Consider the following 106,926-nt stretch of genomic DNA (forward strand, 5'->3'; position numbering starts at 1 on the left):
GATACAAAAAGTATCCACCAAAGCCAGGCAACTGAAGCCCCGGGAGAATCTTCTGTAGGGTGTGGGGCACCAGCAACAAGTATACGGGTGCTGCCCCTGGCTGGCTGGTGGGATGCTTGTGCAGTCTTCGAGCTGACGCCTGTGAGCAGGTTGCAGGAGGAGTCTCTAGAAGGTGTGCATCCTGATGAGGGTGGGTGTGGAGGGTTCTCCCTTCCTGAGCATGAGACCACTTCCTGCCTAGAGGGTGCTGAAGGCAGGGTGTTTTTGATAGAGGCCCTCACCATTTTCACAGAGGGCATGACTAGGTTTCTCCATCGGAGTCCCAAGACATAGAGATTAGAGGATGTTGGTGGTTCTCGTGGATCCTCAGGAAGGACACAGAGAAGAGGAACGACAGTCACTCTGAGGCCATTCTGCATCTTGGACACGATTCTGTGGAAAGCACCAAAAGGAGACATGGTAGACTCTAGCTCATGGGAAGTTCTGGGGACCTGAGCAGGTAGGAGTAAAACAAAACACCAAACGAAGGAAACATAGAGGTCGCCTTAACAGAAAGAACGAGTCAAAGGTGACACCCCATCATTGACTGTTAAAGCAAACAACCCTTGCCATTTATCCTAGTCCACTTCCTTGCTTCCAGCACCAGAACCCAGCCCCAGCAAATGGAGGGCATGTCCCAGAATGAGACCTGCCTCTCCCCATCACCTCTAGGAGGGGTTGGAAAGGTGCCAGAGCATCCCGCCTGCCTTCCCCACCCCAAGCCCTCTGATGCGTGAGCCTGGCTGACTGGAGACAGGGAAGGAGGCGAGATGTCAATTGGATAGGAGATTGGAGACTTAAACTGGACTAACTTTTAAAAAGAGAAACTGACCAGAAATCTATGTGATCTTTCCCAGATTTAATTAAGGCAAGAGAAAAAGAAAAATGGAATTTGGCAGAGCAAAGTGAAAGCTAGGAGTATTAGTCTGCTAGGGCTGCCGTAACAAAGTACCACAAACTGGGTGACATAAAACAAGAGAAATAAGTTGTCTCACAGTTCCAGAGGCCAGAAATCTGAAATCACTGTGTCAGTAGGGCCATGTTCCCTCTGAAACCCAGAGGAGAGAATTCTTCCTTGCCTCTTCTGGCTGTTGGTGTTTGCCAGAAATCCTTGGTGTTCCTAGGCTTGAAGGCACATCACTCCAGTTCCTGCCTCCATCAGGACAAGGCTGTCTTCATTGTCTTCCTTCCGTGCATTTCCATCTGCCCAAATTTGTATTGTCTTCTGAGGACAGCAATCATGCTGGGTGAAGCCCACTCTAACAAACTCATCTTCATTGGATTACATCTGCAAAGACCATATTTCTCTAAATATGGTCACATTCGCAGCTACCAGAGGCTCGGATTTCTACATATCTTTTTTTTTTTTTTGCAGATACAATTCAATCCATAGCACCGTGACTGGGGTGGAATGTTTCCTGTTTACACCCCACAATATAATCAAAGGTTTGTACCAGCTTGATTAAAATCAGTCATGTTTGCTTCATTGAAGTATGTTACTTTTACTTGTAACAATCTTCCCTTTAATGATGATTAGTTGATCTTTTTACCACTTTAGTTACCTTTGTTGCAAAGGATTTTTTGAGTGCACTAAAGTTTGCATTAGGCTAATTTGCATACCATTTACCAGTTGAATTTTTCACACTCTGATATTAATATTAATATAGCAATTTAGTACAATGTTAAGAGCTGGAGATTAAATTGTCATCATGAAGCAGAGAGCAAAACTGAAGCATATTAAATACCTGGAATTTGGACCTAGAATGTCCAACACTGTCCTAGGAGATTAAATAAATTCCTGATCAAAGGTAAAAGCTTATCCTCTTAGACTATTGGAGATGAATACTAAGCATTCATACTTGTAGCTTCCATAACTGGAAACCTAACTGGGTCCTTTTTTTTATATATTTGGATTTTAATTTTTGTTGATTCTGCAAGAAATTGACAAAATAAATAAAACCCCAGTTTAAAGAACTTTATAAATTGACATGCTATATCTCTCAGATGTCCTGGAAGCAGACTGTGATTTTAAAACTCCAGTCCTCTGGTGGGGCGACATTCAAGCTTAACTAAAGATTTCCCCTTTTGACAGTCTTCAGTAAAGTTCACTAAATTTGAGAATATGTTACTGTTTTTCCTCTTTTTTACAAAAGCCTCCCGCAATGGACATTCCTTTAGTTTTAAAGACTGAGCTCTTCTGTTCTTTCCAGAAGAGCACCCACAAGCTAGACCTAATCCACAGCCCTTTCTAAATTCTAATTCTGAGTCACAAGCATCTGATGGATCATGATGTCTCTGGTTGGTGTTGGGCACCAAACATCCTGAAGCTTGATTAATTGGATACTAAATGGCTGGCTGTCTCTAAGGTCACCTTCATTCTTTTGGAATACATTGCATATGGAATCAATGAGGCATCAAGCTTCTAACCAAACAAATGGCCTGCAAAATTATAGTTGTATCCATGTCATTTTATAAAAGTGAGACAGGCCACTGTTACCCTATTTGTCTTCTTGACAGGTTATAGAGCACAGCTTCAGTTCCCCGTGTCGAATGTCAGTTAGCACAGGTATGTGTCACCAATCAAGGGACTCCAACGGACAGATGGCCGTGCTCACAAAGATTTATATAGAAAGATGTTCATAACAACATTATTTATAATAGCAAAAAATGACAGCGCCTGAATGTCTAGTAATAAATTATGGCCCCTCCATAGGATGGAACAGCCTGAGACCACAGACAAGTATCTTTTGAAAAAGATCTTAAAGGACATACTGGAAAGTGACAAACAGGGCTACAATACTACATATGATTCCAGCTATATAAATTGTGTGTGTATAAATGTCTTTAAAAACAGTGATTGGGAAAACAAACCTCTAGAATATGGAGTTATTTTTATTTTCTTATTTATATTTTTCTGCATTTTCTAGATCTTCTACAACCAGCATGTATTTTCTTTTATAATTGGGCATGAAAGTCATTCTAAAAATTTTCTCTTCTACTTAGGTGAAAAGATAGTTAATTCTGTTTGTATAGACATACTGGTGGCAAACGGGCTTTGGAGTTTGAGCCAGCGCCACGCGTTTGGACTTGCCCATAGGAGGTGGGTGTTGGCTTTCAACTAGACATGTGAGCCTCACACGCATTCATTCATTCATTCGTTCATTCACTCACAAACATTTTCTACTCCTGAGACTTAGGTCAGCAATCATGCAGAGATTTTTGGAGGTACTTACGGTAGACTGGGAAGATTTTAAAGGTGTACTTACACCAGTATTATACAAAATAGAAAGCAATGAGTTAGTACTAAAAAGTTACAGGTACAGATAACATCATGGAATTAAAAAAAACTGGAAAGTTAATAAAATAAAGTCAGGCCTAACTTTTCAAAGTCTGATAACAGTTGGAGACACCGAGTAGCCACTTGAACTTGGACAAACCTCTGAGACTCAGTATCTTCATGTGAAAATAGGGACAATAACAGACAACTCACTGTAGTTTACACACACACACACACACACACATAAAACAACTATTAAAGAGTCCAGAATGAAATGTGTGTTTAACTACTTGGGTGATATTATTATTATTATTATTAAACACCAATGGAAAAGAGTGGCTGAACTTCACCCTTTATTTCTTATCATATGAGTCATTTCTTCTGTTGCCAATCTTGCCATGAAGCCTGATTTACAAAGGAGCCACTGGCTTCCTTAGAGTGCTCAGAAAAGAGAAATGGCTGGAGTATTCAGACTCCATATCTGACTAAGCTCATGATAGGTGCTTGTTCACTGTGCTCATGCAGGCATGACTATGATAATCAACATCAATGATAAAGGTTTTGGTTCTCTTTAGAATGAATCACACTTCATGCCAAATAAATGGAGATGGCCTGGTGTTTGTAGTTGAAAACCCAACAATCTACAATATCAAAGCATTGTGAACAGAAGACCCAGGAATAGAATGTGAAGAGGAAATTAGACTGGGTAGCTAGAAGTAGACTCCATGGATTACTCACTTGATCCACCCTCCTAGTATGCAGTGACATAGTAGAGATTTGGAAAACCTAAAAATGTTATCCTTAACATGAGGGTAAAGCCCCAAGACCAGAATTAGTTGTCTTTCATGAAGCTGTATTGGTAACAAGGCCAGGATATAGAGTACCACCCTAACTGAAGCATTTCCATTTTGTTTATAACTGAAAACTAATTGTTGCCTTGGGGCGTGTCTTCCCTTCTTGTGAAAGGCAGTGATACACACTGGTACATCTTTGCAGTTTTCAGAATTACTGCTCGCCAGTGTTGCAGGCTCTTCATCTCCCTAGGGACATGGTAGGATCATACTACCTGATCCCCATGGGTCGGGGTGCTATATAATTGGTGCCATGTGTAGCTTCTGGACAAAACATGTAATTGCTGTCATTCCCCCCCGAGAGCTCCCCTTTCCCTGTAGCACATTTGAAATGGTGGCTGCTCCATCAGCCTGAGTGCTTGAGTCATTAACATGAGCAGCGTCTTCTATACTTCATCAAACTTCTATGGGTATGTGGCATGAGCAAAATATAAACTTACCTGAGATTGGAGAGTGAGGGGTGTTTGTTACTTCATTACCTAGCTTACCTGTCTGATATTAACTGTAACAAATGACATGAGGACATTAGAAGCTGATCTCTTTCACCCCCTAAATTGCATTCCAGAACATTCAGTTTTCTATGTGCCATAGAAGGCAAATAGAAATCACTATGGTAATTAGTAGTAAATAGCTGGGCAAGTAGGGATTACTATGGCTTTGAACATAGCCTATTATTACTATTTTGCTTGGGGAAAAATACAGAAACAAACTAAAATTAGGAAAGGGGAGTGATGATATTTAGTTCTTAAATACATTCTTAATTGCATCCATCATTTTATAGAGAAATTGATTAGGAGAAAAAGTTACAAAGAAAATCCATTCTTCCATAGAGAGTTTACCTGCTAGGACTAAAAAGAAATAAAAATGCAAAAATGGTGAATACTCTTATAAGAAACTCCTTACTATATTTGGGGAAATTTTTTAGAATCTTCGAAATGGTAATTAGTTTTTTGAAACATTTGCTATTTTAAAGAGCTATTCAAAGTTAATTAAATCTGCTTTATATTTCTTGATTACCAAATCATTCCTATTATATTTCACACCAATTGCTTATCAAAACTGCATGCTAAATAACCTTGAGCATTTACTAATGATGCAGATATACAAAAATGGATCCTTCATTCCAATTTCCAATGCTTGGACATATCTTAAAATCTAACTAGTATAGGGTGCCTGGGTGGCTCAGTCGTTAAGCGTCTGCCTTCGGCTCAGGTCATGATCCCAGGGTCCTGGGATCGAGTCCCACATTGGGCTCCCTGCTCCGCGGGGAGCCTGCTTCTCCCTCTCCTGCTCCCCCTGCTTGTGTTCCTGTTCTCGCTGTCTCTCTCTATCATATAAATAAATAAAATCTTTAAAAAAAAATCTAACTAGTATATAGTAGCAGGTATTATTTATTGTCCCTCTCCCCACAAAAATCTACTCAGCCCCCTGCCAACAGCCAGTATTTCAGAGAAGGCTGGTTCTAGTCCTAACACCAGACCCAAAAAGTATACCACACTTGGTGTAAGTCCGTCACTGGGGCTCGCTTTCCCATCCCGTGAGGTTTAGACACGTGCAGGTGATGCAAGGCTGATGAAGGAGCATCTTCCACAGGGTTTCAGAGAAGGAGTGGCCCACGCTTCAGGAGCTCACAGGAAGAAATGGTCTCTTCTGAAGGTTGCCATGTCTGAACATGATGCTTGGAACTACTGTAGCCATCTGGGCACCATGAGTGGATTTTCATTTGTAGTCTCGGCCAACATACGGAAGAGGCGCCAGTAGAGACATAGAAAGAACCATTTGTGGATCCTTTGTGAAATCATTGAGCCATTGAATTACCTAACTAAGGAGTGTCCATGCTTCTGGTCTTCTTGTTATAAAACAATAAATTTTCTCTACTGTTTAAGCTGTTTTGTGACTTGAGTTGGGTTTTCTGCTACCTTTAGCCAAAGGTATCCTGATTCAGAAATTAATCATGTTCTTGAGGTTCGTACTTTAGTGATATTGATAGATTGGTAGCATAGGTTTTTATTTTAAAATGATTAAAATTTGTTTGTTTTTTTTAAAAGGAATGTATCCTCTCTTAGTTGAATATACTTAGTGTGCATCTAACAAAGGAAAGATGAACCTTCAGAAATGGAACCTAGTAAGGCGACAATTTAAGTTCATAATGAATCTCGTCATTATTTCTTAAAAAGCCAAAATCACCTCTAAAGCTTCCCAAGTTAACAATAATTAATTGTAGACCTATTGAGCACCTGATGTCATGTTTAATTCTCTGAGGGGAAAGGCAGATCTAAAGCTTATTAAGCCACTAGTAGGTGCCAGACTCATCAACCTATTTTTATTTAGTCTTCCCAGAAACTCTAAGAGACATAGGTGTTATTGGCCTCATTTAGAGATGAGGAAATTAAGGATCAGAGACCAGAGATACTTGCCAAATTTCATACACCTTGTAAAAGGCAGACAGATGTCACACCTAGCCAGACTAACTTAAGAACCCAGGAGCAGGCTGAGCTGTATCGATGCTAGATTTGTTGATTTTCTAATTATACTCTGGTTATTGTGGAAATTATAAAGATGGCTGCATCTTATCTGACATTCTTCCATTGGAATGTCGGTTCTAATTTCATACCCCTGAATTCTGGCAGGCTTCTGACTGCTTCCACTAATGAAGTAGAGCAAAAGTGACATTATGTACCTTCTGAGACTGCCCTAAAAGAAAGCTTGAAGCTTTTACTTGATTCACAAAAACAGTTCCTCTTAGTGCCCTGACCTGCCGTGATAGAAGCCGATGACACTAAGGCCACCATCCTGTGAGGAAACCCATGACACGTGAAGAGTCCACGTAGAGGGGCCCTGGGCAACAGTTACAACTGAGCCCAGATTTGATATATCCCAGTCCAGACACCAGACGTGAATAAAGAATGTTGAGTCTTCCCACTCGAGGCTTCAGACAGCATAAAACAGAGGCAAGCCATCTCCATTGTTCTCACTCCAAATTCCTGACCCACAGAAGCCGTAAGCAAGACACAGTGGCGGTTATTTTATACCATGAAGTTGGGGCTGGTTTGTTGTGCAGGAATCGACAACCAAAGTAGTTATGGGAGGGAATGTCTCTGTTCTCAGGAAATACACACGGAAGCATAAAGGAATAAAGTAATGACACCTCCTTCAGATAGTGGAGACATTGTTGAAACAATAAGAGATTCCCTGGTAGTGATTCCCAAACGTGGGAATCATCAAAATCTTTTGGATATTGGGGCGCCTGGGTGGCTCAGTTGGTTGGGCTACTGCCTTCGGCTCAGGTCATGATCCTGGAGTCCCTGGATCGAGTCCCGCATCGGGCTCTCTGCTCGGCGGGGAGTCCAGTTCTCCTTCTGACCCTCCTCCCTCTCATGTGCTCTCTCTCATTCTCTCTCAAATAAATAAATAAAATCTTTAAAAAAAAAAAATCTTTTGGCTATCTTTTTAAAAATATTGATTCCCAGATATTGTAATAGGTATGCTTGTGCTGAGCACAGCATAATGTAGAGAGATGTTAAATCACTGTTACATACCTGAAACTAATATAACTTTGTGTGTCATCTATACTCAAACTTTAAAACATTTAATAAAATAAAATATTAATTCCTAAGTTCCAACCAGACCTGCTAAACTATAATCTCCAGAACTTAGATGGTAGCACACACTCAATAAAAACCCAATCAGGTGAACAGTTTCAGGTTGGAGCTGAGGCAAGCAATTGAAATCAGGAATCATAGTGCTCGCTCTGAGTCCTTGAACACTGGCCCTGGTCCGGACCCTGTCCGTCACCGCTTTGCTTCTATGGGCTTGAGAGCCTCCGTACCATTCCCAGGCCCGTGCCCTACAATCAGACCACATGGCCACCTGCACTTCTCCTGCACATTTGCTCCTTTAGACACGGTGCCCACGTCCTCCAGCTTGGTCGACCGCACTTTAGCTGCAAGCTCAGGAATTGCGGAAATCCACGGCTACTGGTTAAGTGAAGTGTTTCACTCCTACCCATTATATCGAAACTGTTTACTGCTCTTGAACAGTGAGAAATGGAGGAAAAATAAAGAGAGAAAAACAAGAGTCCTGACAGACTGGCGTGAGAGAGAGAAGAACGTGCCACGGGAAAGGGTGGGCAGTGGATCCCAAGATCCCCAAGATGGTGCCACCACCACCTGTACCGAAATTGGCTCACAGAGTGCCACGCTAAGTGTCTGTCAATTATTCATTGTGGTTTCTAGAAGACGAGGAGCGGACACCAGAGTGTAAATCAACAAGTTGCTTCCTTCATCCACAAAGTCCTGCTACAACAACTAAAAAAAGTAGGCTAAATCAAGCAATGAAATTAGTGACAAAGTTCATCACATCTGTCATAGGCTCCTTGTCCCATGAAAACCAGCCAAAACCAGTTCCCAGAAGGCACTTTAGGTATTCCTGACCTGGGGTGCTTGTTTAAATAACAACAGCAGCAGAGGTAATAATAATATATTTGACATTTACTAAGCATTTACTGTATGCTTAAGCATCTTATCTAAAGGATATTATAAGCTTTACTAATTATGTCTACTAAAATTGATCACAATATACATGAGGAAAGGAGCTATGTCAAAAACCTTAATATACCTCAAAATAATTGGCACAGAGCTATTTGCACAGCGAGTGATCAAAATACATTTAATTGTTTAAAATAAAAGCATAAGAGAGATAAAGAAAATATTGGATTAGAGGCATAAATTTGGGAGTCATCTACCAAGGACAAAAAAAAAAACTAAGTAAATAATTTCCCTAAGAGAACAAAGCCCAATTTTCTTTTTTGAATTATTCATTCACTAATTCATTTCAGTACTTATTTATTCATTCAATTGAGAGCTTACTAAAAGCATTATTAGGGACAAACATGATTCTGATTCTCACGGAGCATAGATTATCATGAAAGGGACAAAAGCTAAATTATGAATTACTAATAAATAAGTTATTACAGACCACGACGAGAACTGAGAAGCTGTAAGAAGCCAAGGACACGTGAAGTCTTAGGGAGAAAAGAGCAGACAGTGTGAACGCCCGTGTAAAGAGGTGAGCTGAGAGCCTGGAGGTGAGCTGAGAAGGAGTCTGGAGCTTCTCCAAAAAAGGAGGCTCATTTGACTTCTACTTTCAAGGAGGTTGGAGACCAAGACGCTGCTGAAAACCAAAAGAAAAACCGAACACATTTAAAAATCATATATTGAGGCATAAAAGGACTGTAGAAATAACAAGGACCAAAGAGGATAATGTTTCAGAGAAGGAAATCTTACAGAGGTGAGCTAAGCTTCTGCCTCTGTTCCTGGGAGCATATGCTGATATTGCACATCAGCTAGAGAGAGGCCAAGAGTCAGGGCTAGACACAGGCAGGGACCACTACTGCGGGAAAGAGAAATCTGTGGGATCTTTGGGTTGTGCAGGACGTTGGTGATAAAATTGGAGAAGTGAATGGCCTCAGGCACATGGCCACTTCCTCTCTCAAAGCACAGACTGGGATTGTGGTAGAAAATATGGAGAGAAGTAGCTAGATTCAAGGTAGAATCATTAGGACTTGGAGGTAGAATCATTAGGACTTGCTGATAGTTTGAATGTAATTGATCAGAGAAAGACACCAAAGATGGTCCTCAGGTTCTGACTTGAGCAAAATTGGGTAGAATGCAGAGTGGGTTAGGGAGTTGAGGGAAGTCTCACTGAAGTTAAGAGGCTTTCCTGAGGTTACCAACTCATTAGTAGCAAAACAAGGACTAGAATCCAAGTCTCCTGATGCTCATTCCAGTACTCTACCATACTAAGTTAACTTTCCTTTAGGAATTCTTGTCAATAGTATTACATCTGTCTGAATCACACAGACATTACATAGACATATTTGTGTTTAGGAGTCCAATTTTCAGGAGCAGTCAAATACTAATTTTGAGGCTTTAAACATGGGCAGCAAATGCAAATGCCTGCAAAGCCAGGAAGCGAAAGATGGGTGAAGCTCAAGCTTTATGATCACAGAGAATGGGAAGAAGGGCTCTTCTGATGCACTCACAGGGTTCATCAACCCTAAAGGTATTCAGAGTTGATTTTAAAAATATTTTTAATCGCTTGCCTGCCAATTAGAACACATTTATATGCAGTGTACCAACTCCTGCTAATGAGATGCAAATATGTTTGCTAACATCCATTAAAAAGAAACAACAGGCCCCAAATAGAGTCATTTTTCTTTTGCTAATAACTCTCTCATCCTGTACCACTTCTGCCTATAAAAGCCTTCCATTTTGCACAACCTTTTTATTTGTCAGATGGGATGCTGCCTGATCCATGAATCTTTGAATAAAGCCAATTAGATCTTTAAATATACTTGTTGAAATTTTGTTCTTTAACATACCTTATTTGGCCTTTGAGCATAACCAAAAGAGAAGTAAGCCAGTTCAAGGACTCTACTGTTGTTCAGCCACTTAGTGGAAATGACATTCTAATCCCAAAAATATTTGTATGTGAAATAGAAATGAAAATTTTATTCCATAAACAAGAAAAAAAAGGGGGGGGGGGCTAAAAGAAGTCCATGCTTAGGGACTCCTGGCTGGCTCAGACGATTGAGCTCCCGACTCTTGATTTCAGCACAGGTCATGATCTCAGGGTTGTGATCTCAGGGTCATGAGATGGAGCCCCGGGTCAGGCTCCGAGCTGGGCATGGAGCCTGCTTGAGATTCTCTGTCTCCTTCTCTCCCTCTCCCTCTGCCCCTCCCTCACACTCACCTCCCCCCTACTCACATGTGCACTCTCTTTAAAAATAAAACAAAACAGGAAGGCCATGCCTAAACCAATGATGATAATGTACTGTGATCTGGAAATTATGGTTAATTCAACCTTTTACAACTAAAATCCAAATAAATTAATTGGATTATCTTGGCTGATACATTTATTGTTCCCTTGAGATACATGACAGGAACCCTTAACCTCATCACCTAAGAAACAGACAACAGAAAGAGGAAGAAAAGGATGATCACAAAGTAGAAGCTGCCAGTGATGTATGAATATGTGGGTATTCAACAAAAAACCCATGGGAAAAAACTGTTGCGTAGAAAGAACTATTTTGTATCTGTTTCCTGAAATTGCTTAAAGCTTAAAGAAAATATTTATTTTGTTTATGTTTCAGCTGGGAAGCCATTCAGCTTAAATGTTTCTTGCCAGTTTTGTAATTTATAAATGCATTAATATAGAATCAAATTTGGCAGGATATCAATGTAGTGTGCTTTTGACAAAATGCCCGATGTCTTTTATATGCTTAATTTTTGAAAATGTATTTAATGAAAGGATAAAAATCCATCCATTACGTAACCCACAAAACAAAATAATTAAATAACAATGCAATATCTTGAAAGCATATGACCCACAGGACAATCATTAAGTTAACATCTCAGAATTTTTACTATCATTTTTGTATCTATGGTTTTCATAACATTTTATTTATTTATTCACTTTTGGCTCTCAAGGTGTCTGTTGTGACTTAATTTACTTCCCCACTTCTTAATAAAAGTAGACAATTTGGTTAATCTATTCCCCCCCCCATTTTGTTATAAACAATAGCTTTAATGAGTTCACATGAACATGACTGTTTTCTTCCATCTGCTTACAAAAAAATGGACATCAAAAATATTGTTGTGCATGTAGAAAATCAATTACTGACTTTGCAACAGTTCATATGAAAAAATCTGAGGCTTTTAGGTGATGGCAAGCTTAATGGTGAGCCAACACTGTAATCATTACTCCATTTCTGCAGTTACTAGTGTTACCATTGATAATAATAACACTTCATTCTAATCAAAGTAGTATTATAAGATTACCCATTAAATAAAAAACTTCATTATAAATGCATAACAGTGATAAACAAATTATTTGCATATATTTTTAAAGTTATATTTGTACTTAAAGTGATCTTAACCAGATATTTATGAACCAAAAAGATAATTAAATTTGGGTTAGGACCGAAGACCTACTGAGCTTCAGGATAAAATCAGAACGAACATCTAGATCAATTTCTAGGTGGCTGATTAAAAACTATAATGCTACATATATTTTAGACAACTAGGGTCTAAATGAATACAGAGATGAGCAGAGATGTCTTGCCACGAGGAAAATCTTTTTTTAAAAAGCTCATCCTAGGGGTGCCCGGGTGGTTCAGTCGTTAAGCATCTGCCTTTGGCTCAAGTCATGATCCCAGGGTCCTGGGATCGAGCCCCACATCGGGCTCCCTGCTCAGCAGGAGGCCTGTTTCTCCCTCTCCCACTCCCTCCTGCTTGTGTTCCCTCTCTCGCTCTGTCTCTCTCTGTCAAATAAGTAAATAAAATCTTTAAAAAAATAAAAATAAAAAGCTCATCCTATCTAGAGAGAGCAACTGCATTTGAGATCCCAAACTTGGGTCAAGCTAACCTGCTGGTTTAGAAAATAAATCTTTGATATTCTCCCAGTATAATAGATCCATGTTACCAAGATAAGGTCTGGTTCCACAATGAGGACTCCAGCATACTGGGTAAAGTCAACTGTAAAATACTAACACAGAGACATGTGTATAGCAAAAGAGAAAGAAAACACATACAAATGCATGCACCCATACGCATAAATCCTACACAAGAGAAACTTTCAAATAAAAATTTCCAAAGCACATGAGAGGATATGGAGAAAGGGGAACTATCTTACACTGTTGATTGGGAATGCAAACTGGCACAGCCACTCTGGAAAACAGTACAGAGGATCCTCAAAAAGTTAAAAATATGACCCTATGACCCAGCAATTACATTATGAGGGATTTATCCAAAGGATACAAAAATACTGATTCGAAGGGGCACATGCACCCCAATGTTTATAACAGCATTATCAACAATAGCCAAATTATGGAAAGAGCCCAAATGTCCACCAATTGATGAATGAATAAAGAAGATGTGGTACACACACACACACACACACACACACACTGGAATATTACTTAACCATCAAAAAGAATGAAATCTTGCCATTTGCAATGACATGGATGGAACTAGAGGGTATTATGCTAAGTGAAATAAGTCAGAGAAAGACAAATACCGTATGATTTCACTCATATGTGGAATTTAAGAAACAAAACAGATGAACACAGAGGAAGGGAAGGAAAAATAAAATAAGATAAAAACAGAGAGGGAGGCAAACCATAAGAGACCCTTAACTAGAGAGAACAAACTGAGGATTGATGGAGGGGAGGTAGGCAGAGGATGGGCTAAATAGATGATGGGCATTAAGAAGGGCGCTTGTGATGAGCACTGGGTGCTGTATGTAAGTGATGAATCATTAAATTCTACTCCTGAAACCAATACTATGCTATATGTTAACTAACATGAATTTAAATAAAAATCTGGAAAAACTAGGGGCGCCTGGGTGGCTTAGTCATTAAGCATCTGCCTTCGGCTCAGGTCATGATTCCAGGGTCCTGGGATTAGCCCCACATAGGGCTCCCTGCTCGACAGGAAGCCTGCTTTTCCCTCTCCCACTCCCCCTGCTTGTGTTCCCTCCCTCGCTGTGTCTCTCTCTGTCAAATAAATAAATCTTTAAAAAAAAATCTGGAAAATCTAGTAAAAAAAAAAGAAGATATGCAGATGACAAATAAGCATATGAAAAGATGCTCCACATAATATATCATCAAGGAAATGCAAATTAAAACAAGATACCACTACATACCTATTAGAATGGCCAAAATCCGGAACACTGATGACACCAAATGCTGGCAAGGATATAGAGCAAGAGGAACTCTCATTCACTGCTGGTGGGAATACAAATTAGCAAAGCCACTTGGAAAGATGGTTTGTCAGTTTATTACAAAGCTAAACATATGCTTCCTATCCACAATCCAGCAATCTCACTCCTTGGTATTTACTCAAAGGAGTTAAAAACTTATGTCCATGCAAAATTCTGCACACAGGTGTTTATAGCAGCTTTATGCATAATTGCCAAAACTTGGAAGCAACTGAGATGTCCTTCAGTAGGCAAATTGACAAATAAAAGAAGTGGAAGAGGTGAAAGAAGCCAATCTGAAAAGACTCCACACTGTATATTTTCCAACAACATGACATTCTGGAAAGGACAAAACTATAGAGACAATAAAAGGATCAGTGGCTGCTGGGATGGGGGGAGTGGGAAGGTAGATGAACAGGAAGAGCACATTTTTAGAGAAGTAAAAATACTCTGTATGGTATTATAATGATGGGTACGTGCCATCACACATTTGTCCAAACCCATAGAATGTACAACACCAAGGAGACTCTAGGGTAAATTGGGTAGATTGGGGTGATTAAATGTCAACGTAAATACATCCTTGGTAAAAAATAAAATAAAATAAAAAGCACACGTGAGAAAAATAAATATCATAAGGCTCACAAACAGGAGATATCACTTTGATATTATCCAAAATAATATCAAATATTAAAACATTCTTCTAAGGACTTTAAAATCTCCATAGAAAAAAAAATAAATAAAATCTTTTAAAAAATAGATGAGAAGCTCCAACATATACCTAATAATTGTTCTAAAATTAAAGAATGGAGAACATGGCTAATGATTTTCCTGAGTTAAAGGAAGACGGGAATTTTCAGAAAGAAAACTTGTCATCCACAACAGAACAAACCAAAACAAGCCCATACCTAGAAGATTTTAAGAGTGATATTTCCACAGCTCCGCACACTACTCTGAGGGTCTCTCGTGGGAGCTCTGCTTCTGGCAATGGCAGTGGGGTTTTTTTCAGACGAAACTTCCAACTGATAACAGTTAGGACATCTGGATGATTTGTTCACAAAATTTGTATAAAAGCATCAGGGAGCTCCGAAAGGGAATGAGGATCTATGGTACCCAAATCCAGGCAGAGGAGAGAGGCACAGAGAAGTGAGCTCCTCTTTTTGAGGTACTTGCCAGCTCTGAAAATGACAGCTGACAGGTTGAGAAGCTGAGCAAAACCTTATAGCAGTTAGGGAGGTTACCACAAGTTGAGTTCCGAGACCACACGAAAAGAGGGGCCCTGATAAATATCCCAGGTTTTGGTTGAGCTTTTAAGAGCTACACCCTAAGAATAATGCTGAATTAGACTACATGGAGGTCCATCATGGTCAAGAGACTAAAAATCAGAGACAGAAAAAAATCTTAAATGCTGTTAAGAAGAAGAAAGAAAAACCTTCAGGAGCAACAATTAACCTTCGAGTTGACTCCTGAACAGAAATAAGGGAAGCCAATGTTATAAGAATTATATTCTGAAAGGACAGGAAGAAAACACCTGCTAATCTAGAATTCTACAGCAAAAATATCTTCTGAAAATGAAGGTGATATAAAAATATTTTCCAAGAATTCAGCATTAGCAGATGTGCCTTGAAAGAAATAACAAATGTTTTCTTTAGCTAGAAAGAACATGATTGAGGTGGCAAGGCTAATATGTGGGTAAATGAATATGGACTAGATAATCATTTGCGTGAGGATTAAAATAAAATATGAAGAAAAACAGAGAGAAAATATATGAAAACACCATTACATAATTTGAGAGGTGGATAAATGAGGTTAAAATGTCCTAAGGTCCTTGCAGTGTCCAGAGAGTGGTAAAGGTATTAATTTATATTATACTTTAACGATTTAAGGATACAGATTGTAACCTCTAAATCTATACTGACTAATTAATAGTAAAAAAAAAAGCATATAACTAACAAGGTAATGGAGGTGCAATGATTAAAGATATAATGTAGAGGCAGTCAAAAGGAGCAAAAACGAATCAAGAATAAAGACAAGGACAACTAGAAGGCTAATCACAAGATAAATTTTAAAGCCTTCACACTTGTGAAGACATACCCCAAAGGAAGGAGGATGCACAGGAAGACCCTCCGACTGCAAAGCGGCTCTGAGAAGGTCTGAGCCGGACTGAGGTGGGGCCCAGGGCACACTGCCCATTCTCCTAGTCACACCGTGGACAAAAGAGGCTTGGCTCTTTGTACCCCTGCCTCCAGTACCTGTGGCTGGGAGTGGCCCAGCCAAAGAACGACCTTAGGCTAAATGCAGTGACCCATCCCAAAGCGGTTGGGGGTTGTCTGCTAACTACGCTCCTTGCTGCAGCTTCTCTCGTAAAGAAAGATCTGAGCAACTTACCTCTGAGATGCCACAGTCCACCGTTCGTCGTGTATCAATCCACATCTCCCCACGTGTTCAAAGAGCAGCTCCTGTGGGCCTTTATTCCTGAGGTAAACATGAAGAAGGACCAGGCAGCCTCTGTCCTTACCATTAATCTGGGGCCACAACTTGTGCTCATTGCCTTCCTCCTTCCTCCTTCACCATCCATTCACCTAGCATGGAGCCAAACGTGGGGCTTAAACTCACAACCCCCACATCAAGACCTGAGCTGAGATCAAGAGTCAGAGGCTTAATGGAGCCAGCCAGTTGCCCCCTCACCATCCATTTTCAATTCCCCTCCCCCTCAGCGATCATATGCAGGTTTTAGTGCTCACTTGCTAATATTACCCATTCCTGAGAGACCTGAGACCCTGGTAATCAGACCCTCCTCAACAGGTAAATGTATTAATTTACATTACACTCTATGGACTTAAGGACAGTGTTGCTGCATTTGTCTACTCACAACTATAATGGGTAAGGGAATAAAAACCAGACCCAGGTGGATCCCTTGCATCCTGCCTGTATTTCTCCTGCCCCCACAGAATAAAATCACCCAACCTAATCTATCCTGGATGTCTCACTTTGAGCTCTACAGTCTCAATGCTCCATGTACCATTTCCATCTTCTGACCGACTATTGGCCCTTCTGGCTTTAGATGCAGCAGATCTCACAGAACCCGGATCATAGTAGGAAATGAGGGGTGCACAGTCACTTGGTACCCATGGTCAAGTCTTCCACCAGGACTCAGTCACTCTCCAGGAGCTTTTTCTCAAAAAGTGTATAATTCTCCAACGCGAGTGGCTCAGTCTTGCTCCACCACACCAAAGGCCTGCATTGTAATTCTTCCACTGAGGCTTGCAAACTCCATAATGAATCTTTTTTCACTTCAGACATACATTTCAAGGACATGGTGTTGGCTGGATCATTTGGCCCAAGGGGCAAGGTTGTTTGTGTCCAAGCTGATAGCCTTCCATGTTACCGTATATGGGCTGAAGCACAATTACGAGGTATCAAACACACTGCCTCCCGAAGCTGAGGAGGACCATCAGCCATTGTGCAGCAATGTGTCTTTTACTTTGGGATATTCTGACATATCCCTGACTACAACCTCTACAGACTTTACTGAGGTGTCTGATCCCTGCAAACATATATTTCTCTCTCACCTGCTGGAGAACCTGGGTCTCTCATAGGGCAGTTACCTCTTGCGCATCCTGCCCAAGCAGCATATCATCAGTGTCATGGATTAGTGTGGTGTTCTGGTGATATCCACATGATCCAGGTGGTCAAGATCTCTGATGTAAGTGATGATGGAAGACAGGAGAGTTAACATGGTCCTGGGCCAAAACTTGGAATGAACTGCTGTCCACATGGATGCAAATTATTTCTATTTTACTGAGAATGGACGAGAACACATTTGCCAAATAAAAGGCCACACAGTATATACCTGAGACATTATTACTCTGCTCTCCCAAAGATACCACATCTGGTTGGCAGCTGCAACAGGAACTGCTCCCTGGATGAGAGTGAACAAGTCTACACTGACTAGCATCCATCATGTTTCTACAAGGGCCAGGTTAACTAATTAAAGGGATATGATAGGAACCACTACCCATGGATATTTAGATCTTTAAGTTTGACACTAATATCTATACCCCATTCCCCAGGATTGTCTTATATATAATATCTTGTCTGCAATTTAACACAGTTTCGAGTCTTACATTTGTCCTTCCCCATCATTGTAGCTCTTAACCCACAGGCCAAGAACTCAATGTGAGGATTACTCCATCTGCCAAGTGTGTCAACTCCAATTATATACTCAGTGACAAGGAAAAGACCCACTGTGGGGCAGGCTTGGGCCAGGACTCAGTTATTACCTAGCTCCTATGTCTCCACTCTCACAGAGGGGCTCCAATGAGGCTCTATGTCAACTCGGACTCTGTGTCCCATAATCCTCAAAATATTTTGACATTCTTATTTCCCCAGTGCATAGTAACCCAGGTGAACGGCTCTCAGCCCCACTAGGGAAGGACTGGAGGTATTTTTACAGTATATATTTGCTGTGGCATTGTAAGGTCCTTCCTTTTGACCTGGCCCCCTGTGACTCATTGAATTCCGGATCTGAAAATTGGTTCAGCAAGGAAAAATTGGCTGAGCAAGGGATCATGATGACATTTTATTGGGCAACTGTCCCCAGCCTCTTGCTCCTCTATTCTTACCCTCTTCTGATGGTGGCTGTAAACAACATTCTCAATGGCTGCCCTTCTTGGCCATAATTGGTGGTCTTAATGAATGGGGTGTCCCACATAATACAATATTCCAGTGGGTCTACTGACCTCACATAATATATCTATTCTGAGATGTTCACTTCCCTCAACCTTTTTGCTTTCTCTAGAAACTGCCTCAGCAACTCAAGCATTTCAGTTTCATTCAGTGTGGGCTTCTAACTACCACCACGGCAGTTAAATTGCCCGATTCCCTGGGGTTCTTGCCAGGGTGTTAAATTCCATGTTTGAGAAAGCTCTCCTAAACCACTGAGTTCTTGCTTCTGTTATCTCACATTCCAACCACTAGATCAAATACCCTAAGGAATAACGCTTGAAAACTTTTTAGAAGACTTTGGATACAAACTAAAATATTTACAGCTGAAATGATATGATATCTGTGATTTTCCTTAAATATTCAAACAAAAAAAGTAAAATCAAATGTTATATGTGGAGAGGGCTTGATGAAATTAGAATGCCAGAATGTTGGTAAGAACCAAAGCTAGGGGCATCTGGCTGGCTCAGTAGGTAGAGCGTGCGACTCTTGATCCCGGGGTTTTAAGGTTCGAGCCCCATGTTGGCTGTAGAGATTACTTTAAAAAAAAAACAAAAAACACAAGAACTGAAGCTGATTGATAGACTCACAGGGTATGTGTGTGTTTCTTATTACATATTCTCTTCTTTGTGTGTATATTTGAAAACTTCAATAAAAAAGATAAACACCAAAAGGAAATTAGAGAGCTCCAGATCTTTTATTTTCCTTTGGGGTTTCAAGGTGACAACACTTTTTTATTTTTTTATGGAAGATAGAAAGGAACGTTTAAATGTAATGGGGTTGGACAACGTGAGAGGAGGAGGAAGAGAAAGAGGGGGGAAGAAGGAGAGAGGCAGGAAGGTGAATCTTACATAGAATAGGGGCTGGTGGGGATTCAGACCTTAACTGTCACTTAAACCGCCCCCCCCCCCCCGCCCCATCTAACATTTCCTTTTGGACAGGACTACAGCCTCGGAATCATGGGGCTTGACCAGGTGCTGTGTGAGAGAGCTCTTCTCAATCTCTTAGGTGGCTACATGGCCTCTGATAGATGAGAGACTGGGGTCTTGAAATGCCCAACAGCCTCAAGCATGTTGCCTTCAAGGTACCGTGCCCATGTTGAAGGTGGGAAGTAACTCCCTCTACATAAAGGTTTCTAACACGTAGTCAGGTTGAGAACCCCCAGATTAGGAGATGAAGGTGTAGACCCCGTCCTTCACAGGGAGGCTGCATTGGATCATGCCTAGGAGCATTGTTTTGGAGTCAGACAGGCTTGTGTTCTGGTCATGTACCTGCTCTGGGTCTCCCTCCTCTTAGCTGTGAAATGGAAACAGCCATGCCTACCTCATAAAGTTGTGAGGGGTGACTATAATACAAGTCACCATGTTTGGAAAGCATCTTGGGTGCTGCTTCCTAGATAAGTGTCCCTTGGAGGTAGCTGCTGTTATTTTACAAAAGGTTGTTGTGGCCAGAAAAGCCTTCACAACCCAGAGAAATAAATCTCTAATTGTGGAATAGCATCACAGATGAGTAGGGGAGACCTTTGGGGATTTTCGTAGGAACTCTCAGCTTCTACAGGAGGAGACTCATCTGCATGGTTGTAGGTCTGGCCTCCCCCTCTTTCCACATCTGCCTGTATAAGGTTACAGAAAGGGGCATTCATAAATGTATGAGAAAATGCAAATCAAGAGCACAATGAAAAACAAACGTACCTCATATTGTTAGGAAAAATTAAATCTGACAATACTGACTTTAAGGGAATAGCTGTCAGTGGGATCATTTATATGCAGCTGATGGGGTATAATTAAGAGACTTGGGGAAATACTGTGGAATTATATTGTATAGTTGAGCAGCCAGATACCCTACTATCTAGCAATTCTACATCTAAGAGTATAACTGGGAGAAATTCTTGCACATTTTACATGAGGACATGGGAAAAGTTCGTGTCATTTCTAGCTTGTCATAGCAAAAAAATGAAAATAGCCAGATTGCCAAAAAAAAAAAAAATTCATTGTAGAAAATTTGGATAATATGACAAAACTAAAGAAGAAAATATAATTACATCATATTCAGTGTTTTTCCTATATATAAATACCATTTAATACAATAATACTATACATACACTTTTACATTCTATCCTTTTGAGTTCACATATGGGCTAATATTAAGCCGGAAAGTACAGTCCAGCCACTTCAGTTACTAAAATATTGAAATATTTCCATGGTGGTTAGAAATGGTTGCTGCCCCAAGCCTTCCATATATCCCTCCTGAATTTGCCTTGGCTTCCACCCCTGGGGCCCTTAGACGCCCTCACATTTCAGAAACTAGAGGAATATGCATGACACTAAAAGAGGCTTCCAGAAACTCCAAGCTAGCTTAGTGCATCCAATTGTACATATTAGCACTTGTGCCACACCAGTTAAATACTCCTATTATGCCATGGCATTAGTTTTTTTTAATTATTATAATGCCCATGTTGTGATTATGCCATAATTTATTCAATTATCTCCTTATTGAAAAACCGGTGTTTTTTTTTTAAGCTTTTATTTATCTGAGAGAGAGAGAGAGTGAGCAGGGGCAGGGGCAGAGGAAGAGAGAGAGAATCTCAAGCAGACTCCCTACTGAGCCAGGAGCCCGATGTGGGGCTCTATCTCACCACCCCAGGATCATGACCTGAGTGAAAATCAAGAGTTGGATGCTTAGTCGAGTGAGCCACCCAGGTGCCCCTCCCAAAACTGGGGTTTAAAAAATATATATTTTGAAAATATTTTTATTTTACAAATATCACTGTGATGAGAACTTTGTTTTATTGTTTATTTATGAAATCAGGACTAGGTCACGCAAGGATGAATGATGCTAAAGCCCTCGGTATACACTGTTTAATCTTGGTAACTTTTTAAATTGAGTTGACTTGAAAAAAATAAACAAGGAACCCCAAAGACCCGAAAGTCCTAAAAATATAAGAGCACACCAGAATGAGCGTTTTCATGGCAGCTAAAAGACATGGGTACTTCACTTGAACATTTTAAAAGAACTTTCTCATGTATTGTTTCCTTTAATATTCAAAACAACTCTGTAGAAAGGGTAGGACAGATATTCTCATTAGTAACTTGTCCAAAACCAATTAGTTATTAATTTATATGGCTAAGACTAAAACAGGTCTGTGGATGCACATGCACTCTCCTTATTCCACAGCTTTCAATTTTATATAATATTGTATATGCACATTAATAAATACTAATCCCTTTTAGTGGATGTTGCTGAAATTCTACTCTCATCTTTGTGCTTAACTTTGATATTACCAAAAAAAAAAAAAGCCGTGAAGAGCTCATTCTGACTTTAACCAGATAATAGCTATAATCTGCTTAAAGTCAGGTGACCTCCATTCCATACTCATAAATATACTCCAATGGCTGATGAGATTAAACAAAATGTCATGGATAATTTTCATCTCTAATATAATAAAAGTGCTTGTATCAGTTCTACTCAGCTTGGAGGAAATAAATATTTCAGAGCCTGAAGAAAGGGAAATGTGATAAATGGGCTGATGATCCTGGTAGAGAGGAGATATATTCCCAGAGTTATTTTTTTCAGTTTGAGTAGAACTTCCATTTGGGCTCATCCTTCCATTCTGCCTCAATAACACAAACTGGCATCCTTTCCTAGCCAAAGCCTATATTCTTTAGCACTGAAAGTATTCCTTCTGGTATTTTGTTTGTTTGTTTGTTTGAGGGGAATTTGATACAGCCTTGACAATTCTGCCATGACAACAAATTTGTTTCCATCCAGTTCTGTGATGTCAATTTGGTTTCAAACATATCACCTCATGCACTCTCAGCATGCAGCATCTCTGTTATTCTAAACTTCAATCTGCTGTAGGCTCAGAGAACACTGTGGTGTGTCTGTAATTCATGTTTATTTTTAGAGTTATGCGACTTTCATTAGAAATCACAAATCCATCTTAACCCAGTTTAGACCCTTGTTCTGACAAAAATGTTCGTGCCAGGAGAGTTTCGATGCGCAGGCTTTGAAAAATAATTGAAGGAACTCTTCCTGGGGAGGTATGATGAGGGTGGAATATGTTCATCTCTATCCCTCGGGCAGGATTAAAAGGTATTTGATTTATGCCACCAAACAATATCAAGTGAGGGTTTCTTTAAAGATAGAGATTCCGAAATGCTTCTGATAAATCACAGCCACATAAAGCAAAATGAAAAGATATTTGAAAGAAAGCATGTTTGAAGAGAAAGGGACTAACATTCATTAAGTGCCCACCAGGTTCCAAGTACTTCCTGCAACACAGGAAGTAGGTATTGCTACTATCCCCATTTTATTTATTTTTTAAATATTTTATTTATTCATTTGAGAGAGCAAGAGTTGGGGGGAGGGGCAGAGGCAGAGGGAGAAGCAGACTCCCCGCTGAGCAGGGAGCACATGTGGGGCTCAATCACAGGACCCCAAGATCATGACCTGAGCCAAAGGCAGACGCTTAACAGATTCAGCCGCCCAGGTGCCCCTACTATCCCCATTTTAGAGTTGACAAAACTGAGAAAATAAAGAGCAGAGCCAAGATGTGAATCCAAATCTGTTTAAATTTCAAAACCATTCATTTTTGTAGTGCACATGTTGAATGAGAGTATGATCGAGCTTTTAGTGGTAGATTGCATTAAGGTCCCCGATTTGTCACTGCTTCCTGCATACACACCCTTTGCCATGTACCCTTCTAGAGTTCCCTGGCTGTAGGCAACGTAACCCCCATATCTCAAGTCCAGTCTCAACCCATGTGACCTGCTTTGGCCAATGGGATATTAATAGAATACAAGCAGGGGGTGGAAAGCATTTGCTTGAAAGCATTTACTTGATTGAGCTTGGCCTCTTTCACCTTCCCAGCACCATGAGAAAGACTCGCTGGCCCAGGGGAGGAGGAAGAAACCCACAAAACAAATCCACCCCACCGGGATCAGCTGAACCCAGCAAATTGCGGGCACATGAGTGAATATAGCCAAGAACAGCAGAATGCCCTGCCAAGTCCAGTCACTCCCTGCCGAGTTCAGCTACCCGTAGCCAATTCTCAGATCTATGCAAGTAAACCTGTTGTTTTAAACCACTGAGCTATGGGATGATTTGTTACACAACAGTTTTGTGGCAGTAGCTGACCAATCTACCCCCACCCCACACCCTGTCCCAGCACGGAACAGGAATCGGGTTGTGTTTTTCTTTTCAATCCTACAGTTGTGAAACCTACAAAAGACTGAATATTGCTTCTATGCACAATGAAGGAAAACCTTTTGGTCAAAGAAGTAATCCTAGAAATATTCTGTAAGAGCTCTTGAAATATTAAAATATCAGCCACAGGGCGCCTGGGTGGCTCAGATGGTTAAGCGTCTGCCTTCAGCTCAGGTCATGGTCCCAGGGTCCTGGGATCGAGTCCCGCATCGGGCTCCCTGCTCCTTGGGAGCCTGCTTCTCCCTCTGCCTCTCTCTCTCTCTCTCTGTCTCTCATGAATAAATAAATAAAATCTAAAATAAAATAAAATAAAATAAAATAAAATAAAATATCAGCCACAGTACACACTGAAGTAGCATTTAAGTGCCCGGATCACCAGCTGGTTGACTTCAGAGGAGGTAATCACATTCCAGTGACAAAGGGGACGTGCTTTTAAGAGACAGGGGCAAGCTGTCACCCTGAAAGGAGACGACATATAAAAATTTCGACCTATGAAAATTACACTTTAAAATAACTGATGGATGCAGGGGCGCCTGGGTGGCTCAGTCGTTAAGCAGCTGCCTTCGGCTCAGGTCATGGTCCCAGGGTCCTGGGATCGAGCCCCGCATCAGGCTCCCTGATCCGCGGGAAGCCTGCTTCTCCCTCTCCCACTCCCCCTGCTTGTGTTCCTTCTCTTGCTGTGTCTCTCTCTGTCAAATAAATAAAATCTTTAAAAAAATAAATAAATAACTGATAGATGCAAAAAAAAAACATAACAGATAAAGTTTGACTAGTTTTTATCTTTTATTCCTACAATTTCATAGAGAATCTCTCTTCCCCCAAAGAACTTAATGCTCATTTACAAGAGGAAAAAAGGACGGCATGAAAATAAACTGATCAGTTATAAGTTCATCTTCCCGTGTTGCTTGTTATGACCTTGTTCTAACACTCAGAACATGTTTCTGTCTCACCCATTCTTTAGAGCCTGCAGTCCACTTGTTTGAACAAGACTTGTTTACTATATAACAAACTTTTACCCATGCTGAGAGGCTCAGCTCCAATTCTTGCTCTTCAATAAAAAGCTCCATAAACTTTTCTTTCTATCCTAATGACTTGCCACCAGCCCAAAATGATCTCTGCCCCACAGTTCTCTCCTGGAAATTTATTTGTACTTTAAAAAAAAAGTTACCTCAACACTTTCCAGTTGGGTTTTGAGGTATATTTGTGCATTTTGACCCATCTGCTAAGCAACAAGTCGTAAAGTGAACTGTCTCCAAAGGTCAGAGGGGTAAGGCTGGGGAAAGAGGGCTGACAAATGGTGACCATGGGGAATGGAGAATCTGGCTAACTGAAAGAGCATATCCCATCTGAAGAAAGAAAGCTGTCCTCAGATCCACCTAACAGTTTTCCAATAGGGGAATATAGGCTCAGAGGTGATAAGTCTTCCAGTTTTTAAGATTTGAGAATCCAGATTCTTATGTAAAATTTCCCAACTTTATATGAAATCTCCCTTTTTAAATCCTGCTGTGACAGAGATTTCATTATTGTTCTGAATTACATACCTGCAGCATTGAGGCAGAATACCATCCCCCACCCCACGAAGGAAGGGCTTGGCTACGTGACTTGCTTCAATAAGTGATGGTTGTATTTCATGTCTAACCAGACCTTTCAATGTGTCACTAAAACCTCTGATCCCCAAATGACAGATACACAGAGCAGACCCCAACCCTGACCTGCAGCCTGAAGCAGAGCCACCCCAGCTAACCTGCAGATCCATGAGCAAGAAAAATAGATGTTTGTTGTTGCATGCCCCAGAGATTTCTGGAGTTGTATTTTATATAGCATTATTGTATCTGAAATCTGAATAAGACATTTGGCCATAAATTTAAAGAAAAAATTAAAGCACGGGGACGCCTGGGTGGCTCAGTCGGTTAAGCGTCTGCCTTCAGCACAGGTCATGATCCCAGGGTCCTGGGATCGAGTCCCGCATCAGGTTCCTTGCTCAGCGGAGAGCCTGCTTCTCCCTCTGCCTGACGCTCCTCCTGCTTGCGCTCACACTCTCTGACAAATAAATAAAATCTTAAAAAGAAAAAAAGAAAGCACAAAACCCTCTGATAACTAAGTTTGGCTCACAGGTCTGTAGGTTACAACCTTCATTACTGGGCATTTTTTGAGGGGCATTCATAGTGAGTGTGCTTCCATTTGAATTTCCTGTTCCCCATGATGACAACGTCTAATACCATCTATCACAGGGTAAAAAACCTAATTTTTCACTTGATAATAATCTGCCATTTATATCAAATCTCTTCTTCTTAGGGAAAAAACCTCTTGTCCAGAGTCAGATTATGGAAAGGTCAATCTGTAAAGTCTGCTGAGTCATCATTAGGATAAGCTAACTCACATTTCCACATCTCATTCCATATATAAACCCTAAAAAATAGATAGCATCGGGGCTCCTGGGTGGCTCAGTTGTTAAGGTTCTGCCTTTGGCTTAGGTCATGATCCCAGGGTCCTGGGATCGAGCCCCACATTGGGCTCCCTGCTCCGCAGGAAGCCTGCTTCTCCCTCTCCCGCCCCCCCTGCTTGTGTTCCCTCTCTCGCTGTGTCTCTCTCTGTCAAATAAATAATAAAATCTTTAAAACAAACAAACAAAAATAGATAGCACCCTTGAGGAGAAATTTGAAAACACTACTCCCAGCATTGGCTTAACTTTTGGGTTGTCTGCACCAAACAGGAGCAGTCTCATTTAGCAACAAGTTGATCCAGATTGTTAAATCTGGATAAGTAAAGATGTTATGCCCAGAGTTTATTTCTGTCCGTATAGGTTTTGTTTGGCTGTCCTGGTTGGTACAAAGGCTCACCAACATCTGTGACAGGCTCTTCTGATAAGAACAGATACTACACTTGATCTTAGCCAAAAGGCCGAGAAGCGATGTGTGACAGGCTCTTCTACAATCCCTAGATCCCTTCTTCTCAAGACAAACGTGAGTCACCACCATCCCCACATTCCAGCTTCCAGGGAGGAGAACGAAAACAGAGGTCTGCCTCCTTCCCTTCTAAAGGCATGACCAAGAAGTTGTACAGAGCATTGTCGCTGCAAAACAAACAAACCTTTTAGAATTTCTAAAAGTAAAAAAAAAAGTAGAAGAAGGATGAGCCCAAGCGAGGACAGCTGCCGAGGATATACCGTCTTCACAGATAGTGCTCCAGAGCTCCAGAGAAGGAATGTCCAATACAGAGTTGTATAGGTTTTTTGCTACATCAAGAGTTAGAATCACCACTACTAAGGACATTTTAGAAAATTACAGACTTTATCTTATGCTTTTAGTATGTGCCAGGTCGCAGGCTTCAGAGGTACGAGAACAGAACTTAGGGAGACTTCTATCTTTAATCTGAAATGTTTCTTTTAGTTCATTTGCTAACGAAGCAGATGTGCAATGTGTGCTGAGTGAGGGCAGGAATAGAGCCCCTACTTTGAAGTTCGATAAGTCACTCTGACCTTGGTAAAAGTATAGCTTCCCTGGGAGCCTAGGGGCAGGGCCCACAGACGTTAAAAGTTGAAAATTTCCTTTATCAGCCCCTCTGCTCACATCCTACTGCCCAGAGCATTGTCATGTGATTCCTTAGTGGCAGAGAAAGCTGGGGAATGTATTTTTTTTTTTAGGTTATTTATTTATTTATTTGACAGAGAGAGAGCACAAGCAGGGGGAGAGACAGGCAAAGGGAGAGGGAGAAGCAGACTCCCCGCTGAGCAGGGAGCCCAGTGTGGGACTCAATCCCAGGACCCTGGGATCATGACCTGTGCGGAAGGCAGATGCTTAACTGACTGAGCCACCCACGCGCCCCTGGTGAATGTATTCTTTAAACACCTATTGCTATATACTCCAGAAGAAGAGATGAATTGGAGAGACAACTCAGAGTCTCTGTAATATGGAGCTAGAAGGGAAACACTTTGACAAGTTTTAAAAAATTGATCCACTGTAGTCAGTGCATGTGATTTTATAAGTAAATCTGTCTCTACGTACACTTCTTTAATAAAAACCACTCCCACCCTTACTTCTATTCAGTAAATATTGAAGAAAGATATTTAGGGAAAAAAATTTAAAACAAGACCATAATTTTAGACCGCCTGAAATAGCCAAAGGATTTGATCTAGCCTTTTCCTTGCTTACCACATGATTAGTATTGGGTAAACTTCATTTTGAAATGAAAGGGGGTGAACTTCACACATGATACTCAGGCAGATGACCCGTATTTATTCATTAAGTGGTTAGTGGTTATCTAGTGAGGGGCCATGGCAAGGCACTTGGCTAAGCATGGAGGATGGAAATGGATAGCGAAGCACGCATGGTCCTTGTCTTCATGAAGAGAAGACAGACATCAGTCACGCAAACACACAAATAGAAGCACAATTACAAATGGATGGAAGAGCAATCAAAGTTGACACAGAGTGTGGGGCAGTACCCTGGCCATGGGGACATGAAGATAAACAAGCCCTTGGGGAACACAAGAAACTTCTCCTTTCACATTCTTGTACCAACTCCATTTCTCTTTGTGTATCTTTCGTTTTGAGGAGAGCCCTAAGGGATTCCCCACAAATATGCTACCCAGAAAGGTAGCTTATTAGCTTCCAGGCACCACAGTGACACCTCTCAGAGCGCTCTGTTGATAGAGCAATTAATTTTCTAGTTTTCGACCAAAGAATCCACGTAACCTGTGTGAATAATAGAAAACAGCTCAGGGATGTGTTTGTCTCAAACCATACTCTCAGCTTCTCTCGTGGAAGTCTTGTTGAGTTGCCAAAATGATAATTGACCTCACTAAAAACATCCCAACAGTCAGGGCTCAGCAGAAATTGAGGAGGATACTGGAAAATTGTCATTGTTGTGCCAAGCTGCTAGGTCTAAATGAAAAGAGTCAGGTTTTCCCTGACAGGAGATTAAGGTACAAAATAAAGTAACACCTCTGGATTATCTATTATCCATGATTTTTTAGAGAGCTGTGGTTTCTAGTTTCATTATACACACAGATTTTTTAAATTTTATTGTTACTATCTTGTGACTACTCATTTTACAAAGTCCCACTCAAGATCCCCCACCTCCTAATTGCCCCCTTGGCTCACGGCTGCCTCTTCCACCACATCCAGATACTCCAGGATAGCACTCACTCAATTCTCAGCTCTGCCTTCAAGCCCCCAGAAGTACCCTGTTCTTGTTCTACTCCTCAGTGTTCAGCAAAAATAACGCAATTTTTAAAATACTCAATAATTCAATTTTCTAATGCACGAGCACCTGCTGGTTTTAATAAGAAAAATAGCAAAGGGGATTATTCCTGAAGTCAGGAGATGAAGTTGTTAGGTCTGTGGAAGACATGGTCTCATCAACAGTAAAATAGAGTTAAGAATAGCTGGCCTCCTTTACCGTGTGGGGCTTTGATAAGATGGAGTATATGAAAACATTTCGAAGATGACAACACTCTATAAGCCAAAGGTGAGAGAATAGGAATGTCTCCTGAACACACAGGATGTGAGATGTCTTAAAGACTCTGAAGATCTTGTTGTGTTCTTAACTATATTCCTCCCTCAAATCTCAATATAACCTAGTTTATCATGATCAAGAAGTTTGCACTTGCAATGTTGTTCTTTTAGATTGAGTATTGGGTCTCCAAAAGTCCCTCTGGCAATACACAGATCTACCCAGTATTGGTAACAACTGAACCTCAAGGGTAGGCCCAGGGAGAAGGTTATCAGAATATTCCATTTTGTTCTTGCCAAATGGATGTGATACCTTAGAGAATGAAATACAACATGAGTAAATTTGGACTGAAGAGAGAAAATTCAAGTTCGAACTGAAACGAACTATTTATGCACTTGGGTAGAACACAGGAGGATAGAAATTAGGATTGGTTCCAAATGGGAAATGTGGAGGCAAGTAGTATAGAGAAATTTCATCTACTTAAACCACATGACTTAAACTAGACAAGAAGAACCAAGTTTGTATATAAAAACTAACTTTCTTTCCACATCCCTTTCATCATATCTTCTATGAGGCTCAGTTTCCTTATTTGTGAAATGAGAATAGTAATGCTCACCTTATAGTTCTGTTGAAGGATTAGATACTAAAATAATGAAAAGCAATAAGATACAGTGTCTTAAATTTTATTGAGCACATACTCAATAAATACTTTCCTCCCCTTGTACTACCTGTGAAAATTTACTGTTTGAGGTTTTTATTAGGGGTGCAGAAGGAAGAATTAGCATAAAGGGGAGAAAGCAACATTTAAATTCTCCCTTTGGTGGGATTTTTTCCTCCTTATTTGGGAACTAGAAAGTTCATGTACATGGTTCATGTAATAAAGGAGAAAACAAAGAAAAGAAGAAGCAAGGGACCCTAAACGTTGTGTAGAAATATTCAGAACTTGAAGGTGATAAGGCATGCACGCATGAAAGAACACAGAACTTTTAGGGCTATGCTGGAAGGAAGGAAGCAGATATAGGAAAGTCATCCAACCGCTGGTGGAACGTTCAAGGTTATCAAGCAAAAGGGATAAGGCAGAATGACTCACGTCAGTGCGCTGGAAGAAATTGCAGTTGTGGTTCTGAACTTACCCTCGGTATTTAAGAATTTTGAAAGAATGAGAGAAATGCAAAACAACACAAATACTGCAGAGAGAAAAAGTCTTAATTTTCAGGTGGATCCTGAGAACTATAATTTAATACCCCCCAAAATTTTTAAGGTGGATTAGTAAATATATAATTAATAAGCTCTTGGAAAAGAAAGATATGATTGCCAAGAATTTTTCTGAATCTCTCTGAATGGCCTTGATTGATATGATTCTTAGACTCATTAGGAGTACCATAAAGGGTGTGTTTTTATTTTGACTGAGCACTTAACAAAAACCCTTTCAGTGGTGTAGTCAAGAGAGAGCACTATGTGATGGGTACTTACAGAAAAATCTCTAGACTTATTGAGGATCAATGCTCAAATAGCTGGTTCCTCAATGTCAGTAAGGACAGAATAATCTAGAGTCCGGCTACAGATTTCAACCCCTGCTTGATCTTTCTTGCCCTTGTCTGTCCCATCCCTAGAAACTGACTCTCCACGTCCTCCCAATATGATGAAGCAAAATATACATTGAAAACTTCCCTTACCCAGAATATGGGAACTTGGAATTGAGTGAAAATTCTAGTGCTACTCCCCAGAGATCAGTTCCTTAGTCTCCATTTCTGGGGGGAAAGCATTCTTTTACTCACTGTCTTAGTTTGGGCTGCTCTCGCAAAGTACAATAGACTGGGTGGCTTACAGACAGAAGAAATTTTATTTCTCACAATTCTGGAAGCTGGGAAATCCGACATCAAGGTGCCAGCACGATCAGGTTTTGGTGAAGACCCTCTTCCAGGTTGCAGACAGCCAACTTCTTGTATGCTCACATGGCAGAAGTAGGAAGAGAGAACTCTCTGGAGTCTCTTTTATAAGGGCACTAATTCCATCAATTGCCTAATTACCTAACTTCTAACAATTTGAATTGTGTCAGAATGGAAGAGTCTATGTGAAAGCGGTAGAGTCCCTGCCCCTGGAAGTTTTCCAGCAGAGGTCAAGTTGCCACCTGCTAAGAACTGGAAGGAGGGTGAGGAGCGGGGTGGGGGAGTCTATAGTAGAGCACATATCAGCATCTCCAACTGGAAGATTCTGTCATCCATCCATATTACTCCACCACTTTCCAAAGGAAAGAGGGATGTTTCACAGGCATTAGAAAACTGTTCAGACAAGCCTGATACTCCTCAGTGCAGTCGGCACAAATTGAGACAAAATAGCCCTTGTGAAAATTGTTAATTCAATCACTAAAATAAAACTGTCTAAGTGTGCATATGGTACTCATTTAATAAATCTTAAAAAGTGACACTTCCTGACAGGCAAGGGAAATATTTAAGTGCCAACTTCAGAACCACAAATCTGTCTAAATACTATAACTTGTAAATGAGATTTGCCAATATATAATGCAAATATGATATGCACACACACGCTCTTTAAAATATTTTTCCTTATCGTGTGTAACTTTGCCTTTCTAAGGCAAGTGTTTATAGCTGAAATGGTATGGAATTGCTGTTTTTAACCATACTTTCTTATCTTTTCCTTAGTACCATTTTTTCTACTACATCAATATTTTGTAAATAGGGGTAAATTTAATTACTCTAATAGAGCCCACATGTTGTTAAGCCATGGTAGATAGTAGATTTTGCTTTGTGTTAACCTTAAAACCATATGCAATATAATGATTGCATGACCATTTGGATGACCAAAATATATTTGTCATATACATCTGGTCTTCATCCATCGTTCTTAGTTCACAGCTCCCAAAACCCTTGGAATTTCCTAGGTGTTGAGAGTCATAAAGGTGATTTTGCTATGTTAATGAGGTGACTTGGGGTGGGGGGGCTGGTTGCCAGTACGGTCAACCATGTGATTAGAGTGTTGGAATTCTCTATCCCAGCCCCAAGACTTCCAGAGAAGGGAGAGGGGCTGAAGATTGAGTCCAATCACCAGTGATAAATGACTTAATCAACCATGCCGATGTAATGAAAACTCATAGAAACCTAAAAAGCCAGGGCTGGGAGAGCTTCTGGGTTGGGGCACACATGGAGATGCCGGGGGAATGGTGTGCCTGAAGACGACGTGGAAGTTCTGGGCCCTTTCCCCATGCCCTGCCCTACGCATCTCTTCCATCTGGCTGTTCCTGAGTTATAGCTTTTTATAAGAAACCAGTGATCTATTAAGTAAAATATTTCTCTGAGTTCTGTGAACCACTCTAGGAAATTAATGGAACCTGAGAAGAGCTTGTGGAAACCTCCGATCTAGAGCAGATCTGTAGCCAGTTGGGTCAGAAGTGCAGGTGATATAACTCCAGCTTGTGACTGACCTCTGAAGTTGGGGGTCGGGGAGCAGGGTCTTCTGGGACTGAGCCCTTTACCTGTGAAATCAGATGTTATGTCTGGGTAGATAGTGTTAAAATTGAGTTGAATTCTCGGACTCTGCTAGTGGTCAAGAACCGCTTGCTAGTGTGGGGAAGCGCCCCACCCCACCACACACACACACACACACACACACACACACACCCATGTCAGAACAAAAGACCATATTTAACATTTATTTCATTGCACCAAAAGCAAATCTATTCCAGATAGCATGAGTCAACTATACAGATTTTATTGACTGTTCAGTTAGGATATAGAAAAGATTTAGTTAGGATACATCATTCTTTACACAGAAATCAAATTTATAAAATCCCAATTAAAACCTGGAGATTAAAAGAAACTTAAGAGGATATCAACTAATTACAATGGATAGACCATAACTGGTTCATACTAAAGCAAATGAACTCAAAAAATAAAATGATACTATGAGGAAATTAAACTCTGAGTATTTGATGACATCAGGAAATTATTGTTAATTTTTTAAGTATAATGATGGTATTGTGCTATTTTTCTTTAAAGACTCTTGAATCTTTAGTTTTTAGAAAAGAATTCTAAAATATTTGTGAATGAAATCATGCAATGTCTGGGATTTGCTTCTAAACAATCCATGAATGGTGAAACAGAAAAGGATATAGAGGAAAGAAGATGAAGTCTGACTTGATATTTATTTATTTATTTATTTATTTATTTATTTATTTATTAAGATTTTATTTATTTATTTGACAGAGAGAGACACAGCGAGAGCAGGAACACAAGCAGGGGGAATGGGAGAGGGAGAAGCAGGCCTCCTGCTGAGCAGGGAGCCCGATGTGGGACTTGATCCCAGGACCCTGGGATCATGACCTGAGCTGAAGGCAGACGCTTATCGACGGAGCCACCCAGGCGCCCCTGACTTGATATTTAAATCACTGATGAAAACATACATGAGCATCATTATACAATCGTTTCTACTTTTACAAATGTCTGATATTTTCTATATTTTTAAAATAAAAACAAATCTATTTAGACATTTCTTTTTTCTCTGCGAAGTCCTTCTTCAACTACCAGCTATCAGATTTTCCTCTATCTCTCTAAGCAATTCAACTCTCAAACAGAAAAACAAAAGCCTTGAAGCTAACCACGCCCAGCCCTTTAAAGAACACATTAAAGATTATTAATTACGCTCAGAGTCTACCTCTTGAGATCTTGGGTTCAGGCCAAAACATCTGTTTAATCATATAATCTAATTGTAATTCTCCTTGTATATCATTACACTGGAATTTTTTAAACAACGAAACTGTATTACCATAAATTTCATCTCAACAGTATTAAAATTCATGTGTGTGTGCGTGCATGTGTGCGCACGTTTATCTCTTCATGTGTGCTCAAGAGGCACAAAAGCCTAAGTCAGTGAGAGTGGAAAAATTAATGATTTCGAGTTTCTGAAATAAATTAAATTAAATAATAAACAAGGACAAATGGACTAAACCAAACAAATGAGGACAATAATATGAGGTATAGTCTCCATTTGAATGTATCTGTTATACCCTAAACTAATTTTATCATCTTGCCTTCACTTTTATTCACTATTTATGATTTACATAAAGCCAGCTCACAAACACAGAAGGAAAATGTTATCAAACATAGGAAATAAATGGCTCTGTCTGGCTCCCACAGATCTCTAGTCATATTGGGGTTTATGGCAATATCATCTACCCTTAAATATTGGAAACATATTTTTTGTTGTTGTTGATTTTTGTTCTGGCAGACACTCTGGACTATCTATCCAAAAGATCCTCATAACCCTTTTCTTCCCTGTCTTCCTCTATTGAGAGGCATGGAAGCTAAAATACATAACTTCCCAGACTCCACTGCAGTGAAGAATGGCCAAATTCTTGCCAATAAAAATGTGAATGGGATGTCTTCTTTGGGCTGTGAATTGTGTAAGACTGTTGAATCACAGATCTGTACCTCTGAAACAAAGAATACATTATATGTTAAAAAAAAAAAAAAAAGAAGAAGAAGATAACAGGAGGGGAAGAATGGGGGGGGAGATCAGAGGGGGAGACGAACCATGAGAGACGATGGACTCTGAGAAACAAACTGAGGGTTCTAGAGGGGAGGGGGGGGATGGGTTAGCCTGGTGATGGGTATTAAAGAGGGCATGTACTGAATGGACCACTGGGTGTTAGATGCAAACAATGAATCATGGAACACCACATCAAAAACTAATGATGTAATGTATGGTGATTAATATAACATAATTTTAAAAAATGTGAATGGGAGTCACTGTGAATGCCTTCTCTTCTCAAATTTAAAATGTGAAGTCTTATATGGAGAAAGCTTTGTACTCTCCTACCTTCTTTGTTCCTGGAATGCAAACATGAGGTCTAGAGGTATAGCAAGGCCATCTTGCAACTCAGAGATCAAAAACACATGCTACAGATAGTATAGCAGGAAAAAGAAAGAACCCAGACCCAGAACATTGCTGAACAGCTGCTTTAGTTCTGGCTTCCTGTCTCCAGATGGATTTCCATATACGAACAACAAAATGTTGTATATTTAAGCTAAGGTTAAGAGGGTTTCCTGGGTTTCTGTTTTGTTGGTTTATTTGTTTGTTTTGCAAGGAAACATATTCCTAACTTACACACTTGCGTTCCTGGGAGCAAGTGCCTGGCAGCCATTCACAATACAGAAATAACATAAATATATGTAAGAATGTTGGCAGACTTCTGCTCCTGGCAAAGATGAAGTGACAGGGATTGGATTTACATTTCCACCTCAAATAAGTAAAAGAACAGACATAATATAAGACACAACAGATTTCAGACACTGAACACCAGTTCATGCAGGACATTGGTCTCTAAGAGAGGGGGAAAATATGAAGTTAGTTCCAGTGATTGCCCAGCCTTAGTTCCTGGAGAAAGCTTCTAGATACAGAGTTAGGAGTCCAGGCAGGGCAACGTGGATAGAGTCATTATGGCAGACCACGGAGGGGTTGGCAGTGGTGGGGGGAGGGCTGGGGGTGGGGGCGGCAGCTGCCAATAGAAAAAGCTCTGGGGATCTGCAGAGTATTCCTCTCCAGTCTGCAGCTGAGCGCTGAATAAGGCACACATGTGGGGAGAACAGAGACTGGGGAACAAAACCATGCAAAAGAACAAAAGTAATGATCCCCAAAGCCTACCCAGGCCTAGGAATAATCAATATTTTCAACCAGCCAGAGCGGAAAATGCCAAAACTCATGGGACAGAAGATGGTACTCAGAAGAACTTCACCTCAGTAGTAGGACCCAAGTAGCCCTTCATTAAGGTTGTCTGGTCCTTATACTTCACAAGACATAAGAGAAAGCTTGGAAAGAATCGAGCTGTTCCCCAGTAACTTAGCTGTGTCACAGAACAAAGCTCAAAAATATTCAACACCCAACAAAACATAATTTACAATGTCTGACATCCAATGAAAAAAAAATTCAAAGAAGCAGGAAAACAACCAATGAGAGGAATAGAAAGAATCAATAAATAGAAATAGACTTAGAAATTACATACTTTAGGTTGTGAACAGCAAAGAAACACAATCAGTATATTTGCTTTTACAAAATTAATATACTACCAAGAAGCAGAGAGGATTTAGAGAATATCATTTTATGAAATATAATACAAAAGAGAGAAAATGCTTAAGAAGTAATTAACATGTGGGTAATTAACAATTGAGTAACTAACAATTAGATTATCATCAGTATGATTATTTCATAAAGAGTCTTGGAAGGGGGCGCCTGGGTGACTCAGTAGGTTAAGCATCTGCCTTCCAGGTCATGATCTCAGGGTCCTGGGATGGAGACCCGAGACCAGCTCCCTACACAGTGGGGACTCAGCTTGTCCTTCTGCCTCTCCCCCCGCTTGTGCTCTTTCTTTCTCTCTCTCCCTCTCTCTCAATCACTCTCTCAAATAAATAAATAAATAAATAAATAAATAAATAAATAAATAAATAAATAAATAAAAGAGTCCCGGAAGAACACTTTCTCTTAAAATCAGAAACCATGATCTTTTTTTTTTTTTTAAGATTTTTTCATTTATTTAAGAGAGAGAACACCAGCAGGGGAAGCAGCAGAGGGAGAGGGAGAAGCAGGCTCCCCACTGAGCAGGGAACCCGATGCAGGCTCAATCCCAAGACCCCAGGATCATGATGTGAGCCGAAGTCAGATGCTTAACTGACTGAGCCACCCACGTGCCCCAGAAACCACGCTCTTAAGACCATGATAGACAGGATGCTGCTGGAATAATTTGGTCTAGTTAGTCTATTTTTTGGTTAAGCTGTAAATGCAACAAGAACAAGAGCAATAGGGCGCCTGGGTGGCTCAGTTGGTTAAGCGACTGCCTTCGGCTCAGGTCATGATCCTGGAGTTCCTGGATCGAGTCCCGCATCGGGATCCCTGCTGAGCGGGGAGTCTGCTTCTCCCTCTGACCTTCCCCCCTCTCATGTGCTCTCTCTCATTCTCTCTCTCTCAAATAAATAAATAAAATCTTTAAAAAAAAAAAAAGAACAAGAGCAATACAAACAAAACAACAGATAACAATAATTTAGTGAAAACTTGGTACACCTTCCTTCGCATGTCCCTGTGCAACTAACCATTTTACAGAAGGCAAGAGGGAACTGAGGCTTAGAGGAAGTAACTTTATTGCTAAACATCTCTAGTATTTATATCTACTTTTCTGCTGTAGTAAGCACAAAATGTTGGCATGGGCTCCAGTTTCATCTTCTTGAACTTCTGTGCTCTCCTCTGTACACTATGGAAGCAGATGAAGGATCACATACATTAACACTAGGACCAATAATCAAAGTCATGTTTTGTTTTTCAATCCTTGATCCAAATTATGGTCTTATGATTTGCCTCCTTCCCAAAAAAATTCCAGTTCATATTTGAGTGCTACGGTAACCGGAAATTTTATTATTTGAAACTTCACCTAATATTTTACCAACACTTCTTGACTAAAATGCTTTCGAACAATTTCATTTAGTCAGTTTTTATAAAACTCATTGAACATGGAGGATTCTAAAAATCTCTAAGAGTAACATGAAAATACTCATATTTTTATGGCACATCTAAAGGCCATCGAAACCACCAAAATCATGAGTTAAAAATGCATTTTTAATATCATAAGAGTAATCAAAAGACAACAGAGAAACCTTTCTTTCTTTAAAAAAAAAAGTAAAAAATTTTTCTTTCTAAATGTAAGATAATCACCTAGAGGTAATAAAATTGTCTTTTAATCCTTAAAAATATAATACAGATGGCTATTTCTTCTAAAATTTATTTCTTTAGGCACTTATGGGGCCCAAGTAATTTATTATGAAAAGCTGAGAGAATGAATGTATCCTACTTTGTATTACCTAGCAGCCATTAAAGCTGAATTCCTCAATCAAAAACATGACTTTCATAGTAACATGACCTGAGCATCTAAGAGGTAACTGACAGTTAAAATCTAGACCTTCCAAAAGCTCTGAGAAAGGCTGAATGAGCTCCAGAACACAGAAAGCTAATTCCCGGGATGCCAGACCACTAGGGAAGGTCTTCAGAGGTCAAGGGCTCCCGTTTTTTCTCTCACTACTCAAATTATGAAGCCAGTCTGTGTTCTTCTCCCAACCCCTGTTGGTAACAAAGCTAGAAATGCCTAACATGAGAGGTATTTGGGAAACACTTTGCTGGAAAATTACTTGTCTGCAAGGGCTTCAATTATCTATCACTTGAGAATGAAACCCTTTTATAAATCTATCTGAAAATTCCCTCTCTACCTTAAATTCTTAAACTCCTTCTGAATTCCAGAAGGGATGACTTTATTATTTTTTTATTTTTTAAAAAGATTTTATTTATTTATTTGACACAGAGAGAGAGACAGCAAAAGAGGGAACACAAGCAGGGAGAGTGGGAGAGGGAGAAGCAGGCTCCCCGCTGAGCAGGAGCTCGATCCCAGGACCCAAAGATCATGACCTGAGCCAAATGCAGATGCTTAACTGACTGAGCTACCCAGGTGTCCCTTGAAGGGATGACTTTAAAACCATATTCTCAATTTAAAAATGCAGCATGCTTAGTAAAATTACTACAAGTAGAGAAAGCAAAGAAGGGAAGAGAGACCAGAGAAAAGGAGAGGAGAGAAGAGGACAGGAGAGAGTGGACAGGAAGGAGAGAGGAGGGGAAGTGAGGGAAGGGAGGAAATAAGAGGCCACTAACAGCACAGGAATATTAGCTCTGTGTAAAATTATCATCTACCAGGGCGCCTGGGTGGCTCAGTTGGTTAAGCGACTGCCTTCGGCTCAGGTCATGATCCTGGAGTCCCAGGATCGAGTTCTGCATCAGGCTCCCTGCTCAGCAGGGAGTCTGCTTCTCCCTCTGACCCTCCTTCCTCACATGCTCTCTCTCTATCATTCTCTCTCTCTCTCAATAAGTAAATAAAAATCTTTAAAAAAAATTACCATCTACTATTACTTGCCTTTTATACACCAGAGTGTAAGGGATTAGGCTTATGTCTTAAAAGACTGAAAAAAAAAAGCAGGGCCTAATTTCATTTTAAATATATTTTATGAATCTAATACTTCATTTAAAGAATAAAAGGATTCATGTCAAAATTCAAAGGGATTGTGCTCTAAAACCACAAAAATGTAAATTTCTATAAATTTTGATATTACATTGATAGATAGCTATTGCCCCCTAGCTTTATATTTTGCCTTTACTGCCTTATTAATGTTCCTGTCTGATAACACCTCACTTGGGAGCACAGTAGTTCTGGGATTAGGTAGTATCACTTGTCAAGTTAGACTGAAAGGGAATGGTTACCATACACCCAGGGAGACTCTTCAGTTCTTTAGCAAGCTGAACTTGAACTCCCTTGCGAACAGATATGTAGAAACAATATTCCATTAGTTAGCACATGCCATCCTATTAACTTTGAGAATCAGTGCTCCTAGGGTTTAGGAGACATCAAACCCATATTGTGTTAACCTAGTGTAGAGAGAAAAATAGGAAATAATGGGGAAATGAAACAAGATGTCCCCAGGAAAATGGAATCAAAATGATAGCAAATTTATTGTTTTGAAGTTTGACTTTTTAAAATCTATCTGCAATATTGCTTTATAAAAAGAGAGATCGATGGGTGGATTTGCTTTATCTGAAAGAATATTTGGCAAAAAGATGTGTTTTGATTGCCCCAATAAATTACAAAGTCAATATAAATCAATCATCTCCTAACCTCCCTAATCTCTATGAAATCAAGGAAACCTTGATATACAGACATTTAGAAAAAGCATTTGTTACCATTCACAAAAAGAGTAAGAAATTGATTATAGCAATTATCTAAATAGCTAGCTTTCTTATTATTGATTCTATTGCACATTGTTCTTTAAGATTCTAAGAGCATGTAATTTGCCATGTCATTTTTCCCTACAAGATGTTAAGCATTTCAGGCTGCCTCAGTACCTCTTGGACCCACCAATTCTCACCCTATTTTACAAGGGTGAGCAAGTCATGGCACTGGAGATGAGCAGCTGCTCTTCTTGCCCAACCACAATGAACACCCTTCAAATAACTGCTAAATTTTCAATTATCCCCTAGTGGGTAATGGGGCAATGAGCTCAGACAGTGTTTCTCAGACTTTATTTCTCAAACTTGAGTAAAGCCCAAGAATCACTAGGGGTGCTCATTAAAAATATAGATTTCTGCCCCTCATTCTAATTTACGAGGCCTAAGGTGGACCTGGGGATGAACATTTTAAATAAAGACACCAGGACAGGTGATTCCCTTTACCAAGCGTTTATGGACACAATCTGGGAAATAGTGATGCTGACTTGGGAAGCTCAAAATATTCTTAACCAGAAGCCTGCTGAGGTCCTCTATAAGAAACACAATGCAAAATAATCTGTCTGGAAAAAGAATGATGAATTCAAAGATTTAGTTGGAAGGATTTGACCTATGAATCTGAAATAAACTTCACCAATGAAGGGAAAATGACTGGAGAAGCAGTCAAAGATGAGAATTGTCATGAGGCCCTTCTCATGGCCCCATTCACATCCAGACCTATAGACTCCTAGCACCCTCTTCCCTAACACCTACCTCATTAATATCCAGTCAGTCTGGGCATACATTGAAAATTGTGGTCATATAGATTTAGGGTTGGGGGCATTGGGACCAGATTTAGGTCTGTACTAGTAAAGCTGAAAGCATTATAGCCAAGAGGTGTGATAAAAAAAATGATTTGAAAACAGGAAGAGAGAATGGAATCAAAGAAAAAAGCCTGACCCTGGAGTGAGGCCAAGACCCAGACTGAGTGAATGGTGGAGGGGGAGTGGGGAACAGGAAGGGGAGGCAGAGAAGGCTTTTGCTTGGCTGCTGTCAGTTGGACATTCCATTCAACTGCCCCTGGTGGGCATTCCGGTCCACTGAGCATGCCCAGTTTGTGTGACTGACTTTCACCAAGTAGAACAATCAACAAGATCACCGTAAAGGCTTTACCAACACCAGGCCAGTAAAGTGACCACTGAAAACCATTCCCAAATTTGTGATCAATGGACCCAAGTTTAGGAAGAGGAACTCCTTTGGTCTACAAAAATGCTTTGAGTCCCAGTCTCTAATTTCTTCCTTCTCAGACACTCTGGTCTCCATCCAAGGGACAATATTTGGTGAGATGCAGCCATTTTGTTGGTCAACAGGAGCTCAGAAGCAAGAAAATGTCATAGTGGTAGAATACAGCATCATCCTCCTCAGTAGCAGCCCATCGCTGGAAGCTTCCAGATCATTGTGCCAATCAAGTGGAGGAGGGACTTTCCTTTAGAGAACCTTATGTGAAACTTTTGTGAGAAACTTGCCAACTTGCTTGTTCAATTTTTTAGCCTTACTATTTCTGATACTTAGGTGCTGTCTCTTAGAGAGCCTGAAACAGCTAAGACATGACTCAGGACATGGAGGAAACTGTAGGTGAGCATCATGGGATCCTGAGGAGCTAAGTGTCTTGTGTCTGTGCGATCATAAGTTTATGTGGGATGGGGGATGGTGTGAGTCATTGTGGAGGGTCTGTACAACTTAAAAGTGTTATGAAAAGTATGCTAAAGTAAGATTATTTCTCTCTACTCTCCTTTTATTCCAAAATAATAAACCACATTGATTGTAAAGGGGGGATGATAGACTAGGAGTCTGAGAGATGATGGTGCCTTACCTTCTTTAAAAAATATATAGTCTAGGGCGCCTGGGTGGCTCAGTTGGTTAAGCAACTGCCTTCGGCTCAGGTCAGGATCCCAGAGTCCTGGGATCGAGTCCCACATCGGGCTTCCGGCTCAGCGGGGAGCCTGCTTCTCCCTCTGACCCTCTCCCCTCTCATGCTGTTTCTCTCTCTCTCTCTCTCAAGTAAATAAATAAATAAAATCTTTAAAAATATATATATAGTCTACCTGAGGAGAAAGTGCCTACAACACAAAGAAGGACAGTCTTTTATTTAACCTTAAATACTGGAAGAGTCCTTTGGAAATATTTTCCCCTAATTTTCAAGCATGGTTGCCTAACTGCTTTGCCAAAAAAGAGTGTGCTAAAGGGGTCTGTGGCTTGATTTGGAGACTCACCTCCAAAGGTTTCTCTCTGACCAATTTGCCATGTGGTCTGAATTGCTCTATTCTTTTGAATCACATATTTTTTTTCAGTTTTCCAATGAGCTTTATTCAAATATAGATATGTCTGGAAAGTGCAAGTCAAACTAATTTAGATCATTATCAGAAAACGAAGGTTCCATGAACTTGGGGCCAGAAGGTTAGACAGAGGAAACAGAGGTAGACAGAGTGTGGAAAAGGACATGGAGGAGGTGCTGAGAGGGAAATGAAAGTAAACAGCTATATCACACCATTGCCTTCTTGTGCTCAAGTAGGGTGGAAGGGTTTCAACTCATGGTATCTGAGAGCTGTGCCTTGATAGAGAGGATATATAGGGTGATACCTACATGACAAGAGGGATAAATAGGAATGTAGCATCTTTTTAAAAAAGATTTATTTGTTTGAGAGAGAGAAAGAGCACAAGTTGGGGGGGGGGCAGAGGTAGAGAGAGAAACGGACTCCCTGCTGAGCAGGGAGCCTGATGTGGGGCTCCATCCCAGGACCCCAGAGTCATGACCTGAGCCGAAGGCAGACGCTTTACCGACTGAGCCACCCAGGTGCCCCAGAATGTAGCATCTTTTATCTTCCCCTTCCCCTTTAATTCAGGTTTTGAAAAAAATACTAAGTATCTGTTATTTGCAAGTATGTCAAGTATATGAAATATGAATAAAACACAGCTCCTGTCATCAAAGAGCTGACAGTCAAGAAGAAAAGGGATCAGGGGCAAAGGAAAAAGAGAGAGAAGTCAAGAGAAATAAAATTTCTATAACTCTTGCATAAGAATTAATAGAAGAACATTCCAGCAGAGACTTAATTCTTTTTTTTCTGTACACTTTAGAGACTTTTGGAGATATTAACCTCACTCTAGGCATGCTGAACATGGAAGATAATATTAGTAAGGTAAGGAAAATGGAGAAAAATCTCTTTTGCATTTACTTTTCCTAATGCAATTATTGCAACATTTCATATACCTCCTTCTTTCCCTTGACTTTTTCTTTTCTCTCTGGCTTCATACACAACATTCAATCTTTCAAAAAGTAGAGTTATAAGGGAAGTCATTGTAATGTTTAAATAATATTTGGCTTTTGAGGAATCAGAGTATCCAATTCTGGAAGCTAGCTAAAGAACCCCCTTTCTATATAGGCAGATGTGGAAAGAGGGGGAGGCCAGACCTACAACCATGCAGATGAGAGTCTCCTCCTGTAGAAGCTGAGAGTTCTATAAAAATCCCCAAAGGTGTCCCCTACTCATTTGTGATGCTATTCCACAATTGGAGATTTATTTTTCTGGGATGCGAAGGCTTTTCTGGCTCCAGCAACCTTTTGTAAAATAACAGCAGTTACCTCCAGGGACACTTATCTAGGAAGCAGCACCCAAGATGCTTTCCAAACATGGTGACTTGTATTATAGTCACCCCTCACAACTTTATGAGGTAGGCATGGCCGTTTCCATTTCACAGCTAAGAGGAGGGAGACCCAGAGCAGGTACATGACCAGAACACAAGCCTGTCTGACTCCAAAACAATGCTCCTAGGCATGATCCAGTGCAGCCTCCCTGTGAAGGACGGGGTCTACACCTTCATCTCCTAATCTAGTGGTTCTCAACCTGACTACGTGTTAGAAACCTTTATGTAGAGGGAGTTACTTCCCACCTTCAACATGGGCACGGTACCTTGAAGGCAACATGCTTGAGGCTGCTGGGCATTTCAGGACCCCAGTCTCTCATCTATCAGAGACCATGTAGCCACCTAAGAGATTGAGAAGAGCTCTCTCACACAGCACCTGGTCAAGCCCCATGATTCCGAGGCTGCAGCTCTGTCCAAAAGAATTCAGAACTTTCTTTCTATAAGGCATGAATAAAGCTAAGGACTTATAAATCTCCCTTAGGATCCAGTTTTGCAGCTTATCAGCCTCTTTGGGAATCACAGTGAGTTTCTTAATACCATAGTCACTTCTTGGTGGTAGGAGCAATGGTTTGGGTAATGAGCATTTCCATTCCCCTGAGTGCCCTACTCCAGTGTCTTTCAAGACTTTGATATGTTAGGTAGCCTGCCTCCACCTTCAATTAGATTTTGTCATAGTAATGTAGTCAGGTTAAAATAGTTTTCAGAAAGAACTTTGCTTTATATATAAGCTTTTGTCTCCTAAGTTTGCATATTATGTTCAGGAAGCCCCAATTAAGATATATAAAATCCCCCAATAAGGATGGCATCTGATGTGATGAGCACTGGGTGTTATAATATGAAACTGATAAATTATTGAACACTACAGATGAAACTAATCATGTTATATAAGCCGGCTGATTGAATTTAAAATTTTAAAAAAGATGTATAAAATCCATTGTGAGGTAGAAATACATTGCTCAATTTGAAGGTGTTATTTATTTGCACTTTGATTCCTTAGTTTTGCAACTCAAATTCTGCGTATAAACTTGTATGTTCACAGGAAGACTTTTATAGTCATCTCACTTCTGTTATTCAGAATAGTGACATCTTGGATGATGCAATCGTCCAACGGTTGATTTATTATGCCTCTAAGGACATGAGAGACAACAATGTAAGTTTGATTCTTAATGATAATCAATGTCAGGGTTGTAACTGGTCTTTAAGTGACCCAAATGCAACTATGTAGACATTTTTAAGCTTTTCCTACATTGCTGCCTGAATTGCAAATCACTTTCATTTGTTCCTTCATGATAACTTGGATATTATTACAGTACCAATTATTTATCCCTTCACAGATAAGGAAACTGAGGCAAAGCTAAAAAAAAAAAAGACTTTAGAGATAATATTATCCATTCCACTTTTAGATGAACATGTTGATGCTTGAAGAGATTTTTTTGAAAATAACACAGCTATCTATTGACAGAACAAGTAACTAGAACCCAGTTTTCTTGCTTTCCATATGAATTATTATCTCTTCATGTGCCTACTTAGCTACCTATGCTAGGCACTGTATCTGAAAAAATTATTTGTAGAAATAATTTGAGTTTTAAGGTGTTTTCTTCCAGAAAGGATTTTTACCTGCCAAGGGTACTAACAATCTATGATTAATTTCAGGACTTGAGATCTGGGGGGGGTGGGGGCACTTCTGTGATTCCAAGTTGGACTACAGTCCATGGAGGGCCAAGTGCACCTTTCATTTAAATGCAGCCTTTTGGAGTCTTAGGCCAAAAGATAAGAAGTCAGACGACCAGAGTGTCACCATTTGTTGGTCCTAAATTCTGTCTATTCTCCCAAAATACTGTAAAGTAGCCTCAAATATAGGACTTACCTCTCTGGATTCCCAATCTTTTCCAGGTCTCAACTTAGTAATTCATTCCACCCTATATTGTGATGTTTTTCTGAGTATATTTTCTAATACCTTGTCCAGGTCTTTTTATTTTCCTCAGCAGGAGAGTTGATCAAATTTACCTAGTTCAGCATGACCAAAAGCAGAAGTCCCTCCAAGTATCTCCAGTATCAAAGATAACTAGATCAGGACAATATTAAAACCCAAAAGTCTAGACTCCTGGTCCCATTTCCCTTTCACCATTCTCTTCAGTCTTTCAACCACAGTGATTCATCACTTACACATAAAACATAGATCCTCTGTTCATAGTGCTTAATCAATTAGCAAGAAAATGTGTATTAACCTCAAGTTTACAAGAACCTTATTAAAACCTGGTTTTACAGTTCATTAAAGTTACCTCTGCTTAGCAGCTACTGACCCCCACTCTAGAGGCTTTTCCCCCCTGGGCTTGTAACAGCTTGGTCTCTCTCTATTCCAAAGCCAGGGGAACTTAGAATATTATCTAGACCATTCCCCCTGTTCTTCCTCTAATTGTTATTGTTGTTTCTTCCTCAGATCCTCAGAGAAACCAGGATGCTGGCTGGTGAGGTTTTGGTGTCTCTTGCTGCACATGATTTCAACTCTGTGATGTATGAAGTACAAAGTAACTTCAGGATCCTGGAACTACCAGATGAATTCGTCGTGCTTGCTCTGGCTGAACTGGCAGCCAGCTACGGTATGGAGAGAGCATCTCCACATTTGCCTGGGAAACATCCACCCTGACTCACCGTCTAAAACCAGATGGTGCAGACAGCAGAAAGGAGACCATACTTCCCTTCCGCCCTACTAAAGAGTATCGATAGTGGGATTTAGGCAGTCCTTTCTGAGCGTAGATGGGCATTAGTCCATGCTGCTCTGGATTTGGCTGGACTCTCCCACCCTCACTGCCCCTTCCATCTGGCTTTGTGTTTGCAAAAGCCCTTTTTCCACAAGGCATGTTCTGCAAACGACTGAACACTTACATGAAGTAAGAGTTTGTTATGATTGTTTTTCTACACTTTATTTAACAGATATTTATTGATTGATTGATTTTTATTGAGCATCTATTACCTGGGCTAAGCCCTGGGGATGCAGCCAAGTTCTGGTGAGAGAGATGGGCATTAATCAAACAATTATCCAAATAGGCCATTGCTACAAACAACAGGTATGGGTGACTTTGCAGCTATCACCTTATTTGAAACCAACCACTCCTTGATTCTCAAACTACAGCTGGGCATTATGGCAAAAGAGGGGTAGAGGAGAGTATCTTCCTGCTGCACCTCATCTGTCTCCCCGACACAGCCTTGACATGCTTCTTGCTGATGCAGAGAAGAGCAGAACTCCCCAGTGTGAGGATAATGCTTTTCTTCTCTTGTGCCCCTCTTGGCAGTGTCCCAGAGTATTCCCTTCATGATGATGACCCTGCTAACCATGCAAACCATGCTCAGGCTGGCCGAAGAGGAGAGGATGAAGAGAGTTTTCTGTGTTGGTGGGTATCCCTATGGTTTCCTCTTTGTTAAGACCAGACTATGAATTGTGCAAATGTTTTATTTTTCCTTTTACTCTAGTTCTGTTCTTTCTAATAATAATAACTACCATTTATTGAGTGCCTACCACATGGAAGTTTCTCTGCAGGGACTGATCTCTCTCAGTCCTCAAAGCAATTATAATTCTCTCTGTCTCAATCCTCAAAGCAAGGTAAGTACTATTACCTCCCTCCCCCCATTTTACAGATAAGAAACTGAGGGTCATGGAAATTAAGCAATTTCCTTAAAGTGGTGACAGTCAATGAAATGGAGAGGTGGTGTTCAAGTCTATGTGACTGTGGTCTATACACTTTCCATTACCCTAAATAGCCTCCATGTCTATGAGCCTCCTTCTTTAGTTGGATCACACTTCCCCCACAGTGGTTCTGGGAGCTCACCAGCTCTTAGCAGTAGGCTAAATGTTGGCATCGCTTCATAATGCAATATTGTAATAATGATAAGTAATCAATCTAATCAAAGTACAAGCAATCATAAAATTAAGGAAAATAGGTAAACAAACTATGGGTCACAAATTCCCTCTACCCCCAAACCGAAATATATCTAGAGTAATCAAGAGTCTACAGAGAAGAAAATACCCTGGAATTTCCAGGAAACAGCATATACAGCACAGTGAGAGGCTTCTTGGATGAGTCTGGAGACCTCGACTCTTCTCCGTGATCATCCACTGAACCATCAGGTGATTCTGCCCTCTCTCCATCTCATTTTCACCTCTAAACACATTAAATAAAGTGATTGCTAGGATCCCTCTCCCCCACCCCAACACCCCCCAACACTACTATTTTGAATTATTTAAAAGCCCATGCTGTCAGGAATGTCATCTTTACCTCTCAACCAAGTCTTTTCTGTTCTGTTTTGGTCACTTTCTCTTTTCTGTCCTCAATGGAAGCAATATCTGTATCTGGTATATACTGAGAATTTACTGTGTGCCTGAATACTGCCTTGGGCATTTTAAGATTATCATTTCCTTTAACCTCACAGCAACCCCATTTGGTAAGTAACATTTTTCCTTCGTTTTACAGATGAGAAAATGGAGGCCTAGAAAGTTAACAGCTTGCCTGCAGTCATATAGCTAGTGTGTGGCAGAGCCAAGATTTGAACTATGAGAGTCTGGCTCAGGAACTTGAGCAATTATACTAGATCAGCCCACTTTTCAATACTTTTTATTTTCCCCACTTACTATCACAGCTAACACTGTGTTCTTGCAAATAAACTTTGGTGCTTGTAATAGCATTTCTACCTGCAATATCAACAACCCAACAGGGGAAAGGAAATAAAATTAGAAATCATCATGGCATTGAATAAGGGATTCTCTGTCTTTGTGTTATAAAGTTATCTAGTGCCCTTTGGTCCTAAAGCAACTTTTGCCTGACTGCCACTAAAGAACAGTATAAAATTACATAGTCGTCCATCTGTCCATCTAGTTATTCATTGAATCAATCAGCCAATAAGCAGACATTGTGCTCATTGCTTCAGATACCATCAATAGATAAGACATCCTTTCCCTCATGTTGCTTTCGGCCAGTGCAAGACAAACACACACACACAAGATTATGACAAAGTATAGCAGGAGATTATCAGCCTAAAGGGAATGTGAATGAGCCAATACATGGCCAGCACTAAGATACTCGGGATCTTTCCAGAGTATTCTTTACATGTGAAGTATCATTGAGGAGTAAACTATGAATTTTCTTCATCATCTAGTGAAACATGAGGGCTGAAGGAACAAATAATATTATTTAATGCATTTGATGCAAATATATATGGGTTCGTGGTCCAAAATATTTTTGCAGGCCCAACATTTTTTTATTTTGTTGAACTGAAACAGACCCATGGAAAAACATACAAATCAGAAGTGTACAGGTTGATGAGTTGTCACAAAATGAACTTTCTCATTTGACCACCACCCAGGTCAAGGAGTGGGACATTACTAATACCCCAGAATCCCACCTCATCTTTCTGGCCAATCATTATCATCTCCATCCTTTCCAAGGATAACCACAAGCCTGACTTCCAACACCATAGATTAGTTTCACCTATTTGTGAGATTCATACATGTTGTTGTGTGAAGCTCAGTCCGTGTTCACTTCTGTATCCTATTACATGTCTATACTACAGTTCGTCCATTGTACCTGCTGACAGGCATTTTCTGTTTTCTGTTTAAGGCTATGACCCAAAAAGAAAGTGAATATGAACATTCTTGTGCAAGTTTTTTAGTGCCTATCTATTTGTGTATCTAACTGCTGCATACTTAGGAGTGGAATTTCTGGGTCATAGAGAACACATATTCAACTTTGGTAAATAGTATCAGTTTTCTAAAGTGTTTGTATCAATTCATGCTCCCCACAGCAGTACATGAAAACTCCAGCTGCACCTTAGTCTTACCAAAGTTTGACATTGTCTGAAATTTTAACAATTCTAGACGGTTTGTTATATTATCTCATTATGGTTTTAATTTACATTTCACTAACGTGACTGAATACTTTTTATATGTTTATTTGGTACCGTCATAACATTTTATAGAAACTATCACACATTTGCTAATCATCGGTACACTCGTCTCAAATTATTTTATGGTCCCTCCCATCTTTATATTTTTCTCAGTCTGTGGTTGTTTTTAAAATGCAGCCCTTGAGAAATTCAGCAAGGCCATTTACAAGTATGTCAACCACTGGAGAGACTTCCCCTATCCAAGATTGGATGCCAACCGACTATCTGACAAGATCTTCATGCTGTTCCGGTATATAATGGAGAAGTGGGCCCCCGTTACCTCGCCCATGCAAGTGAGTGGGGGCCTCAGCATGCCCAAGCTAGCTCTCCTTCCATGCGGCTTGAACTTCCTCCACTCTCTGACATAATCATTAATCTCAGTTGTTTTGGAAAGCTATGATTGTGTTTTATCAGGTTTATCAATGCTTTTGTTTTTCCTATTTCAAATCACTATTTATTCATTCTTGAACTAATATTTATTGAGTCCCCATGACATGCCAGACACTGTTCCCCATGCTGGGAAGACAGCAAGGATTGAACAGACCAAAATCCCCACTCTCATGGAACTGACATTCCAGCGTGTGGAAAGAACAATAACTAAATGAAGATGAGTAAAATATACAGAAATTTGTTATTTCGTGTCTTATAACCCATATTTGGGTTGAGTCACTGATTAGAAAAAACAACAGCCCACAAAAGTTTCCCATGTTTATGAAGATGACAGTGAAATAAAATAACATCTAAAGGATGTGCATGGAGCTTCAAAAGATCATAATGCCTCGTGCAGAAGAGATTACAAAGTGTGTGCACATGGAATCCCATGCCTATCTTGCTTAATCGGTATAATACTTAAATGGGGGCTAAATTACATCCTATTTAGGTCTTTTATTTCTATATTATAAAAGATGTAACTCTTAGCCCTCTCTAGTTCAGTTTCTTTTCTATGCTTTAAGCTACCAAAGCATTTATTTTTTTTTTTAACATGCTGGGGTAGTTAAATCGTTAGCAAACATGGAACTTTTAAAATATCCTGTAGAAGTCTTTTCTTCAAAGCACCTGAAAAACACAATTCAGTACAAGTACTTTCCTAGTTTCCCACAGAAAGAGTTAGACAAGTGACAAGAAGGTGCACACAGTAATGAGGGAACAGAGAGAGAGAAGCACTTAACTCCTGTGGTGTGTAATGGAAAGGCTGTGACATTGAAACTGAGCTTGCAGCCTATAAAGACATTCACCCAAGCAAGAGGCATTCCCCAAAGATGCAATAAAAGCTGCTGAAGCAGAGGCTGGAGACAAGATAACATGCACACTTGAGTGAGTCTGGTGGGAGAAAAGGAAGAGGAGAAGAGAAAGGAGATATAAAGAAGCAGAAACAAATAAAACCAGAAAAGGTTTTGGTCTTGGCCAAATTAAGAGCCTTGAATGCTACACAGGAGTTTGGACTTTTTTTAATAGGAAATAAGAAACCTTGGAAGGGTTCTAAGCAAGGAGAATGAGATCTTAGAAACTAAGAAAAGAATAATTTTCAAGAAGTAAAGGGAGATCTATGGAGTCTATTGTTACAGTGCTCAACCGAGAATAATCTTGAAAGACGTCCATTGCTTGGAAATGTCCAGTTGCTTAGAAGAATCATCCAGCTGACACACAGTTGAGTGAAATAAACGGTTGTTATTCTGAGCCACTAAGTTTTGAGATGGTTTGTTAGACAACAAAACTTAGCTGACAGGAAAAAAAAAATTCATCACATAATATTAGGTAGAAAAAGCAGAACGTAGAACTATATATTAAAGAATGGCACTAGTTTTTTAAAAATTAAAACATATAGAGGAAATATGGGAAAGAATAAGTCAAATAAATTCAAAAAATATTAAAATACACCAAACAGTGATTATCTATAGATACTGTCAGCAATGCAAATACTGTGTTTTCTTCTTTGTAACTTTTGTGATTTCTAAATTTTTACAATCAACCTATTTACATTTATATTTTATACTTATTCATTTTTTATGTCAACAGAAGCCAGAGTGGATTGAAGAGTAAATGAGAGGTGGGAAGTGGAGATAGCAAACGTAGACCTCTCTTTCAGAAAGCTTTGCTTTTTGTTTATTTCAAGCTTTTATTTAAATTCATGAAGAGAATTTAGTGATTCACCATGTACTTTTTTTGGAGAAAGGAAAAAAACAGAATTGGGGTCAAAGTGATATAGAATCGAAGAATTTTTTTTAATATGAGGGAAATTTTCAATTTATTAGTATATTGAAAGAAAGCGACTAGTAGAGAAAGGTTAAAGAAATAGGAAGAGGGGCAAATACTGAAATGAGTATCAGTATAGATATAAATGTAGATAGAGCTGAAAACACAAACATAAGTATAACTGCCTCATGCAATGATCTTAACCTAAACATTTTTTAAAGAATTCTCTCTTGGTTGGAAGCAGTGAGGAAAGTTGTTTGGGGGTGTCTAAAGCTCCAGGTATTCTGAGAACTGCACAAAAAGCACAGTGAAGTATTAGAAGTGGTATTTGTTGGCTGCCTCTGCAGACTTTGGCCATTGTTAAGGCACACGGCCCCACAGTGAGCCTGCTGCTCCATCGGGAAGACCTCTGTGACTATGCCCTGGACCAGGTACCCTGGCTCCTGAACCAGTATAAAGACAAAGAGATTGATTTTCACGTCACTCAGGTAAGAGCCACACCCTCAAGGAACCGATTCATAGACTCTGTCTGCAACCAGCCTGGAAGACAGTAAGTCTCCAGAGGTCCTAAAGAACTGAGATACTGGTTTGGGCATCTAAACTTAAATACTTTTTGAGAAACATGAGGTAGAGAAGAGGTTGGCACAGCTGGGGGATGTAATTCCAAAAAAGGGGTTAAGAATTTTCTTTTCAAACTACTGAGGCACTGACTAAGGCCGGGGGCCCAGAATCACTAAAGAAAACTGGTAACCGCAGGAAGGCTATGGATTTGTTCTCCTCACAAAAAACATAATTATTTGTCTTCCACATCCTGTGCCTGCTGCTTCACGGGCAGCCTCCAACTAACCTTTGAGAACTTCCATTCTAGAGTCTAAAACAAATACTGACCGCGGTGGTCCTTTATGACACGGCCCTTCCAAAGGGCTTGAGAAAAACCATCTTTATCAATTTACTCCACCAGGTAAGAAAACCCTGCTGTCAGATCTGATTGTTTCATTTCCACCGGTTTTCTGTTTTTGACATCTCCCACCTGATTCTTCTTGCTCATTCAGGTGTGCAGAGTTCCAGAGCCCCCAGTAAAGGAAAATGAAATTGAAGCTTCAAGCTGTTTCCTCATTCTAGGTAGGATCCAGCATCCAGAGGGTTTTTAATAAAAATGTCTCCCAGTGATGATGACAACAGTGATGAAGGCTGTGCAAACTATCATATTAGTTATTTCACACACACACACACACACACACACATACACACACTATACCTTCAACTCATGGTATCCTGTGCCTCTCCCTATCCTCCCATTCCCAAGAGAAGCGCAACAGGTAGGGCAACCAATCATCCTGGTTTGCCTGGAACTAATGGACTTGCAGGGGTAGAACTTTCAGTTCTAAAACCAGAAAATTTCTGATATATTTTGGGAATTAACCCCCTTATCAGATATATGGTTGGCAAATATTTTTCCCATTCCATCTGTTGCTTTTTCATTTTGTTAATGGTTTTGTGTTTTTTTTTCTGTTGAGCAGAAGATTTTTGGTTTGATATAGTACCGCTTATTTATTTTTGCCTTTGTTGCTTCTGCTCTTGTTGTCAGATCCAACAAAATCATTGCCAAGACCAATGTCAAGGAGCTCACTGCCTATGTTTTCTTCCAGGAGTTTTATGGTTTCAGGTCTTACATTCATGTCTTTATTTTGATTTGATTTTTGTATATGGTATAAGGTAGGGATCTGGTTTCATTCTTTTGCATGTGGCTGTCCATTTTCCCAACACCATTTATTGAAGAGACTATCCTTTCCCTATTATATATTTTTGGCTCCTTTGTCAAAAATTAATTGGCCACATATGGATGGATTTATTTCTAGGCACACCAAGGTGAGTTGGTAATCCTAGGGATAGGAAATGCTTTTTTTCTTGGTATTTGAGATTATTTGAGACTGTGTCAAACCCAAAGTCATGCTTTTTTCTCCCTGGTCATTTCTTAATATCTATTCCTTTTTTCTCTCTCTCTCTCCTTCACTCTTTCCCCTTCTTTCTTGCTCTCACATCACAGTCCCACCCATTGTCTGGTTAGAATACCTGGTGCAGGTGGTAGAGGAGGCACCAAGTTCTCAGAGTCAGTATACAAATTATGTTCCAACATAGACCCTGAAAAGTAAGGACAAGAGCAATCCCATACCTCCCATACCTCCACCTCCACCCTCTCCCAAATATGTCATTTCTACTACTTCACTGCATTACCTTTCTATTATTTCTAGTTCTCCACTAACTGGTCCCTCTGTTTCTATTCTTTCCTCTGTTCTATGCCCGACCTAATTAACTACTTCACTCTATCTCTAATAATTTCAAACCCAAACCGCTTTACTCCAATCACCTTTTCTCTTTCTTCCTTGCTCCCTGACTTACCCTTGTAGCTCTCTAGCTCCACGGCTGGGGAAGCATCATTCCAATCTCTGCCTCCATGTTCATAAGGTATTCTCCCCTTATCTCCTCTCCTTTTCTCATCTCATACTGAATTAGGGCCCACCCTAATAATGTTACCTTAATTCGATTCCATCTGTAAAAAACAAACAAACAAAAAAACACCTAATTTCTAAATAAAGTCATAGTCACAGGTATGAACAAATGCAGTATATAAATCTCTCTTAGTGACCAAACTGCTTAATTCTATGATACTAAAGATACATCGATGTAATAAAATCTAGTTACCAACCAAAGAGTGACTTTGACAATCTTCATGGAATTCTGCTTTTCCCATTCACAAGTATTTTACCTAAGGTGAAAATGAGTTCTTATGACTCCAGTATGTCTTAAACCTGCAGCCCATTCCAACCCTGCAGACCTGATGGAATTTTTTGATGAACAAATGAGAAGTGATAATGAAACCACTCGAATGGGAATCTTGACTTTGTTAAGATCGGCTATCAATGCTGAGGGTAAGCAAAGGAATGAAGCCAAAGTGGTTTATTTTGTGCCAAGAAGCAAACTAAAGCCTGTGCATTCTCTAACTTTATTCTATGTCTTTGGGGTGTTTATAGAAGATCATATTCAAGTAAAGCTCTGTCTTCTTCATCATCTACAATCTACTACTTTTTTAAAGATTTTATTTATTTATATGAGAGAGAGAGAGAAAGAGAGGGTGCGAAAGCACGAGCAGGAGGGAGGGGTAGAGGGAGAGGGAGAAGCAGACTCCCCACTGAGCAGGGAATCCAATGCAGAACTCGATCTCAGGACTCTGAGATCATGACCTGAGCTGAAGGCAGCTGCTTAACTGACTGAGCACCCAGGTGCCCCTATAATCTACTACTTTTAAACGGCATTTTCAGTTACCTCTCTTCTTTCATGATACTTATGGATATACATAGTTGAGAAGAAGTAGAATACTTGAAAATCAAATTTAGAAGATCTAGTAAGCTGGCTAAGTAGCCCAATAAATAGGGGATAGGTGGGAGGAATGCACAATATTCTAAAGATTAGTACATTTCGAAAAGAGCAGAATTTAATGGAATATCATATTTCATTAATTCCAAGAAGCACATATTTTCATGATATTGGAATTTATCTCATAATTGATAGCATCTTTAATTATAATCAGCCACTATAAGGTTTTTTGATACAATATAAAATACTGTTATCTCATAAATTTGATGACATCTTGAATTCAATAAAATATGAGAATTCATTTTTATCCTATATTATAATATTTCAAAAAATTCAGTTAGCCCTGAGATTTACTGAAGAATCAGAAGACAAGAAATATGAAGTAGTCTCACAGAATTTAAAGCTAATCCATTGGGCGTGATGTGTTGAGTCCACTTTGGAACCTAACATTTTAAACAAGGTGAAATCAAATATAATATGGAGCAAAGAGAGCAATAAACATCTCTCATAAATTGAAAAAGAAGAGGGGTGCCTCAGGGGGTTAAGGGTCTGCCGTCGGCTCAGGTCATGATCCCAGGGTTCTGTTCTGAGATGAAGCCCGTGTTGGGCTCCCTGCTCAGCGGAGAGTCTGCTTCTCCCCTCCCCCGCCACTCGTGCTTTCTCTCTCTCATTCACTCTCTCACTCTCAAATAAATAAATAAAATATTTTTAAAAATGGAGAAGAAGATAAGAGGAAATTGAATAGCCTGAAATGTTATGGACAAAAGACTTTGAAATTATGTGCCATAACTCTAATGGGTTTTCATCAATCCTAGAACAGACTATACTCCTACTGAATCTGATCTCTTCATTTCTCTCCTTGTCTTTCAGAGCCCAAGTTGCGAGATCACATCACTTCAATTGAAAAAACAGTCAAAGTCGTCATGGGTGACCTCAATATAAAAGTAAGAGAAATAATGGGGACTTTAATTTTGTTGATGGTAGTTTTAGGAATTAATGAAATGGTTTTGATTCTTTAAGAATCTACTTTAAGATTGCTTTATAAAGAGCTCAGTGATAAATTCCAATTTTAATACAATTCCATCTCTCCCCAAAAGATAAACTATATCAAAAGTACATTCAGTTCAAGGGCTTCTAAGTAGGAAAAAAAAAGATTTTTGCCCAGAGCATCACAGTGCTATGCTCTTCAAATGGTTTAAAAATTGTTAATTATAAAAATAATGTATCTTCCTCCAAAAAATAATAACCCCTAAGTCTGTTTGTTGTTGTTGTTGTGTTTTAGCTTAGATATCCTATTTTCCAACTAGGGAACATCTAGAGCAAGTTTTACATGTAGTAGATTGCACAATATTTCCTGATTATTTGATTAAAGTATTCCATATTGGGCGCCTGGGTGGCTCAGTTGGTTAAGCGACTGCCTTCGGCTCAGGTCATGATCCTGGAGTCCCTGAATCGAGTCCCGCATCGGGCTCCCTGCTCGGCAGGGAGTCTGCTTCTCCCTCTGACCCTCCCCCCTCTCATGTGCTCTCTCTCATTCTCTCTCTCTCAAATAAATAAATAAAATCTTTAAAAAAAATTAAAAAATAAAGTATTCCATATTAGATAAGATATATAACTTGTACTGGAACAAATTAAAAAATAGAAATTACTATATTTTTTTATTAAAACTACATTTTGTTCGGATCAAAGCCTTATACAGAAACTAATGGAAAGAAGAAAATTCCCCTAGTAGACTTTCATCTGCAGTGACTATAACAAAAGCTATGCAATAAATAACAATAATTATGCTAAGTGGAATAAATCCATCAGAGAAAGACAAATACCATATGATTTCACTCATATGTAGAATTTGAGAAACAAAACAGGTGAACACAGGGTAAAGAAAAAAAGAGAGAGAGGCAAACCATAAAACAGACTCTTAATGATAGGAACAAACGAAGGGTTGCTGGAGGGGTGGTGGGTGGGGGATGGGTTAAATGGGTGATGGGCATTAAGGAGGAAACTTGTGATGAGCACTGGGCATTATATGTAAGTGATGAATCACTAAATTCTACTCCTGAAACTAATATTACATTATATGTTAACTAACTAGAATTTAAATTAAAAATTGAAACAAAAATAAATAACTAAAACATAAATTTTAAAAAATTAAAAAACAATGGTGTGATTATAGATAAAGTAAGTGGCCAAGCCAATCAAAATATGACTAAAAGAGTTTAGGGTAGAATAAAGGGGACAGAAACTTTAAGGAAGTCCAGCTCCCCAGGCAAAAATAGAGAATTTATAACTTTTTCTCCTCCTCATTTTGGTAGACTACAGGTGCATTTATGCTAATTGCTAATTGCTACCTTGTGGCCCTGCCTCCCTATTCAAAATTACTCTTTTTTCCCAACTCTCAATTAAAAGACCCATTCAGTAAAGAATTAGATCTGAGCTTTCTATCCTCCAGGGAAGCAATTCAATACGCAAACCTAATTATTTAAAAATTATAATACAGGTTCATAATCCCTTGTTCTAATCCCTGGGGCCAGGTATATTTCAGAATTCACAACCTTCCTGATTTTATTTTATTTTTTTGGATTTTATTTATTTATTTGACAGAGAGAGACCTAGCTAGAGAGGGAACACAAGCAGGGGGAGTGGGAGAGGGAGAAGCAGGCTTCCCGCGGAGCAGGGAACCCGATGCGGGGCTCGATCCCAGGATCCCGGGATCGTGACCTGAGCTGAAGGCAGACGCTTAACGACTGAGCCACCCAGGCGCCCCAACCTTCCTGATTTTAGAAAAACATTATTGTGACAGTAGCCACAATCAAACTCATTAATATCTCTGCAAGAAAATATATGCAGATCCACACTATATAGAATAAGTAAAGACTACAGTTTTAAAACAGTTGAGTTGTGTTTTGCCACCAAATGAGTTAGCACCAAACTCAAGAAACAAAATTCCAGTGTCCAGAGTTTTTTAGCTTTTGAAATTGTAGATAAAGGATTGTAGATCTGTAGTTCATCGTGCTTTCATTGAGGATTTTAAAAGCAAGGTGGTGTTTTAGCCCACAATACCAACATTTCATAAACTACGGTAATAGAGGGTATGTCTTGGGAGCAAAGGAGAAAGATTTTGGTTAAAGAGAGCCTTTCCTGTAAGCCTTAAATCATAAGCTATAGCTGGCTTCCTGCTCCATCTATTTATAGTCGCATCATTCAACTGATACTCCTTTTTGGAAAGGTTCCCATTAAACGATCCATGAAGGTTAAAGAGTACACGAAGCTAAATTAATGTTCTGCCCAACGTAGTAAAATGCTGCAAATGCATTTTTCTGATTCTAGGTGAGGAATTCCACTCTCCTCCTCATTCAAACCATGTGTGAGAAATGCTTCATTGAAGCCCGGGATGGATGGCCACTGATCGATTATATCTTCTCCCAGTTTGCCATGTCCAACAAGAACCTGGTATGAAGAGGTGCAGTTTTGAAAGCTACACTGTAACAAGGGCAGTTAACTCAACTAGGGCTCAATTCAGTGACTGATTTAGAAGTTATATTTCAGTCTTATCACTTTTATTGATAAATTTTCCAGCCTCTAGCGTTCTCAGTTCTCTTTTACGGGTATCACTTACAACTTATGATAAATTCAAGGTAGGTGAAATCATGGTTTTCCCTGAGGAGGCAACCTGTCCTCAAAGGCTTGAGACAGGGGTGGAGAAAGTGGATTACTTCAGAGGAAACAAAAGACATCCATATTTGCCAAATGGGGGTTAACTTCCTAAAAAGTATGTGCGTAAGATCTGGATCTTACCAAGTCCATGACAGCTGAAATTACAGTCCCCTCGGCTAAGAGGCAGTGTCTTTGAAAATCTTGCCCCCGAGACAATAGCAAAGGCCTGAGGGAGAGAGGGAATATCTGTAGTTCAAGAACCTTCACAATTTTGGCTTTTCTGCTTTATCCAGCAGTGTTTTTCTAACCAATTCCTCCAAGGAGCACGTTAAAACAGAACTTAAGTACTGGAGAACAAAATTGCTGGGTTCCATGAGCCCCTTAAGTTGAGTGACTGCATCCTGCACCCCAGAGTCTGAGAACACATCCAAGTAAGGTCAGAGGGGACCAACAGGAAGGATTATTAACAGGTCACCTGTTTCATCTTTCTTGAAGGAAAAACCGATGAAACCTAACTCCCATGAGATTGAAAGGGGAGAGAAATCTGTCCTGGAAATAAGCCTCGAGGTCTTAAAAACTCTAGACCCACTGGTCATTGGAATGCCCCAGGTAAGGGGTCTTTTATCACCACTGACAGTTACTTTGATCATCCCTCTAAAGCTCTGTCCATTTAGGAGTAAAGACATGAATTTGCCCTTCATGTGTCATCATCAGCGTTTTGATGCTCTGATTAGAGGAAGTACATTGCAATGCTCAGTGCCCAGCACAGAGTAGTTCCTCAAAAACGTCTCTTCTTCCCTTAGCATACCTAGACATATATTAAGCGGTGAGTGGAGATTCTAATTCAGTGAATGCTAAACTTTCCTCATTCATCTAGAAAGGTGTTGAAAGTACACAGTCTCAGGCCACACCTGAGGCTTAAAAATAATCTGTACCTTAATGGGAGGAGCCTTGTAATCTGTATTTTCCTTAAGCAAAATAACCTGAGAAAGGATTAACTGGCCAGAAATGCATGACACAGACAAGAGACAATCAATAGACCAATTTAAGTGGATCAGAGGCTTTATCTAGAATGGCATTTTAAGGAGCAGTCCTTGGATTATCTAGGATATTTATTTAAAACACAGATCTCCAGGCCACATCCCACATCTACTGAACCAGCATTCGGGGCATAGGGCCCATGAATCTGTATGCAAACAAATCCCAATATTTCTGATACATCCTAAAGTTGGAACATTTCAATGTAAAAATAGATGATGAAAAGAAGTCTAGGGCCAGACTCCAGTGGGCCTGAAACACCAAATTCCTACCTTGTGATTGATGAGCCATTCAAAATGTTAAGCAAGTGCTAAATATTTAAAACAATAACTGTAAGAGATCAGTGGATTTACATAGGGGTAGACTAAGAGCAAAGAGAGTGAGCATGAGATCAGATGTAACTCACAGGTACTGGAGCAGGGTCAGGGAGAGTAGGAAGGAAATATGGAGGGGCATGGAAGACCTTATAATGAAAAAAAGGACAGGGCTTGGTGATTAAATCTGGAGGGCAAGACAAAGGGAAGGGTCCATGTTGACACCTAGGTTTCCATTAGGACAAGGGAGTTTTCCAGAGAATATGAAACAGACTGACTAAAGAAACCAAGTGTGCCAGAACTCCAGAGCAAGAAGGTCAACACCTGGAGCAGCCCATTCCCTATCCATTCCCAATCATTCTCTCTCCAGTCTTGGGGTTTGGGGACATATATGACTTACTTTGTCTTGTCACACTGACAAAGGGCTTGGTAGCACTTGGAGAGTGGAGCCCAGGGATGCTAGACCTCCCGCACTGCCTAGAACACTTCTTCACAAGGAAGAACTGTCCTGCGCCAAATTCCAGCAGCAAACCCACGCAGACACCCTGAGTAGCACCACAACTGGCACCTGAAAATGAACGTGTAGTGCAGAGATTTTATTTCATAGTTTCATTTTTATTTGGCCTGAAGAGAAAAAAAATAACATGCTCTAAATCAGAGGGAAACCCACAGTGAGAACCAAGGAGAAATCATGGACGAATCCAAAATCCCTGCATCTTGCTTTGTTTTCCCCAGGTGCTATGGCCAAGAATCCTGACTTTTGTAGTTCCTGCAGAATATACAGGAACTCTGGATTACCTGTTTAATATCATCAGACGTTTGCTTATGGCGGAGGAGAGGAAGAAGAATGATACCAAGGAGTCAACAGCACTTGTCGTCTCTACTGGAGCTGGTGTGTGCATTCAAAAACAAAGCAAAACACTTCTCTTATGAGAGGCTCATTTCCAGAAAGGCTACAGTGCTTTGATTACATACCCAACCCCAATCTGAATTTCTCTAGCCCCCACAGCAATAATGAAAATCACTTTCTTTTTCCAGTGAAACTTCCTTCGCCACAGCAGCTATTGGCCAGACTTCTGGTGAGTGAGTTATGAATAACTAATGTGGGATAAATTTAGGTCAATATAGATCATTCAGTTCTAAATAAATGTTAATAAAAATTACACAGCAACTCCAAACCAAAAGAAACACTAAAATGGCATAATAAATGTTCTGCTCCACTAATGATACTCATTAAGATTACTGGCAAGATTATCTTCTCGCTCTGAAATGCTCGTTAAACTTAATTTATTATTTTTAAAATAAGAATAGACTGAACTCGACCCCCAAGTACCATTCAAATAAATTCCACATCTATTATTTAGATTTCCTTCTTTCCTCTTTTCCCCCATATGCATCATTTTTCCCCCATATGTATCATACCATTTCCACATGCCCTTATTTAATTAATAAATATATCTAAGTGTTGGTACCTTCCATTTATTTTTGATTGATGGTTTCTATATATGTTTTCCCCTTTATCCCCAGATGAAAATTGGGGAGGATTGTCTAAGTATTAGCTTTGCTCTAAAATAAGTAAGAAATAGACTGATGATTGGTTGAAAGATGATCTAATGTAGGAATCAAGGGCATCCAGGACAGTGATAAAAGGAAAAGGCAGGTGGGGCTTTTAAGTACCCCTGCAGTTGATTAACTTTTTATCTTCCATTTTTCAGGTAATATCTATGCTTGCCAGTTTAGGGAAATTATGTGGGGCTGGTGCAATAGGACTTTTGAAGATGCTGCCTGAGATAATTCACCCCAAATTGGTAGACCTGTGGAAAACACGCTTTCCTGAGCTCCTGCAGCCTCTGGAAGGTACAAGGGAGTAGAATCGGGTCTTTATCCAAGGAGGCAAGAACATAAAGAAAATGAGACACCACTTTTCTGCCTAAGGCTGATTTGAGGCAATTAAAACAATGAACTTGATGTGCAAAGTAGACAACTATATTTTTTCCTTGATTCCTTATGTTCTAATTCTCTACCACATGCTTGTATTACAGGAGGATCTGGTGGGTAATATTCTTAGCAGAAACTTTTACTTTTGCTCTGGTCTTTTTCTTATATTTAGAGAAACTCCCTTTTGGTATTATTCTAAAAAATCACTACTATTTTTAGCAAAAAGCCTAGATTTGTATCATGGATTGAAGACTTTTTGCCAGCCTGACTAGGACTTAAAGTTGGCAACATAGTAAATTTCATCTGAAATAATCATCCTCTGTAAAGCTTGAAGTGGGGCTCCAGCATCCACTGGGGACCTGGCAAGGGAGAAACAGGGTCCTGAATTTATCTTCTATTTCTATTTTCTATTATAATCATCCTCTGTAAAGCTTGAAGTGGGGCTCCAGAATCCACGGGGGACCTGGCAAGGGAGAAACAGGGTCCTGAATTTATTTTCTATTTCTATTTTCTATTTTTAATTTCTATTTCTAGGAAAGAATACTAGCATCGTGCTATGGGAAACCATGCTACTTCAGGTAAGGGTAGCTTCTAGACTAATCATTGATGATGGGGTGATAAAATCAGCTAGAGTCACCCATCTTAACAAAAAAGATCCAGATTCCCAGGGGCAGTAAACAACATTTCCTTTCCTTAGGAAATGGATTAGAATGTTAGAAGTGATCGCTCAAGAATTACGGTCTCTGCATCACCACAATTTGAACAATAATCTTTAGTCTTCAGTTTGGTTAAGAGTTTAAGATAGTATTGAAGATTTCATTTACTAATATTTTTCTCTGTGTCTTTCTTAAATCTTCTCTAATTTCCAGTTTTTTCCTTTCCTTGTAATTGCATGCTTTTACCATTTAAATAAAGAAACACAAATTGACATCATTTCCACTTCTGTGCTTCTAAATACAATTCTGTTTCCTCACCTTTCTGCTTCTCACCGTATTTTTTCCTGATTTGTAAAAACCAAAGGGCCACATTATACCACATTATACCATTCCAGAAAAAAAAAAAGTCATCCATAAACTTTTTGGACCTTTGCAACCAGTTTGCAACCGGTTGCAAAGGTCCCAAATCCCCAAAATGGTAAATTGGCATGTAGGAGCCTGACATTGGCTCTACAGAGAGGATTTTTATTTCAGGAGCCTACAGGAGGTCAAGGAGCCCATAGGAAGGGAGCTTTTAACCTAGCAGGGTCTCAGTTCATACGCCGTTTACATAGAATTTAACTATGGCTTCTTAAAAATGTCAAGTTTTAGTGACCTGTCCTCATCACCTCCATGTTCCATTCCTGCCCCTTCCAGAATCAGAATCTCTAAGAGATTCTGCCTGAGAACTGGCATGTTTTAAAGACTCCCACAAGTGATTCTTACCCAGTATGAGATTTGAAAGCAACTGCTGTACTTTCCTGGTCTTTAATTCTAGCACCCACCTCTCCTCCTGTATTCATGCTGCTTTTATCTTCCCCCTTCTCTTCCTCAAAATTCCTACCTTATTTTCCCCTGCTACCATCTTAAAGTAACTGTTCTTACTATGAAGGAAGGTTCTCTTTCCAGAGGGAAGCCTTGAGAACGTTCTTTTCCCTCTTCCAATCTTGAGTATACTTCCATTTAGCCTTCTCCCAAAACTGTTTGCATGTGCTGCCTTCTCTCAGGCTTCCAAGACTGTTTAATTTCTTCTCTTCAAAGAGCCCACTCACCAAACAAGTTCTTACTAAGAGAATACCTAGAAATCTCCATGGGCTTTGACATTAAACGTCCTTTTCTAAGCTTAAAGTAGGGAAAATGCAGGAGAAATAATTGACTTTAGAAATTGCAATGGATTTTGTCCTCCAAAAAGACAAAAACACCTTTTTATGTATTGTTCAGTGAAGAAGGAAGTAAGTTCAGATGGCTGACTGAGGCCCTGGCTCAGAACAATTGGTGAAACCAGGAATGTTTAGCTACTAGAGTTGAAGTTAGCAAAATGTACTTGTACATTTAATTGGTTCTTCAAGACATTTTATTTCTTTATTCAAAAAATGTCCTTTTCTTTTTCTTTTAGTATGTAATAAAACAAACTAACATTGACAAATGAAGTTTTTCCAAATCTGTTTAAAACTTGAAAAGTGTTAACTTCAATTTAAGTTTCAAAATGGATTAGTTTCTATGTTAAGACTTTGGGCAATTTTTATTTAAGAGGAAAAAGGAAGGCACTTACATGGAGTTACTTCCACCTTCAGGGTAACTTGTTCTTAATGGGAATTCAGAACATAACAGCATGTGGCTATTAAAATAAACAAAGAGAAGGGAGACTGGCTGGCTCAGTTGGAGGAGAATGTGACTCTTGATCTCAGGGTTGTGAATTTGAGCCCCACATTAGGTGTAGAGATTACTAAAAATAAATAAATAAACTTTAATAAAATAAGAGGAAAGGTTCCAAAATAACCAGTTTTTTTAAATGGGAAAAGGAATAACTCAATTTATTATATATTATATATTTATACTTAAAAAAAATAAGGTAACAAAAAAGTACTAAGAAAGCACACTAAACAGTTGTATTCATATCTAACTTCCACTTCCTGCAACAGTTGCTCAAAGAATCTCTACGGAAGATCAGTGACATAGCCTGGACCATTCAACTGAGTCGAGATTTCAAGGAGCAAATGGGCAGTTACAGCAACACCTCCCTTGAGAAGGTTGGTTTTTCAACTAAGGGACTTCACATCCTACCTTATGACCTAAAATGGCTGCTCAAGTTCCAATTTGTCTGTACTACCACCAAAAAGAAGGAGAAATTGCTAGGAAAATGCTACCTCCTCTTCACCTCACATTTGACCAAAAATTACTCCTAGGGCGGCACCTGTCTGCAAGGAAAACTGAGTAGTTTAGTGCTTTTGAGATGGACATATACCCGGCTGAAATTCAGGCGTTCTGTTTTAGAGAAGGAAGAAAAATAGATAATGAAGGCAAATAGTAGTCCCTGTCACGGCACTGGTTTGATGTCAGTTTATATCTTGGTTTCCACTGGGCCAGTTTTGTGAGGCTGGCTACAAGAAACAATCTGCTACAATTTAACAAAAACTTAGAGCTAAAAGAATGCTCAAAAGCCAGTTCTCTCCTTCCTTTATCCCCATATGGCTTCTACCTAGCCCTCTGCATTGGAGCCATTCATTCTAAACGGGGTTTGAATCCAGCTTCTGCTACTTACTACATATGTAAGTGTAGGAAAATTACTTAACCTCTCTGAAGCCTCAGTATATTCATCTAAAATGGAAATTACACCCAGCTCTGAGGATTGTAGTGATATAAGGGTTCAACAAGATAAAGTATATAAAGTCCCTAGTGAAATATGTGCCTGGCCCAAGACTTGTGCTCAATAAAAAGTAGATCAAGGTTATCATTATGGTTACATTTCTAATTTTTTTCCTGGAAAAACGTTTCCTAACTCATCAGTTCTAGTAGTAAGTGTCTGTCCCAACAAATTATTTTTTTATCAACTTTCAACTCTCCTATTCAATATTCAAAATTCCTCTCACTGATTGATTCTCTAATTTGGTAGAGTTCTGGTTCTCCAAATTGGTCTATCAAGCCTGCAGACACCCTCAAGAGGATTTGGTGAGCAATGCCTCATCTTCACATATACAAACTAGACTTGTGCATCTCATGTAATACCATCCATCCAACAGCTTCCAGATTCACGAGATGAGTCCAAGGTATGGTGATATGGATGGGCAGAGCAACTCAAGCCATGAGCTGCTTAAATGGCTTTCAGCCATTATACTTAACAACAGGAAAGTAAGAGTGTTCCAGTTAGTTTTAGCTGCATAGCAAACTACCCCTAGTGGCTTAAAATAATAGCTACCTGCTTCATTTACAATTTTCCAGGTTGACAGTGTGGGCTGAACTCAGCTGGGCAGTCATTTGAGCTCAACTAGTCCCACCGGCATATACTTGGGATTTGCTGGTCTGCCATAATCTCAACTAGGACAACTTGTTTCTGTTCCTTGTGGTCTCTCCTCCTCCAGCAGGGCAGCCCAGGGTTGTTCTCATGGTTGTGGCAATGGAGTACACAAGGTCTCTTGAGGTCTAGGTTCAGCAGAGGCACACTATTACTTCTGCCACATTCCCAAGTGGGCCAAAGCAAGTCACCAGGCTAGCCCAGATTTGAGGAGTGCAAAATAGACTATAGTAAAAGAAGGGGCTGCAAACTCTCACAGTAAGGAGGCATGGATAGAGGTGAGATAGAAAGTTTCTGGCTGTTTTTGCAATTGGCCACATTTTTTCCCAGTTCGGGGTTCCTGATTTCTAAGATTCCTTGCCAAGTCTCAAAGGAGGAATGCACAAGACACTGAATCTGACCAACATCAGCCAAGAGGCAACAGCTCAACAGTACTGGGGGCACTGGAGGCCAACCTATTACACAAAAGTGCCCTTCGTAACATCGGGGTTTTTTTCTGCAGCACAGGACTTTTCTAGGCTCTCCCTGTCCCTCCTCCAAGGTGGGGTTAAGGGGACTCTAGCAGCTTTAGGCCTAAGTAATATTTACTCCTGTGTGGTACACAGTTTTTCTCATCATAGTTACATTATCATGGGGGCCTTTTGCCCGGAAACCCAAGAGTGCAATGGGTGCTGCCTCATCAGATTCTTCCTCGGTCAGTTGTTTCTCCTATTCTGTCACCTTGGGTACCCCGCTCACCCCTAGCTGGACTGATCTGTACAATTTCTCCTGAGTGTACTAATTGAACTCTCCCGGTGGCTACCAGTTTTTCCTTTCCTCCTGTGCCATAGATTCCTTCTGATCCATAATGATCACTCAATCACTACAATCCTTCAAGCCCTGCAGAGTCCTTGGAATAAACCGGCAACTGGCCAGTTTTTTCTCCTGTGTGTGACAAGATGGACATTTTAAATAAGGAGATGGCAATCTGATATTATATAGCTACAAATGATTTGAGTCTTAGAAAACAAATTAGGACTTCATGACCTCATTTTTCTAGCCATATGGCAAGTATCTTCTCTTGTGAATATTTTCCTTGTATCTTACCTCCACAGGATATAGATCTATCTATATGTAACACACACGTGTGTGTATACACACATATACATACACATATTTACATCCAGGCATGTGTTGTGGTGTTCAAACAGAAGTCACTCTTGGGCTACCCTGTTCCCTCAGCTTTAACTTCTAAATCTTGTATAGCTCATAATGAAAGAGAAGAGGAAGTCATGTCTGTCCTGCTTGCCTTTTCTCCATCTGGACATTACAGAAGTATCTGTGTTAGGGCTAGCATAATGAATCCAACATTCTCACCAACTCTAAGGGATGTGGAAGCCACAGAATGATTTCCCACATACTCTCTTGCCAGTGTTCTTTCATTGGGAGTTTTTCCTCCCCAATTCACTCAGAGTCCCTTGCTAAAGACACAACATGTATGTAAAAGTTCCTGTATGACTTTTCTCCTTCACCCTGGACACCATTCTATAGCACTTCTAGACAACTCACTCTACTCCTGAGAGAGAGATAATAGTAGAACTTACAAAGTATTATTCTCAAAACTATTATAGGTTAAATCTCCTAAACTATAAAATAAGTTAATATACTTCAGAGATTGAGACTATCTGATGACATCATCTTCAAATAACCTTATTTTCATTGACATGTGTATTCTAAAAACATTTATTGAGCATTTATTAGCTACCAGGAACTGTACACTGAAAGTAATCAATAAGACCCTCTGTTACGGAGAACTGAAATTCTGAGCACAAAGACAAATAAGAAAATTGAGCGTTACTATGAAGTAAAAGGTATTATAATGGCATGACACAAGGCATAGAGGAATACAAAAAAGCACAGGTAAGGACAGAGCCTGGGGAGGGTAGGCAGGGGGAGAAAACACTTTCAGGAAGAGATAATACTTGAAGTACATGTTTAGTAAGTAGTCATTAAATCACCCAAATTTCCTTCCTTTGGATGACTGTTCTAATGCTTTCCACTTTTCATTGGAGTTTTTCTTTCCAACATTGAACATACTGTTGCTTCTCTTTTGTTTTCTAGAAATTCCTTTGGAAAGCCTTGGGAACCACCTTAGCATCCTGCCAAGATATAGATTTTGTAAGCTCACAGATTAAGGAATTTCTGATTGCTCCCCACCAACTGGGAGATCAGCGACAGGTGGGACCCCTTTCTCTCAATTTCCTTTTATGATGATGATAATTAATTCCATCTGGAAAGCCACTGACAGGTCTTATGACAATGTCTTACTTACCAAGAATCCATGGATACATTGATAATAATCCAACAGAATTTTTCAGAAAATGATGCTTCCTTATTTAAATATCAATGCTTTGGGTTTTTTTATTTTAATTCCAGTATACTTGACATACAGTGTTATATTAGTTTCAAGTGTATAATGTAGTGCTCATCATGATGTGTACTCTTAAACCCCTTTACTTATGGAACCACAAAAGACCCCAAATAGCCAAAGCAATCTTGAAAAAGAAAAGTAAAGCTGGAGGCATCACAATTCCGGACTTCAAGTTATATTATAAAGCTGCAGTGATCAAGACAGTATGGTACTGGCACAAAAATAGACACATAGATCAGTGGAACAGAATAGAGAACCCAGAAATGAACCCACAATTATATGGTCTATTAATCTTCGACAAAGAAGAAAAAAAATATCAAATGGAAAAAAGACATTTTCTTCAACAAATTGTGTTGGGAAACCTGGACAGAAACATGCAAAAGAATAAAACTGGACCACTTTCTTACACCATACACAAATAAATTCAACATGGATTAAAGGCCTAAATATGAGACAGGAAACCATTAAAATCCTTGAAGAGAACACAGGCAGTAGCCTCTTTGACATCAACCATAGCAGCTTCTTACTAGATATGTCTCCTGAGGCAAGGGAAACGAATGTAAAAATAAACTATCGGGGCTTCATCAAAGTAAAAAGCTTCTGCACAGTGAAGGGAACAATCAACAAAACTAAAAGGCAACCCACAGAATGGGAGAAGATATTTGCAAATAACATATCTGATAAAGGCTTAGTATCCAAAATATATAAAGAACTTATAGAACTCAACACCCCAAAACACAAATAATCCAGTTACAAAATGGGCAGAAGACATGAATAGACATTTTTCCAAAGAAGACATATAGATGGCCAACCTCCCCTCTGGTAGCCTTTAGTTTATTCTCTATAGTTAAGAGTCTGTTTCTTGGTTTGTCTCTCTCTCTCCCTCTTTTTTTTTTTTTTGTCCCTTGGTTAATTTGTTCATTTGTTTTGTTTCTTAAGTTCTACATATGAGTGAAGCGGTATGGTATTTATCTTTCTCTGACTGACTTATTTCACTTAGCATTGTATTTTCTAGCTCCCTCCATCTTGTTGTAAATGGCAAGATTTCATTCTTTTTTATGGCTGAGTAATATTTCATTATATATATATTATATATATAATATATATACATACATACATATATATGTATGTAAATAAGATGGGGTATATATATATATATATACCCCATCTTCTTTATCCATTCATCTACCAGTGGACACTTGGGCTGCTTCCATAATTTGGCTATTGTAGATAATGCTGCTATAAACATAATGGTGCGTATATCCTTTCAAATTAGTGTTTTTGTATTCGTTGGGTAAATTTCCAGTAGAACAATTACAGGATTGTAGGGTAGTTCTGTTTTCCTTTTTTTTTTAATTGATTTAGACATTTATTTATCACAACATTATTTATTATATTGGAAATGTTTGACAGTGGGGAAATGGTTATAATGAGTATGGTGTATCATCCATGAAATACTACACCATCATTAGAAGTCATGTTTTTGAAAACTATTTAGCAACATGGAAAAGTGTTTTTAATATTAAGTGAAAAACATGAAGATACAAAGCTGAATAAAGAGAGTGATCCTAATTTTTACAATTATAAAAACTAGAAGGAAATATACCAAATATTAAGTAGTCATTATGTTTGGGTGGAGGATTCTGGATGATTTTTGGTTTTTCATTGATGTTCTTTGGTTTATATTTCCCAAATTCTATACCTGAATATACATGGGTGGGGGAGGAGTTGGGAAGAGTTGAAATGTTTTGACTTGCCAGACATTTTTTAGCAAGTCATGGGTTCTCTTTGATGTTAACGTGAATAGTTTCCAGGAACCAACTTCTGTATCCAACTCTAATTGGATAATGATCCTTTACTAAAAGAGCAATGGAATGTAGCTGCTTTGAAACTGTATTCAGAAAAGGACTGTTTGTTATCTTTGATATCATTGATAGATGGATTTTAGCAGAAGTTCTGACTTCTTACTTTTTACTTAGTATTATATTATTTTTTCTTTTTTCCTTTTCCATTTTTTAAATTCTAGTTAGTTAATATATATGGTAAAATTGGTTTCAGGTATAGAATTTAGTGATTCATCACTTACATATAACACCCAATACTCATCACAAGTGCCCCCCTTAATACCCATCACCCATTTAGCCCATCCCCCACCCACCTCCCTCCATCAACCCTCAGTTTGTTCTCTATCATTAAGAGTCTCTTATGATTTGCTTCCTTCTCTCTTTTTTTTTTCCTTCCCATATGTTCATCTGTTTTGTTTCTTAAGGTCCACATATGAGTGAAATCATAGGGTATTTGTCTTTCTCTGACTGACTTATTTCGCTTAGCATAATACTCTCTAGTTCCATTCACATCATTGCAAATGGCAAGATTTCATTCTTTCTGATGGTTGAGTAATATTATATGTATACCACGTCTTCTTTATCCATTCATCAGTCAATAGACATTTGGGCTCTTTCCATAATTTGGCTACTGTTGATAATGCTGCTATAAACATCAGAGTTCATGTGTCCCTTCAAATCTGTATTTTTGTATCCTTTGAGTAAATACCTAGTACTGAAATTGCTGGGTCATAGGGTAGTTCTATTTTTAACTTTTTGAGGAACCTCCATACTGTTTTCCAGAGTGCCTGCATCAGTTTGCATTCCCACCAACAGTGTAAGAGGGTTCCCCTTTCTCCACATCCTTGCCCACACTTGTTTCTTGTGGTTTTGATTTTAGCTATTTGACAGGTGTGAGGTAATATCTCGTTGTAGTTTTGATTTGCATTTCCCTGATGATTGATGAGTGATGTTGAGCATCTTTTGATGTGTCTGTTGGCCATCTGTATATCTCCTTTGGAGAAATGTCTGTTCATGTCTTTTGCCCATTTTTATTTGGATATCTGTTTTTTGGGTGTTGAGTTCTGTAAGTTCCTTATATATTTTGGAAACTCACCCTTTATCAGTTATGTCATTTGCTAATATCTTCTCCCATTCTGTAGGTTGTCTTTTAGTTTTATTGATTGTTTCCTTTGCTGTGCAGAAGCTTTTTGTTTTGATGTAGTCCTAATAGTTTATTTTTGCATTTGTTTCCCTTGCCTCAGGAGACATATGTAGAAAAAATGTTGCTATGGCCAATGTCCAAGAAATTACTGCCTTTGCTCTTTTCTACGATTTTTATAGTTTCAAGTCCCACATTTAAGTCCTTAATGCATTTTGGGTTATTTTTGTGTATGGTGTAAGAAAGTGGTCCAGTTTCATTCTTTTATATGTAGCTGTCTAGTTTTCCCAGCACCATTCTTTTTTTTAATTTAATTTAATTTAATTATGTTATGTTAGTCACCATACAAAGCAGTGATCACCAAGACAGCATGGTACTGGCACAAAAACAGACATATAGACCAATGGAACAGAACAGAGAGCCTAGATATGGACCCTCAACTCTATGGTCAAATAATCTTCAACCCAGCACCATTCTCGCCTCCTTTGTCAAAAGATTAATTGACCACATAATCACGGATTTATTTCTGGGCTCTCTATTCTGTTCTATTGACCTATTTGTCTATGTTTGTGCCAACACTATACTTTTCAAATATTACAGCTTTGTAGTATATCTTGAAATCTGGGATTGTGATACCTCCAGTTTTATTCTTCTTTTTCAAGATTGCTTTTGCTATTCAGGGTATTTTGTGGTTCCATACAAATTTTAAAAGTATTGGTTCTAGTTCTGTGAAAAATGCTGTTGGTGTTTTGATAGGGGTTTCATTAAGTCTGTAGATTGCTTTGGGTAGTATGGACACTTTAACAATATTTGTTCTTCCAATCCATGAGCATGGAATAACTTCCCAGTTGTGTCATCTTCAATTTCTTTCATCAATGTTTTATAGTTTTCAGAGTACAGGTCTTTCACCTCCTTGGTTAAGTTTATTCCTAGGTATTTTATTATTTTGGTGCAATTATAAATGGGATTGTTTTCTTAATTTCTTTTTCTGCTATTTCATTATTAGTGTATAAAAATGCAACAGATTTCTGTATACCAATTTTGTGTCCTGTGACCTTACTGAATGCATTTATCAGTTCTACTAGTTTTTTGGTAATGTTTAGGATTTTCTATGCATAGTATATCTGCAAATAGTGAAAGTTTCACTTCTTCCTTATCAATTTGTATGCATTTTATTTCTTTTTCTTGTCTGATTGTTGTGGCTAGGACTTCCAGTACTATGTTGAATAAAAGTGGTGAGAGTGGACATCCTTGTCTGGTTCCTGATCTTAGGGCAAAAGCTCTCAGTTTTTCACCATTGAGTATCATGTTAGCTGTGGGTTTTTCATATATGGTCTTACTATGTTGAGGTATGTTCCTTCTGAATGTACTTTGTTGAGGGTTTTTATCATGAATGGATGTTGTACTTTGTCAAATGCTTTTTCTGCATCTATCGAAATGATTATGTGGTTTTTATCCTTTTGTTGATGTGGTGTATTATGTTAATTGATTTGTGAATATTGAACCAGCATCCCAGGATCAATGTTTCATTTATTTAACTGGGTTTGTAAAAATGTTGAAAATGAATTTCAATTATCCTTAATAAAAGTATTTTTAGTATATTTTGACCTTGACTTTTTAACTTAAGGGTATGATCATAAACTTAAAAGTCATTGAATTTACAAGCTGAAAGTAACCTTAAATACCATTGATTTTCAACCTAGAGAAAGCATAAGCATAACCTGGAGAGCTTTATCAAAGCAATTTTGCCTATTCCTTACCCTAACTAGGCTGCAGAATGTATGTGAATGTGGATAGTGTGTGTGCATTTAAAAAAGAAAAAAGAAAAGAAAAGCTCCCCAGGCTAATAAAGACCACTTAGTATAAAAAAAAAAATTGTAGTGTATTTTGTTATACATTCTCCTCAGAAATTTTGAGATGTTTAGAGGATCCTTTCTTCCATATTAAACGTTCAGAAACCACTAGACTTACAGAACTTTTGAAACCTTTTTTTTATTATGTTATTTATTTTCTCCTTGTCAGATGTTCTGTTATCTTATTGCTTTGGCATTATTTCTAACACCATTTTCCCCATCCTGTTTGAACTCTCCTTCCCACACAGTCCACTGACTTGCTCCCTCATTTATTTCAGAGCACTGCTCAATGTCACCCTGTTTATAAAGCCTTCTCTAGCTGCCCTATGTAAATTGAGAACTCCCCCTAACCTGCAGCAGCTATTCTCTTTCCTTGTTTTCCTTATCTCCATAGCATGTGTCACCCTTGAAATACTATATATTTACATGTTTACTGAATTTATGTGTTTATTTAATGTCACTTCCCCTGATTGTGCACACCACAAGGATGGGAAGTTTGGTGTGTTTTGTTCACTGTTGTGTCCCCAGCACCTAGAAGAGTGCCTGACACATAACAGGTACTCCTAAATATTTGTTGAATAAGTGAATGGTTAAACTCAAAACTCCTATCTTTTCTGACTTTAGGGAATAACATCTATTTTAGGATACTGTGCTGAGAGCCACTTGGATACTGTTTTAAAAGTTCTTAAAACATTCCAAGATCGGGAAAAGTTTTTCATGAATCGATGTAAGGTAAAAAGAATAACCTTCTCTCCCAAAACTTTGGTCAGAGCGAGGGCAAATGACACTGGTTCCTTCAGTAAACATCCTTTTCCATATCATACTTGTTCCTGTCCCCAGGTCTTTATTACAGGTGAGAACTGCCCAAGCCCAGACCCTGTAGAATGACCAGCTGTCTAATAGGTCTACTCCAGTTTCTGTCACTAATGCTGATCTGGAAGGTCCTAAGGAGTTCTCTGTGTGCCTAGTTTTGTCCCTCTACCAGCTGCTCAGGTCTCATGGCCAGTTTCCACCGTGTACACTCTGCTTTCCCTGAAGGAAAGGGATTTAATAAATAAAAATTAATCCAAGCTTTCTCACAGGGACCTCTTTTAAAGCCCAATAGATCCACAATACAGTCTCAGGTGTTTAAATTTGACCAAGCAAGAGTATCAGTTTTAGACTAATTTTCATCATCTCAGTCCCATTTCTTAATCCCTGTCGTGGTCCGTAGGACTAGGAAGCAACATGGAGGAAAGGAAACACCTTCAGTCATAATTTTCATGTCTCTCTTTCAGGGTATTTTTTCTGGGAAAAAGAGCCTGACCAAGACTGATGTCATGGTAATCTATGGAGCCGTGGCCCTCCATGCTCCCAAGGGTCAACTCCTCACCAGGCTTGATCAAGACATTGTTTCCCAAGTCCTGTTTCTTTATGGCCAGTGCTCTCAGGTAACGGCCAGCACAGGGTGCCTTGATTTCCGGGCTGGGGTTCCTAAACCTTGGAGGGGCTCACCTCTTGGGAATATTCATGCTCAAAGGATACAGACAAAAGGCAAGATAACATCTGGTATGTTTGGAAGATGAGAACATAAAAGAACAGAAAAATGCATTATGAAACAGGGCCAGGCAATTTGTTTCTTGTCTAAGGCTTTGGGTAGTTCATGGCCTATGATACCTTCCTAGACCAAGTACCTATAGCAGTCTCCCCCAAGTTTGAACTTCAAATAATTACTCCAGTACTACTATAGAGCAGCTGGTTCATTACTTCCCTGTTATAGTCTCTGAAGTGTTATTAATGGTAGTTTAACCTTTTACATGGTATAGATAAACCACCTAAAACAGTGCCTCATGAATAATAAGTGCAATACATGTATTTTTAAATGAATAAAAATACATTATTAATCAACCTACTCAATCTACCTCATGTTGTACCATTTCACACACTCCCCAACACACACATTCATACCGGTCACCCTTCCTGTCCTTGATGTTCCTCAAATATGCCAGGAATATTCCTGCCTCAGAACCCCACAACTGAGTTGGAATTCATCTGATCATTTCTGTCCCCTATAATACTTTATATATCTTTAATAAAGTGCTTTAGATATATTGTCAATTTGGCCATTTTGCTGACAAGTACCAGGTTAACTACCTAAAAATCACCTTGGAATCAAGTTTGAAGTACAGCTTCCCAGAGCCATTTTTCAGGGAGATTGATTCAGTTGGTCTGGGTTGGAATCTGACATCTGTATTTTTAAGAGGTTTAGAAGTGATACTTATCCATAGCCAGGTTTCAGAAGCTTTTACTGATTACGTGCACATCTGCTCCCACATTAGATTGTCAGCACCTTGATGTTAGGGCTTGTACCTTATGCTCCCTTATCTCCGCTTCTGTGTTCTCCACACACCACCTGTTTGGTAAATCTGTTCTTGAAATTTATTCATGGGGGTATGTGATAAGAATGGAATCATAGAGAACTCGTGATATCACAGATGTAAGTGTATGCCGGTGGAAGGGAATAGGGCAGTGATCCTCACACTTCGGTTGCATGAGAACTACCTGGAGCCCTGTTAAAAATAGAGATCCTTAATGAATCACAGTCTTCAGGGATGGATCTCTGAATCTGTATTTTTAACATGCTCCTCAAAAGGTGATTCTGATGTACCCAAAATTTGATAAGCAATGATGAAAACCAAAAACATAATTGAGAAAAAGATGGTTCATGTTATATTAATTTTTAGTCAATCATTGAGGAAAATTATGATAAAAATACAAGAGGAAAGGAGATAAAGATGTCTTAGATAAGGATGACTGTACACTTTCAAGGTACAGTCAATTCTTCTGTAGCACAACATATGCACAAGATAGTACAAGAAAAAGCACACAGATTACGGAGAAATGGGGGAGGGGCACAACGTTCAAAAACCCCATCAAGGACATATAAAAAATAGGAATCTAATTTTATTTTTTTAAGATTTTATTTATTTATTTGAGAGAGAGATAGCGAGAGAGAGCACAAGCAGGGGGGTGGGGGTGGAGAGGGAGAAGCAGTCTCCCCATGGAGCAGGGAGCCCATCGCAGGGCTTGATCCCAGGACCCTGGGATCATGACCTGGGCCACCCAGGTGCCCCTGGAATCTAATTTTAAAATCCATCTAAGAAGTACATAAATACTACAAAAAAATATGGCATTTTTTCTTGAAAAACACCTGAATTCACTTGGGAAAGTTACAAGTTGATTGTGAAATGGTGATAAGGAAGAAAGGTCATCTGAAATCAGACAGACAGCTAGAATGGCAGATTTGAATGGGAAACAGCTCATACCATGGTAAACTGAACCAGTTGGCATGTTTGAGGTGTTCGTGTGAGTATTCCTACATGGGTCAGTTCAGCTAGCTCACCTTTTGCTGTCATGGACAAGACTGTGCATAAGCAAACACAAAATTCAGAATGTACTAGAAGTATTTACTCACATATCAATTTCACTGAAACAAATTTGCATTTTTCAAGGCAAGCATCATAGCAGAACTGACTATATCTCAGTTCCAAAGTCAGCTGCCCCATTAACTTTCATTTTATAGCTTTTCACTGCTCTTTCTGCCAAGAGCCTCTACACTTATTCTTATCAAAGTCTGGTAGAACCTCTTTAAATCATGAGGCTTGAAACCCAAAGGCTTGATTTCTTTATGCTGCTTTCTGTAGATTAGACTCACCTGGGGAAAAAGTCTGCCAAGGTACAGGGTCTCATTTTGGAAATGGGGGAAGAAGTGAACAGCCCCCGCCCTTTAGCAAGACTCAGTGTCCTGCTTAGCTGTTGTTTTCAGGTTGGTGGGTGGGTCTTTTCGCTGGTGGAGGGAACTCTTAACTGCTGCTCTAGTATCTGCTTTTGCCTTTGGTTTTGCAGGTTCTGGGCATGTCTGTGATGAGCAAGGTATGCAATATATTTGATATATTTCAATACATAGCATGCTCCCTGGAAATGCAGTAGGCATAGATGTCCTCTTGGTTTGATTCCAGAGGAAAAGATCCCAATATACAACTAATCAATCCAATCCTGAAACCAGGATCCCTGAGACTAATCAGGACAGAACAGAGAGATATATTTGGTTCCAGGTGGCTTGGGAGTTATACTGTAACCTAGAGCAGTGTTCTTAGAACTACGCGCTGTGACCCACCAGAAGACCATGAAATTAGTCTAATAGATCTAATAAATCACAACCAGCAAATTTTTGTAATGAAATAAAAGAGAAATAGAAGAGTACATTGCATTTGGCAATAAGAAGTATCATAAAACTTTCATTTCACTTATTATATATATATATATAATGTTATATCTATATATAGTGCATGTAAACTGTTTCCTAAAATTTGTGTGGTTTATGGTCCAAAAAGTTTGAAAGCCACTGCTGTATAGAACCTCAGTCTATGGGGGACAGGGATTGGGTGGGGGGAGTAGAATTTGACCTTGGTTTTTAACTTCCCTGCAACTTTGACCCCAGACTGAGGTAGAGATAGCAAAAGAAGCAGCAATTCTCATTTCTGTCTGGGCACATAGTTCAACCCTAAGTCAAGAACTGGGTTTATAGAACCAGGTATGGAACCCAAGACTTTGGACTGCACTGTGAATCATTTTGCTTTAGGACATGGATCTGCAAATGAGTTTCACAAGAACTATCACTGAGATTGGTATTGCTGTCCACGATGCTGAGGATAAGGGATTCAAGTTCTCCTACAAGGAGGTGCTGCTGGGTTACATGCTGGTAAGTGTGCAGAGAGGACATGAGCAAGATCTTGAAAAGTCTGTTACCGAAAGTCAGAGCTATGTTTTTTTAAATGGGTACAATGCGCTAGTCCCAGGTAACAGATCTCTGCCATTATATGGACAAAGGGCACCCAACAGTCCAATGGGGCTGCAGCTGCATCTGGAAACTCCCCCAAATCGTTTCTAGAATTTTTCCTCCCTTTGTGTTGCAGAAATTCATCAGGGATGAGCCACTGGACTCTCTAGCTAGCCCTGTTCGGTGGAAAGCCTTAATCGCCATCAGATACCTCAGGTAAAAAAGTTTTCTTGCTCTCATTTAAAAAAATATTTCCTCCCCAAAATCCTCCTTCTGATCAACTGACTTATCAATCAGTGGATACTCCAGTGTACCCTCCCCCAAATTGAACACAGCTCATCAATGGGTTTGTTTTTTTTTCTCTTTCTCAAATAGGGGCTTTTCCCTCTTTTCAAACTTACAGAACTGACTGAGAGGCCGACCCTTCGATGACTGACAGGGATAAAGAGCTACTCAGAGGAGTCAGATTTATTGATACAGGAGGATGGAAGTTTCTGTGCAGAAGGAAATTTCTCTTCCTAGACCTTGGCAAATTTTAATATTCCCATTAAAAACTTATGAAAGCCCTAATCATATTTTAGTTGGTTAGTAGCAATAAACCTGCAGAAGGAAATGATTTTAACCAAATTTTTAAAATAATATTTCCCCCTGCAGTAAAAGAAATATAAATTCATAGTTAAAACTTGGAAACTATAAAAACTTTTTAAAAAATAATAAAAATCACCCCTTATTTTCAACATTTTGGTATACGTCCTTCAAGTTTTTATACCTAATTCTTCATGTTAAGTACAGAGCTGAGAACCTACTCTACGTATGGCTGTGCATCCTATTTTTTCCTTACTTCTCCTTACATATTCCCCCATTGTTACCAATTCTTCACCGACATTGTTCTTTCTTCATTGTTTTAAAAGAAATATTTTCATTGTGGTAAAATACCCATAAAACGTATCATCTTAACCATTTTTTTTTAAAGATTTTTTATTTATTTATCTGAGAGAGAGAATGGGAGACAGAGAGCATGAGAGGGGGAGGATCAGAGGGAGAAGCAGACTCCCTGCCGAGCAGGGAGCCCGATGCGGGACTCGATCCCAGGACTCTAGGATCATGACCTGAGCCGAAGGCAGTCGCTTAACCAACTGAGCCACCCAGGCGCCCCTCATCTTAACCATTTTTAAGTGTATATTTCAGTAGTGTTAAGTACAATCGTATTGTTATGCTATCAACCTCAAGAATTCATCCCATCTTGCACAACTGAAGCTCTATACGCATTAAACAACAAACTCCCCATTCCCTCCTCCCACCAGTGCTGGCAACCACCATTCTACCTTCTGTGTTTATGAATTACATACTTCAGTTACCTAATATAAATGGAATCATGCAGTATTTCTTTTTGTGTCTTGCTTATTTCACTAGAATGATGTCCATCCATGTGACAACATGTGTCAAAATTTCATTTCTGTTTAAGGCTGAATAATATTCCATATAACATATACACTATATTTTGTTAATCCATTCATCCAATGGATGCTTGGGTTGTGTTCATATTTTGACTGCTGTGAATAGTGCTGCTAATGAACACGGGTCCATGAATATCTCTTCTAGACCTTGCTTTCAATTCTTTTGAGTATATACCCAAAAGTAGGATTGTTGGATCATATGATAATTCTATTATTTTTAATTTTTTGAGGTATTACCATACTTCTTTTTATAGCAGTGGTACCATTTTACATTCCTATGATCACGGCATAAGCGTTCTAATTTTTCCATATTTTTGCCAACACTTGTTTTTTTCTGGTTTCTTTTTTAAGATTTATTTATTTATCTTAGAGAGAGAGTGCACGAGCAGGGGGAGGGGCAGAGGGAGAGAGAGAGAGAATCTCAAGCAGACTCCCCGCTGAGCTCAGAGCCCCACATGGGGCTGAATCCCAGGACCCTGAGATCATGACCTGAATGGAAACTAACCATGTCCTTTTTCAAGATGATTTTGGCTATTTGGGATCCCTTGAGATTTCATATGAATTTTAGGATGGATTTTTCTATTTCTACAAAAACTGCCATTGGGATTTTTGGGGGATTGCATTAAATCTATAAACTGCTTTGGGTAATATGGGTATCTTAACAATAGTAAGTCCTCAAATCCATGAACATGGGATGTTTTTCCATTTATTTGTATCTTCTTTAATTTCCTTTAACAATGTTTCATGGTTTTCAGTGTACAAATCTTTTGCTTCCTTGGTTAAATAAAGTATTTTATTCTTTTTGATGCTATTATAAGTGGAATTGTTAATTTCCTTTTTGATTGTTCATTGTTAATGTATAGAAACAACTGATCTGTGTGTGCTCATTTTGTATTCTACAACATTGTTTAATTTGTTTATTATAATAATTTTTTTGTGAACTGTAGCGTTTTCTATGTATAAGATCATGTCATCTGCAAACAGAGATAGTTTACTTCTTCCTTTCCAATCTAGATGGCTTTTATTTCTTCTTCTTGCCTAATAGCTCTGACTAGGACTTACAGTATTATGTTGAATAAAAGTGGCAAAAGCAGGCATCCTTATCTTGCTCCTGATCTTAAATTTTCCTCTAAATCTTAGAGGAAAAATGTACAGTCTTTCACCATTGATATATTAGCTGTAGGCTTTTCATATATGGCCTTTATTATATTGAGGTAAGAAACAGCATTTTCAATAACTGCTTAATAACTTATTGTATAGATATGTCTCATATTACTTAACCAACCTCCTCTTGCTTTGTCAGTTTTTAAAACTATAAATAATATTTTGGTGAACACCTTTATGTGAAAAGTGCTCTCTGAACTTTAATTATTAAAGCTGACAATTTGGTTCAGTAAATATTATTCAGTGTCATCCATGTATCAGGCATGGAGATAGATTTAAAAAGGATAATCATTAACAAAATATGGCCTTGCCCTGAGCAAAATATGGCCTTGCCTACTGGGTAAAATAGATGCAAAACATACCCACCTAATTTCTCCAAAATGTAGTAAGAACCAACATAAGGGAAGGCACAGGTTGCCATGTTTACAAAGATAAGTGAAGTTTGAAGAAAGCTCAAATAAATAAATCTTGAAGATGAGTTAAGAATTAACTAGGCTCTAAGACAGTGTTGTCAAGTAGAACTAGAATGCAAGTCACATATGTAATTTAAAATTTTCTAGTAGTCACTTTTAAAAGAGTAAAAAAAGAAACAAAGTAATTTTAATAATTATTTTGCTTAATCCAATATATTCAGTATATTATCATTTCAACATGTATTTGATATTTAAAAAGGTGATGAGATAATTTACATGATTTTTCATACTAAATCTCCAAAATCCAGTGTATTTTATAATTACAGCATGTCTTAATTCAGACTAGCCACACTCAGGTGCTGGATAGCTACATGTTGCTGGTGGCTACCCTCATTTGGACAGAACACGTATAGAACTTGCAAACTGATCTCTAATGACTGAAAACCAATTAGCGTTTGCCTGGGGCCAGTGTGAAGAAAGAGATGAGCCACAAAGGGGCATAAGGAAAAATCTAGATGTTCTATATTGATTATAGTGGCGGTTTCATGGGTGTGAAACTCATTTAATTGCACAGTTTAAATGGATGCAGCTTGTTGTGCATAAATTATACCTCAATAAGTTGATTTTTTTTTTAAGTCAGCCAGATGAAAAGACTGTTTGGTTTATATCAACATATTTAACACTTTCAATAGACCTGTCTCAGCTGGTACTGACTTTTACTCCCCTATGAGAGAACCAATTTCCCCCTGCCCTGACCATGTCATCATTTTTAATTTCTTTGCTAATATGATAGCTGACAAGCAGTAGTGTATTGTCTTGATTTACATTTATTAAATAATATTTATATTTATTAAATAATAAATGGGGATTTTCATGTTTATTGAACATTTTTCCAAGTTATGTCTAGGTTTGTTCATATCTTCATGATGCTTATAGTAAATGGCTGGAAAAAATAAGGGGAGGAAGGAAGGAAGGAAGGAAGGAAGGAAGGAAGGAAGGAAGGAAGGAAGGAAGGAAGAGAGGGAGGGAAGGAAGGAAGGAGGGAGGGGGGAAGGAAGATTCCAGCCGCTTTACTGTAAGTACATTCAGTATGTGTAACACTCCTTAATAGCATGAGAAGACATATGAAATTGATAAAACAGCTCCAAACTTAGAATCTTCCCCCCACACCCCCTCCCCACAAAACCAATGAGCACTAGAAAAACAAGTAGGTTAATGTTATCACAGAACCTATAATAAAGGGCTAAGTAACACAAAGCTAGTGATGATTTGTTTATCACTCTAATAAATCAGAAATGAGACATGTTGACTGTGCGCACCAATACCGTCTGATTCTATGTCCCCAACCTCTCCCTACTTCTGTCACCATCTCCCTCAACATTCCAACATGTCAGCAAGCATTTCTGACCCCCTCAGATGTGGTTGGCAGTTCTTGGGAACTCTTCTGAGCTATGTTTTACTTGTCCTCATAATACCCATCCCTCCACATGGTTCTCATTTCAGTAAACTGAAACCTCAGCTCTCACTAAATGACCACCTAAATATTCTTGAAGAGAATATTCGCAGGCTGCTTCCCCTGCCACCTCTGGAAAAACTCAAAGATGGAGGCGAGACAGATAAGGACAAGGAGCACATTAATGTATGTGGGGGTGAGGCCTGAGTAGAATCAAGAGCTACAGTGGGACTCTACCCTCCTGCCTCAGCCTGACGCTCATGCTCACATTGGATTGCAGTTTCTCTACGAACGATCCATGGATGCTCTAGGAAGGCTGCTGAAGACCATGATGTGGGATAACGTGAAAGCAGAGGACTGCCAAGAAATGTTCAATGTGAGTCGGGCCATTGCTCAAACTGATTCCCACATTCCCTCATTTGTGCTGCAGGGCAACACTCCAGACTCTACCTCATACTCTTCACAGGGAGCTGTGCAGCCTGACCCATTTAACCCGTCACATAGGGCCAGTCCACTTAAGCATTATTTGTGGGAGGTGAGCACCCTGTTATAAGAGACAGAGAAAGAGCAAGAGCCAGAGAATGGGAATGAGTGAATATGAGGAGTACTAAGGAAAGAACATTTATTCTTTGACCAACAGCTTCTCCGAATGTGGCTTGTTTCACAAAAAGATTGGGAAAGAGAAAGAGCCTTCCAGATCACCGCAAAAGTGCTGACAAATGATATTGAGGTAAGTAATCCCCTGGAATGAATAGATTTCACTGCTTGCTAACAAAAGGGATCTTGGAGGCCTCTGGAATCCACAGCCCCTGCATGATGGAGCTCCAGTCCCAGAATGGAGTGCTTCCCAGAAAACCACCTAAGAGGTATCTCAGAACCCCAGGGTGTGGCAAGTAGGATTAAACTATTTGGTTGCCTTTGCATGCTCCCTAGCTCACTTTTCCACTGCCCTTAAAGGGAAGGTTCAAGATTCAATTTCATTCTAAGGACCTTTAGGGGGAAAACAAGGGACTTCACATCCAGTGTTGTTGGGACTATCCTGGGATGTTGTCAAGCCACCCCATCACTTTGGGGGTCTCCTTTATCCTGCAGGCACCAGAGAACTTTAAAATTGGCTCACTCCTCGGCCTCCTGGCTCCTCACTCCTGTGACACCCTGCCCACCATCCGTCAAGCGGCTGCCAGCTCCACTATTGGTCTGTTCTGTATAAAAGGTGAGGGAAAGATGAGAAGCCCACAAATGAAGAGAAGATACCTGTTTTCTCTTGTTCTTGGTTTTTCCTTGTCTCTCTCTCTCTCTCCCCAGTTCAGCCATTTCTGTGTTCTAATGCCTTCATTATGTCACAGAATTTGTCTCTCTTTTGGATCTTTTTTCCCCAATGGCTCTGTTTTTCTATTTTTAAAAATAAAGATAATAACACCAAAGCATCATAAAGGTCCATTGAGGTAGGTAAAAATGTTTTGATTTAAATCACTGGGCACTTGGGAGTATTAACAATGCCTCCTCTATCACGTGGATTTCTTCAGGAGGAAACTGTACTATTATTATGATGCTAAGTGATTTTCAAAGTTCTCTAAGAGAGACAACTTTGTGGAGGTTTTTCCGGCTTCCAGAACAAGACCTCTGTCTACCGTCCAAGTATATGTGGAGTGGCAATATCAGGAAATGTAAGGAATTTTAAAACCTAGTCTCAGGCTGAAACCAACGAATCAGGGCCTTGGGTCCAGTTTAAATCAGCAGGTGCTTCCCGGAGAATGGCCCTGCACTGTGCATGCGCATTTCTGTGCAGCCCTGGCAGGCCAGGAACTCTGGTCTAGGTTTAGCGCCATCTCACACCTGTGTTCCACTCCTCTTTCTTTTAGGTGTTCATAAAATGCTTATTAAGTTCTTTCCATGTGTCAGGCACTTCTCTGATGCTGGAGGCACAGAGATAATTACAATTCTAAAATTCACATAAGGAAAGTATATTAAAACCAAAAGGTGGGATTTGGTTGGGCGGAAGGGAGCGGTTGGTTAGTTGGTCAAAAAGAAAAAAAAAAACTATTTAGCAGAGTCAAGATAGGTATGAAAGTCCTTTGGGATATGGGAAAATAATTCATTATCTTGTACCAAGCCAGAAAATAAAAAAAGAGTTAAGGAAGTAAGAACTAAGGGGCCATCCCAGTAAGAGAAGAAATGTGTCAGAGAGGAAACTCATAGGAAGAGAGGAATTTCAATCCTATTATTGTTCTACCTATTCTTCCTTTAGTGTATTTCATTTTCCTGAAACATACAAAATTCAGGTTCTCAAATACTCTTTGTTAATAAGAAATCCCAGGGGCACCTCGGGGGCTCAGTCGTTAAGTGTCCGCCTTCGGCTCAGGTCATGATCCTGGGGTCCTGAGACTGAGCCCCGCATCAGTCTCCCTGCTCAGTGGGAAGCCTGCTTCTCCCTCTCCCACTACCTCTGCTTGTGTTCCCTCTCTCGCTGTGTCTCGATCAAATAAATAAATAAAAATCTTAAAAAAAAAAAAATCCCTTACTTCATTATTTGTTTTAACTTTTTTCCTTGATAGATCAAATAGCATGACAGAGAGAAAGAATATGATTATTAAACACCAGCTGAATACAAGTAACTAGTGTGATGCTAAATTAAATACCCATTTAAAACTCAGTTTTGAGATGAGAGCGCTGAAGTTAAGAAATTTACCAGCTCCAGAAAGTAGTAGAGCTGGGCTGTGAGCCCAGGTCTGTGTGTTCTACTGGGCTGGGCTGCCTTCCATAGAAGGGTTCAGGTGTTAGTTTCCACAATTACTCTACATTCAAACAGCAAACAGAAAATGGTTACTGTTTAGGTCTGAGTTTATTAATTGGTTTCTACAATCAGTTGCAAAGTTGCTGATGTTCCTATTGCAATAGTTAGCTTTCCATTTCCATTTTTCCAGAAGTGGCTTACTACGAAAGGGAACTCCAACAGAGACAGCAGTGTGGCAGAATAGTGAGAGCTTAGGCATGGGTGCCAGGCAGACCAGGGCTCAAATTCTGTCTCTCCTAGTTTTAGTCTCTGGATAACTGTGGCCACATGGCTTTATAGCTCTCTGCCTCAGCTTTCTTGTCTGCAAAATCAGGAGCATCTACTTCAGATGATATTGATGAGTAATAAATGAGATCATTGTATGCAGAGGATTTAGCCCTGTGCCAGCATGCAGAAACTACTCAATATGTTTGCTCTTACGCCCACCCTCTCATCAGACAGGCCTCGTGCATTTGTTAAAAGTATCCAGCAGCTGAATTAGGGTCATGTCAGAGTATAGCCAACCTCTTTAACCCCTATCAGGTCTTTGAACTCTTGCATCTGTCTCCCCTTGTGGATTTTAGGCACTCACCTGGAGGTGGAAAGACTGCAGAGTCTGCAGGAAGGGTTGCAATGTGACAATGTGCAGGTCCAGATCAACATTTCTTCTAAAATAGCAAAGGTAATAGATACGGAGGACTGGCCGAGGGATGTAAAGATGATTCTGGGTTGATTTCCAAATGAGTAAACTGTGTATGCCCCACTACCAAGGAGAGCAACAGTCTAGCCATTCTTTGTCCTATCATGTGTTAACCCTGGGTACATGTGCCCAGTCAACACCTGCTACTGATCATTTCATACTCGGGGAAATCTTACGAACCAAGCATCCCTCTTCAGGATGAGGGAGGCAGTGTGGTGGAGTAGAAGGTACAAGGGCTTTGGAGTCTATCAGATGATGCTGTGTGCACTTGCTTGAAGCCCATTCTCCTCATTTCAAAAAAAAAAAAAATGCATAACCTACCTCTCAGAGTTGTTCTGAGGATTGGTCAATGAATTCATTCATTTATTTAATCATTTATTCATTCACCTACTATGCCCTATGCACCTACCATATGCTAGATATTGTTCTAGGCTCTAAGAATAAAAAAAGACAAAACGCCTACCCTCAGTCATTATGACCATATACTTACAGAGAGAAGTGAACTGTCTTGAGGACAAGGTGTCTCTTCCTAATTTGTAAAAACCCCTTCTAAGCTCGTGGTGTGTCTGTAAGAAGGAATATGATCAGATTTATATTTCCAAAGTGTCATCTAGCTGCTGTGTTTAGACTATGATACAGGCCAGCAAGAGTGAAATTAATGAAAAAAAAATCAGCTTGGAGGAAACTTCAAGAATCCAGGTGTGAGATTAGGTGGCTTGGACTAAGGTGGCAGCAGCAGAGATGACAAGAAGGTGACCAGAATAAGGGAGAGAAGCCAGTTGGGGGGCACAGAGGGAACATATGTCAAATGCCTAAGAAAGTGTCTGATACATAGTAGGTGCTCAGAAACATGAGCCCCCTTCCTTCCTTTCTTCCTAAATCATCATCCATCCCAATGTGAGAAGAAAAAAAACACAGGTAACCACTGAGTATGGAGCCCAGGCAAGCATTTGGCGTTACATAGAACAGACGTGGCAGTCTAGTCCTTTGATCTTGGAATCAAAATACCTCAAACTGGTTGAGACATGCACCTGCTAATGAAAAGGGATTAATTTCCTTTCAAGAACAGTTCTACCAAATATCAGTCATCGGGCCACTTAATGCAGAGGGAAGTCAGTTGTGAATAGGAATGTTTTCATACCTACAAACTCATAATCATGACCATCTTGCTTGATTAAAGCCCCAGACAATGTCCTTGGAATTCATTCAAACTGCCTGTTTGAATGAATTCATTGACCAATCCTCAGAACAACTCTGAGAGGTAGGTTATGCATTTTTTTTTTTTTAAATGAGGAGAATGGGCTTCAAGCAAGTGCACACAGCATCATCTGATAGACTCCAAAGCCCTCCATTAGCACACACACACACACACACACACTGCTGTCACCCATTTGTATGGTTCTTGTACTTAGAGACCAAAATTGTAAAGCTTTTATTTTCTAGAACTTTTGTTGACTACTCTTAATTTTGAAACATGGAAGTGCAAAAGACAGAACTCATAATAATTCATACTTACATGGATATTGTGATACATTCAGTATTGAACATGGCACTTAGTACATGGTGATTGATTTTCCTACATTCTCAAGCCTTAGCTTTTCCTTGGAAGACACATGACATATTTCTGTGATATATGAAATGTATGTGAGAGTAATTTATATCATAAAATCATATAAAACCATACACATTACTTTTCCCTTGTGGGGTACACTATAACTTTGAAGTTTGGAGAAGAAATTTCTTCAGCAGGCTTGGGATTCAATAAATATAAAATAATAAAAGAGTAACCCCAGGAAAAGTCTGCCTAGAGTTTCAGGGTAATGTCTATGTCTCTTTTTGTATTTTCTGTCATTTCTATACCCTAGTCATGGGTTAGCTGTTTGGAAATTCCAATGGTTTCCGATATCCTAAAACAGTAGCAGCATGTTGTATGTAGTGAGGTGGTTGATAACATGAATCTTTCTGCATACATTCTCAGATTGTCAGTAAACTCATCCCAGTTGAAGAAATTCTAATGTTCCTGGAGGAAACCCTGGATGGTCTGGAGAGCCTTAACTCCACCTGTACCCAGGCCTGTGGCATATGGATGATCGTGATCCTGAAGGAACATGGAGCTGCTTTGGAAGAACAGGTGAACTGACAGCCAGTCTGACCACTGAGCAGAATTCTAACACTTCTGAAATGCCACATTGGTTGCCATTTCTCAGCTTGTCCTCTGATGGGCAATAGGCAAGAGCATGCACAGCCTCAGGAGGCCTCCTCAGAGACCCAAGTTATGTACTAACAACCAGGCTCATGTTGAATGCTTGTCTCAACCTGTTTCAATTGCCTCTCTATTCTGTGATTTTAAAAAAAACAACAACAACAACAAAACTTGCCCAACTGTTGCTCTCTGGCCAGAGACAGCAGCTCTGAATAAGGGCATTTGGGTTCTGGAAAACTGGATTGTTAGATCTATCTGTAAGGAGGAGGGTGACTGTGTGGATCTCCTTTGGAATAGCCAATAAGAGCCAGTAGAGTTTCTAATCCCACTGCCAATCTTCAAGCTGCTCTTCCACACACCTTTAGGGTTGGTTTTCTGGTAAGGAAGGCTATCACTGGAGAACTGATTGGGGGAAACTCCTCAATCCTTGCTCCCAGCTGGAGAGTTAGCGTGAAGAAGATTTGAATTCAGGAAGCTTGGTTAAGAGCTCCAAATGGAGATGTTCTATTCTCTCCCTTGAGGTCAGAAGCAGAATTCAAGCAATTCAAAGATTAATAAGGAGAAAGAGAATCTTTAACTCAATGAAGTCACCTCAAGGGAAATACTTGAAAGTTATGGTCCTCATATCCCAGGGTCAACCACCCTAAATTAAAGAATTCTCCAATGTCTGACCTTTAGAAATTATTTCTGTGCTAATTACTCTCCAACCAGTTTTTTCAAAAATATTTATTTTTTATTAACATATAATGTATTATTTGTTTCAGGGGTACAGATCTGTAATTCATCAGTCTTACACAAGTCACAGCACTCACCATGGACATATCCTCCCCAATGTCCATCACCCAGCGACCCCACCCCTCCCACCCCCACCACTCCAGCAACCCTCAGTTTGTTTCCTGAGATTAAGAGTCTCTTATGGTTTGTCTCCCTCTGTGGTTTCATCTTGTTTCATTTTTCCCTCCCTTCGCCCATGATCTTCACATTTTCTTTTTCAGCATTCCTCTTGTTTCTTCAATTCCACATATAAGTGAGATCATATGATACTTGTCTTTCTCTGATTGACTTATTTTGCTTAGCATAATACCCTCTAGTTCAATCCAAGTCGTTGCGAATGGCAAGATTTCATGTTTTTTGATGGCTGCATAATATTCCATTGTATATATATACCACATCTTCTTTATCCATTCATCTGTTGATGGACATCTAGGCTTTTTCCATAGTTTGGCTATTGTGGACATTGCTGCTATAAACACTGGGGTGCACGTACCCCTTCGGATCACTACATTTGTATCTTTGGGGTAAATACCCAGTAGTGCAATTGCTGGGTTGTACAGTAGCTCTATTTTCAACTTTCTGAGGAAACTCCATACTGTTTTTCAGAGTGGCTGCACCAGCTTGCCTTCCCACCAACAGTGTAAGAGGGTTCCCCTTCCTCCACATCCTCGCCAACATCTGTCATTTTATGACTTGTTAATTTTAGCCATTCTGACTGGTGTGAGGTGGTATCTCATTGAGGTTTTGATTTTGATTTCCCTGATGCCGAGTGATGTTGAGCACTTTTTCATGTGTCTGTTGGCCATTTGGATGTCTTCTTTGGAAAAATGTCTGTTCATGTCTTCTGCCCATTTCTTGATTGGATCATTTGTTCTTTGGGTGTTGAGTTTGATAAGTTCTTTATAGATTTTGGATACTAGCCCTTTATCTGATATGTCATTTGCAAATATCTTCTCCCATTCTGTTGGTTGTCTTTTGGTTTTGTTGACTGTTTCTTTTGCTGTGCAAAAGCTTTTTATCTTGATGAAGTCCCAGTAGTTCATTTTTGCTTTTGCTTCCCCTGCCTTTGGCAATGTCTCTAGGAAGAAGTTGCTGCGGCTGAGGTCAAAGAGGTTGCTGCCTGTGTTCTCCTCTAGGATTTTGAAGGACTCCTGTCTCACATTGAGGTCTTTCATCCATTTGAGTCTAATTTTGTGTGTGGTGTGAGGAAATGGTCCAGTTTCATTCTTCTGCATGTGGCTGTCCAATTTTCCCAACACCATTTGTTGAAGAGACTGTCTTTTTTCATTGGACATTCTTTCCTGCTTTGTCAAAGATTAGTTGACCATAGAGTTGAGGGTCCATTTCTGGGCTCTCTATTCTGTTCCATGGATCTATGTGTCTGTTTTTGTGCCAGTACCATACTGTCTTGATGATGACAGCTTTGTAATAGAGCTTGAAGTCCGGAATTGGGATGCCACCAGCTTTGCTTCTCTTTTTCAACATTCCTCTGGCTATTCGGGGTCTTTTCTGGTTCCATACAAATTTTAGGATTATTTGTTCCATTTCTTTGAAAAAAGTGGATGGTATTTTGATAGGGATTGCATTAAATGTGTAGATTGCTCTAGGCAGCATAGACATTTTTGCAATATTTGCTCTTCCGATCCATGAGCATGGAACCTTTTTCCATTTCTCTGTGTCTTCATCAATTTCTTTCATGAGTATTCTATAGTTTTCTGAGTACAGATTCTTTGCCTCTTTGGTTAGATTTATTCCTAGGTATCTTATGGTTTTGGGTGCAATTGTAAATGGGATTGGCTCCTTAATTTCTCTTTCTTCTCTCTTGTTGTTAGTGTGTAAAAATGCCACTAATCTTTGTGCATTGATTTTATATCCTGCCACTTTAGTAATTCCTGTATGAGTTCTAGCAGTTTTGAGATGGAGTCTTTTGGGTTTTCCACATAAAGTATCATATCATCTGCAAAGAGTGAGAGTTTGACTTCTTCTTTGCTGATTCGGATGCCTTTTATTTCTTTTTGTTGTCTGATCGCTGAGGCTAGGACTTCTAGTACTGTGTTGAATAGCAGCGGTGATAGTGGACATCCCTGCTGTTTTCCTGACCTTAGGGGAAAAGCTCTGTTTTTCCCCCTTGAAAATGACATTCACTGTGGGTTTTTCATAGATGGCTTTTATGATATTGAGGTATGTACCCTCTATCCCTACACTGTGAAGAGTTTTGATCAAGAAAGGATGCTGTACTTTGTCAAATGCTTTTTCTGCATCTATTGAGAGGATCATATCATTCTTGTTCTTTCTTTTATTAATGTGTTGTATCACACTGATTGATTTGCAGATGTCGAACCAACCTTGCAGCCCAGGAATAAATCCCACTTGGTCGGGGTGAATAAGCCTTTTAATGTACTGTTGGATCCTATTGGCTAGTGTTTTGGTGAGAATTTTTGCATCCATGTTCATCAGGGATATTGGCCTGTAGTTCTCCTTTTTGATAGAGTTTTTGGTTTTGGGATCAAGGTAATTCTGGCATCATAAAAAGAGTTTGGAAGTTTTCTTTCCATTTCTATTTTTTTGGAACAGTTTCAGAAGAATAGGTATTAATTCTTCTTTAAAGGCAAAAACATTTATTTTTTTAAAGATTTATTTATTTCAGAGAGAGAGAAAGAGCACGTGAGTCGGGGGGAGAGCAGAGGGAAAGAATCTCCAAACAGACTCCCCTCTGAGCACAGAGCCCAACATGGGGCTCAATCCCACGACCCTGAGATCATGACCTGAGCTGAAACCAAGAGTCAGACCTCCAACCAACTGAGCCACCCAGGCACCCCCAGAAATATTTATTGAGTGCATACTATGGCAAGCACTAGGCCAAACATGAAAGAATCAAAGGCTTATAAATTTGGAATGTCGTATTTGTGTGTTTAGCACCTAAATCCTCTCCTAACATCATTGAAATGGGACTCTGTGGTAATCATACTTGCCAGATATTTATGTTTAAGGAATTATAATTCAGAGGAAATGTATTGTTTAACCTAAAAATGTCTACCCAAAATAAATAAGAGAAGTATCTACTAAAAGCAAAGTTACTTTAGCAGAGAGACTTGCCCTTCTCCAAATCTAAAATCCAAATGTATAATATCATTCCCTAGTGCCCACAAATTAACACCCAAATCTGGAAGGGTGCCCTTCAGTTTTCTCTAGGATCTGGCTTCATATTTTCTATCAAGTTATCTTCTTTTATCACCCTCATTTTCTCTGTGTTCCAAACTAGACCATTCTCCTATTCCAGAAATCTTCACCATATTTGCTTGGGCTCATGATCTCCTGCTATTTTTTTATATAGATTTTTTTAAGAGCTGTTTTAGATTCACAGCAAAATAGAGCAGATAGCCATATACCTCTCTCCCCACACACACGCCTCCTCCCTCACTATCAACACCCCATACCAGAGTAGTACATTTGCTACAATCAGTGAACCTACATCGACACATCATTATCACCTGAAGTCCATAGTTTCCAGTAAGGTTCACCTTGGCATTGACAAATACATAATTGCATGTATCCAGCATTGCAGTAACATACAGAATGGTTTCACTGCTCTAAAAATCTTCTGTGCTTTATCTATTCTCGTGCTTTTTTTTATTTTACATCTTTATCTGTATTCTTCTTTCTGACGAGGATGACTTTCCCCCACCATCTCCACCTTGCCTTTTGAGATTGCTATATATCCTTCAAGACTCAGACCAGATATCCGTCCAAAGTGACCTCAGTTACTCCCAGATTCCCCTATCAGTCCTGTGAACATCCTATATACCACTTGCCGTACATTGCCTTTTGCACAGGCCTTTGGGTACATGGCTAACATTCTTTTTTTTTTTTTAATTTAATTTTATTATGTTATGTTAATCACCATACATTACCTCATTAGTTTTTGATGTAGTGTTCCATGATTCATTGTTTGCGTATAACACCCAGTGCTCCATTCAATACATGCCCTCTTTAATACCCATCACCAGGCTAACCCATCCCCCCACCCCCTCCCCTCTAGAACCCTCAATTTGTTTCTCAGAGTCCATAGTCTCTCATGGTTCGTCTCCCCCTCCGATTTTGCCTCCTTCCTTTCTCCCCTCCTGCTATCTTCTTCTTTTTTTTTTTTTTTAACATATAATGTATTATTTGTTTCCGAGGTACGGGTCTGTGATTCATCAGTCTTACACAGTTCACAGCGCTTACCAGAGCAGATACCCTCCCCAATGTCCATCACCCAGTATGGCTAACATTCTTTATTAGAATACTGATTCCTTTTGAGAAAGGGCCGCATCTTATTCATCTTTGGTAAATTCCCCACAATGCCTAGCACAATATTTGGCCTAATGCAGCCTTTCACCAAATATTTGCTACATCGACTTAAGAATAAACACCCAGTATAGCTAGAATCCCCCTGAGTAAGAGATAGGTCATGCAGAATTGATTATTATTTTTAACCTGGTTTATAATTCATCAACCACCCATGAATAATATGCTGACTATATGTGTCCTAAGTCATTCATGTAGAGGAAAAATGGCAACTTCTTGTTTGATTTGGCTTTTTGTTTTTTTCTTTTAGCTGTTGGAGATCTTGAGCATGATTTACCATCACATGCCAGTCCTCAGGCAAAAGGAAGAAAGTTTTCAGTTTATGCTGGAAGCCGTCTCTCAGATCGCCAGCTTTCACATGGATGCAGTTGTTGCCAACCTTTTACAGAAGCCTCTGCCCTTTGACAGGTAGATTCTAACTGAGCCAGTCCATTCTCCTAGGAAAGGCTAATCTGCATTGAGAAAGAATTAGTGGTTTGAGAGAAAGAAAGCAAAAACAAAGGTTGAGAACATCTCACCTAAATAATAATTTCAAAAATGGTGTTTGAATCACAAGGGACGTTTCTCCAAGTGTTTTTCATATACATATCCTCATTAAATGAGATTTTTAAAAAATATATATATATATCATAGGAATAAATGAGTATTAGAAAAATGAGTATTTCTCCTCTTTCTGGTTGCCTAGAATACACCTATGGGAGAGGTTTCTGCCTTAATGGACATCAACAAACCTAAGTCACCCACGTCCAGAATGCTGGACTGTTAAATCACACATCCTTCTTATTTCCAGGCATGTTAGCATCTCTATCTGTCCTTGAAATTTTGATTAGTCATAATGTTGTTTTAGAGGGGAACAGATGAAAACGCTCATAATCCAAAGAGTTGTTTCTTATCAGCTTCCTGCCTTACCACTCTAGGGACACAAAGACATTGTGGAAAGCTCTGGCTGAGAACATAGCCTCCAGTAGTAAGCTCTTGAGAGCCTTAACAGACAAACTTGAGAATGAATTAGAAGACGACCTAGCCGGGATGGAGGCGATTTCAGTGAGTTGGACAACCCATCACATGCCTGGAATAGCATCCCACTACGTGGTCTGTCCCCAGCTGGAACTTGGTGATGTAGCCTTAATCATACTTCTTCCCCTCTCGTACTCTGATTTTAAATCAACTCCAGCTTAGATTCGACAAATACGGTGGCAATTTTGTCTGCGGCTGTCGCTTTTAGAACCAAATTTCTCATCATCTCAAAGAAAATCCGTGTATCTGTATTTCCAAATGTGTCTTCAAGAGATCCAAAAGCACCCTTTTGAAAGACGTCAGCGCTGGAAGAGATTTCATGTAACCTGACTGGTCCCCCCTGGAATTTGCTCTGTTTTGCTTTGTTTTTACCATGAGTGTGGTCACCTTGGAAAGCAATCCTCTGGGGAGAAAAGCAAACTTGAAGATGAGGCCCGGGGGATGTCCTGGGAGGAAAGGGGCCTGCTTGACCGTGGGGCTCTCTCTCCCCTCAGGTGGCCTGTGCTATGTATGAAGTGGTATCAACAGGCACCCCCATCACCGCCTTGTACCCGGAGGTGTTCGCTCTACTCCTGAAGCTGGTCAGCTGCACACTGGGCCAGAAAATGCCCACTTCCCCCTGGAGCCACAGACGGCGAGTAATGCAGCAGGGAGAACGGCAGCAGACTGCAGACCCCTGCAGGTACATGGCCAGGCAGGAGGGCCCTCCCCAGCTGTCGGGATCCCAGACGCTAGACGAGGGGCCATGGCAGCCAAGGCCTATGCCTTCCGCTGCGGCCTCCACTACCCAGGAGCAAACAAGGCCTTGAGCCCTTGGTACTCTTCTTCCCTGAGCCGGGCCCCAGGGTCTCTGCCCAGAACGGCCCCAGAACAACAAACAGCTGCTCTGTGTGCTTCCACAGAGCCCTGTTTCATTTGTTTTCTCTCACTGAGACCCTTCAAGGAAGGCTGGAATTCTGTGATATCCAAGGCCACCAAGGAAAGAAGAAAAATAAAAATCGACACCATATTTTATCAAACTGAAGACGTCACCCATTGAAGGAAGCAAAATTATTTTGTGTAGTATTGAAAAAGAAAGAAAGAATCCCAACTAAGCCATGAATCAATGCTTTCTTATACTTTCAAATGTTTGCTATATATTTATTCAAAGAACTCTTTTAAAATGATTAGGTATAGATTTTTATCCTCTATCACAAGGCTCTGTTTCCTTGTCCTTTTGCATAACTTTTTATTCCGGTGTCAAATCAATCTTTCGAAAGACCTTCTAAGCAGCATTTAGGCCCAACACATGTAGTTCCATTAATATATGTCACTTCACTAAAATGACAGCAGGATCAAGGGCCCTGCCTCCATCCACGCACATACCCGGGCCTGCACCCGCCCTCCTGACTCCAGCACGACCACTGTCTGGCCAACCGTCGTGACACATCATCCACTGTGAGACGCGTCCTGGTTCCGGAGGGCTGTTTGAGAATAAGCAAAAGAGAGGAGTTTGCACATTCCATCCTTTGGGCTTTATTTTCTCCTGAGAGGTTGATGAAGTTTTGTGGCATTTTACTTACTGGTTCAGATAATCTCCGTGTCCCCTCTGACCCCAAATTAAAGTGTAAGATCAGGCAGTCGGTTTTTCCCCTTGCACGGTGTCCCTTCATCCAGGAGTGAGGGAGCCTTGTGGGGAACAGACAGAGTGAACTTGGGGATTCACAATTCCTTGTGTGGGGTTGGCTTACTTCTGTGATGCCGACTGTCTCCTTCAGGCTCTCGACGGTGACTCTGAAGTGTGTGCAAGCCCAAGCCATGAAAGAAGGCCTTGCCAAGGAATCTGATGAGGGGGACAACTTGTGGACCCTCCTCAGCAGTCCCAGTACCCACCATGTAGGAGTGTGTGCACTGGCCAGGTAATGGGCGGGCCTTCTAGAACTGGACACAAAGGAGAAAACTAAAAATCGAGTAAAAATGCAATGTAGACAGCTTCACTGGGAGCAGTGGACTCACTAAGGACTTATAGTCCAGGAGGAAAAACAAGGAAGAAAGAGCAGAGGGACGTGGGAAGAGATGGTGGGAGCAGCCCAGATCCCACCACTCCCCCAAAACATAGTGATGCAGTGAACAGTGGTAGGAAAACTGCACCTAGATTGGGCACTTGGATAAGCTATTTCCAAGTTGAAGCATTAGTGCTCTTCCATCGAACATCCCCTTTTAGATCATTTATTTTCCTGAGAGAGAAATAGACCAAAGTGTCCTCCACAGTTTAGAAAGAACAAAGTCTCTGCTACAACTGGAGCCTTGCGTTTTCTAGGAGCACTGTGAGGCAACGTGGCATCATACTGGACATCATGGAGCAACTCTTCTCATCTCTCACCTCCTCCTCGGAGAACTACCGGGTCACCGGCACAGCTTTCTTCTCTGAGGCAAGAGAAAGCAGCCACGTCACTGCTCAGCAGGCTCTCTGGGTCCCCTTGGGGGCGTTTCTCTCAGGGTCAAGAGTTCAGTGGGAGCTGGCCCTTTGGGGGAGCTTGGGGAGTGGAGAGCCCCAGCCACTGCCAGAAATATGGTACCCGAGCAGGGAATGAGAGAGGGAAAAAAAGAACCCACCCCCAACCTCTTCCTTCGCTCCGGTCTGCAGAAACCAACCCTCCCAGGACAGAGAAGCCTGGAGAATAACTACGACAGGGACAAAATAAAAAGTAATCAATGGTATATTATTGTCACCTCACACCCTGGCACAAAGGTTGTCCCAGCCGACCCAGGGAAGGAACATTGTCAGTAACTCCTGTTTTCCCATTTTTCCATTTCGATTAGAAAACCTCTTCTTAACTAGGTCTTGTGGTTCTTGTCATCGTGTAACCTTGACCTGGGGGCTGCTCGTATCTAGAGATTAGTTTCTGCAACACTTGCTGATTCACCCCAGGGCTTCCTCCTCCACTTCATGAGTGGCTGGACCCTACACTTTCATTGTATCTATGATGCACTCGTCACTGTCCTGGAGGGAGGCCACTCCCTTCACTAAAGGGGCGAAGTGGTTGTTTTCAGCTCGTGAAGGAGCCAATCCTTTGGAAGCATGGGAATCTACGGGAAGTGCTGATCCTCATGGATCAGAGTGCCTGGGACTCCAATGTGACGTTGAGGCAAATGGCCATCCGAGGACTTGGTAATACAGCTTATGGAGCCCCTCACAAGGTAAAAGGAGTATGGGGCGGGGAGACATGCAAGTAGAATTGAAAATAATGATTTACTAACCCACACCTCGTGGTTGCATAGTAATTAAGTAAAAATCCAAATAAATTGTTACAGTGGTATCTCTCGGGTTGAAGAAACTGTGACCCTAACAGAATTCTAATTTCCTTGCTGGGAGTCCCCTACCCTCCGCCACCTGCACGTAGAACAGTTTTCGAGATTAAGAGACCTTATTTCAAAATAGGTGAAGAAGCATAAGCAGATAATATTAGAATCTGTCATCAGAGGCCTGTATCACCTGGCCCGCACCGAAGTCATCTGTGAAAGCTTGAAGGCTCTAAAAAAGATCCTGGAACTGCTCACAGACAGAGATGTGAGCTTCTACTTCAAAGAGATAGTGCTGCAAACAAGAACCTTCTTTGAAGACGTAAGTGAGCCTGTTCAGGAATCTTCCCTCCCCAAAAGTGAACGAACAGAGAGAGATTCAGGTAGTTCTTGTAGCAAGCAACGTCGCTGTCCCATCTCTCTTCCTTGGCCTTCCCATTGTGCATTCCCAGCACAGAGATCATTGGTACAGTCCCCGTGCAGGCTGCTGGCTTCCTGGCTCTCCCTCTGCCTGAGGGGACCCCTGAGGGGACTCTCTGGCTGAGGAATCATGATCGATCTGAGCAGGGCGGGGTGGGGGTGGGGGGGAGGAGTGCAGACATGTTGGGGGAGAACCCTAGAACAACAAGAAATGTAAGTTTGCAAATAAACTCCTCAGCTTCCTCCTCTGTCAGAAGGATTGAGCCCACTTGCCCATAAGGGAAATACACTCCTTAATAATGCCTTTTGGTAGCTTTCCTCTCTTCCCTGTCTCATTCCCACAAATTATGACAGTACTCAACAGAGAGCAAGGGCCCAAATAAAGGTCTTCTCACCTCCAATACTCTTCTCCACGTCCAAGATGCAAAGGTTCAAAATGCTTGCGTGGTTCATTTAATCTAGGAGTCAGGAGACACCACAGCCGGAGGGCCAAATGCTGCCCAGAGCATCTTTTCGTCAATGAAGTTTCATTGGCATACATCCATGCTCATCAGTTACATATTGTCTATGGTTGCTTCCACACTTCATCTGCAGAATTGATTAGTTGTTACAGAAACCATATGGCCTCCGAAGTCTAAATTATTTACTGTCTGGCCTTTCACAGAAAAAGCTTCTGTAAAACCCCCAATCTAGTCAATAGCCTAGAAATCAATTCAAAAAAAGATCAGTCAGTGACCCCAGGCAAAGGACGGCCATTTTCCTTTGTACCTCCTGGAAAACTAGATTTTATTATTTATTTTGGTTTATTCATTGTCATCAGAGTAAAAATCTATTTCCCCTCCAACTTACATACATTTTTGTGATCGAGACCTCTTTCCTCATGTTGTGTTGTCAGAGGAGATGGAAAACTGCTGGTTTCCTCCTCTTAAACATTAAGGCTTGATTAAATTACCTTTCTACCTTCCAGTCTCCAGACTGAAAAGTCTTCATTTCCTCCATTATTCATCATAAACCTAATTTTTCAGCTCTTTAAATATTTTACAAGCCAGCAACTCTGTTGTGTCTCTAGATGTGGCCTGCAAAGTACTGAAGACAACCTAAAGAAAAATTCCCTCTCAGGTCTGATTTTTTCCTGTTTATCCACTCCAATTTTTTTTTTTAAATCTTGCCCTTTCTTCCTGACTCCTTGGCAATTTGTTAACAACATAGGCCTCTAGATTTTAGTCTGCAATATATGCCCACAGTCGATAATTCTCCAGTTGTGTATTTTTCGGTTTCCGTTATTTCCTTGCTAGCCTAATCCCGGCCTTCGAAAGCAGCTTTCTGCTTGTGTCCAGCTACTTTCTCCAATATATCAACATTCCTTTTAATTCTCATCTTGTCCTCAAAACTGCTTACTTGGCTCCCACTCAATATAGTATCTTCTGTAAAATAACAAAGATGTTCCTTTTTTTATTACACAGATGATTGATGACAATCTTTGACAGCAAAGGGCTGAAGTCACCCCTACAGCACCCCACCTGTTTATTAGCTTCCCCGGGGTTGTCGTGGATCCAGTGATGATAGTTCTCTTGGATCTGAGCCTCCAATAATCACCTATGAGTTTTGTGGTCAAGATAATGTTTCTCGGGGCGCCTGGGTGGCTCAGTCGGTTAAGCGACTGCCTTCGGCTCAGGTCATGATCCTGGAGTCCTAGGATCAAGTCCCGCATCGGGCTCCCTGCTCGGCAGGGAGTCTGCTTCTCCCTCTGACCCTCCCCCCTCTCATGCTCTCCCTCTCTCATTCTCTCTCTCAAATAAATAAATAAAATCTTTAAAAAAAAAAAAAGATAATGTTTCTCAGTCTTATGCGGAAGGAAAAAATTCTAAAGTGTTGCTGGGTTGTTAGGTTAGAACCTTCTCACCCCCAATAAGTATCAGTTCCATCGTTTTTGTATAAAAGTGAAGTCTGGATAAAGAAAAAAACTTAGGACTTAGTAATGACATGCTACTCATTCTCTGCTACTGCTCTCTTCCCACAAGTAAATTGAACTATACTTTATGAAACTTAGCCCCAATAGTTTTCTATAGATTAAGCATACAATTCTGTCATCTCCAAGTTTCTTTCCTCCTCCCTTTCTTTCAATATTTAAGCACTTTCTTGGAATTCTCAAAACATGGTGACACTCCAACGAAATGGTAGAACAGAAAATATGGTGGCCACCATACGCACCGCGCCCTGTTCACTCCTGCCCCTGCACCAACCCCGAGCAATCACCTTACTCTGTGTGACTCCATTTTCTCAACTCGAAACAAGGACACTAAACTCTAGTATCTCAGCACCCACAACAGGTTTGCTGCTTTTTTTCTGCTTTTTCCTATCATTCCTTGACCTATCATTAGGTCCTATCGTTTGATTTCAGAAAATTTAGAAGATTTTGAAAAAAGTAAATACCTTTCTACCTTTTTGGTGTTTTGTAATTGGTCTGTTTTCTTTTTCTAAAAAGAGACCTTTTGGGGTGCCTGTGGGTGGCTCAGTCGGTTAAGCATCTGCCTTCAGCTCAGGTCATGATCCCGGGGTCCTGGGATTGAGCCCCGAGTCGGGGTCTCTGTTCAGCGGGAAGCCTGCTTCTCCTTCTGCCTCCCTCTTTCTCTCTCTCCCTCTCTCTCTGTCATATAAATAAATAAATAAATCTTTTTTAAAAAATAAAATAAAAAGAGACCTTTTAGGCCACCTGGCTGGCTCAGTCAGCAGAGCATGCAACTCTTGATCTCAGAGTTGTAAGTTCAAGCCCCACGTTGGGTGTAGAGATTACTTAAAAATAAAACTTTTTATAAATAAATAAATAGGGGTGCCTGAGTGGTTCAGTTGGTTAAGCGTCTGACTCTTGGCTCAGGTCATGACCTCAGGGTTGTGAGATTGAGCCCCACATTGGGTTCCATGCTCAGCAGGGATTCTCCTTGAGATTCACTCCCTATCCCTCTCCCTACTCCTCTACCCTTTCCCCGCTCACCCTCACTCATGCTCTCTCTCACAAATAAGTAAATAAATAATCTTTTAAATAAATAGACCTTTTAAAAATATATCCTGACCTCATTCCTAGTACATTTAAACATTTCTACTTCCATTTCTATGATATGAGGTCATGTCTCATGTATTCATTTAACTTTTCTGGCCTTGTCCCAACCAGCCATCTTTATATTTTCTGGAAGATCTTTATTAACTTCCTTTTCTGTGGCTTTTTTGTTTATGTGCCCATTTCTGACACATTCTACCTTGCCATCAAAATTAATACTACTCTCTCTTCTTTTCCTCATATTCATGGGGATGCTTTTCATTGGCCCTTGCTTATTGCTAATCCAAAATAATATTCTGCGACTCAGGACGACTTTTCTCTTCATCCCTCTGCCTTTATATGGGTATTCTAAACTAGTTTGCTAGACCTGGGAGGGAAAAAAAGAAAGAAAAACCTCCAGAAAATCCAGTGTTCGTTAGAACTCTGATCAGTATCAGCAAAGTATCTGGGATAACAGGAGGCCATCTTTCTCCACCACCTCACCCTTTGGTTCTTAAAATCATTATCTACCATGCTGGACAACAAGCAAGGAGGTTCCAAAATTTCACATATGCAAGCGTAGGGCTAGGCACTTGTTTGTATATTCTCTGTCTCCGAGACCCAGAGCCCAAACTTCTGAGCTGCCTTTAATCCCATTGGAAAGTATTTGGGATCTTAGAGAAGAGTTTCGGGCCTTGGGCAATTTAGATTAGAAGCCCCAGAATTCTAGGTTAGTGATGCCATCAGGCTAATTTGTATAAAATACACAATGAGCAGGAACCCTCCCTGGCCTCTTGCCCCCAGTACGCCCTGTTTACCATTCCTGTGGTCTGTTTCCCCAGTAGCTACTCAATGATAGAAATCAAGTCTCCAGCTCTAGAGCATCACTTAAACCCAGACCCGTGGCCATTCAAACTCACAGAGTGTGAGTACAGAGCTGCCAGGAATGGAAGGGCGTTCTTGGCGCACAGAGGGGTTGTGACAAGAGCACACCGGAGACCGTGTTGCAGCCTCCCTCTGCTGACATGGGGCAGCCGGGGTGGGGGTGGGTGCCGGCCGGGAGTGGCCCGTGAGGGCGACTCACCCATGACATGCGTCTGTCACCACAGGAGCAGGATGATGTGAGACTGACTGCCATCTTCTTATTTGAGAATCTGGCATCCCTAACAGGAAGAAGGTGGAAGATTTTTTTTGCGGAGGAAATAAAAAAGAGCATGATTTCATTCCTTCTCCACCTCTGGGATCCCAATCCCAAGATCAGAGCAGTAAGTGGCCTTTGTACAGACATCCGCACCTCCTCCTCCCCCACGGCCGGCACGTGCCAGTAACTCTGGTCTAGCTGGTCCAGAAGCTGGATCTGAGGCCACCTCTCTCAACCGAACCTGAAAACTGCTTCTTCAACCCTAGGTTCTTTCTTGCCTGCTCTCTCTGTCTGAGATTGCTCTTCCGTCTTTGAAACTGGGAAGGTACCAGCACTGACTTTAAGCCCCTCACATTGCTGGTGTCCACTGCCCCACTCCCAGCACTAGGCAGCATCCTTCCCTTCCAGAAAGAGATCCAGCATTATAGACGGTGATTGAAACACTCTGTTTCTTAGGCTTGCCGTGATGTCCTGATCATCTGCATCCCTTTCCTGGGCCTTCAGGAACTCTATGGGGTGTTAGATCATCTCCTTGATGGTCGGGATCTACCAAGGGCCAGGGATTTCTACAGGCAGTTCTGTGTGAAACTGGTGAGTGTGTCGTAAACGCTGCCTGCAAACGCTGCACAGCCCAGAGTCCAGGCAGATCCCAGAAAGGCAGACAACACAGCAAGGGATCTGTGGCCACAGTCAGAACTGGTTTGGAAGGATCTCAACGATTCTTGGTATCTGGCCCCATTACCTTCCGCTCTTTCCCAGTCCTGACTGGGCTATGTTCTTCGAGATTCCTGAAACACACCAGTTGATTAGTCCCGCAAGGCCCAGTACTTTTCTGATTAAATTCAGGTTTGAAATAACCATAAGACATCTTCCAGTAGAATGATTAATGGCGGTGTGAGTGTTCGTGGCCTTTAGTTTCCTTTTGTAGGACCTACCGGATGCCAAATTTCATAGTGGATCACTTCCCAGTTGTCCTCTTTGTAATATCCATCTCTTTTAGGCAAAGAAAAACCAGGAAATCCTGTGGATCCTCCACACACACTCGTTCCCCTTCTTCAGCAGCACCTGGGAGATGATCCGGAGTGCTGCCACCAAACTCACAGGTGAGAGCACATTCGCACTCCCTACTCAGATGATCTGCTCCTTCCCATCTAGTCTTGCTTCAACGGGAAGCTACTCCACCATGAACACGGGTATGACTGGGATGACAGCAACAACAGCAACAACAAAATGCCAGAAAGGAATTCGTTCTGCATCTTGGAATATCTTCCCTCAAAGGAACCTGTTCCCCTTTGCAGATGAAAACTTGTAACATCTTCTGACTTCCCAAAACCCCCGCTCCTCCCGTTAGGCCCTCCCCCCTCATGTCTCTTCTGGTTCCTAGTCGTCGCTCCTTCTTTTGCCCAAGTCTTTGCCCAAGCCTGCTGCCTTGCCTAAATGCTTCCTTTGCATCCTCCCTTAACATAAGCCATAGTAAACCTTTCAAGCTGGGTTGAAGCTGAGAGCTTTAGCAGCTACATAATACAAGTGGAAAGCGTGTCAGTGAGGAGACCAGCCGATCTTGGCTCTGCTATTTGATTCTGGACAATTCACTTAACTTCTCTGTGTTACCTCTTTGTCTGATCTATGAAATAAAAGAGGAATGTAAGTGAATCCCTGAGGATCCTTCAATTATGAAATTCTAAATTTTATCATGACGCCTATTCTAACTAATCCAGCCCACCATGAACAGGCCTACTCTCTTGGCCACCTTTAAGACTGAGTTAAAAGCTAAGGATTTCTTATTGGATCAAATGAATGATCCCTCCAGCTACACTGTAAACTTTCTGAAGACAAGGATCCTATCTGGCACATGTTTGAAACCCTGACAATAACTGGCACCCCCTGGGAGGACACTTCGTGATCTTTCCCAAGTACATGTTGGGTGAGGGACCACTTCCAGACATGGTACTCAAAACCCAAGAGACATCACCCTGGCATCATCCTGGGGTCACAAAAAGAATCAGATAATTTGCTCATTCACTAGCCAGACCACTTAACTTCTGACCAGGTGCAGAGTCTGACCTGACATGCTTTTCATGGCCTCTTCCTCTATAATGAAATTAGTATCTGTTTCCCCTGTTGATTTTAGATGCCATTGTTCTCAACTTGACCAGCCAATATGTGCAGTTATTAGACAAAGAACAACTGACCACACGTGAGTACCAACCCTAGTTTCTGCTCAGCATATTGTTAAAGACATATCTTTCAGAAAGAAAAGCTAATGCTGCACCAAGTTCCCTGTTATCCTAGAAACTGAAAACCCTAGTACCTCATGATTGTCTCTAATGCTCCCTAGAAACTGGAATTTCTCCTGAGTATAAAGCAACCCCCCGCTCCAGCCCTTTGCAGGCATCATTCCCCATAGACTGTTATTTTCTGATTGTCTATAAACCTACTGATTACAAGGTCAGGATCTTCTCTTCCCCTATTTCAGTGTTAAAATAGATTCTCAGCTTGCAGATCCAAATCCTACCCACTGGGATAGAACATAAGCATGGGACCCCCAGCTCCACGTAGAGCTGACCCTCAACGTAGAGCCTCAAGCTGCGGCATAGCTTGAGCCTTGGCTTTCTTCAATCACTGAACCCTGCTTTTCTTCCTGTTTCAGGGCTCCAAGCACTTCGGCAAGACCCCTGCATCAGTGTCCAGAGAGCAGCCGAAGCTGCCTTGCAGACCCTCCTGAGAAGGTGTAAAGACCTAAATGTCCTTCTGTAAACCATCAGGAAATAAACTGCTAGGCTTTTTCTACAACTGACTCCTGTCTTCATCCTCACAACCTACAAACGTACAGCATCTTGAGGAAAGAGATGGTGTATTCCTTACCCTCCAGGGTCTCCCTGCCGACTTCCATTAGTAAAAAGTAAATCCCACAAATTCACTTGAGCGATAACCTGTGATTTGAGTGGTGCTGGCCACTCAAGAGCACATTCGCACTCCCTACTCAGGGAGTAGGTAACCTTTGCGCAGGTTACCCCTCTATCTTGGGAAGCTTATGTCCCAACAGATCCCAAAAAATGACAGAACCTGAAACAAGTCTGCTGCCATTAAGAGGACCGCTGTTATTTCCACACATAGCCCTGTCCTTTATTATCGCTGCCCACCTTGAATTACAACCCACACTCTTTACTTTCTAAAAAGCAGGCTTATGATAAACTTTAACCTGTGTGTTCTTTCTCAGGTTGTCATTTTTGTGTCGAGACTATGCCAGGTGCTTTTCTACAAAAGACCCATTTCGACACTGTATTAAATCTCATGGTTTCCTTTCTATTGTTATCCCAGAGCATTCCTTCCTTTGAATGGCATGGGTGCATGGGTGTGTTTGTGGGTGGGGGTGTGTGTGTGCCTATTTGTGCATGTGTGTGTGCATGTGTGCACATGCATGTGTTAACCTTCTTCACAGCATTTGAATCATAACTCCTTACTCTTTTTCACAATGCCTACGTGAAATTATGTACATAACAAGAAGTTTCTAACACAGAGGCTGGCCCTTGTTGAACACCACCACCAACACCATCATTCATTAAGAACATTATTAAATTGATGCATCCCTTTACAAATTCCTATTACTATATTCTAATGTCTTCATCCTCCACCTCTTTGGGGAAGCATCTTTTGTTCCTACAAGACCTTCTAGGGACCAAAGGAATATTTTAGGTCTGAGAATTTGAATTGAGTCCATTTATTCATTCATTCAACAAATACTTATTGAGTGCCTAAAATTTATAAGGCACTGTTATAGCCACCAGGGCTACAACTATGAAGAAAAAAAAAATAGAAAAATTCTACTGTCATGGAACTTATAGGCTACAAACTCCATGTATAAATTCCAGAAGATGGAGCCAGTCTCCAAGATGGCCCCCGGTGATTCTTGCTTCTGGTATTCATCTAATCCTCTCCCTCAATGAATAGAAGTGACCTGTGTGATCAATACAATATTTCAGAAATTACCAAGTGTAACTTCCAAGGTAAGGTCATAAATGGTATTGAACTCTCTTGAATCACTCTGGGGGAAGCCAGCTACCATGTGAGGGAAATACTCAAGCAGTCCAAAAAGAGCTCCATGTGGCAAAGAACTGATGCCCTCTGCAAACAGCCAGAGCTAACTTGCTAGGTATGTTCATGTGCCATCTTGGAAATGGATCCATGAGCCCTCGTCTGAAAGTCTTCGGACGATGAAAGCCTCAGCTGACACATGACTGGATTATAAGATACAGAATGCCCAATTAAATTTGAATTTCAGGTGAACAATGAATATTTTTCAGTAAAGTATAAGATTATTATACTGAAAAAAAGTATTTATTGTTTACCTAAAATTAAAATTTAAACAAGCATCCTCTATTTTTATTTGCTAAACCTGGCAACCCTACTTTAATCTAATGAGAGTCCTGAGCCAGA

At 40.2% G+C, this 106,926-nt stretch overlaps 1 protein-coding gene and 1 pseudogene across 1 annotated transcript; one reads left to right on the forward strand and one right to left on the reverse strand.

The window, feature by feature from the left end:
• Window positions 1–26,543: 26,543 nt before the first annotated feature.
• Window positions 26,544–26,766, reverse strand: LOC123836963 (U2 spliceosomal RNA; annotated as a pseudogene).
• A 14,947-nt stretch (window positions 26,767–41,713) lies between these two features.
• MROH2B (maestro heat like repeat family member 2B) lies at window positions 41,714–105,246 on the forward strand. The gene is made up of 42 exons (XM_054505113.2): window positions 41,714–41,741; window positions 43,242–43,303; window positions 44,848–44,958; window positions 46,249–46,408; window positions 47,102–47,200; window positions 49,884–50,038; window positions 52,286–52,426; window positions 52,807–52,899; window positions 52,991–53,060; window positions 54,755–54,868; window positions 56,184–56,257; window positions 58,641–58,763; window positions 59,463–59,576; window positions 61,055–61,211; window positions 61,358–61,398; window positions 62,035–62,176; window positions 62,792–62,835; window positions 64,875–64,982; window positions 68,345–68,461; window positions 74,117–74,224; window positions 74,770–74,922; window positions 77,378–77,404; window positions 78,114–78,233; window positions 78,448–78,527; window positions 82,849–82,984; window positions 83,079–83,174; window positions 83,439–83,528; window positions 83,891–84,011; window positions 86,156–86,253; window positions 88,250–88,402; window positions 93,846–94,003; window positions 94,513–94,639; window positions 95,107–95,294; window positions 96,370–96,510; window positions 96,912–97,023; window positions 97,646–97,792; window positions 98,034–98,216; window positions 102,458–102,613; window positions 102,946–103,080; window positions 103,490–103,592; window positions 104,621–104,686; window positions 105,140–105,246. The coding sequence occupies exons 1-42, from the start codon at window positions 41,714–41,716 to the stop codon at window positions 105,244–105,246; spliced, it is 4,758 nt and encodes a 1,585-aa protein (XP_054361088.2).
• The last annotated feature ends 1,680 nt before the right edge of the window (window positions 105,247–106,926 follow it).

This window comes from Mirounga angustirostris, unplaced genomic scaffold (assembly GCF_029215605.1).
Source record: "Mirounga angustirostris isolate CCGP_5_RB_7025 unplaced genomic scaffold, mMirAng1.0.hap1 SCAF_7, whole genome shotgun sequence".
Classification (NCBI taxonomy): domain Eukaryota; kingdom Metazoa; phylum Chordata; class Mammalia; order Carnivora; family Phocidae; genus Mirounga; species Mirounga angustirostris.

Excerpts from the sequence above, each read along its gene's own strand:
- MROH2B (XM_054505113.2), top strand. The coding sequence starts at position 41,714 with ATGACTCAGGACATGGAGGAAACTGTAG. Across the intron at positions 56,258-58,640 it reads TGGGTGACCTCAATATAAAA|GTGAGGAATTCCACTCTCCT; the intron begins GTAAGAGAAATA and ends TTCTGATTCTAG. Across the intron at positions 94,004-94,512 it reads AAGCCTCTGCCCTTTGACAG|GGACACAAAGACATTGTGGA; the intron begins GTAGATTCTAAC and ends TTACCACTCTAG.